General features: G+C 37.9%; 1 long non-coding RNA gene and 1 other non-coding gene across 2 annotated transcripts; one reads left to right on the top strand and one right to left on the bottom strand.

Moving 5' to 3' along the window:
• Positions 1-4515: 4515 nt before the first annotated feature.
• LOC143653862 (U2 spliceosomal RNA) lies at positions 4516-4706 on the bottom strand. The gene has a single exon (XR_013161571.1). It is a non-coding gene; the product is annotated as a U2 spliceosomal RNA (small nuclear RNA).
• A 24883-nt stretch (positions 4707-29589) lies between these two features.
• LOC143684805 (uncharacterized) lies at positions 29590-140222 on the top strand. The gene is made up of 4 exons (XR_013176180.1): positions 29590-29721; positions 39395-39597; positions 98524-98605; positions 139883-140222. It is a non-coding gene; the product is annotated as an uncharacterized LOC143684805 (long non-coding RNA).
• Positions 140223-144179: the final 3957 nt, after the last annotated feature.

Genomic DNA, 144179 nt, shown 5'->3' with positions numbered 1-144179 from the left:
GCAGTGTCCACCGTTGTGAGAGGAAGTCTCCATACCATTTTTCACTTTGCTTACTAGAGGGATTATTACTTGCAGATCATATAGAAAGGCAGTGAAGCCCAGGTATCCTCTCTCAAAGTAGGTGAAGCTGGTTGACAAATCCTGATTTTCTGGTCAATGGAAACCTGCACTATTCGAATAGCATTTTCTAACCAGTGGGGAGGCCCTACTGTAGACCCTGATTTAGGGTATACAAGAGAAAGATGCTTCTGTCTGAGACACTCTTTGCTGATTTACAAATGGGGATCATAGAATTCCTGACTTTAAAGTGTTTCAGTTTACTAGGCTGCTTAAAGCAGATACCATGAAATGGGTTGGCTTTTAACAATGGGGATGCATTCGTTTGCAAGTTTACAGTTTTGAGGATGTGAAGATGTCCATATCAAGACCTTATCAAGACTAAGCTTTCTGCCCAAAGACCTGCTGCTGGTGATCATGGGTTCCTCTGTTATATGACAAGGCACATCGTGGTTTCTGCTGGTCTCTCCCTTCTCCTCCGGGTTTCATTGCTTCCAGCTTCTGGCTTTAGTGGCTTCCTCTCCATTCCCACGGCTTTCTCTTTCAGCTTCTTTTGGTTTTCTCTGTGCCTTTCTGTAACCTTCATCCTCTTATAAAGGACTCCAGTAAGAAGTTTAAGACTCATCCTTAATGAGGTCACATCTTAATTTAAGCCCCACTCACTAAGAAATCCTACTTATAATGGCTCCACACCCACAAGAATTGAAGAACTTTGGATATACTTTTCTGGAGTCCATTAAGTCTCCAAACCATTACACCATCCAAAGGAAATCACAAGGGAGAACTAATGAGCAATATTGATGATCTTGCTGACCTTGGTAAAAGGAAGCTCAGAATGAGGTTCTTTTTGAACAATAGAGATTATACATGTATTAACAGATATCTCCTAGCTCTGGTCACTGGATACAGAGTCTAAAGCTTTCTTTTCCCCCAAGGTTTCCCAGTGCCATTAGCAATTGGCCATACTCTGACATGGTGTCGATTGATGGATTCAGGATAAAATAACTTTCAAATGCACACATTTTGGGGTCAGGTAACCAGACTGAGGGACTGGCATAATCCTTCCAAAATTTAGGGGAGCTAGTAGAGCAAACCCAAGACAGAAACTAGACAGGCAGCAAGAAATGCTGAACTGGATTCTACAGCAGGTAGCTAAATGCAGTTTCTGGGCCCCCAAAGGGCTATGCACCAAAGAACAAGAAAATAAATTGGAGAAGGAAGAAGAATCAATGGGAATTTGCAGTTCATCTTTATGAACAGGTGAATGTTGGTATGGGAATTAAAGGTGGAAGCTAGAGATGTATAGGAGTTGCATTCTCTAATGTTAAGTTTCTCCATGCCAAGTAACTAGAATTTAGAAGGCTGGAACCGACAACTGCTTAGCAAGATCTTTTATGAGAACTTCTTTATTTTTCATCTAACAGCTGGCTACTAAATCAACACAATTACTATTTAAAAATACCCTTGTTCTTCCAAGTGAATATAAATTGTGGACCACTCTATAACCCAAATAATGAAATTGCAAAATATGTGAAAAGCAGGATTTGTTCTGAAACCAAAACCACAAATTAAAATTATAAGGAAAGAAGTGTCAGAGAAATGTTTGACATCGTAACATACTCATCTCAGCAGTAACTGGGCCAAATAGAAAATTAACTCCTCAGTGTATGTGGCAGAGATCTCTAATGCTCACTTAACCTTGCTCTCTTCTCCTTGTTGGGCTGATGGAAGTTTGTTGCAGGTAGGTGGCACCCTATAACTACTCTCAGCCCTAAAACTGTGAGCCGAAAAATCAGGGTCACCTCTGACCTGTGGCGGTAAGGGGATTTTGTCTTTTGGGAACATCCAAGGAGGTCACATGCTGAGATGACAGACCCACAATTTGGAAAATGCCTGGATCTTGGAGTCACTGCTTGGAAAGTAGTCACCCTGGATTTCCTGCACACTTTTTTATAATAGATAAATTTTTGTTGCATTAAGTCACACAGATATTGGGATTTATTTGTTATCAGAGCAAAACCTAGCCTGTCTTGACCGATCTGGTGTGAAAATATCAGGGGTCTGTGTGATCATCCTCACCAATTAATTAACTGAATTCCACTCTCTTAGCATTTCTTCATCTTCACCTTCTCTTTTTTTTAAACACCTTATCAAAATATTCAAGACAACCCATACTTTATTCTCAACCTACCTTTCCTTTTGACACTCCAACACTAACCCTCGTCAACCCCCCTGGTCAATGCACCTTCTCCTTTAGTTACTCATTCCACATGTCATTCTTAGAAAAACATCTCCATAGTTTTCCCCCTCTTTACCACACCTTTGTTCATGATGTAACTTTTGCTTAGAATCCTTCCCACACATCCTATATTCTTTACTCTTTTACAGAAAACCCTCAAAGCCAAGGTTAAATATTTGCTTTTCTGAAGACTTATGTGACTCTCAGGGATTGAATCCTTATTTTCTATGTACTCTGTCTTGGTTTGCAAGGCTGCTATGGCAAATACCACACAATGAGTTGGCTTAGCAACATGGATTTATTGGCTGGTGATTTTGGAGGTTAAAAGCTCAAAATCAAGGTATTAGCAAGACCATGCTTTCTCCCAGAAGTTGGTAGTGTTCTAGTGATGGCTTTTTGAGCCTTTTTTTTTTTGCATGAGCAGGCACCAGGAATTGAACCCGGGTCTCTGGCACAACAGGCAAGAACTCTGTCTGTTGAGCTTCCGTGGCCTGCCCTCTAGTGATGGCTTGCCACAATTCCTGGGTCTCTTTGGCTTGTATGTTTACCTTCTGTTACACGGAAATTTCTCTTTCCTTGTTTCAGGTCTTCAGGCTTCTGCTGACTTCTGGCTTCTCCCTGTTGCCTTATCTGATTTCCATCTTCCAGTTTCTTCTCTATAAAGCCTTCAGTAAGATGGATCAAAGCCTCTTTTGATTCAGGTGGCTACATCTTAACTAAAATAATACTTACAAAAGGTCCTATTTACAAATAATCTCATACTCACAGAAATGGGGATTAAGAATAGGGACATGTATTTGTTGGGGTACATAATTCACTCTACCATACTCGCCAAGCTATTGAGTTTCATTTCCATTCCAGGTTCAATCATACTCCATGACAGCTATTTAATAATGCATAAATGTGTTGCATCTTGCCCAAACCCTATGAGGCATTTGATTGCTAGGTTTAAAGACATTTTTTCTTAATTTTTGGTCCTTTGGAAGGAAAATGATAGTGGTGGACATTAACAGTATTATTAGACATTTCTCCTGCACTCAGAGAGCCCAAGTCAGAATGAGGATTTAGGGCTGAGATGACTGAAACGCTATTTAGTTGTGTGACTTTAGACAAGTTAGCTTCTAGGAACCTCAGTATTTTAATCCAAAAAATGGGGAAATGCATACTAACCTTGTGTTGTAGTGTAAAGAGGAAATGCTGTCTTACTCAACATATAGTGCCTGGCACATACACTTATCGAATGGTTGTCATGATTAATATCTTGAACTGCATTACAGAACCAGGCCTGCTGATTCTTTGGCCTTAAAGTCCACATAAGTTTTACTGACTGCTGCTGACATTCTAGAATGCTAACTTGTTCCTAGAGCAATGTATGGAGTTTGAAATTAGAGTTGTTTTCTGTATCTCTTTGGTCTGGGTCAACTGGGCTATTTCAAGCAGGGAGACTTACCTGCGGAGCCTCCTCAAACTGGAGACTTTCCTGGGCATACTAATTTCTGCGCACATAGGGTGGGGGTGTCTGTGGAAAGGTTAGGACTCTTTCATCAACCTTCTAGAGCCTGGTTACTTATCATTAGATGGCCTCTTCTCTGGCTTTTTCCATGCCACAGTTCTCTTCTTTATAGCAGGCTACTACTTGGGGTGGCTGCCAGCTCCTTCCCAGGGAGCTAAGGTAGCATGGTACACAGAATATAGATTTTGACCTTAGCTGGGATGAGTTTATATCCCTACTCTGTCACTGACTAGTCCTCTGATCTTAATCTCTCTTCAGCCTCAATTTCTTCAATTGTAGGATGAAAATCATACTATCTGTTTTGCAGGGTAGTCATAAGAAAATCAATAAAATATTACAGATAATGTCTAGTGCAGGGGCTGGGAGCTGTAGGGGTTCACAACTTCATGGCTATATTTTTTGGCACTGCTGCCTTCCTCTGAGTAACCTGCTTTCAGTGCAAACCAGGACTGCTGCAGAGGAGGTCTGCCTTCCCTCTCACTCACAGGTGGAATGCATGGGATGGAGCATTTCATTCCATTTTCTTCTTATTCTTAAAGGCCTTCTTTATTCCTTATGCTAGGAATAGATAAAAAGCAAGTTGCGTGTGTCATTAGAGTTGATTTCAGATTCAAACTAATGCCGTTATTCTTTCAGTCTGATTACTCCTTGCTTAATCTTCTTAAGTTTTTTTTTTTTTTTTAATGCATTTATTGTTCCCCTGAGAGGGTGGTGCACCATTCCCGGAAGTATTGCAATACCAGGTCGATGTGTGGAGTGGACAGAGCAAGCTCCTGTTCCATCTCCCAATTCCAAAAATCCATTTAATATATTGTCCTCGGATAGAGGACGTATCAGATATTAAACTGATAAGAACAGATACTACACTTGATCTTAGCCAAAACGCTGAGAAACCATCTTCTCAAGTTTTAATAGAACTTTAAAATTCACTTGTCATCAGGCCTACCACAACCCATGTTTGCCTTGTTTGTTGTCCTATTGCCTTTTGCTGGTCCTTTGCCATTGCATCTTTTTTCACCAAGAATTAGTCATTTCTTGCCATCATCTGCAGCCTGGACATTTTTGTTTGCTTATCCAGCAGGGACTTGTCTTTTTAGCTGCCCTGTGATTTCCTTCAGATTAGCCACCCCCTCCCTCAGGGGAAGCTGAGTCTATTCTCCTTGGCCAAAGTCGACCAATCAACTCCTGGCTTCCCCTGACATCTGTTATGGGCTTAGTGTAGTTACATGTTTTAAGTTGGCTGAGTCAAAAGGAAAAGAAGGGAAATGTATAATGGTACAGCTGCTATGGAAGACAATCTGGCAGTTCCTCAGAAAACTAAATATCAAGTTACTCTATGATTAGCGATACCACTACCTAGAAGAACTGAAAGCAGTGACACAAACAGACTTTGCACAGTGATGTTCATGGCAGCATTACTCACAATTGCCAAAAGATGGAAACAATGCAAGTGCCCATCAACAAATAAATGGATTAACAAAATGTGGTGCATACCATATGATGGAATATTATGCACCAGTAAGACAAAATGATGTCCTGAACCACATGACAAGATGGATGAATCTTGAAGACATAATGCTGAGTGAAATAAGCCAGACACAAAAGGATAGATACTGTATGATTACACTTTTATGACCATGGTAAAGGTAAATTCAGAGGCTTATAATATAAAATATAAGGCACCTAGAAATACACAGAAGCTTGAGATGGGTGAACAGTTGGCTAATGAGGTTGAACATAATTGTAAGGGAATAAATAGAAATGAGGGTGGTTCTCTAGTGGGTCTATAAGTAATATTACCATATTGAAGGTGAACGTGATTGAAAGGGGTTGTATAGACTCATGTGTCCCACGGCAAAGGTATGAACCTTGTACAAAGAGTATATAATTTTGGAGTGTAGGGAGAAAAATGTTATGGCATGCTATAGGCTATGTTTAACAAGAAAACATCAATAGTACTGCAGCAATACCAGGGGTACATAATGGGGGGAGAGACAAGAGTTAGGGGGAAGTTTGGATTTTCTATTTGGTAAGGGTGTGATTACTGAATATCTTTCTCTCGGGAACAATGAAATATCTAAAATTGAGAGTATTAGTGGAATGTAAACTTTGGACATTATACATGCGGCCCAGTAGATGGAGGTGGCTGAAAGATGCACTGAGTAGACTGATGAACTATGGTGTATACATATGATCAAACATTGTGTTGCTACAAAAAGGAGCAAAGTTGTAAGGCATACAGCAATGTGAATGAACCTGTGGGACATTTGGTGAGGCAAAATAAGTCAGAAACAAAAGAGCAAATATTGTATGATCTCATTTAGAAAATACTTATAAGAAAACTGGGGTCTAGGCTGTAAGCTCTTGTAGCAGTAACATTTAGTCTGGAGTGGTAATTGTTATTTCTGGATTTTGAAAGGCTGTTTTATATATGCATAGCATGGTATTTAGAGATAAGAATGAAGCCAATCAAGTTGGGATTAAGGTAATTCAGAATACAGGGGTAAGGAAGACATTGCCAGTATTTCAGAACTTCACATACTCTTGAGATCAAAGGAAAAAAAAGGTTTACTTTGTCTAGGAACTAAATTTTCTGCAGCACATAATCTAACTCAACCTGTCTGGGTAGATCATTTAAGCAATCCAAATACAAGGAGCCCAGAATAAGAATGGGAGTCTCTAATTCTATATAACTTAATTTAATGTCTGGATACATCCCAGAACTATATTAAGCAGATAATCAAATAGTATTGGCAAAGTCCCTTGAGGAATGGGAGAAAAATTATGGAACTATTAAACTTTATCACCAGGGAAACCCATGATACTGTGTCAAACATTAGGGACACCCAAAACAATAGGCCGGGCCCTTGAACTTGAGCCTTGCTCTTGTGAAGCTTATGTTTTTGGTGGAGAAGTTTAGCCTAACTATAGATATGCCTAAGAGACACCTCCGGAGGGCCTCTTCTGTTGATCAGACATGGCCTTACTCTCTCTAAGCCCAACTCTGCAAGTGAAACCATTGCCCACCCCCTTACGTGGGACATGACATCCAGGGGTGAAAGTCTCCCTGCTGGTGTAGGAGATGACTCCCAGGGATGAGCCTGGCTCTGGCACCATGGGATCAACAATTCCATCTTTACAAAAAGGGGAAGAGAAGTGTAACAAATAAGGTATCATGGCTGAGAGCATTCAAATAGAGTTGAGAGGCTGCTCTGGATATCACTCTTAGGCAAGCTTTAGTTAGACATTGCTGTCTATTGTAACTTGGTCAAACTCCAGCCAAAACTATTCCTACCAATCTTAAAGAATACATAGGGCATTATATAAGATTCTACAAAGGTTCTATGCACTAGGGCAACTTTTCAAAACCTACAAACTCCAGATTGGTCCCTGGACCAGCCTGAAATGTAGGGGGCCCAGACTCTCCAGAATATCAGCTAGTTCCATTCTCCTATCCCATGTGAACAACAGCCCCTTTCAACATGAAAATGTTAGAATGGCCATAGCCCAAATATCCCTAAAGAGTGAGAGAAAGATCAAAGTTGATGATGGAGTTATACAGAGACGGTAGGGTTTAACATATGAGTATGAGTACTGAATCATTATATTGATATTTCTTTTAGTCTCCAGTACCTTAGAGCAGCTAGAAGTAAAAACCTAAAATTGTGGAATTATAACCCATACCAAACTCTGAAATCTGTTCTACAACTAACTGTTGTGATATACTTTGAAATTTATTGCTTTTTTTATGTGTTATTTTTCACAAAAAAGACAAAATAAGAGAAGGAGTAGTATAACAGAGATGATAGGATTTAACAAATGAGTATGACTGCTGAATCATTATTTTGATATTTCTTTTGGTCTCCAGAGTTTTGGGGCAACTAGAAGAAAAATGAAAAATTTTTGAACTGTAACCCATACTCAGCTTTAAAATCTGTTCTACAACTACTTGTTAAAATATACTTGGAAATTTATTGCTTTTTTTGTATATATATTTCACAATAAAAAAACTATATAATAAAAAAAGACCCCAACACAAAAACAAAATGAAACATAAAACAAAAAAGGAAAGGAAGGACATATAACTTGGTTCATGGAGAGATTTTCTTTCATGCATGTGGCATGTAAAGAATGAAATGTTTCTGTTAATAGCTATCTTGAGATCGTGAGAAAATTCAGTCTGAGGACAAAATTGATGCACAGAGAAGGGCAGAGCTAAGATCTTTACAAACAAATGAAAACAGAATCTGGATTTACTAACCTTACCTGGCATTCCTACCCTCTTGCCTTTGGATTTCTGATTATGTGAAATAATATGCCTATGAATTAGGTTTTTTTTAAAATGTGTGGCCCAAAGTGTCCTTACTGATATTAAGGACTAAACGTGTGTTTATATTTTCTACTTCAGTTATTTTCTCTGAGTCACATCTCCTTTCTTTTTTCCCTTGACATATCTTTACTGAGTCTACACTCACAAAATCTGAACAGATATCCCAGCTTCCTCCCTTTTTTGGCATGCACATAACAGCATCTGCCACCAATTAAAGCTATCCATTCTGTTGTGAAAACATACCAGACCTTCCAACATTATGGAAGCAGGGCAGGTCATATCTTTGCATAGTGTTTTTGAGATCCATCCATATTGTTGCATGTGTAATAGTTCAATTTTTTATTGTTAGATATCATTCTACTGTATGGATAGTCCACAATTTGTTTATCTGTTTGCATTTTTTTTTTTAGATGCATGGTTCAGAAATAGAACCCGGGTTTCCCACATAGAAGGTGAGCTTTCTACCACTGAACAACCCATGGACCCCCGTCCATTTGCTTTGATACACATTTAGGTTGTTTCCACATTTAGACTTTTATGAATAAAGTTAGACGGCACGTTCAAGTTCTAATCTCTGTGTGAACAATTTTTTCATTTCTGACTGGTAAGACTCCTAGGATTGAAATTGCTGGGTCAGATGTTAAGTGCATGTTTAACTTTACAAGAAAAGATCAAACTGTTTTCTAAAGTGGTTATACCATTTTGCATCTCGACAGCAGTAATGAGATTTCAATTGCTTTACATCCTTGTAGGTACTTGGCATTTTCAGTCTTTTAAATTTTAGTCATGCAAGTAGTGATGTATCTTTTTGTGGTTTTAAATTACATTTCCCTAGAGACTAGTGATGCTGAGCATCTATTTATGTGCTTGATTTGCCATTTGTTATCTTGTTTTATGAAATGTTTGTTCAAATATATTCTAACTGTTGCAAATCAGTGAGATCATACAATATTTGTCCTTTTGTGTCTGTTTATTTCTCTCAACATGATGTCTTCAAGGTTCACCCATATTGTCACATGAATCAGAACTGCATTCTTTATTAATGCTGAATAAAATTCCATTGTTATGGATTTTTGTTGTTGTCAACATTTTGTTGATCCATTCATCAGTCATATACACTTGGATTGTTTCCATCATTTGACAGTTGTGAATAATGCTACTATGAATATTGGTGTTCAAATGTCTGTTCACATTCTTACTTTCAGTTCTTCTGAGTATATACCTGATAGTGGGATGTCAGATCATATAACAATTCTTTGCTTAGCTTCTTGAGGAACTGCCAGTCCATCTTCCACGGTGGCTGCACCATTCTGCAATCCCATCAGCAGTGAATGAGTGTTCTTATTTCTCCATGTCTTCTCTAACACCTGTAGTCTTAGATTTTTTTTGATACTGGCCATTCTAGTAGGTGTGAAATGATGTCTCAGGGTTTTGATTTGCATTTCCCCAATAGCTGGTGATATTGAGTATTTTTTTCATGTGATTTTTAGGCATTTGTATTTCCTCTCTGGAAAAGTATCTATTCAGGTCTTTAGCACATTTATTAATTAGGTTGTTCTTTTTATTGTTGTGTTGTATGATTTCTTTATATATTCTGCATATTAAACCCTTATCAGATATGAGGTTTCCAAATATTTTCTTCCATTTAGTAGACTGCCTTTTCATGTTTTGACAAAGTTTTTTGAAGTACAGAAATATTCAATTTTGAGGAGTTCCATTTATTTTTTCTTCTTTCATTGTTTGTGCTTTGAATGTGCTTGTCTTAATATTGGTATGTGTTCCTGTACATATTTAGGAGAGATATTTTTGTCAGATATATGTATTGCAAATATATTTTCCTGTTTCATGGTCTTCTTTTGGGCTTATTAACAGTATTTTTTTTTTTGAAGAGCATTAGGTTTTAATTTTGATGGATTACAATGTGTCGATGTGTTCTTTAAGGGATTGTGTTTTTTGTGTTGTTTATTAGAAATAAGTTCTTAACCTAAATTAGAAAGGTTACTTTTTAATTTTCTTCTAGCTGTTACTTATATTTAACTCTTACATTTAAGTCTAATTCATTTCATGATAATTTTTGTTTGTGGTATGAGATAAAGGTAGAGGTTTATTTGTTTTGTAAATGGATACCCAATAACTCCAGTGTCACTTGTTGAAAAGACAAACCTTTCCATAATGAATTATCTTGCCCTTTTGTTGAAAATGAATTACTTGTATACGTGTGGGTTCATTTCTATACTTTATTATGTTACATTGATTTATATATGTCTAACTTTAGACATATGCTACCCTTTCTTAATTATTCTATCTTTATGGGAAATCTTAAAATCAGACAGTGTAAGTACTTCAAATTTGTTCTTTTAAAAAAAATTGTTTTGTTTCTTCTAGGTCCTTTGTATTTCCATACAGATTTTATTATAAGCTTGGCCATTTCTAAAAAAATTATTTGCTGGGAGGCGGGGCCAAGATGGCAGCTTAGTAAGATATGCGCGTCTTAGTTCCTCCTCCAGAGCAACTACTAGGTGAATAGAAACAGTGCAGAACAGCACCCAGGGCCACGGCAGGGAATGGACACACAGCGTACCCCAGTCTGGACTGGCTAGACTGACTGCGAGACTCTGCTGCGGTGAGATCCCTGAGCGGCGCGTGATTCCCCGAGCCACAGCAGCTGTGGCGGCCGGAGCTCCTCCCTCCCTCCTTCCTGGGCCGGCTGAGAGTCTCGGAGAGGCAAGTTTCCCAAGCCGCGATAGCCGGGGCCCCTCTTTTGCGGGCAGCTTCCTGGACTGGCTACGAGTCTCGGATCAGAGGGCTACCCAAGCCGCGGTGGCCCCAACTGGCGCCCCTCCCCCGTGGGCAGCTTCCTGGTCTGGTGGCGAGTTCCCCAGGCCCCGGCAGCCGGCGACCGGCACCCCTCCAGGGAGAGGAGGGAATTTCCGACAGTGGCAGGGACTGGGTCCAGCCAAACACCAATAGGGGCATTAATAATAGGAGCCACAGGGTCCCCTCAAGCTGTGGCGGCTGACGCCCCCACCACACGTGGCCCCCCAGACCAACTGAGAGAATTGGATCGGAAATCCCCAGGCCACGGAGAACAGTGACCGGGGGGATCCCTTCCAAACCCTTGAGACAAACGTGTGCCACGAGCGCCACCGACTGGGCAGGATAAGAAAAACAGAACCCAGAGATTTCACAGAAAAATCTTACAACCTGTTGGATCCGACACCCAGGGAAATCTGACTAAATGCCCAGACGCCAGCAGAAGATAACGGTCATGCTCAGAAGATTGAGAATATGGCCCAGTCAAAGGAAAAAACCAATAGTTCAAATGAGATACAGGAGCTGAGACAACTAACGCTGAATATACAAACAGAAATGGAAAACCTCTTCAAAAACCAAATCGATAAATTGAGGGAGGACGTGAAGAAGACATGGGCTGAACAAAAAGAAGAAATAGAAAAACTGAAAAAACAAATCACAGAACTTATGGAAGTGAAGGATAAAGTAGAAAAGATGGAAAAAACAATGGATACCTACAATGATAGATTTAAAGAGGCAGAAGATAGAATTAGTGATTTGGAGGATGGAACATCTGAATTCCAAAAAGAAACAGAATCTATCGGGAAAAGAATGGAAAAATTTGAACAGGGTATCAGGGAACTCAAGGACAATATGAACCGCACAAATATACGTGTTGTGGGTGTCCCAGAAGGAGAAGAGAAGGGAAAAGGAGGAGAAAAAATAATGGAAGAAATTATCACTGAAAATTTCCCAACTTTTATGAAAGACCTAAAATTACAGATCCAAGAAGTACAGCGCACCCCAAAGAGATTAGACCCAAATAGGCGTTCTCCAAGACACTTACTAGTTAGAATGTCAGAGGTCAAAGAGAAAGAGAGGATCTTGAAAGCAGCAAGAGAAAAACAATCCATCACATACAAGGGAAACCCAATAAGACTATGTGTAGATTTCTCAGCAGAAACCATGGAAGCTAGAAGACAGTGGGATGATATATTTAAATTACTAAAAGAGAAAAACTGCCAAACAAGACTCCTATATCCAGCAAAATTGTCCTTCAAAAATGAGGGAGAAATTAAAACATTCTCAGACAAAAAGTCACTGAGAGAATTTGTGACCAAGAGACAAGCTCTGCAAGAAATACTAAAGGGAGCACTAGAGGCAGATATGAAAAGACAGAAGAGAGAGGTATGGAGAAGAGTGTAGAAAGAAGGAAAGTCAGATATGATATATATAATACAAAAGGCAAAATGTTAGAGGAAAATATTATCCAAACAGTAATAACACTAAATGTTAATGGACTGAATTCCCCAATCAAAAGACATAGATTGGCAGAATGGATTAAAAAACAGGATCCTTCTATATGCTGTCTACAGGAAACACATCTTAGACCCAAAGATAAACATAGGTTGAAAGTGAAAGGTTGGGAAAAGATATTTCATGCAAATAACAACCAGAAAAGAGCAGGAGTGGCTTTACTAATTTCCAACAAATTAGACTTCAAATGTAAAACAGTTAAAAGAGACAAAGAAGGACACTATATACTAATAAAAGGAACAATTAAACAAGAAGACATAACAATCATAAATATTTACGCACCGAACCAGAATGCCCCAAAATACAGAAGAATACACTGCAAACACTGAAAAGGGAAATAGACTCATATACCATAATAGTTGGAGACTTCAATTCACCACTCTCATCAATGGACAGAACATCTAGACAGAGGATCAATAAAGAAATAGAGAATCTGAATATTACTATAAATGAGCTAGACTTAACAGACATTTATAGGACATTACATCCCACAAAAGCAGGATACACCTTTTTCTCAAGTGCTCATGGATCATTCTCAAAGATAGACCATATGCTGGGTCACAAAGCAAGTCTTAACAATTTAAAAAGATTGAAATCATACACAACACTTTCTCGAATCATAAAGGAATGAAGTTGGAAATCAATAATAGGCTGAGTGCCAGAAAATTCACAAATACATGGAGTCTCAACAACACACTCTTAAACAACGAGTGGGTCAAAGAAGAAATTGCAAGAGAAATTAGCAAATACCTCGAGGTGAATGAAAATGAAAACACAACATATCAAAACTTATGGGACACAGCAAAGGCAGTGCTAAGAGGGAAATTTATTGCCCTAAATGTCTATATCAGAAAAGAAGAAAAGGCAAAAATGCAGGAATTAACTGTCCACTTGGAAGAACTGGAGAAAGTACAGCAAACTAGTCCCAAAGCAAGCAAAAGGAAAGAAATAACAAAGATTAGAGCAGAAATAAATGAAATTGAAAACATGAAAACAATAGAGAAAATCAATAAGACCAGAAGTTGGTTCTATGAGAAAATCAATAAAATTGATGGGCCCTTAGCAAAATTGACAAAAAGAAGATGAGAGAGGATGCAAATAAATAAGATCAGAAATGGAAGAGGAGACATAACTACTGACCTCACAGAAATAAAGGAGGTAATAACAGGATACTATGAACAACTTTACGCTAATAAATACAACAATTTAGATGAAATGGATGGGTTCCTGGAAAGGCATGAACAACCAAATTTAACTCAAGAAGACATAGATGACCTCAACAAACCAATCACAAGTAAAGAAACTGAATTAGTCATTCAAAAGATTCCTAAAAAGAAAAGTCCAGGACCAGATGGCTTCACATGTGAATTCTATCAAACATTCCTGAAAGAATTAGTACCAACTCTCCTCAAACTCTTCAAAAAATCGAAGTGAAGGGAAAACTACCTAATTCATTCTATGAAGCCAACATCACCCTCATACCAAAACCAGGCAAAGATATTACAAAAAAAGAAAACTACAGACCAATCTCTCTAACGAATATAGATGCAAAAATCCTGAATAAAATTCTAGCAAATCGTATCCAACAACACATTAAAAGAATTAGACATCATGACCAAGTAGGATTCATCCCAGGTATGCAAGGATGGTTCAACATAAGAAAATCAATTAATGTAATACACCATATCAACAAATCAAAGCAGAAAAATCACACGATCATCTCAATTGATGCAGAGAAGGCATTTGACAAGATTCAACATCCTTTCCTGTTGAAAACTCTTCAAAAGATAGGACTACAAGGGAACTTCCTTAAAATGATAGAGGGAATATATGAAAAACCCACAGCTAATATCATCCTCAATGGGGAAAAATTGAAAACTTTCCCCCTAAGATCAGGAACAAGACAAGGATGTCCACTATCACCACTATTATTCAACATTGTGTTGGAGGTTCTAGCCAGAGCAATTAGACAAGAAAAAGAAATACAAGGCATCAAAATTGGAAAGGAAGAAGTAAAACTATCACTGTTTGCAGACGATATGATACTATACATCGAAAACCCGGAAAAATCCACAACAAAACTGCTAGAGCTAATAAATGAGTACAGCAAAGTAGCAGGTTACAAGATCAACATTCAAAAATCTGTAGCATTTCTATACACTAGAATGAAGAAGCTGAGGTGGAAATCAAGAAACGAATCCCATTTACAATTGCAACTACAAGAATGAAATACCTAGAAATAAATATAACTAAAGAGACAAAAAACCTATGTAAAGAAAACTACAAAAAACTGTTAAAAGAAATCACAGAAGACCTAAATAGATGGAAGGGCATACCATGTTCATGGATTGGAAGACTAAATATAGTTAAGATGTCAATCCTACCTAAATTGATTTACAGATTCAACGCAGTACCAATCAAAATCCCAACAAATTATTTTTCAGAAATAGAAAAACCAATAAGCAAATTTATCTGGAATGGCAGGGTGCCCTGAATTGCCAAAAACATCTTGAGGAAAAAAAACGAAGCTGGAGGTCTTGCACTGCCTGACTTTAAGGCATATTATGAAGCCACAGTGGTCAAAACAGCATGGTATTGGCATAAAGATAGATATATCGACCAATGAAATCGAATAGAGTGCTCAGATATAGACCCTCTCATCTATGGACATTTGATCTTTGATAAGGCAGTCAAGCCAACTCACCTGGGACAGAACAGTCTCTTCAATAAATGGTGCCTAGAGAACTGGATATGCATATGCAAAAGAATGAAAGAAGACCCATATCTCACACCCTACACAAAAGTTAACTCAAAATGGATCAAAGATCTAAACATTAGGTCTAAGACCATAAAACAGTTAGAGGAAAATGTAGGGAGATATCTTATGAATCTTACAATTGGAGGTAGTTTTATGGACCTTAAACCTAAAGCAAGAGCACTGAAGAAGGAAATAAATAAATGGGAACTCCTCAAAATTAAACACTTTTGTGCATCAAAGAACTTCATCAAGAAAGTAGAAAGACAGCCTACACAATGGGAGACAATATTTGGAAATGACATATCAGATAAAGGTCTAGTATCCAGAATTTATAAAGAGATTGTTCAACTCAACAACAAAAAGACAGCCAACCCAATTACAAAATGGGAAAAAGACTTTAACAGACACCTACCAGAAGAGCAAATACGGATGGACAAGAGGCACATGAAGAGATGCTCAATGTCCCTGGCCATTAGAGAAGTGCAAATCAAAACCACAATGAGATATCATCTCACACCCACCAGAATGGCCATTATCAACAAAACAGAAAATGACAAGTGCTGGAGAGGATGCGGTGAAAGAGGCACACTTATCCACTGTTGGTGGGAATGTCAAATGGTGCAACCACTGTGGAAGGCAGACAGGATAAACTTTTGAAGCATGTAATAACATGGATGGACCTAGAAACATTATGCTGAGTGAGTCTAGCCAAAAACTTAAAGACAAATACTGTATGGTCCCAATGATGTGAATCGACATTCGAGAATAAACTTGGAATATGTCATTGGTAACAGAGTCCAGCAGGAGTTAGAAACAGGGTAAGATAATGGGTAATTGGAGCTGAAGGGATACAGACTGTGCAACAGGACTAGATACAAAAACTCAAAAATGGACAGCACAATAATACCTAATTGTAAAGTAATCATGTTAAAACACTGAATGAAGCTGCATCTGAGCTATAGGTTTTTGTTTTTTGTTTTTTTTTACTATTATTACTTTTATTTTTTTCTCTATATTAACATTCTATATCTTTTTCGGTTGTGTTGCTAGTTCTTCTAAACCGATGCAAATGTACTAAGAAACGATGATCATGCATCTATGTGATGATGTTAAGAATTACTGATTGCATATGTAGAATGGTATGATTTCTAAATGTTGGGTTAATTTCTTTTTTTCCATTAATTAATAAAAAAATTATTTGCTGGGATGTATTGAATTTATAGATCAGTTTTGAAGAAATAACATACTAAGCATACAGACACGTCAATCCATGAATATATTATATCTCTCAATTTACTTAGGTCTTTCTCATTTCAGCAGTGTTTTGTAATTTTCAGCATGCAGGTCTTGAACATGTTTTATTCAATTTATCTCTAAGGATTTAATATGTTTTCTGATACTATTGTAAATAATATTGTTTTATAAATTTCAATTACAGTTTTTGTTGATAGTTCATGGAAATACCATTGATTTTTGCGTATTGACCTTGTGTCCTTCGACTGATCTTGCTAAATTCATTTTTCTACTAACTTTTTTGTAGATTGTTTAGGACTTTCTGTATAGAAAGTCATGATTCACTTCTTTCTCTCTAAACATGATGCCTTATATTTCTTTCCTTATATCTTTTCTTCCCCTTCCTTCTTTCCTTCTTTCTTTCTTTCTTTCCTTTTTTTTTTTCCTTATTGACCTGGCTTCAATAAGGTGTTTCAGTGCAATAGTGAAAAAGTGATGAGAGTGAAAATATGTGCCTTGTTTCTTACTTTAAGGGGAACATGTTCAGTTTTCACCATGAATTATTATGTTAACTTTAGCCCTTTTATAGATCTTCATTGTCAACTTAAGGATATTCTGTTCTATCCCCAGTTTTCTCAGAGTTTCTATCAGGCATGGATGTTGAATTTTTTCAGATGCTTTTACTACATTACTACGTTGAGATAATCATATGGTTCTTTTTTTAAAAGTCTGTCGATAGAGTTAATTACAGTGATTGATTTTCAAATCTTAAGCCAATCTATCATTCATGGAAGATCCCGATTTGGTCATGATCTTTTATGCTTTTCATATATTGCTAGATTTGATTTGCTAAAATTTTGTCCGAATTTTTGTCTTTTGTTTGCATTTTAAAAAATCAGAGCAGTTGTAGGTTTACAGAAAAACAATGAAGAAAGTAAAGAGTTCTCCTTCCTAATTTTCCCTATTATTCATACTTTTTTATTGCAGTGGCATCTTTTTTACAATTGATGAAGCAATACTATTGTAATTATATTATTAGATATAGGCTACAATTTACATTAGGGTTCGTTTTTAGGATTGTATAATTCTATGGGAGTTTTAAAAAAATTATTCTGGTGACATATATATAACCAACAATTTCTCCTTTTAACCACTGTCAAGTATACAATTTAGTAGTGTTAACTATATCCACAGTGTTGTTCTACCTTCCCCACTGTCCATTACCAAAAGTTTTCCCTCACTACAAATAGAACTCTGTACCAATTAAGTGTCAATTCCTCATTCCCCACCACCAACCCTATCCTGCTAACCTGTATTCCAATTTATGACTATATGAATTTGCATATTCTAATTTTGTATAAGTGAGTTCATACAATATTTGTCCTTATGTGTCTGGCTTATTTTATTCTCATGATGTCTTCAGGTTTCACTCATATAGCATGACTCAGAACTTCATTCTTTTTGTAGCTGTATAATATTCCATTATATATGTGTACTACATTTTGTTTATTCATCCATCCATTGATGGAAATTTGTGCTACTTGTGCTTTTTGGCAAATGTGGGTAGTGCTGCTATGATCATTGGTGTGCAAATATCTGTTCAAATCTCTGCTTTCAATTCTTTTGTGATATACCTAGAAGTAGAATTGCTGAGTCAAGTGATAATTCTGGGGAATTCTGTACTTAACTTTCTGAGGAACTGAGGAAACTTTCCTCCAAACACTGCATTAGGTATACCCAAAAAGTTTAATATGTTGTGTTTTTAATATCTTTGACTTGAAATATTTTTAAATTTCCCTTGTTATTTTTCTTTGATTTTTGTGTTGTTTAGAAGTTTGTTGTTCAATTTTTAAATATTTTAGATTTCTTTCTGTTGTTCATTTCTAATTTAGTTTCACTGCAATTAAATAATATATTTTATATAATTTCAGGCAACTCAAATGTACTGAGACCTGTTTTAAGGCTCAAGCTATGACTTAGGTTGGTACATGTTTTGTGTATACTTGGAAAGATCTTTTTTCTGCTATTGTTGAATGGAATGCTCTATGAATGTCAATTAGGCCAAGTTCATCAATAACGGTTTAGGTCCCTTTTGGTGAAAACACTTTCAAATATTCATTGGATCTGCTGTATCATGAGGCCCAAGAACAGCTTATAATAGAGCCCGAATGGATTGTGGGAATTTCTCTTTCTCTGGCCTCCATTGAAACTTGGCAACCTTTCAGATGACTCTATAAATGAGTCAATGCATTACATTCAAATATGATATTACATTGCCTCCAAAATCTGAAACAACCTCACAAGCATCTTACCTCTCTTTTTGTGGTAGATTGTGCAAAGTTCAGTGACATGTGTATCTTTTTGGAGGTGGACCTGTGTGTTGTTTTGTGGAATGTCAGTGATCAAGTTCTCTGCAGATGGTGTTATGGCAACTCTAACACATCTCAGACAGCAGCTGCATTTGGAGTCACCCCCTGATTAAATATATGATAGTCTATAATCATTCTCCAGTACACAGATGACTTTGGCACTGGTCAAATTGGTGAGTATCTCCACCCCTGTTCCTTTCAAGCATTACATAGTGGTATTAATTTCAGCACTTTCCACAGGGATGTGTTGTTGCTTCTGGCAGTATTGCTTCCAGTTTACTATCTCGGTTGAGAGTGGAAATCCCATGCCTACATATACACCCAAGAAAAATGAGTGAATATCTTTTTCAAAAATCATGCACAAAATGTTCATAGATGCTTTATTTATAATAGCTCAAAGCTGGAAACAATCCAAATGCTCCTCAATAGAAGAATGGACAAGTAAATTGTGGCATAATCTATTGATATATTTAAAAATGCAGACGAATATTACCATCTTTGTGTTGAGAGAGAGAAAGCAGACAGAAAAATGCATAGGCTGTATGATTCCATTTATATGAAGCTCAGAAAAGACAAAACTAATTGATGGCAATAGATGTAAGAATACTGGTTACCCTTAGGTGGGGGGAAGGAGTGGTTATTGACTTGGAATAGGGTAAGAGAAACTTCGGGGGTGCTTTCTATCTTGATGCATGATGTGATGTTTGAGCTGTATGTACCTGAGAAAAGATCGTGTTTTAAAAATTCATTCCTGTGGGTGTAGGCGTGTTCTGGGTGAGACCTTTTGATTAGGTTATTTCAGCTGATGCCTGCCCAAGCTGTAGGACTTAACCCTTTTACTGGGGTCCTTTATAACATGACAAAATACACAGAGAAACTCAGAGACGTGAACAAAAAATAGCCCCAGAGAAGCTGAGAGAGAGAGCCACAGAAGCCAGAAGCTGGAAGCAAAAAAACCCAGGAGAGAAGGACCAGCAGACACTGCCATTTGCCTTGTTATCTGATAGGGGAGCCCAAGATCACCAGTAGCCAGTCTTCAGAGTCCAGGTGTTGTCCTGCTGATAACTTGATTTGGATATTTTTCATGGGCTCAGAACTATAAATGTGTAAGTTAATAAACCTCCATTGTAAAAGCCAACTCCTGGTATATTGCATTTCGTCAGCTCTAGCATACCAAAATATGCAGGTGTATACACATTTGTATATATATGCGAAATTTTACTATGATTGGTTTACTTTATGAGCTTTATGTTAAACATAAAAATAAAATAAGAGAGTGAGAAAAAATAGAGAATAGGAGGGGAATAATTGGAGAAAATTAATAATGTTTTTTTGTTTGTATACTGTATGGTGGAGGTCACATTTCATTCTTTTTCCTTGTGAGTATCCCCTTACTGCAGCACTATTTGTTGAATTTTTTTGTTTTTGTTTGGTTTTTCTTTGTTTGTTTGCTTATTTGTTTGTTTTTTGGGAAGTGCATAGGGCCAGGAATTGAACCTGGGTCTCCCTCATAGCAGGCGGCAATTCTACCAATGAACTACCCTTCCACCTCAATAATGATTTTTTGAGCTGTCATTATTATCTTCTATATTAAAAACAATTCTAAATGAAAATAGATAGATTTTCTAATTCCTGTGGCAAATGTAAAATTGCATTTTTTTATTGATTAAAAAAATTAACTATAACATTTAGAAATCATTCCATTCTACATATACAATCAGTAATTCTCAAAATCATCACATAGATGCATATCCGTCATTTCTTAGTACATTTGCATCGATTTAGAAAAAGAAATAGAAAGACAGCAGAAAAAGAAATAAAGTGATAATAGAGAGAAAAAAATAAAAAAATAAAAATAAAAAAAACTATACCTCAGATGCAGCTTCATCCAGTGTTTTAACATACTTACATTACAATTAGGTAGTATTGTGCTGTCCATATCTGAGTTTTTGTATCCAGTCTTATTGCACAGTCTGTATCCCTTCAGCTCCAATTACCAATTATCTTACCCTATTTCTAACTCCTGATGGTCTCTGTTACGAACAAAATATTCCAAGTTTATTCACTAATGTCAGTTCATATCAGTGGGATCATACAGTATTTGTCCTTTAGTTTTTGGCTAGTCTCACTCAGCATAATGTTCTCTAGGTCCATCCATGTTATTACATGCTTCATAAGTTTATTCTGTCTTAAAGCTGCATAATATTCCATCGTATGTATATACCACAGTTTGTTTAGCCACTTGTCTGTTGATGGACATTTTGGCTGTTTCCATCTCTTTGCAATTATAAATAATGCTGCTATAAATATTGGTGTGCAAATGTCCGTTTGTGTCTTGGCCCTTAAGTCCTCTGAGTAGATACCTAGCAATGGTATTGCTGGGTCGTATGGCAATTCTATATTCAGCTTTTTGAAGAACCGCCAAACTGCCTTCCACAGTGGTTGCACCATTTGACATTCCCACCAACAGTGGATAAGTGTGCCTCTTTCTCCACATCCTCTCCAGCACTTGTCATTTTCTGTTTTGTTGATAATGGCCATTCTGGTGGGTGTGAGATGATATCTCATTGTGGTTTTGATTTGCACTTCTCTAATGGCCAGGGACATTGAGCATCTCTTCATGTGCCTCTTGGCCATCCGTACTTGCTCTTCTGGTAGGTGTCTGTTAAAGACTTTTTCCCATTTTGTAATTGGGTTGGCTGTCTTTTTATTATTGAGTTGAACAATCTCTTTATAAATTCTGGATACTAGACCTTTGTCTGATATGTCGTTTCCAAATATTATCTCCCATTGTGTAGGCTGTCTTTCTACTTTCTTGATGAAGTTCTTTGATGCACAAAAGTGTTTAATTTTGAGGAGCTCCCATTTCTTTCTTTCTTTCTTCAGTGCTCTTGTTTTAGGTTTAAGGTCCATAAAACTGCCTCCAATTGTAAGATTCATAAGATATCTCCCTACCGTTTCCTCTAACTGTTTCATGGTCTTAGACCTAATGTTTAGATCTTTGATCCATTTTGAGTTAACTTTTGTATAGGGTGTGAGATACGGGCCCTCTTTCATTCTTTTGCATATGCATATCCAGTTCTCTAGGCACCATTTATTGAAGAGACTGTTCTGTCCCAGGTGAGTTGGCTTGACTGCCTTATCAAAGATCAAATGTCCATAGATGAGAGGGTCTATATCTGAGCACTCTATTCGATTTCATTGGTCGATATATCTATCTTTATGCCAGTACCATGCTGTTTTGACCACTGTGGCTTCATAATATGCCTTAAAGTCAGGCAGCGTGAGACCTCCATCTTCGTTTTCTTTCCTCAAGATACTTTTAGCAATTTGGGGCACCCTGCTCTTCCAGATAAATTTGCTTATTGGTTTTTCTATTTCTGAAAAATAATTTGTTGGGATTTTGATTGGTATTGCATTGAATCTGTAAATCAATTTAGGTAGAATTGACATCTTAACTGTATTTATTCTTCCAATCTATGAACACGGTATGCCCTTCCACCTATTTAGGTCTTCTGTGATTTCTTTTAACAGTTTTTTGTAGTTTTCTTTGTATAGGTCTTTTGTCTCTTAGTTAAATTTATTCCTAAGTATTTTATTCTTTTAGTTGCAACTGTAAATGGAATTCGTTTCTTGATTTCCCCCTCAGCTTATTCGTTGTTAGTGTATAGAAACACTACCAATTTTTGAATGGTGATCTTGTAACCTACTACTTTGCTGTATTCATTTATTAGCTCTAGTAGTTTTGCTGTGGATTTTTCCGGGTTTTTGACATATAGTATCATATCATCTGCAAACAGTGATAGTTTTACTTCTTCCTTTCCAATTTTGATGCCTTGTATTTCTTTTTCTTGTCTAATTGCTCTGGCTAGAACCTCCAACACGATGTTGAATAACAGTGGTGATAATGGACATCCTTGTCTTGTTCCTGATATTAGGGGGAAAGTTTTCAATTTTTCCCCATTGAAGATGATATTAGCTGTGGGTTTTTCATATATTCCCTCTATCATTTTAAGGAAGTTCCCTTGTATTCCTATCCTTTGAAGTGTTTTCAATGGGAAAGGATGTTGAATCTTGTCAAATGACTTCTCTGCATCTATTGAGATGATCACGTGATTTTTCTGCTTTGATTTGTTGATATGGTGTATTACATTAATTGATTTTCTTATGTTGAACCATCCTTGCATACCTGGGATGAATCCTACTTGGTCATGATGTATAATTCTTTTAATGTGTTGCTGAATTTGATTTGCTAGAATTTTGTTGAGGATTTTTGTATCTATATTCATTAGAGAGATTGGTCTGTAGTTTTCTTTTTTTGTAATATCTTTGCCTGGTTTTGGTATGAGGGTGATGTTGGCTTCATAGAATGAATTAGGTAGTTTTCCCTCCACTTCGATTTTTTTGAAGAGTTTGAGCAGGGTTGGTACTAATTCTTTCTGGAATGTTTGATAGAATTCACATGTGAAGCCATCTGGTCCTGGACTTTTGTTTTTGGGAAGCTTTTGAATGACTGATTCAATTTCTTTACTTGTGATTGGTTTGTTGAAGTCATCTATTTCTTCTTGAGTTAAATTTGGTTGTTCATGCCTTTCTAGGAACTTGTCCATTTCATCTACATTATTGTATTTATTAGCATAGAGTTGTTCATAGTATCCTATTATTACCTCCTTTATTTCTGTGAGGTCAGTGGTTATGTCTTCTCTTCCATTTCTGATCCTATTTATTTGCGTCCTCTCTCTTCTTCTTTTTTTCAGTCTTGCTAAGGGCCCATCAATCTTGTTGATTTTCTCATAGAACCAACTTCTGGTCTTATTGATTTTCTCTATTGTTTTCATGTTTTCAATTTCATTTATTTCTGCTCTAATCTTTGTTATTTCTTTCCTTTTGCTTGCTTTGGGGTTAGTTTGCTGATCTTTCTCCAGTTCTTCCAAGTGGACAGTTAATTCCCGAATTTTTGCCCTTTCTTCTTTTTTGATATAGGCATTTAGGGCAATAAATTTCCCTCTTAGCACTGCCTTTGCTGCATCCCATAGGTTTTGATATTTTGTGTTTTCATTTTCATTTGCCTTGAGATATTTACTAATTTCTCTTGTAATTTCTTCCTTGACCCTCTGGTTGTTTAAGAGTGTGTTGTTGAGCCTCCACGTATTTGTGAATTTTCTGGCACTCTGCTTATTGTTGATTTCCAACTTCATTCCTTTATGATCCGAGAAAGTGTTGTGCATGATTTCAATCTTTTTAAATTTCTTGAGACTTGTTTTGTGACCCAGCATATGGTCTATCTTTGAGAATGATCCATGAGCACTTGAGAAAAAGGTGTATCCTGCTGTTGTGGGATGTAATGTCCTATAAATGTCTGTTAAATCTAGCTCATTTATTGTAATATTCAAATTCTCTGTTTCTTTATTGATCCTCTGTCTAGATGCTCTGTCCATTGATGAGAGTGGCGAATTGAAGTCTCCAACTATGATGGTAGATGTGTCTATTTCCCTTTTCAGTATTTGTAGTGTATTCCTCACGTATTTTGGGGCATTCTGATTCGGTGCATAAATATTTATGATTGTTATGTCTTCATGTTGAATTGTTCCTTTTATTAGTAGATAGTGTCCTTCTTTGTCTCTTTTAACTGTTTTACATTTGAAGTCTAATTTGTTGGGTATTAGTATAGCCACTCCTGCTCTTTTCTGGTTGTTATTTGCATGAAATATCTTTTCCCAACCTTTCACTTTCAACCTATGTTTATCTTTGGGTCTAAGGTGTGTTTCCTGTACACAGCATATAGAAGGATCCTGTTTTTTAATCCATCTGCCAGTCTATGTCTTTTGATTGGGAAATTCAGTCCATTAACATTTAGCATTATTACTGTTTGGGTAATACTTTCCTCTACCATTTTGCCTTTTGTATTATATATATCATATCTGATTTTTCTTCTTTCTACACTCTTCTCCACACCTCTCTCTTCTGTCTTTTCATATCTGCCTCTAGTGCTCCATTTAGTATTTCTTGCAGAGCTGGTCTCTTGGTCACAAATTCTCTCAGTGACTTTTTGTCTGAAAATTTTTAAATTTCTCCCTCATTTTTGAAGGACAATTTTGCTGGGTATAGAATTCTTGGTTGGCAGTTTTTCTTTTTTAGTAATTTAAATATATCATCCCGCTGTCTTCTTGCCTCTATGGTTTCCGCTGAGAAATTAACACATAGTCTTATTGGGTTTCCCTTGTGTGTGATGAATTGTTTTTCTCTTGCTGCTTTCAAGATCCTCTCTTTCTCTTTGACCTCTGACATTCTCACTAGTAAGTGTCTTGGAGAATGCCTATTTGGATCTATTCTCTTTGGGGTGTGCTGCACTTCTTGGATCTGTAATTTTCGGTCTTTCATAAGAGTTGGGAAATTTTCAGTGATAATTTCTTCCATTATTTTTTCTCCTCCTTTTCCCTTCTCTTCTCCTTCTGGGACATCCACAACACATATATTTGTGCACTTCATATTATCATTCAATTCCCTGAGCCCCTGCTCAATTTTTTCCATTCTTTTCCTTATAGTTTCTGTTTCTTTTTGGATTTCAGATGTTCCATCCTCCAGTTCACTAATTCTAACCTCTGTCTCTTGAAATCTACCATTGTAGGTTTCCATTGTTTTTTTCATCTCTTCTACTGTATCTTTCACTCCCATAATTTCTGTGATTTGTTTTTTCAGATTTTCCATTTCTTCTTTTTGTTCATCCCTTGTCTTCTTCATGTCCTCCCTCAATTTATTGATTTGGTTTTTGAAGAAGTTTTCCATTTCTGTTCGTATATTCAGAATTAGTTGTCTCAGCTCCTGTATTTCATTTGAACTATTGGTTTGTTCCTTTGAATAGGCCATATCTTCAATTTTCCTGGTGTGATTTGTTATTTTTGCTGGCGTCTGGACATTTATTCAGATTTCCCTGAGTGTGAGACCCAGCAGGTTGAAAGACTTTCCTGTGAAGTCTCTGGGCTCTGTTTTTTTTAATCCTACCCAGTATGTGGTGCTTGTCTGTCTGTGGGTCCCACCAGCAAAAGATGTTGTGGCTCCTTTATTAATGCCACTATTGGTGTTTGGTTGGACCCAGTCCCTGCCACTGTCAGAGACTCCCTCCTCTCCCTCCGGGCAGCCGCCTGTAGGGGAGGGACACTGTCTGCCGGCCACCGCGGCTTGGGGAGCTCGCTGATCTGAGATTCGCCGCCGGACCAGGAAGCCACCTGTGGGGGTGGGGCACCGGCCGCTGGCCACTGTGGCTTGGGGAGCTTGCTGATCCGAGACTCGCCACCAGACTGGGAAGCCGCCTGTGGGGAAAGGGCACCGGTCACCGGCTGCCGCGGCTTGGGGAGCTCACTGATCCAAGACTTGCCACCAGACCGGGAAGCTGCCTGTGTGGGAGGGGCGCTGGTCACCGGCCGCTGCGGCTTGGGGAGCTTGCTGATCTGAGACTTGTAGCCAGTCCGGGAAGCTGCCCGCGAGAGATGGGTGCTGGCCGCCGGCTGCCACGGCTTGGGGAACTTGCCTCTCTGAGACTCTCAGCCAGTCTGGGAAGGAGGGAGGGAGGGACCGCCAGCTGCCATGGCCCGGGGAAGCGTGCGCCGCTTGTGGAGCTCACCACAGCGGAGTCTCGCAGCCAGTCCAGCCAGTCCAGACTGGGGTACGCTGTGTGTCTGGTCCCTGCCATGGCCCTGGGAGCTCTTCTGCACTATTTCTGGTCACCTAGTAGTTGCTCTGGAGAAGGAACTAAGACGCGTGTTCCTTACTAAGCCACCATCTTGGCCCTCTCTGGCCCAAACTGTGTTTTTTAAATAGGCATTTGATGAGTTCTTATATGGAAAAATTGAGTGCTGTAAAATGTTAGTGTTGCTAACACATTTAAACTATACTCATTAAAGTGTTTATTCTGCATTTATGCATGGACTAGGATGTAATGATCAGAACTGTTGTTTTTCACTTTTCCATTATCAACATTCTTTCTTTTATACAATGTAATCCGTTCCAAACCTGAAGTCACGATAGACATTATAATTGATTTTGCTAAAGTATAGTTTACTGTGGACAATTCTGTGATTGACCTTCCACAGCCATAAAACGGTAATCCTGCATCTGCAAAAGTTCTAAGACTCTAGCTTTAATGCTATGATTTCATCAGGCTTCCCACATAGACTACCTTCTTGTTGTGCAACTAGGAAATCATCAGTCATAAAGACATGATGATACTTTTCTCTAAAACTATTTTTTTCTGCCAAATCAAATTACTACATAGTGAAAGTAAATCCATAATGATTTCAAAATAAGTGAAATATTTGTTTTGTCCCCCCACCCCAAGTGGTTTTTACTTTACTAAATGGAATGTGAAATATGTCGTTTTTCCAAAAGAAAGTCCAGAAGGCATAAAAGAGAGGGAGAGCAGGAGCCAAGTAGGTCTTGTGAAAAAGCAAAGAAATAGAAAAAAAAAAAAACAAAAAACAAACACCCTTGTATTTCTGCCCAAGGCAAATCCTTAGAGAAGCCTTTGGGAGCTTCGCATCTCCCATAGGTCGACAAGGTTGTGCTTGACAGAGGCAGTGACAGACTCCTGGCCACTGAGTGTGCTAACATCTGTGTCATAGACATCTCTAGGTACTTGGCAGCTGCCACTGAAGTTGTATCTTGACATTTCTTAGAAGACGGGTTGTTGATCATGCTAGTTGACAAGTCTTAAAGCCAAATTCATAGAAAATTTTATTCATGATTCAAGATGGCTTTAACATTTTTAATTCCCACCCACTGCCATGCATTTTTCCGAAGCTTATACATGCACTAAGAATAAGACCAGGCATGCATGTACTTCGCATCACTAAGACTTTGATTTTAAATCCTTTAACTTTGTGAACCACTGAAGCTAAGCTCACCCATGCTGTGCAGACAATAGACAATTTATGGACCACATTGTTTAAAACAAGCCAGATGGCCTTCTTAGCACCTAGTGTTCCTCTGTGCTTACTTCCTAGTATTAGTATTTGTGCTGGTTTGAAAGGATGCATGTCCCCTAGAAAAGCCATGTTTTAATCAAAATCCCATTTCATAAAAGTAGAATAATCCCTATTCAATACTGTATTTTGAAACTGTAATCAGATCATCTCCCTGGAAATGTGATTTAATCAAGAGTGGTTGTTAAGCTGGATTAGGTAATGACATGTCTCCACCCATTTGGGTGGGTCTTGATAAATTTCTGGAGTCCTATTAAAGAGGAAATATTTTGGAGAATGGAGATTCAGAGAGAGCAGAGAATTCTGCAGCACCATGAAGCAGAGAGTCCATCAGCCAGTGCTTTGGAGATGAAATAGGAAGATTCCTTTCAGGGAGCTTCATGAAACAAGAAGCCAGAAGAAAAAGCTAGCAGATGACACTGTGCTTGCCATGTGCCCTTCCAGCTGAGGGAGAAACCGTGACTGTGTTCACCGTGTGCCTTCTCAGGTGAGAGAGAGACCCTGAACTTCATCAGCCTTCTTTAACTGAGGTATCTTTCCCTGGATACCTTTGATTGAACATTTCTATAGACTTGTTTTAATTAGGACATTATCTCAGCCTAGAACTGTAAACTAGCAACTTATTAAATTCCCCTTTTCAAAAGCCATCCCACTTTTGGTATATTGCGTTCAGGCAGCTAGCAAACCAGAACAGTATTCTAGGCTTTAATATTATGGCTTTGAAGAAAGCAAACCCAAGAGACAGCAAAGAGAAAAACGTTTCTCCCCAAAGTTTAAAAATATAAGTCTAGTCTTTATAACCCAGTGCATGTAAGAACATGTACCATCTTCCATGCAAAAAAGTTGCTGGAGCAACTCTTAACAAACCAGCCAAAGGGAAGAAGAAAGAGAGAAGCATTCCAAACATGAATTCCAAAAGATGGTATATGGATGCATGGAGATCGTGAGCTCACCATAAGAGCTCAGGGTTTCACTCTAGCCCTGGTCACATTAAATACCCACCACCTTGTACTTTGGCATTGTAAATATCTTTCCTTTTGAAGAATCCACCCTTAATCCAGTGTCTGGGGAACTTTCTTTAATTAATAGATAGGTCACTTATTATGTCAAACATTTAAAAAGTAGCACTACACTAAAAAGTAGCACTTAATAACTACAACTCAACATCAATAAAAATGTCAGCAATTGGCACTTATTGAGTCCATGGGTATAGCAACTATTAGGCTAAACACTTTTTGTGAACTATTTTGTAAAAACTGCACCACAACCCCTGTCACATGGGTTCAAACATTATCCCTACATATGAGAAATCGGGCTGGGAGAATTAATTCTTTTTTTTTTTTTTTTTTACCTTTAGGCAGCTAGAGAATCAGATGAAACTCCCCTGAAACAGAATCCTGGAAGACAACATGGAGTTGGTTAAATGAAAAAATGAGTATAAACAGGGTCCAATTAGACAGAAGGAGCCAAATGAAAGAAGCCAAGAACTGAGACAGAATATATCTCACTCTAGGATTGACGAGATGGACAATGGTGAGAAGTAAGGCTGAAGAGAAACCAGAGGCTAGAATTAAAGGCCTTATAAGATTTTGGACTTTAATTGAAAATCTGTGGGATGTTATTAAATTGCACTGCACAAAGTTTGGCATAATCAGAACAGCATTTTAGCTGATGTGGAGAATGAATAAGGGAGAGAATGAGATAAATTGTGAGGTCATTGCAATTGTCCAATCACAGGAGAGAAAGGGAATGGGGATGGAGTGAATTGGGTGGGACTGAAGACATTAAGAAAATATAGTAAAACAACATGATGCTTTGTTGACCTTTGGAGATGCTTTGTTGACCTCTGGCCTGGTTAACCAGTTGTGCGATATTGTTAAGTACTGAGTCAGCAATCAGTCTGAAGGGATAGCTTGTGAGTATAAGGTGACAATGAGATTTCTTTTGGATGTGTTAAATTATCAATATCTGGGGACTCTTCATAAGAAGCTGGAAATACTACTTGGAGATCAGGAAAGAGGGCTTAAGACATAGATGGTTATTTGTTAGCATGTGGTTGTGGCTGGCACTAGGGAGACCATGAGGTAACTAAGGGATAAAATATGTATATGTAGAACAGGAAAATCAAAGATGACTTCTGGAGGAGCTACTGAGGAAATCAGTTTGCTGTTCCTCAAAAGTTTGGACATATGATTACGATTTGACCCAGAAATTCCATTTCTTAATATATACCTAAGAGAATTGAAAGTGGAGACTCAAACAGATATTGGTACACCAATGTTCATAGCAAAATATGGAACAAACAGATGAATGGATAAACAAAATTTGGTATATACACATATTAGAGTATTATTCAGCCTCAAAAAAGTTCTGATGTATGTACGATGTGGATGGACCATAAAGACATCATACTGAGTTAAATAAGCCAGTCACAGAAGGATAGATATCATATGATCTTGTTTATATGAAATACTTAGAGCATACACATTTCCTAGGTAGTAGATGAATTATCTAGGGTTCTCTAGAGAAACAGAATCAGCAGGAGATATTCGTAGATATAAAATTTATAAAAATGTCTCATGCAACCATGGGAATGTGGAGTCTAAGGTTTGTAGGGCAGGCCATAGCCAGCTTCTCTGATGAAGGTCCTCAGCCAGTTCACTGGCTGAAGCAGGAAGAGTGACTGCCTCTTCTGAATCCTCCTTAAAAGCCTTTCAGTGATTAGATTAAGCATCACTAATTGCAGAAGGCACACCCCTTAGCTGATTACAAATGCAATCAGCTGTGGATGCAGCCAACATGATCATGATTTAAGTCTATGAAATGTCCTCAGAGCAGACAGGCCAGTGCTTACCTGACCAGACAAATGGGCACCACAATTACCTGGCCAAGTTGACAATGAACCTGACCATGACAGCAGATTACCAGTTATCTGGGGTTGGATGGGGGGACAAGGAGAAGGGGCTGTTATTACATCATGGGTGTAAAGTTTCTGTTTGAGATGATAACAAAGTTGGGGTAATGGAGCTTGGTGATGGTAGCACAACATTGTGAATATCATTAACACCACTGAATCACACACTTGAAAGAGTTAAAATGGGAAATTTTGAGTTGTGGATATGTTCCTATGATTAAAAATTTAAAAGAAGAGAGATGAATCCTGGAGCACAGGCAATTCAGTGGAGAAAAGATAGTCTTTTCTGTAATTGATGCTGGAATAACAGGACATTGACATGCAAAAGAAGGAATCCAGACATAAACCCCACAGATTTCACAAAAATTCATTCAAAGTCATAGACATAAATGTACAATGCGTCATAGACCTAAATGCAAAATGCAGAACTATTAAACTTCTAGAAGATAACATAAGAAAAAATCCAGCTGACCTTGGGTTTGGTGATGAGTTTTAAAAACTTTTTTTTTACTGTTAAATATAACATATATACAAAGAAAAGAAAAAAAAAAGCAATGATTTTCAAAGTACACTTCAACACATAGATACAGAACAGATTTCAGCGTTTGTTATGGGTTACCATTCCACTATTTCAGATTTTTCCTTCTAGTTGCTCCAAAACCTTGCAGACTAGAAGAAATATATTTTTCTTTTTTTGTGAAACAATAACATATATATGCAAAAGTAGTAAACTTCAAGGCATATTGCAACAACTCATTGTAGAACAGATCTCAGAGTTTGGTATGAGTTACTATTCCACTACATAGGTTTTTACTTCTAGCTGCACTAAAATACTGGAGACTAAAAGAAATAACAATATATTGATTCAGCCATCATATTCATTTGTTAAACCCTACCTTCTCTGTATAATTCCACCAGGTGGTGAGTTTGTTAAATGCAATGACAGCATGACCCATGAGAAGAAAATTGATCATTTGGGCTTCATTAAAGTAAAAACAAACAAACAAACAAAAGCTTCTGTTTTGGGAAAGATACTGCTAAGAGAATGAAAAGTCAAGTCACAAGACTGGGAGAAAATATTTATAAAACATATATCTAATAAAGGATTTGTATCCAAAATATACAAAGAACTCTTAAAATGCAACAATAAGGAAAGAAACAACCCAATTAAAAATCAGACAAAAGATTTGAACAGACATCATCAAAGAAGATATACAGATGGAAAATAAGCATTTAGAAGGTGGACACCATCATATGTCATTAGGGAACTGCAAATTAAAACAATAATGAAATACTCTAACACGCCTGTTAGAATGGCTTTGTCTCATCGTTTTCATCTCTAAAATAAGGATAATAAACAGGATCCCACAAAGCTGTTGTGAATATTAGAATACATAAGTCCCTGACCGAAGCCTGCATACATGGCAGGCACTCAATGATACAAGGGAGTAATAAGAAACTCCCAGACATCAGGAAAAGTATAAGTTATGCTGTGGGGAAATTTTTATTCTATCATGGAAGGCTGGGATCCTTCACCATCCTTCACATTGAAGGTGTGAAAAAGAAACTCAGAGTGTTCTGGGCCCTTATGTCAGTGCATACATTTATTTCACTTGCAGGAAGAAGTGGTGGCAAACTTACACAGCAGTGGCTAAGCCAGGTTGTTTTATAGTGAGTAAACAACACATATTCTCCTTTCTGAGATCACATTCATTCCCCATTATCAGAGAGCTTCTCAAGGAGGATCCCTTTGTGGAGGGCCAGGAGCAATCAGTCAGGCCCAAGAAGGGGCAATCAATCAGGCTCAAGCAGGAGCAATCAGTCAGGCCCAAGCAGGAAAAGTCCCACAACATTGGGGTGGAATGTCCCCAAGAGTTAAACAATAACCAATGTTAGGAAACTGAGAGAACGGGATGTGTTTTGGCAACAGCTAACAGCATTTTTCTGCTTCTATGATATGCTTGCTTGCTAGCAACTACAAAACCACAACACGATTTTAGCTTTTATAAGCACACCTTGAAACCTCTGGGGGCTGCTCTCTGAATCTTCCTCCTTGGAGGTTTCTGCAGCAGTCGCCGGCCAGCTAATACTCCAAATTGGCTTGCAGTTTTGAATTGTGTGGTCTCTCTTTCTGTGTGCCTCACAACATTTGGAGGCCCCAGCAAGATCATCCATAACAGGACATCTGGTGGCCACAGGTCCTGGGGATCACCCCTAAAACTGAGGTCCAGTCTAGGGGAAAGCCTAGGAGAGACATTCCTCTGCCCCAGGCAAGGATAAGGAACTGGGCCAGTTCTACAGGACCCTCCGAAATTATACAAAATCTGGTGGAGTCATGTGTTTCTGGAAACCTCACCGGAGAGTACAGGTCTGATATTGGATCCATTGAGGACCTCTGGAAAGCTGGACGCAGCATTACTTTCAAGGTCAGGTCCCAGAGCAAGACGTTGCCCAGGGCTTCTGGTTAGGAATCAATTAAGGATAAGGCTTCTGTGTGTCTTGGTTTAGTTTGTCCCTTCTCTCATCTGTTGGTCTCATCACATTCTGTGTCGTTCTTGATATAATTGCCATGGGTCAGTCAAGCTTGTCTGTCTGTACTCTCCCTTTAATGTTTTTTGAAAAAATTTCCAGGAATTTCAGTGGAACGCCAGAGACTACGGAGTCCCTGTCAACGCCTTCAACTTGAAAAAATTCTGCTCATGGGAGTGGCCAACTTTTGGTTCTTGGTGGCCTCCTGAGGGAACCACAGATCTATCTGTGGCTTATACAGTCCAAAGGACATTTTTGGTAATTCAGGCCACCCTGACCAAATCCTCTATATACTAATTTGGATTGAAATTTTAACAGAAAAACCCAAGTGGTTATGGTCTTGCCTGGAGTCCCAAAAAGAAAGACCCCCCCCCACCCCCACCCACAGCCAAAATGGCCCTCTTGATAAAAACCTCTCAAAAAAAAAAATAGGACTAATGGGATCCCAGTATTGACAGGACCATCGGAGGATCCACTCTTGATGGATCGTTCCCCATATCCAACAGCCCCTCCACCCCCTCTAAGACCAGAGGGGAGAAACAGCCAAGAGGCAGCAACCAACCCCTCTAATAGCTGGGAGGTGACCTTCAGTCCCCTGATACCAGAAGTGGCTCTGCTTAGCACCCTTCTTCTTGTTCACAATCACCAGATCCTTCCAGAGCCCCAATTTTACCCTTGAGGCAGGTTGGCCCTGCCCTGGGGGACGACCGCCCACCTTTCATGGTCTATGTCCCCTTTTCCTCTAGTGATCTGTATAATTGGAAAAACCAGAATCCCTCCTTCTCTGAAAAGCCCCAAGGGCTCATCTCCCTCTTGGAGAGTGTCTTTTTTACCCATCAGCCCACTTGGAATGACTGCCAACAGCTCCTCCAGGCCCTCTTCACCTCCGAGGAATGAGACAGAGTTAGAGAAAGGTGAGAAAATTAATTATTGATCTTGATGGACAACCTACTACTGAATCAACCCAATTAGAGTCTGTGTTCCCCTCCCCCTGTCCTGGATGGGACCCCAACACTGATAGAGGTAAGGAGTCTCTCAACTGGTATCACCAGACTCTGCTCCGGGGAATACAAGCGATGACCAAGAAGTTGACCAACTTGTCTCAGATAAGTGAAACTGTACAAAAGCCGGATAAATCTCTGGCCGCTTTCCTTGAGCACCTCCTTGAGGCGTACCGCTTGTACTCCCCTATAGATCCAGAGGCACCTGAAAATAAGTGAGCCATAAATATAGCATTTGTCACTCAGTTGGCCCCAGATATAAGAAAAAAGTTACAGAAATTAGAAAGATTTAAGCATAAAGTGCTGTCTGAACTGAAAGAGATTGCCCAAAAGAATTTTAATAACAGAGATGACCCTGGGACCACGCAGTCCAAAAGATAGTCAAAATTTTAGTATCTGCAATGGCTGAACAGGAAAAACAAAAAGGTAAACAGAAAACCATTGAAAAAAGAAAGGGAAATCAAGGAAAAGGTTGGGCCTAGGTGCAAACCAATGTGCCTACTGCAAAGAAAATGGACACTGGAAAAATGAATGCCCTAAAAGAGGACTTAAAGGACAGAAACTGGCCTCCATTCCAGTTGAAAAGGTGAATTGACAGGGCCAGGGCTCCATTCTGTTGAGCCCCCGGGAGCTCAAGGTCACCTTAGAAATCGGGGGCAAACCTATAAAATTTCTTGTGGACACTGGAGCAACCTTCTCTGTCCTCCAGCAAGCAGAAGGGCCCATTTCTAAGGAAAAAATCCCCATACAGGGAGCAATGGGAAAGACAAAGTCTTACCCATGGACTAAGACTAGGATCACTAACCTTGGGGAAGGAACTGTCACCCACTTGTTTCTTATAATGCTAGAGTGTCTGTACCCTCTTTTGGGGAGAGACCTTCTCCAGAAATTGCAAGCCACCATCTCTTTCAAAAACGATTTGGCCAAGCTCTCCTTCAATACAAACCTCTTGGCAATCCTCCTCACTTGCCCCTTATCAGAAGGGTATTTACTTACTGCAGAAGTGGTGCTGCTGGCCCCAGGCCCATACTTGCGGGAATTTAAAGAAAAAATACCAGGCGTATGGGCAAAAACTAACCTACCAGGATTAGCCGCCCACTGGACCCCATTGTTGTCCAGCTGACTAGCACCACCACCCCAAAGTCCGACAATACCCAATAAGCTTAAAGGCTAAGAAAAAAAAAAGGCATTGCAGTCCATATCAAAAGACTCCTGGAGGCAGGTATCCTAGTCCCCTGCCATTTGGCCTGGAATACCCTCCTTCTCCTGGTCCAAAAACCCAGGACTGATGATTTCCAGCCAGTGCAAGATCTCCGAGAGGTAAACAAAAGAATTGAAACCATTCACCCCACTGTTCCTAACCCATATACGCTCTTGAGCCTGTTACCTCCCAGCCAGCAGGTCTACACTGTTCTGGACTTAAAGGATGCCTTCTTTTTGCTTCCCCTGGCTCTGCTAAGTCAACCCATCTTTGCTTTTGAGTGCACTGGCCCAGAGGGGGGGGTTCTCTGGACAAACAACCTGGACTCGGTTGCCACAGGGTTTAAGAAAATTCTCCCACCCTGTTTGATGAGGCCTTAAGCCAGGATCTGGCTCGTTTTAGACAAGAGCATCCAGAGATAACCCTCCTAAAATATGTGGATGACCTCTTACTGGCAGCTAAGAACCTGTCAGACTGCAAAAAAGCAACCAAAAACTTGTTACAGGAACTAGCTTAGTTGGGCTATCAGGTCTCAGCCAAAAAGGCTGAACTAATAGCTCTGACCCAGGCTCTAAGGTGGGGAAAAGGGAAGGTTGTCAACATTTGTATGGACAGGAAATGTGCCTTTGCAACTGCACACACCCACAGGGCACTATCTCAGGAGCGAGGACTTTTGACAATGGGAGGAAAGGACATAAAAAATATACCAGAAATACTCGCCTTGTTAGAGGCTATCTGGTTGCCAAAAAGGGCAGCCATTATACATTGCAAAAGACATCAGACTACTGAAACTCAAATCACCAGAGGAAATGTCCTGGCTGATAAAATGGCAAAAGAGGTTGCCCCAAAACCAGTGGGGATGCTGCAGATACTTCCTGTTTTACCAGGGCAAGTGCTGCTGACCCCTCCAAAATATACCGGGGAAGAAATTGGACTGGGAGAAACTCTGGGCACTAAAACAGATCCGGATGGTTGGAAAATTCTCCCAGATGGGAGAACCCTAGTGCCAGAGCACCTGAGGAAAAATTTGGTTACCCAGGTTCACCAAAGTATACACCTGGGCAGTATGAAACTAACTGAACTCTTACAGAGAGATTACTATGTTCCCTGATTGCAACAACAAGCCTGGCAGATATCGTCCAGATGCCACATCTGTGCCCAGGTAAATTCCAGCCAAGGGAAAGAAATGCCCCGAGGAACTAGGCTGAGGGGACAAGCCCCAAGGGAACAGTGGGAAATAGACTACACGAAAATATTACCTGGCCCATATGGATACAAATACCTATTAGTCTTCATTGATACCTTCTCTGCATGGACTGAGGCATTTCCTACCAGAACTGAGACAGCACAAATAATAATAATAATAATAATAATAATAATAATAATAATAATAATAATAATAATAAATTAGTTTCTGAAATTGTCCCTTGATTTGGCCTCCCAACTTCAATGGGGTCCGACAATGGGCTGGCGTTCATCACCCAAGTTACACAATTATTAGCAAAAATATTAAATATCAAACGAAAATTACATTGCATTTATAGACCACAGAGTTCAAGGCAAGTTAAAAGAATGAATAAAACAATAAAGGAAACTTTAAATAAACTAAAACTTGAGACTGGTGAAAACTGGGTGAATCTCCTTCCATTTGTCCTCTTAAAAACTAATGTACTCCCTATGTTAAGGGAATTACCCCATATGAAATCATGTTTGGGCAACGACCCCCACTAATCCCTAAATTGGGAGAATAAAAAATCGCTAAATTGAATAACTATTCTCTTCTAAAATCATTACACGCCCTGCAATCTGCCACCCAGCAAACTCAGGAACTGGTGAAGGCAGCCCATCTGGGACCAACAAATCTTGCCCCTAAAAAAAGATCTATTTCAGGTGCAGCCTGGAGACCTAGTCTGGATAAAGAGGCTTCAGCCAGCACCTTGGAGGCCCGGTGGACGGGACCCCTGCCAGTGATATGAAAACTTATTGTCCTGGTCTCCATGGCTGACCACACTCTTGTCCACTGTAGCAAGGCCTCTAATTCTCATATTATTAAGCTTAACATTTGGGCCCTGTATAATCAACTGTCTAACTTCATACGTGCAAAGAAAAATACAAACTGTTAATTATTAGTTCTTGGAACCCAATATCAGCAAATTTATAATCAAAGTAGAGAAACAATGATTTGATTCTCTCATAAAACCAGTGGGGAATGTGAAGGGCCAGGAGCAATCTATCAAGCCCAAGCAGGAGCAATCAATCAGGCCCAAGCAGGGAAAGTCCCCACAACATTGGGATGGAATGTTCCCAAGAGTTAAACAATAACCAATGTTAGGAAACTGAGAGAACGGGATGTGTTTTGGCAACAGCTAATGGCATTTTTCTGCTTCTATGATACGCTTGCTTGCTAGCAACTGCAAAACCACAACATGATTTTAGCCTTTATAAGCACACCTTGAAAACCTCTGATGGCTGCTTTCTGAATCTTCCTTCTTGGTAGTTTCTGAGGCAGTCGCCGGCCGGCTAATAAAGACTCCAAATTGGCTTGCAGTTTTGAATTAGGTGGTCTCTCTTTTGGTGCACCCCACCACACCTTCAGAGCCAACATGGAGGAAAATCTGTGCGAGTGTGTGTGACCCTTTTATACAGTGTCATTCTGATTTGTTCCATTAGGAATCAGGTTTCAGCAAGACGTAAACCGCTGCCTTCTGCTCAGTGCAAACACCTCATGTTGCAAAGAGAATATTAATTCTCATCCTTGAAATTAGCAGTCCTCTATGCAACTCTATCCATCACTGACAGCAACAGGCCTGGGAACTGGGAGTTGTTGGACCTGCATCAACTCAGGATTGGCTATGGGCCTTTTGGAAGCCATGGCCACCACTCTAGGACCACTCACTTCTGCGCCTGAAATCCATCAGCCACAGTGGAACATCTGCTTGTTCCCATCTTTCCCAGAAAGCTTCCAGGCCATCAGGAATGGTTAAAATTAGGGTTCAGTGGAGTCATGCCACATCTGTCAATCCAGACAGCTGAGGGATTAACTGCCAACACTGTTTGCACATTTTTTTTGCCTGCTTGAGTAAAGAGAAACCACAAAACAAATGCTAGCTTTGAAATACAATGATTTTTAGTGGGATATTGTGTCTCTGGCTTAGCCAGCACCTGCCAAGGTGTCTGGTTTACTTAGCCATCCTGAATGTAAATGCACTGAGTAAATTTTAAAACTTATGCTGAGCTAATAATGTTTTAAACATGGAAAGAAAAGTGCTATTTTGATTTCATTTATTTATCTTGTGCAAACACTGTGCCTTCATATACATTGAATACCATGATAGGGATTTTTAGATCTGTTACTTTAGTTAGTCCACCTTCATAGAAATATAATTATTTCCATTTGTCAGATGAGAAAGGCTGCATCTTTCTGATTCAAAACCTGTTTTTCTTCCAACGTAAGAAGCAGTCAATGGGATTACTATCTCGAGCTTTCTTTATAGTCAGTATTGTGGCTAATAGATAATATAAAGTAGGATCAGCACCAGCTGCATCTAAAAGAGACCTGGATAACTGGCCTAAGCAAATAGAATTTTTCTCACCCATAGTAAAAACCCAATCCATAAACTGCTCTGTGCTTACTTGTACAGTGTTATTATGCAATTTATAATTTCATAATTATATAATTTATAATTTTTTAACTTACTGCCAAATGTTAACCAAAAGCATATGTATTATTTATTAAAATTTTGGCTTATTTCTATATACTAAACATTGGCAGGAACTACCTGAGCCTGGAAAACTTTCCCTTCCTTTTCAACAGAACAATTCAGACCAAGTTAGAACAATTGAAGACACTAACACCCAGAGATGACAAGGGGAAATTCAGCAGCATGCCTGGTAGGTGGCACTCAGTAGGTGCCCAGTAATTGTCATCTTCTGTCTTTTACAGGGTGAAGAAATTGAGGCCTAGACCTATCATTGTTACCCAGATATGAAGTGGCAGAACAAAAATCTAAGCCAAAATCCATTGACCCTAAGGCTTTGATTTTCTTTCTCTACTCTACCACTTTGCTTTTGGGGGAAAGGAATTCTAATACTCCAGGCTTCCAACTTGAGAGAATGTGGGATGCTGGCCAAGGAGAAACCAACCGAGTGAGTTCTCCTCTCTGACCTTCTGCTGTTTTCATGCTTACCCCTGGCTAGGGTGGCATCCCTGATGATGTGTGCGGGCAGTGCCTCGTATCCTTGCCCTGCTCCCAAAGTGGAACAACTTCTGAGTAATGGAGACACACTTGATCTAAGAATTCTTAGGAACATAACAGTTTAGAGGCTACCACAAAATCATTTGTACTGGCCCAGAAAATGACACCACTTCCCATCTTCGACCTTTTAAGTCAGCCTCACTTTGTATAGAAGCAAAGTGAGGCAGAGAGAGGACAAGCACCTTGTTGAATGGCATACTGTCAAGAACAGACCATAAAGGTAGCTACCTGGGGTGACTGGCTGCTCAGTCTGGGTCTCTTTTTGTTACTAAATTCTATAGAGATGAAGTCACTCTTGGCCATTCATGGTTCTGTGCCTTGTGGCGACACATTGTCTCCATCTGGCCACCAGAAGGCTTGTAAGTACACATCCCACTGTGAAAACTTCCCATGGTCAAAGTGCTGCTCACATCTGCTGACAGCTTTGTTAGCCAGATCACCCCATCCGGGAAAAGGCAAAGCTGCTGACATGGAGAAATGAAGGTGGTAAGAAGTCTTAGGTCATATCAAATTAGGGTGGAGAGCAGGAGGTGGGGAGATGGGTAGAGTGGTCCTAAGGTTTCTGGCCTACAGAAAAAAGATCCTTTCTGGAGTTTGTGAGGCCTGAGGACAGCATTGGGGTTTGGGGTGGAGGCCGTAGGTCCTAGAGCCCCCTGTGATAAAATGGTGACATTTGTTCTAGATCTGCCCTGGTCTGGGGGAAGATGGGTGTCATCACTAGTCCATGTGAACAGCGGCTGCAGTAGCACTTATTGAACATTGAGGGGATTGGATGGGGGCCCTGCCCACCCTGGGATCCTAGGATCCCCTTCTTCAATTTTTTTTTCTAGCTGCCATGAGGGAAGATGTTTGATGGGGTTCGTGGCTTGCACCTGTCAAGGCTCAGCTAATCCTTTTGCCTTTGGCTTTCATGGCTAATGCCACATTGCATTTCCTGTGATCCTGGAGTGAAGCAGAGAGTGATGTAAACCACCTGCAAATGGAGTCAGAAACAGATGTACCCATCTGGGTGGAGCTTCTCTCAAAACTCTCCCATGTGACAGCTGCTGATGCTTGACTGTACCAGGAGACCAAACAGAGCCAAAAGCGGGGGTAGATGGGAGGTCTCTTTCATACTGGCAATTCGCTGAATTTGCTGGAAGGATAAAGAAAACCAAACAAGTCCATGGGAAATTAAAGGAACATGACTCCACAGATGGGAGAACAATCTAAAAGTTGGCTGATGAACTGACTCTATGCAAAAGTGTTAGAATTCAATTTAACTCTTTTTTTTTACACAATGATAAAGTTTTAAATAATGATAAAGTTAATAACACTATTTGGGCAGCCAGAGGTGCTAGTCACAGTTCTGGTCAGGGGCAGAATGGAATCCTTTGTACATATGGGTCCCTTGATTAGGAATTAGAGATGAGGTTGAGGCCCTGGAACACATTGAGGGAAGGAGTGAGAGATGCATGGAAGTCCTGGGTCTTCAGAATGGGTTAAGATTCTTTTTTTTTTTTCAATATTTACAAACTATAATAAATGATGTTAGAGTTTTCCAGCTGTTAAAACAAATGCCATACAATAGGTTATCTTAACAATAGGAATTTATTGGCTCAAGGTTTCAGCAGCTAGAAGGCTTGTTTCCTGCCTGGTCAGTATCTTCTGGCTGGCTGGTAATCCTTGGGGTTCCTTTGCTTTTTCATCATGGCAATACACATGCAGCATCTTTTCCTTTCCCTTCTGGGTTTCTTTGACTTCCAGCTTCTGGCTGCTCCTGTGGTTTTCTCTCTGTGCCTAATTTCTTTGCTTATAATGTCTTAAATCATGTTGGCTTAAGGACATAATGAAGGACATTCAATTTGGGGACACCTTAACTAATAACATCTTCAAAGGTCCTATCCACCAGACCAGGATTTGGGACCTAAACATGTCTTTTCTGGGACCATGATTCAATCCCCAACATTTCACACTCTGGACTCCCATAGACATATTCTTCCCACATGCAAAATACATTTATTCATTACATCATTCCAGAAGCCTCAAATCATTTTAGTATCAATGCTAAGTGCAAAGTCTCATTGAAATCATGTTATTTTATACAAATTAATATAATACTCTGATACATCCCTGAGTATTTTGGGCAGAAACTAAAAAAGTATTTTTTGCAAAGACTCTTTGAGGTGCTAGGAAAAATATGAAAAACTTCCCCACCTCAATAATTCCTGATATTCTTGCAAGCATTAGTGACTCCCAATTTAATAAGTCAACCCCTTGATCTTGGAGCCTGCCCTTGTGAAACTTATTCCTGCAAAGGAGAGAATGGGTTAAGATTCTTGTAAGCCTTTCAGACTGAGTCATTGGGAAAGGGTGGAATGAGTCATCATAAGTGTACAGGCAAGGAATAAGGATCCAGGACCACTGGTGGCTTAGGCTGCTGCCTGAGTGGAGAGCGAAAAAAAAGGGAGAAGGTACTCAATTTACTCTTCATGGCCACTCCTATCTGTGCGTAGAGTTTAACTTTTCTGCTCACCACCCAGAGTTTCTGCTTGGGGTGATGGAAAAGTTTTGGTAATGGATGGTGGTGATGGCAGCTCAACCTTGGGAATGTAATTAAGATACTGAAGTGCATATTTGAAAGTGTTTACAATGGGAAATTTTAGTTTGTATATACGTGTTTTGGTTTGCTAAAACTGCCAGAATGCAATATACCAGTAATGCACTGGCTTTTATAATGGGGATGTATTAGCTTACAAATTTTCAGTTCTAAAGCTGTGAAAATGTGCCAATTAAGGTATTAACAGGACAACACCTTCTATCAAGATGGGTTACTCTGAGCTTGGGCTCTTCTGTCAGATAGCAAGACACATGGCAACGTCTGCTAGTCCTTCTCTCCCAGGTTTTGTTGCTTCAGCCTCTAGCTTCTCTGTCTGTGGCTTTTTCTCTAAACCTCTCTGGGTCTTTTTCTCTAAGAGCTTCTTTTCATTTCATCTCTTATAAAGGACTCCAGTAAAAGGATTAACACCCATTTGGGGGCAACTCCTCAAATGAAATAATCTAATCAAAAGATTCCACCTACAATCAGTCTACAGGAATGGACTAAGAGAATATGGCCCTTTCTGGATACAAACAGCTTCAAACCACCACAATATATTACCAGAATAAATATCTAAAAAACCCACATAGAATGGTATAACACGTGCAAACTATGTACTATAATAAATAATATAATTATAAAAATATTTTCTCAAATATTATAAAAAGTAAGATAAGTATTGTGGCAATGTAAAATCTTTAATGATGGAAAAAACATCGTGGTATATGGCACCTCTGTACTTTCTGCATGAATTTTCTGTAAACCTACAACTTTTCCAATTTTCAAAAATTAAAGAATGATATACGATTGAGTGGGGGGATCAATTTTTACAACTTGTAGTTTTATAACATAATCCTTTTGCCCTGCCAGCCCCAAGTCTCTCCACCTCCAAGTCTATCACTATTTTACTCTCTCTATCTTTCTGTCTCTGGACATTCTTGTTTGACCATGTGATTCTCATGGGCTGCATCCCCAATCTTAGCCTAGTCAGTTCTTGTTGCTTCCAGAAGATTAAGGTTCAGGAATATGAAAGTACTGGACTTTACAACACATTCACAGATGTTTTTGTTTACACTTTCTACTTGTTCTGCCAGTTCTTTTATGAGTTTCCTGGATTATTTTTCTATTTTGGAGGCTACTGAGGAACAGATTAATGGCAGATACTTTCTCAAGAGATAAACAAACCCACCTGTGAATGCAGTAGCTGCAGACTCTTCTGCCCTGCATGAAGGGGCCTTCCCCTGTGAAGACTGAAAAGAAAGTGCATGTAGTTGAATGGCAGGAAGACTTCACAAGGCCTTGGAGGACAGCGGTGGGAGGGGTCCTGCCTGAGACATGACCAACAGTTGTCAGAAGGAATCGCAGGAACTAAGGCCAAATGGAAGTCAAGAAGGGTATCATGGGTGTTGAAACTAAAATTGGTTCTTTTGATTTCCAGTTCAAGAATTTTTTTCCCCTCACTCTCAGGCTTGTTTTTTCAAAGCCTAGGGTGGAGACTATGTGTAGGAATAGTAGTTTATATGGCTTTGGGGACACAGAGAGTTGCCATGCTGCATGATTCATTCATTCAGTTTCTTGGTCACTCATTCATTTGTTCATTGACCAAACCCTTATGAAGCACCGTTTATGTGGTTGATCCTGGTAACACAAAATTGAATGAGAGGGAGTGTCTTTACTTAAAGGGCTCTTGTTCTAATAAAGCAGAGACAGATGTGACCAGCTAATTAATGGTAATACAGAGTGAGGGTGAGAGAGTATAAGGTTGATGAGAGTATAAGATTGAAGGAAAATTCTAAGATTTCACAGAGGAAGGGTCAGCTCATCTTTGGAGGGGGTGATTTGTTGTTGATATTTGCAAAAAGACTTGAGGTTTGCTGGATAGAAAAAATGATGAAGAGAAATCAGAGCCTAGATAAAGGCTTGTATGTTTCCAGAAAATGGTTCGTGGAGGTAGGTTAGGGGAGATAGGAATGGAAATGTGCATAAACAACATGATGCTGAAAGATCCATAGTTAGATTGTTATTTCTTTGGGTTAGGACTGTTTTCTGTATTAAGGTGTGATTATATGCATACCTTGACAATTCATAGTGCAATGATGATGAACCTATCTGGTCTTTTATTGAAGGGAGAATTGATTGGTTTCAGGTTAAGTGAACCTGAAGGATGAGGACACAGTTTGGGTCCTCCTGGAGACAGACCTTGACACAGAGTTAGGTGAACAGAAGACTTATTAGGGAGTAATATTGAAGCATAGAAAAGGGAAGGAAGCAAAATTGAGCAGGGTGAGCCCTCAGATGGTGCTAAGGACTAGACAGTCTCTATCAGCCCAATCTCCACCCAATTTTCTACTTGAGCATGGCATTGGGTGAGAATGGCCAGGTCCTTGTACAACCACACTTTTCTAGTCTTGGGTGGGGTCTACCTCAAGAACAGTGTGCTCAAGGCATCTAAGAAGAGGCAAACTTGAAAGAGTAAAATCTGGAGGCTGTTAGCAGACATTGTTCCTTGCAGCTGGTCCATGAGTCCTTTCCTGAATAGGGATCTGAAGGACACATCTCTGTGGGAGCCACATGTACGATATGAGCATGTGACGTTGTAAGGTTGCAGAAAAGTTGGAAAGACCAACTTTAGCATGTTTGACAATTAGGTCTAGGTCTCACCATTGCCTTTGACACAATTTACATGATCAGTATCACCTCCTGTCAGGTTTCTTTGAGGGTTCTGTTACTGTGACAAACTCTCAGAAACTTAGTCTGTGTTTTAGGGACTTTTTCTAGAATGAAAACTACACTGTAGATGCTTGTTAAATATAAGTTTGGCCAAGAATCTGAGAGATGAAACACAGAAAGGAAGAACCTGGATTACAGAGATTAGTTCTCAGACTTCTTGAAGTCCAGGTACTCAAGAAAAGATGAAAAGAACTTGAACTGAAATTAATAGTTGATAGAGATGGAAAGACCAACTGATAGCTGTTCCCAGCAGAGCTAGGTTCTGATGATTAGCCACTGTGCTTTGAAGTAGAGAATTCTGTTTATGAAAAAAAAAAAAGAGTCGAGTTTTATGTGTTTCTCATAGTGAAAAAGAGTGGGAATAAAGTGGAAATTGTTTTTGATAGAAATATATTTCCAATGCCATTTTTCTTTAGCTAGAATGTCTTTCTACCAGTTAGAACCTGAGACTTCTCAAAACCCATCTTAAGTGACCCCTGCTCCTGGAATCTTCCTCTCTCTAGGTAGCTGGGGTCTTGCTCCTCTGCCCTCCCAGAGCCAAAGCCCCTGGTGGCCAGATCTGGTCACACTGGACTTCCATATGTGGGTTGTGTATCCCTGGCTTCCTTTGCACATTTGCACAGATTTCTTCCCAGAACCTGGCACCAATTAGCAATTAGTTGTTAATTAAATGAAGTGACTTTTATGATTATCTATCATGGTAGATAATTGCTAAACATCAGGGCTTCTCAGTTATGTATCTCAGGCTAAGGTGATTCTTAGAAAGGTGACCCATTTCCCCAACTCTCAGGTCAGAAAACATCCTGATTGCCAAAGCTGAAAGACTCCAATTGCTTTTTGCCTTTTTTTTTTTTTAACTTTTTATAATAGTGAAATATTTTCTTCATAGAAAGGATATAAAAACATATATGTACCATGTAAAGCCCATTAATAATAATGATGAGTAAAAATTATCCCTAGAGCTCCTTCCACAGTGCCCTTCAACCTTCTGCCAGGGACCTGTTGCCCACCTCATCCCAGAGAACAACTATCCTGAATGCTATGTTAATTTTGTTCATTTGCTTTAGAGTTAAATCTCATAAGTACACCTCTCAAAAACCATACACTTTCTCGCTTGCCATGCTGGAGACCCAGGTTCAATTTTGACTCCCAGGACCTGCCCTTGCAACAACAACAACAACAACAACAACACACTGTTTAGTTTGTCTATTGTGAACTTTATTTAAATGGGATTACAATTTCTCATTCTTTTGCAACTTGTTTTTTTTTTACTCAATGGTATGTCTTTGAAATTTATCCATATAGTTGTATCAGTTCATTTGCTTTTCTGTACCAACTGAGATGATGATATGATTTTTCTTCTTTAGCTTGTTGATGCAGTGGGTTCACTTATTTTTATTGCCCTGTAATATTTCTTGTATTAAGGGTATACCAAAATCTTCTTATCAGTTTTACTCTTGATGGACATTGGGTTGTGTTCTAGTTTGCTAGCTGCCAGAATGCAAAATACCAGAAACAGAATGGCTTTTAAAAAGGGGAGTTTAATAAGTTGCTAGTTTACAGTTCTAAGACCATGAAAATGTCCCAATTAAAGCAAGCCTATAGAAATGTCCAATCAATGGCATCCATCCAAGGAAAGATACTTTGGTTCAAGAAGGGTGATGAAGTTCAGGGTTTCTCTTTCAGCTGAGAAGGCACATAGTGAAAACAGTCAGGGCACATGGCGAGCACAGCATCATCTGCTAGCTTTCTCTCCTGGCTTCTGGTTCCTTGAAGCTCCCCAGGAGGCATTTTCCTTCTTCCTATCTAAAGGTTGCTGGTTCGTGGACTCTCTGTTTCATGGTTCTGCAACATTCTCTGCTCTCTCTGAATCTCCTTTTTTCTCCAAAATGTTTCCTCTTTTATAGGACTCCAGAAACTAATCAAGACCCACCCAAATGGGTGGAGACATGTTGTCACCTAATCCAGTTTAACAACCACTCTTAATTAAATCACATCTCCAGGGAGATGATCTGATTACAGTTTCAAACATACAGTATTGAATAGAGATTATTCTGCCTTTATGGAATGGGATTTAGATTAAAACATGGCTTTTCTAGGGTACATGCATCCTTTCAAACCAGCACAGGTTGTTTCTTTCTTTCTTTTTTCCTTTTTCTGTTGGGGACAGTGGTGTTCTGAGCATTTTGTACATTCTCCCTGAGCATGTGTGAAAGCATAATCATACAGTCACATTGTAAATGTTATATAGTTAAACAATCATCTTCAAGAATCAAGGCTACCAGAATACAGTTCAATAGTTTCAGGTTCTTCCCTCCAGCCACTCCAATACACCATAATCTAAAAGGGATATCTATATAATGCATAAAAATAACTTCCAGGGGGGACTTCCGGAGAAGATGGCGGCTTAGTAAGACGCGCGGGTCTTAGTTCCTCCTCCAGAAAAGCAACTAAAGAAACAGAAACAATACGAAACAGCTCCCGGAGTCACGACAGAGACCAAAAAGACAGCGTACCCCATTCTGGAACAGCTGAACGGGCAGGGAGAATCCGCTGCGGTGAGCTACCCGAGGGGCGCACGTTTTCCCGGCCGGGGCGGCTGGCGACTGGGGTCCCCTCCACGCACGTGGCTCACCGGCCTGACTGGGAACGTTGGATAGCGGGGCCCTCCCGTCAGGCTTGGCGTCTCGGGCCAGCTGGGCAATTAGGACCGGCACTCTCCCAAGCCGCGGCGGCCAGCGACCCCCACCTCCACGCGCGGTTTCCCAGGCCAACTGCGGTGCAGACAGACGAGCGCCACAAGCGCCACCTACTGGGCAGGAAAAGAAAAACAGAGCCCAGAGATTTCACAGAAAAAGCTTTCAACCAGCTGCGTAACACACCCAGGGAAATCTGATCAAATGCCCAGACACCAGCAGAAAATAATGGATGACGCTCGGAAAACTGAAGATATGGCCCAGTCAAAGGAACAAACCAATAGTTCAAATGAGATACAGGAGCTGAAACAACTAATGCTGAATATACGAACAGAAATGGAAAAATTCTTCAAAAACCAAATCAATAAATTGAGGGAGGACATGAAGAAGACATGGGCTGAACAAAAAGAAGAAATAGAAAATCTGAAAAAACAAATCACAGAACTTATGGGAGTGAAGGACAAAGAAGAAAAAAATGGAAAAAACAATGGATACCTACAATGGTAGATCTAAAGAGGCAGAAGCTACAATTAGTGAACTGGAGGATGGAACATCTGAATTCCAAAAAGAAACAGAAACTATAGGGAAAAGAATGGAAAAACTTGAGCAGGGGATCAGGGAACTGAATGACAATATGAAGCGCACAAATATACGTGTTGTGGGTGTCCCAGAAGGAGAAGAGAAGGGAAAAGGAGGAGAAAAACTAATGGAAGAAATTATCACTGAAAATTTCCCAACTCTTATGAAAGACCTAAATTTACAGATCCAAGAAGTGCAGCGCACCCCAAAGAGAATAGACCCAAATAGGCGTTCTCCAAGACACTTACTAGTTAGAATGTCAGAGGTCAAAGAGAAAGAGAGGATCTTGAAAGCAGCAAGAGAAAAACAATCTGTCACATACAAGGGAAACCCAATAAGACTATGTGTAGATTTCTCAGCAGAAACCATGGAAGCTAGAAGACAGTGGGATGATATATTTAAATTACTAAAAGAGAAAAACTGCCAACCAAGACTCCTATATCCAGCAAAATTGTCCTTCAAAAATGAAGGAGAAATTAAAACATTTATAGACAAAAAGTCACTGAGAGAATTTGTGACCAAGAGACCAGCTCTGCAAGAAATACTAAAGGGAGCACTAGAGTCAGATACGAAAAGACAGAAGAGAGAGGTATGGAGTAAAGTGTAGAAAGAAGGAAAATCAGATATGATATATATAATACAAAAGCCAAAATGGTAGAGGAAAATATTATCCAAACAGTAATAATACTAAAAGTTAATGAACTGAATTTCCCAATCAAAAGACACAGAATGGCAGAATGGATTATGACCCAGCAATACCACTGCTAAGTATCTACTCAAGGGACTTAAGGGCAAAGACACAGACGGACATTTGCACACCAGTGTTTATAGCAGCATTATCTACAATTGCAAAGAGATGGAAACAGCCAAAATGTTCATCAACAGGCGAGTGGCTAAACAAACTGTGGTATATACATACGATGGAATATTATGCAGCTTTAAGACAGACTAAACTTATGAAGCATGTAATAACATGGATGGACCTAGAGAACATTATGCTGAGTGAGTCTAGCCCAAAACTAAAGGACAAATACTGTAAGGTCCCACTGATGTGAACCGACATTTGAGAATCAGCTTGGAATATATCACAGAGACCAGCAGGAGTTAGAAACAGGGTAAGATAATGGGTAATTGGAGCTGAAGGGATACAGACTGTGCAACAGGACTAGATACAAAAACTCAAAAATGGACAGCACAATAATACCTAAGTGTAATGTAATTATGTTGGAACACTGAATGAAGCTGCACCTGAAATATGGTTTTTTGTTTGTTTGTTTGTGTGTTTGTATCTTTTGTTTTTGTTTTTTTTCTTTTTCCTTTATATATATATATATATATATATGTATATATATTATTAGTATTATTATTTTAATTCTCTTCTCTATATTAACATTCTATATTTTTTTCTGCTGTTTTGCTAGTTCTTTTCCTAAATCGATGCAAATGTACTAAGAAATGATGATCATACATCTATGTGATGATACTAAGAATTACTGAGTGCATTTGTAGAATGGAATGATTTCTAAATGTTGTGTTAATTTCTTTTCTTTTTTTTGATTAATAAAAAAATTTAAAAAAAAACTGCAAAAAAAAAAAAAAAGACAGGATAGAATAGATGTAAAGATAGACAAGTGGATAAAAATCTATGACAGACAGGACTAGATGCAAAAACTCAAAAATGGACAGCACAATAATACCTAATTGTAAAGTAATCATGTTAAAACACTGAATGAAGCTGCATCTGAGCTATAGGTTTTTTTGTTTTGTTCTGTTTTGTTTTGTTTTTACTATTATTACTTTTATTTTTTTCTCTATATTAACATTCTATATCTTTTTCGGTTGTGTTGCTAGTTCTTCTAAACCGATGCAAATGTATTAAGAAATGATGATCATGCATCTATGTGATGATGTTAAGAATTACTGATTGCATATGTAGAATGGTATGATTTCTAAATGTTGGTTTAATTTCTTTTTTTCCGTTAATTAAAAAAAAAGAGAAGGGGTAATTGGAGCTGAAGGGATACAGACTGTGCAACAGGACTGGATATAAAAACTCAGAAATGGACAGGACAATACTACCTAATTGTAATGCAATTATGTTAAAACATTGAATGAAGCTGCATGTGAGGTATAGGTTTTTTTCTCTCTATTATCGTTTTAATTCTTATTCTGTTGTCTTTTTATTTCTTTTTCTAAATCGATGCAAATGTACTAAGAAATGATGAATATGCAACTATGTGATGATATTAAGAATTACTGATTGTACATGTAGAATGGAATGATTTCTAAAAAAAAAAAAAAAAAAAAATAACTTCCAGGATAACCTTTCAACTCTGAAATCTCTGTTACTGAAACCTTATTTTGTCTCATTTCTCTCTTCCCCCCTTTGGTCAAGAAACCTTTCTCAATCTCTTGATGCTGGGTCCCAACAAATCCTGGGAACTCTGTCCCATGTTCTCAGGGAGATTTACAGTCCTGGATGTCATGTTCCATGTAGGAGAGGAGGACAGTGAGTTCACCTGCCAGGTTGGCTTAGAGAGAGAGGCCACATCTGAGCAACAAAAGACATTCTCCAGGGGTGATTCTCAGGCTTAATTTTAACAGGGCTTAGCCTATCCTTTGCAGGAATGTTTCACAGGGGGGAACTCCAAGATAAAGGGCTCAGCCTATTGATTTGGCTGTCCCCACTGATTTCAAAAATATCAGGAATTCTCCAATTGGGGAAGTTGGGTATTTCCTCCTCTCTCCTCAGTTCCCAAAGGGGACTTTGCAAATACTTCTTTATTCATTGCCTAAATTACTTTGGGATATATTGGAACGTCACACTAACCTGGACAAACCAACAAGATCTCACACCCTATTCAAGATTCCATGTATTTATGGTGTTCAATTAAATGGAACATACAAGTTAAATTAAGTAATACACTATCCAAAATATAAATTTTGCACCAAATATTCATCTCTCCCTTTGGTTTGAAGTTTTAAAATATGGATGATGTCATTCTTTACCCTGTATTCTGATATACCTTGGTCCTGTCCAGATCAGCATCATTCACATCTCTAGTCGAAGTCTGATCCCTTTTTCAACTTTTAAAACAGTTCTGGTGTGGGATACTGCTGACTTACATAGCTTCAGAGCTTCAATTCTGAGTCTCAGGTGTTATATAAATACCTGAAGATTCTGTGAATGACCAGCATATATACAAGCGGTGCAGTGTCTCAGAATTTATTTGAATAATGGTTACAACTACTAAATATATATGACTGCTGTAAGAGCTTGCAGTCTAGGACCCTTTGCAATAGGCCCCATCCTGATAGTCCATGCTCTTGACTGCAGGTCACTGAGTTTTTACATTACAGTTAGTCCATTTGAATGAGGCATGATAATATTTGTCTTTTTGTTTCTAATTTCATTCAACACATAGTCCTTTAGGTTCATTCACCTAGCTGCACACCTCATTCCTTCTTGTGCTGCTCAGTAGTCCCTTCCATTCATCAGTCACTGTACCCTTTGACCACCTCCATTCATTGTGGATCATGAACACTGCTGCTATTAACACCAGTGCACAATTGTCCATGCATGTCTCCACACTCAGTTCCTCCAGGTATATGCTGAATGATGGTGTTTCAGGATCATATGGTACCCCCACCCCTAGCATCCTGTGGAACACCTACTCTCCCCTCCAAGGGGCTGCATCTCTCAGTTTCCCTATTAACAGTGAATAGGTACATCTCTTTCTTTGCATTTTCTCTAGCACTTGCTTTTCTCTGTTCTTTTTTTTTTTTTTTTTGGCATGGGCAGAATCCGGGAACTGAACCTGGATCTCTGACATGTCAGGCGAGATTTCTGCCACCGAGCCACCATTGCTCACCCTCTCTGTTCATTTTTTAAAATTTTTTATCATATAATATAACATATACACAAAACAAAGAAAGAAAAAAGCAATAGTTTTCAAAGCACTTTTCAACAAGTAGTTACAGGACAGATCCCAGAGTTTGTCATGGGCTACCATGTGATCCTCTCAGATTTTTCCTTCCAACTGCTCCAAAATATAGGAGTCTAGAAGGAATAAATTTTTTTTATCATCACAATCAACTTTTTTCTTTTTTGTGAAGAACAACATATATGCAAAAAAGCAAAAATTTCAAAGCACAGCACCACAATTAGTTGTAGAATATATTTCAGAGTTTGGCATGGGTTGCAATTCCACAATTTTAGGTTTTTACTTCTAGCTGCTCTAAGATACTGGAGACTAAAAGAGATATCAATTTAATGATTCAGCAATCATATTCATTTGTTAAATCCTATCCTCTCTGTATAACTCCACCATCACCTTTGATCTTTCTATCCTTCTCTTTAGGGATGTTTGGGTTATGGCCATTCTAACTTTTTCACATTAGAAGGGGCTGTCAATAACATGGGATAGGGAGATAGAAGTATCTGATGTTCTAGAGTGGCTGGGTCCTCTAGATTTTAGGACGTATCTGGAGGTTGTAGGTGTTTGGAAAGTTACTCTAGTGTATGGAACCCTTTGGAATCTTATATATTGTCCTAGGTGGCCCTTATGATTGACTGGAATGGTTTTAGTTGGGGTTTTGCAAGTTGTGATATGTAGCAATGTCTAACTGAAACTTGCTTAAGGGTGACCTCTAGAGTAGCTTCTAGACTCTATTTGAACTCTCTCTGCAACTGATACTTTATTAGTTACACTTCTTTTCCTCCCTTTTTGGGCAGGATGGAATTATTGATCTCACAGTGCCAGGGGCTGGACTCATCTCTGGGAGTCATCTCCCATGCTACCGGGGATACTTTCACCCCTGGATGTCATGTCCCACATAGAGGGGAGGGCAATGATTTCACTTGCAGAATTGGGCTTAGAAAGAGTGAGACCACATTTGATCAACAAAAGAGGTCCTTCAGAAGTAACTCTTAGGCATACCTATAGGTAGGCTAAGCTTCTCCACTACCTACATAAGCTTCACAAGATCAAGGACTTGGCCTATTGATTTGGATGTCCCTAAAGTTTGATGGGGTATCAGGGGATTCCCTGATGGTAAAGTTTAATAGTTCCATATTTTTTTCTCCCATCCCTCAAGGGACTTTGCCAATCTTTTTTGATTATTTGCTTAATATACTCTAGAATGTATCCAGGTATTACATTAAGCTATACAGAATTAAAGGACCTCTTTCTTATTCTGGGCTGCTTGTGTTTCAGTTGTTCAAATGAGCTACACAGATAGGTTGAATTAGATTGTGTGCTGCAGAAAATCTAGGCACCAGACCAAGTAAACCTTTCTTCCTTTGGTCTCAAAGAGTAATTGTGCTTAATAAAATATAGACAATTTCCTCCTTGTGCTCTGAATTACTTTAATCCTGACCTGATTGGCTTTGTTCTTATCTCTAAATACCACGTGTTGTGTGTGTGCACGCGCGTGTGTGTGTGTGTATATACATACATGCATACATACATATATATGTATATTTAGAACAGCCTCTCAAAATCAAAAAATAATAATTACAATTCCAGACCAAATGTGACTGCTCTAAAACCTTACCATCTAGACCGCTGTTTTCTTAAGCAGACCATACCATAATTGTTTTTTCATTTCTAGCTTATTTTGCCTCATCAAATGTCCCACACATTCATTCAGATCACTGCATGCCTCACGACTTCATTCCTTTCTATAGCAGCATAACATTCAGTCATATATATACACCATTGTTCACCAATCTACTTTCCATTCAGTGCATCCTTCAGCCACCTGCATTCATCAGGCTTCATGTATAATGCCCAGAATCCGCAGACCATCAACACTCAATTTTAGATAATTCATTATTCTCAAGAGAAAGATAACCAACAAACACACCCTCACCAAATAAGAAATCTAAACTTCCTCTTAATTCTTGGCCCTCCCCCCATTATTTACCTCCGCTGTTGATGTGGTAGTGGGATGGTTTCCTTTTAAACATAGCCCATAGCATGGAATAGCAGTTTTCCCCCTGTACCCTGGACTTGCATACTCTTTGTACACAAATCATACCTTTGAAGTAGTTCTTGCAAGAACTAATTTATATTTCTAGTGTTAATCAGTGGGACACATAGGTCTATACAACCTCTTTCAATTTTGTTCACCTTCAATATGGTAATATTACTTGTAGACCCACTAGAGAACTGCCTTCACTTCTATCTATTCCTTTACATTGGAGTTCAACCTCATTAGCTAACTGTTCACCCATCTCTAGCTTCTAGGTATCTCTAAGTCCCCTATATTCTGTATTATAAACCTTTGATTTTACCTTTACCATGGTCATAAAAGTGGAGTCATACAATATCTATCCTTTTATGTCTGGTTTATTTTACTCAGCATTATGTTCAAGGCTCATGCATCTTGTCACATGCTTCAGGACTTCATTTCATCTTAACTGCTGCATAATATTCCACCGCATATGTACACCACATCTTGTTAAACCATTCATCTGTTGTTGGGCATTAAGTTTGTTTCCTTCTTTTGGTGAATGTGAATAATGCTGCTGTGAACATCAGTGTGCAATGGTCTGTTTGTGTCATTGCTTTCAGCTCTTCTGGGTATACACCAAGTCATGCTATTGCTGGGTCATAGGGTAACTTCATATTTAGTTTCCTAAGGAACTGTCAAACTGCCTTCCATGGTGGCTGCACCCTTATACATTCCCACCAGCAGTGTGTAAGTGTCCCAATTTCTTCACATCCTCTCCAACATTTATAGTTTCCTGTTTGTTTAATAGATGCCATTCTTATAGGTGTGAGGTGGTATCTCATTGTAGTTTTGATATGCATTTCCCTTATAGCCAATGAAAATCAACATCTCTTCACATGCTTTTGAGACATCTGTATTTGCTCTTCAGAAAAGTGCTTATTCATATCTTTAGCCTATTTTATAATTGGGTTGTTTGTCCTTTTGTTGTTGAGTTGTATGATTTCTCTATGTATACAGGGTATCAAATCTTTGTCTGATATGTGATTTGCAAATATTTTCTCCCATTGAGTTGGCTGGCTGTTCACTTTTTTGACAAAGTCTTTTGAGGTGCAGAAGCATTTGATTTTGAGGAGTTACCATTTATCTATTTTTTTTCCTTTGTTGCTTGTGCTCTGGGTATAAAGTTTAGGAAGCTGTCTCTTATTACTAGGACTTGAAGATGTTTCCCTACACTTTTTTTTCTGAAAGTTTTATGGTGCTAGTTCTTTTATTTAGGTGTTTGATCTGCTTTGAATTAATTTTTATATAGGGAGTAAGTTAAGGATACTTTTCCATTCTTTTGGCTATTGATATCCAGTTCTCCTGTGCCCACTTATTGAAAAGACTACTTTGTCCCAGTTCAGTGCATTTAGGGGCCTTGTCAAAAATCAGTTGATCATAGATTTGTTGGTCTATTTCTGCACTATTGATTTGATTCCATTGGTGAATACTTTATTCTTTGTGAAGGTACCATGCTGTTTTGACCACTGTGGCTTAATAATAGGTTTTAAAGTCAGGGAGTATTAATCTTCCCACTTTGTTCTTCCTTTTTAGGATTTGCTTTTTAGCTATTCAGGGTCTCTTTCCCTTCCAGATGAATATGATAACTAACTTTTTCAAGTCTTCAACAGTGTATGTTGCTGGAATTTTGATTGGTATTATGTTAAATCTGTAGATCAATTTGGGTAGAATTGTCATCTTAACTATGTTCAGCCTTCTTATCCATGAGCAGGGAATGTCTTTTCACCTATTTAGATCTTCTTTGATTTATTTTAGCAAGGTTAGTAGTTTTCTATGTAGAAGAACTTTACATCCCTAGTTAAGTTCATTCCTAAGTACTTGATTCTTTTAGTTGCTATTTTAAATGGGCTTTTCCCCTTGACTCCTCAGTTAGGTCATTGCTTGTTTATAGAAGTTTTACTGATTTTGCACATTAATTTTATATCCTGCCACCTTGCTGAATTTGATTATTAGAAAAGTTACTGTAGATTTCTCAGGATTTCCAAGTATTGTATGATGTCATCTGCAAATAATGGAGGTTTTACTTCTTTCTTTCCAATTTGGATGCCTTTTATTTCTTTGTCCTCCCTGATTGTTCCTGCTAAATTTCTAGCACAATGTTGAATAATAGTGTTAACTGTGGGCATCCTTGTCTCATTCCTGATCTTAGGGGGAAAGTGTTCAGTCTCTCTCCATTGAGTATGATGCAATCAGTTTTTTTTATATATTCCCTTTACATATTGAGGTAGTTACTTTTGATGCCTATCTTCTGAAGCTTTATTTTGTCAGAAAAGATGTTGAATCTTGTCAAATGATTTTTCAGCATCATCAAGATAATCATGCGATTTTTCCCTTTCAATTTATTAATGTGCTGTATTACATTAATTGATTTTCTTGTGTTGAACCATTCTTGCATTCCTGGTATAAACCCCACTTGGTCGTGGTGTATTATTACTTTTACATGTTGTTGGCTTTGATTTGCTAATATCTTGTTGAGAATTTTTGCATCTATGTTCATTAGGGAGATTGGCCTGTAGTTTTCCTTTCTTATTGCATCTTTTCCTGGTTTTGGTATTAAAATGATATTAACTTCATAAAATGAGTTAGGTAGAGTTCCTTTTTACTCAATATTTTAGAAGAGTTTGAGCAGGATTGTGCTAGTTCTTTTTGGAAAGCTTGATAAAATTTCCGTGTGAAGCCATCTGGCCCTGGGTAGGAAGATTTTTGATGACTGATTGAATCTCTTTACTTGTGATTGGTTTGTTGAGATCTTCTATTTCATTCTGAATCAGTGTAGCTTGTTTGTGTATTTCCAGGAATTTGTCTTTTTCATCTAAGTTGTTTAGTTTGTTGGCATATAGTTATTCACAGTATTCTCTTATGATTTCTTTTATTTCTTCAGGGTCTGTGGTAACACACCCCTTCTCATTTCTAATTTTGTTTACTTATATCCTCTCTCTTTTTTTTTCTTTGTCAGTCTTGCTAGTGGCCCATCAATTTTATTGATTTTCTCAAAGAACCAACTTTTGGTTTTATTGATTCTTTCTATTGTTCTTTTATTCTCCCATTCATTTAACTCTGCTTTAATTTTGCTATTTCTCTTCTTCTATGTGTCTTGGGGTTAGTTGGCTGTTCTTTCTCAAGTCCCTCCAGGTAAGCAGTTAAATCCTTGATTTTTGCTCTTTCTTTCTTTTCTTTTTTTTTTAAATATAGGCATTAAGGAAAATAGATTTCCCTCTCAGCACAGCTGCATCCAATAAATTCTGATATGTTGTATTCTCATTTTCATTTGTCTCCAGATAGCTACTGATTTCACTAGCAATTTCTTCTTTGACCCACTGGTTGTTTACGAGTGTTATTTAATCTCCATATATTTGTGAAAGTTCTCATTCTTTTGTGATTATTGAGCTTCATTCCATTGTGATCAGAGAAAGTGCTTTGAATGATTTCAGTGTTTTTAAATTTATAAAGACATGTTTTGTGCCCCAGCATATGATCTGTCCTGGAGAATGTTCCACGAGCACAAGAGAAAAATGTATATCTTGGTGTTTTGGAGTGCAATGACCTTTATATGTCTTTGGGTCTAATTTGTTTATCAAGTTGTTTAACTTCTCTGTTTCCTTGTTGATCTTCTGTCTGGCTGTTCTATCTATAGAGGAGAGTGAGAGTGGTGTATTGAAGTCTCTTACTATTATTGTTGAAACATCTACCACTCCCTTCAGTTTTGCCAATGTCTGGCTTATCTACTTTGAAGCTCCCTGGTTGAGAGCATAAACATTTATGATTGTTATTTCTTCTTGGTGAATTGCCCCTTTTATTGATAGATAGTGTCCTTCTTTGTCTCTTATGATGTCTTTATATTTAAAGTCTATTTTGTCTGATATTAATATAGCTACTCTTGCTTTCTCTTGGTTTTAACTTGCATGGAAAATCTTTTTCCATCCTTTCACTTTCAATTTATTTGTTTCCTTGTGTCTAAGATGAGTCTCTTATAAGCAGCATATAGCTGGATTGTATTTCTTAATCCATTCTGCTAATCTGTATCTTTTAATTGGTAAGTTTAGTCTGTTAATATTCAAAGTTATTACTGAAAAGGCATTTCTTGAATCCACCATCTTATCTTTCGGATTTTATTTATTAGATCTATATATTCTTTTTTCTTCTTTCTCTTTTCATCCTTTAAGTTACACTTACTGGTGCTCTTCAGTTCTGTGCCCTCCTCCAGAACTCCTTCTCTTGCCTTTTTTTCAACTGGCAGAACTCCCTTTAGTATTTCTTCTAGGGTCAGTCTCTTGTTGACAGATTCTTTCAGGATTTCTTTGCCTGTGAAAATTTTAATCTCTCCCTCAGTTTTGAAGGATGATTTGGCTGGGTACAGAATTCTTGGCTAGAAGACTTTCTCTTTTAGATCTTAAATATATCACACCACTGCTTTATTGTCTCTGATTCCAGTTAAGTAGTCTGAATTCAGTCTTATGTGGTTTACTTTGCATGTAGTAGATTGTTTTTCTCTTGCCACTTTCAGAAAATTCTGCTTCTCTTCAACATCTGACAGAGTGATTGGTATGTGTCTTGGGGAAGGCCTGGCCTATTTGGATTTATCTTATTTGGAGTTCATTGAGCTTCTTTGACTTGTATATTTATGTACTTTATAAGGGTTGAAAAGTTTTCCCCCATTATATCTTCAACGGCTCTTCCTGGCCCTTCTCTATCTTCTCTTTCTGGGACACCATTGATTCTAATATTTGGATGCTTTGTTTTGTCCCTCATTTCCCTGAGATCCAATTCATTTTTTTCCATCTTTTTTTTTGCCATATGCTGTTTTGAGTGCTTGAAATCAGTTGTCCTACCCTCTAGTTCACTTGTTCTTTCTTCAGCCTCTTCAAATCTGCTGATGTGTATCTCTCGTACTTTTTTAATTTGGTCTACAACATCCTTAATCTCTGTGATAACTGCTTTTTTTTTCTATTTATTTTTAAAAATTTCTCATGGTCTTTTATTGTCTTCTTGATCTCCTTTATGTCATTAGCCATCCTACTTATTTTACTTAGTGGAGTTATCTGAACATCTTTGATTAGTTGTTCCAACATCTGTGTCTCTTCTGGTGTTCTAATTTGGTGGTTATGCTGGGCTATATGTGTCTGCATTGTGATATGCTTAGTGATCTTCTGTTGTTTTCACTGCATGTAAATATCTTGATTGATTTACTTTGGAAGTTGATTTCCTTCAGTATTTTAAAGCCTTGTGTTTGTGGAATGGATGTGTAGCAGGATGCAGGGCACAAGACAGGACACAAAGTGCAGTGATGCATTGCAGTGCAGGCATAGACACAGGTTGGCGATGTTATGCTGGTGCCTGTGAACGTGGGTGCCCAGTGGCCAGCAAGGATGTGGCTGTCTGGGTACATAGGTTTGGGGAGTAGGGCCCTTTGTGTGCATGTGCAGAGCTATGGGAGCTGGTTGGTATTATGCCTGCATTGGCTGGGGGAGGCAGGTGTGACTCAGCTGCATAGGTCAGTGCTTTCCCAGAGCTGAGGGGCATGACTCAGGGCTGTGAACATGTGTGGGTCTAGGAGTGCCATAAACTGCTGTACCTGTGTGGAGAACTCAGCGGGGGGTGAAGTGGGGCTGTGTGACTGTATGGGCTGGGGGCAGGTGTAGCCTAGGTATGGAAGTAAGCACCCACAGCCTTTATGTGCTGGTGACAGCCTGCAAGGAGCAGGGAGGGGGAGGGAGTGTTTGGGAGGGGTGCAATTGAGGTGGGTTGGGCTGCATTTTGGGGTGGAGGTGTGGGGCAGATATACACATGAGGGGTTGGAGGGGCAGGGGCACTTGGGGAGTGGGGAGTGGGAGCCGGTGATGGGGTTCAGGTGTGTGGGTGTAGAGTAGGTCATGGGTTGTGGGACTGTGAGGGTAGCATTCAAGGAACCCAGCTTGGCTTACTTCCTAGTCTCTGTCTTCCCGTCCATGCTCTCCTGAACACTCTGGGCTCCCGTGTTAGGCTCTGGTTCTTTGCTTCTCAGTTGCAAGGAGAGCCACCTTTTCCTTGAAGCAGGGCTGACCTCTATCTATCCTATTCCACCATTTCCTGGAACTGCATCTCTCTGTTTATTTTTGAACATTTTTATTCATACGTCATACAGTCCACCCTAAGTAAATAGACATACCTTTGACAGTATAATCTGAATGAAGACATTTCCTTTTCTTCCACAAAGAATACATACCTCTCTCCCATGCCCCTGCTCTCGCCATTGACATTTAGTTTTGGCATAATGCCTTTGCTACATTCAGTGGAAGCATATTACAATGCTACTGTTGACTATCGACCCTAGCTTACTTTGACTGTACTTTTCCCTGTAAACCATCCATTTTCAACACCTTGCAGTGTTGACATTCATTTGTTTTCCCTCATGCAAAAACATTGTTTTATTTGTACATTTAATCACCACTATTGTCCACTCTAGGCATTCTTGAGTTATACTGTCTCAGTGTTTATCCTCTGTCTTTCCTTCTGGTTTCATACATGCCCCCAGTCATTCTCCCTCTACTCAGCTTCATTCAGTGTACTTGTATTACTGTACTATAGTCAGGTAGTATTGTGTTATCCATTTCTGAATTTTCATAATCAGTCCTGTTGCACAATCCGTAGTCCTTCAGCACCAAATACCCAGTCTCTACCTTCCTTCTATCTCCTGATTACCTGTGTTCTGTTTGTATAGTATAACATATATACAAAGCAAAAAAATAAAAATGCAATAGTTTTCAAAGCACTCTTCAACAAGTAGTCACAGGACAGATCCCAGAGTTTGTCATGGGCTACCATACAATCCTCTCAGATTTTTCCTTCTAGCTGCTTCAGAATATAGGAGGCTAGAGGGCTTAAATATTTTATCACCACGATTGACCTTTTTCTTTCTTTTTTGTGAAAAATAACATACATTCAAGAAAGCAATAAATTTCAAAGCACAACACCACGATTAGTTGTAGAACATATTTCAGAATTTGGCATGGGTTACAATTCCACAATTTTAGGTTTTTATTTCTAGCTGCCCTAAGTTACTGGAGACTAAAAGAGATATCAATTTAATGATTCAGCATTCATATTCATTTTTTAAATCCTATGTTTGATTACCTGTGTTCTTAACTCTCAAAGTGTACTCAATAATGCTAGTTCATATTAGTGAGACTATACAGTATTTGTCCTTTTGTTTCTGGCTAATTTCACTCAGCATAATGTCCTCAAGTTTCATCCACTTTGTTACATGCTTCATCATTTTGTTCTGTGTTACAGGTACATAATAGTCCATTGTATTTATATACCACAGCTTGTTTCACTACTCATCTGTTGATGGACATTTGTACTTTTTCCAAACTCTTGGCAACTGTAAATAATGCTGCTGTAAACATTGGTGTGCAAATGTCCATCTGTGTCCTTGTCTTCAGTTCCTCTAATATATACCTAATAATGGGATTGCTGGATCATATTTCATTGCCTTTTGAGTTATTCCTGCTTCCCTTAATGATTCATTAAAGTAATCATTAATTGTTTTAATTTCCTGGCTGCTAAAACAAACCCCACTAAATGGGTTGGCTTAAAGAATGGGAATTTATTGGCTCATCATTTTAAGACTAGGAGAAGTTCAAAATCTAAGGCATCCTCAAGGCAATGCTTTCTCCTGGAAGACTGGTGTTCTGGTGATAGCTGCCTTGATCCTTGATCCTTAGCTGTCCTTTCACACGGCACTGCACAGAGTAGCCTCTCTTGGCTTCTCTGGGTTTCATTGACTTTCAGCTTCTCGTTGCTCCCTCTGACTTTCTCTTTTTCTGTCTGAAATTATTTGCTGTTATAAAGGACCCATTAAGACACAGCCTAATTAAGACCCATCCTGGGTGGCACCCTAACTGAAGTATCCTCATCAGAAGGTCCCATTTACAAAGAATCACACCTGCAGAAATAGATTAAGTTTAAGAACTTGTTTTTCTTAGTACGTAACTCCAAGTCAACACACTAATCATTTACTGGTTGTATGTGGGACAAATATCTTCTCCTTGCTAGCTTGCAGTTTACCTTTTATTTATTTATTTTTGTTGTTCTAAGTGTCTCAATGAAAAAAAGGCTTAGTTTTACTGTATTCTAATTCATCAATCATTTCTTTTATGGTCAGCATTTCATTTATTATTTCCAAGAAGTGTACACTCTATTTTACTTCTCATTAACTTTCATTTGCAATATAACAATGTCTGAAAATAATACCAGCATCTTAGTGACTCTACCACCCGACTATCTGCCATGTGCTTCAGGATTTTAGCTCGATGTCACTATTTTAGTTCCACAAATGAAATATTATTTTTATTGTTTTAGACAGCAGTATTTATTCTTGTTTCGTCACATGAATACCATTTCCCCCTCACTATTCCTTCTTACATCTCAGATCTTTCTTCTAACATTGTTTTCCATTTTCACATAGTTGATCCATTAAAGGTATATTGATATAAACCCACTTAGATTTGTTAGTCAGAAAATGAATTGAGTCCTTGAGCATGAAATATAGCTTGACTGGGAATAGAGCTAGAGGTTTACAGCTATTTTGTTTCGGCTCTTTGAAGGTGGGCATTGATGTATTCTCAATTCCATTCAGTTGCTGTGGAGGCAGCTGTCACTTTCAGTGTTCAGGGCTGGATTTCTGGGTGTGTGACATATCATTGTGCTGGACCCCACATTCAGAAGGGCCCTCACACTAGATTTAAGCCTTTGTTTTTACCATCTTGAAATTTTTAACAGTTTTGCATTTTTTTTTTTGTTTTGCAAGTGAAGTGTTTTGTAAATGAATTCCAACAGGCAATGTCCCAGAGCACTTGTACTCAGCACTTGAGGCCATAGTTCCATATCACCCCATTTGAAATTTCTGTTCCAGATGCCCCAGAGATGTGGAACTCTAGTGGTTTCATAATCCAGGGCAGAGGGAGTGTGAGGTTAGTGTGTTATGTTTATGACTAAGTGAAGAGACCAGGCTTTCCATTCAGACCAGAACTTGCTTCCAGCACTGAAAACAATCAATGAATTTCTAAAAACATAGACAACTAAGAATCCTATTGTATCCTTTCTCCCTTGTGCTATTTTCCTGTATTAACAAACTGTTCATAAAGAAGATAAGGGAGCCCATAACTGCTTTTCCTTTCAGTTCTTCCTTACTCATCAGTTAGCCAAGGCTGAGAGTGTTGGTAGAATGTATCAGATCAAGTAGTGAAATAAAAACAGTTGAGTGAAATTAAAACAACAGTTTCCACTGCTTTGCTTTAAAAAATTACCTATGCATGTATGAGCCAAGAAAAACAGATTGTGTAATTTTTGTGATCCCACATACAAGTTGCATTCTACAATATAGACAGCAAAACTCATACTATGAATTAAACATTTTTATTTTTCTTTACTTAGTGTGACATTAAGCAGCATTAAAAAATCATGACAAGTTGAGAGAGAGAGACCAAGGAAAATTGAAATAAGCTTTATTATTTAGAGGTTGTATTGTCAATTTTTCCTGCATTTTGTAAAAAGGGTCCCCACTTTCATCTTGCATCTGGACCCCAAGAATTATGTAGCTAACCCCAAGGCATTGTTCCTTTGTAGGAAATACAACTTTTCTATCTCAGTTTGTCCATCTCCTCTTCGTACTCCTGTTGCTACAGAAATATCCACAACGTTTCCAGTAGTGACTTGGTTTATCTATCATTCTTGTGTTCCTCTGGCTTTCTAAATCAGGGGATCCAATTATCTCATGAATTCCAGGGCATTTTCTGGCATCATATCTTTTAACCATGTTTTTTTCCTATTTTTTTCTATGAGGACACTGATAAGGAAATGCTGGGCTGTCTTACTCTTGTCCCTTGAGCTCCCATTTATAGTCTCTTTTTCTTTGTCTCTCTGTACCACATTCTGGTTAATTTCTTTCACTCCATATACTTTAGCATGAATGCTCTGTTTTTGTTGTGTCCATTTTGCTGTTTCTCCCATTTTATAGTGAGGAGACCGAGGCTAAAGCCATGAAGAAATTGTGGGACAGGAACTCAAATCCAGAGCTGTCTGATCCCAAAGGGCAATGCTCATGGCTCTACCCCATGCATCAGCCACAGCAAGGAACAGGAATGCCTGGAAATTTTATTGAGACCAATTGTAAATTCCTGTAAGAAGAGGATTTCGGAGTCCTACTCTAGTCTGTTGCCCATTTTTGTCATCTTATGCTGATAAATCCATTATGGGGATTTGGCTATTATAGGGTCCCCAAACAAATGGAGATGGCTTGAGGTCTGCAGGCAAATCCTGGATTGTGTCTGGGTAGAAGAAAATGGAGCAGTGTTTGGGAATCTTCATCTACTGTAGCTCTGAGAACCATAGCGGGAAAAAGGGAGGAAGTTTTAGAAATAGAAAACTCACTTGATGATAAGGTACAGGGAGGCAATGAGGGCAGGGGCTAGGATTTGGATCATGAAGACTACTCTTGTTTCTGAGGCTGGTTTTTATTAAAACAGGCCCAGAGGTATCGGGGTGATTTGGCCAGCATTAGCTACCTGTTTAGAGTAAGTCATATTCATTGGAAATAAGCAGACAGTCATTTGCCCCCAGAGTCTATGAGGTTTTTGGAAGCTTATTCTCTTTGCTCTAAGCTCTCAGACCTCAGTTTTGTTAGTAGAGCATTTAGGCATTTTTCCAGCAATAGGTTAGCAATGGGCTTCATGTGCTCTCCCACCAGTTGAAAAGAAATCCTTGTGCTGGGCTCAGGGAAAATGAGTGGTGTTTATAGCATTTTATGTGCCCTGTTTTCACATTCCATCTCCCCGCTCCTCACCCCTGACATCTATAAACCATCAGAATTTCCTGGGAGATTGTACAGTGTGATGGTTAAGAACCCAGAGCTTAGAACCAGACTGCATTTAAGTCCTGCTTATGATACTTGGCGTGACCCTGGGGGAAATTATTCATCTTCCCTTTGCCTCAGTTTTCTCATCTGAAAATTGGGAAAAGAATAGCTTACGGTCTTAGTTTGTCAGGCTGCTGTGACAAGTATACATGACAGTCTGGCATAAACAACAAGCATTTATGGTCTCATGTTTGGAAGGCTAGAAGTCAAAAATCAATGTTGGCAAGGCAGTACTTTCTCCCCCAAACTTAACAGCTTTCTGGCACTGGCTTGCTGTAATACTTGGGGTTCTCTGGTTTGCATCTCTGCCTCTGTCACATGACAATGTCCTTGATCTCCTCCAGGGTGGTTTCTCTGATTTCTGGGTTTCCTTTATAAGGTCTCCAGTCCTAGGATGAAGACTTGCCCTGATTCAGTTGGGACATATCTAAAAGGATTTTAGAAGACAAATGAGCTCACACCTCAACTGGTAGTCTGTCTTCAAAGGACCCTGTATACAAGTGGGTTCACACCTACAGGAAAGAGGATGAAGATTAAGAACATGCCCTTGGATGGGGTACATGATTCAGTTTACCACACCTCCATCTCACCGTGCTTTTGTGAGGTTAAATGAATAAAAGCACGTAAGGCATTTTAAAGGGGTCCTGGAGCTTGTCAAGTTCAGGGAAAGCACTAGGTAATATATATCCTTCATGCACTCCATGAGAGACAAGAGCCACGATAACTGAAGTGGCTGACTATGTACTGCACCTAGACATTGACCTAGAATGTTTACATGCATCATTTTAACTGTGGTTGCATCATTGCTGTATTCTATTGTTCAGAAAACAACAGCTCAGAGGGAGAAGGAACTCCCAGTTCCACTGGCATGAGATTGAAAATGTAGGCCATGTCTCTCTGAGCCCTGCTTTTCTCCTACTTGTCCATTGGATGGGCTTGGAGAGATTTTCTGGCTGACAGCATGGGGTGGAAGCCACAGCATGGTCATAGCAGGCAATGTAGAAAGGTAGGTCCCCAATCCTGGGCACCAAGGGTTCTAAGTGACAACAGCAAAGGTAGCGTGGGGTTCCCCCATGAATTATTGGGGAACAGGGAGAACGACTGCAGTGTGGCCTCTTGGAGAGTACTAATATGAATGCTTTAGGGGGCTGTGTGGGAGAAGAAAGAGGGAGAGGGGTGGCATTGGGGCAGAGGGGTGGAAACTGGTTTCATGCATATTCTTCCTGCTTTTTTCATCTTGTTAGTATTTGTTCCAAGTCCAGCCTTCAAAATATAAATCGTCATCAATTCTTATGTGTGTTCTACTAATTTCTATTTCCCAGAAACATTCTGAGAAAAATCCTCGAACTTCTGGAGTTAAGATTTTTTTTAGAATGAAAGTTATGCATTTTTATGTGCAGAATATCCTCACTGAGAGTCTCTACCCTAGTGAGTGGTGGTGGGAGAGAAGGACAGGGCACTGGGCACTGTAGATGTGTGAGGTTGAGGCACCAGCTGTGGGGTATGTTCTGACTAGCACAACATTTGAACTGGAAAGGACACAAGGCTATACTTTAGATTTCTATATGGCACCTCAAGTGAATGGGCATTGTGACTTGGGATGTGGGAGATGGGGACATTGTTGAGTCATGCCTGGCTAGGACAGAGAGAAGGTTTGGAGCCTCAGTGCCACCAGATGGTATTGTTTGTGTTATTGTGCCAGAGAGCTCAGGTCACAGGGTCATACCCTTCCCTCTATCCTGCTTACCATAGGCTGCCCATGTATGTGTATGTCCCAGGGTCCCACTGGGCCAGTAACTTGTATGGCTGCCACCGTGAACCCATTCCCCATGTACTGCTCTAGCTGCCTCCCTCTTTCTCCTCCTTCCTTCCCTACCTCCTTCCTCCCTCCCCCCGCTTCCTTATTTCCTTCCTTTTTCTCCTTCTCTTTTCTTCCCTATTTCCTCTTTTCTGCAGCTTTACTTTTTTCCTAACTACCTCTAACACAGCCTGGTACAGTAGAAGAGCTTCAGTTTTCTATTGAACAGTTCAAGGATCCAATCCCAGGTCTTGCACTTCCTAGCTGGGCAACTCTGCACTTGTCCTTCAGCCCTTCTGAGCCTCATTTAATTAATCTGTCATGTAAGGGCAGAATTAACTCCACTAAGAGCTAACATATAGGTGAAGAAAATATCCCCATGGCTGAGCCATTGTGGTGGTGCCAGAAATGCTGATTTCCTGGTTTTTCAATGCTGGACCACCTCCTTCTGCAGTACTTGGAACTCACCTGCCTGATGCACAGAACCATAGTTTTCCATGAATGCAGACTGAGATGAAGGCCAGTTCTGATTAACGTTACACATCTCACACAACCCTTCTATTTTTATCTTCATTTGCCTGTTTTTTTTTCAGGTTAGAAACAATACTAGCAGGTGTGAAAAGACACTAGTGGGGTGGTGAAGAGAGTAATGTGGTCGTTCCTAAATATTAGCTCACTTTTCCTCTATCTCAGAGGTCAGGGAATTACAGCCACTGGCTACATCTGGCTCCTCACCTTTATTTTATTTTATTTTTTCAACATTTTTAAAATGTGAAATATAACATATATGCAAAAAAGCAATAAATTCCCAAGCATATTTTAACAAGTAGTTATAGAACAGGTTTTAAAGTTTCGTATGGGTTACACTTCCACATTCTTTCATTTTTTCTCCTAGCTGCTCCAAGACACTGGAGACCAAAAGAAATATCAATATTATGATGCAACAGTCATGCTCATTTGTTAAATTCTAAATTCTCTGTTATACTTCTCCTTCTCTTTTTTCTTTTTGTGAAAAATAACATACAAAAAAGCAATAAATTTCAAAGTACATCGCAACAATTAGTTGTAGAACAGATTTCAAAGTTTGGTATGGGTTACAATCCCACAATTTTAGGTTTTCACTTCTAGCTTCTCTAAGGTACTGGAGACTAAAAGAAATATCAATATAATGATTCAACAATCATAGTCACTTGTTAAACCCCACTTTCTCTGTATAACTCCACCATCAACTTTGATCTTTCTCTCACTCATTAGGGGTATTTGAGCTATGGCTGCTCTAAGCTTTTTAGGTTGGAAGGGTCTGTCAGTAATCTGAGGTAGGGAGATGGAACTATCTGAAGTTCTAGAGAGGCTGGGCCCTCTAGGTTTCAGGACTTATCTGGTCCAGGGATTCATCTGGAGGTTGCAGGTTTCTGAAAAGTTACCTTAGTGCTTGGAACCTTTGTAGAATCTTATATAGTATCCTAAGTGTTCTTTAAGATCGGAAGGAATTGTTTTGGTTCGGGTTTGGCAAATTATAATAGGTAGCAATGTCTAACTGAAGCTTGCATAAGAGTGACCTCCAGAGTAGCTCCACCTGATTTTGTAATAAAGCTTTGTGGGAACACAGCCACACTCATGTACTTACATATGGTCTATGGCTGCTTTCCCACTGCAATGGCATAGCTGAGTCCTTGCAATAGAAACCGTATGACAGGCAAGGCCTAAAATACTAAATGGTTCTTTGCAAACAATGTTGGCCAATCCCTGTTTTTGAGAATGGAGGAGGCAATATGTATAACATTTAAAAATTATTTTTACATGCATGATGTCAGTGTTGATACTCTGAAGAGCCACCAACCTATATTTTGACCATCAGTAGGGATGATTTTCTTAGAAGGCTAGTGGTAGCAAGAGATCCCATTTCATAGATGGCAACTTCAGGTTCCCAGGACTTCCTAATTACCCTGTTCCCCAGTGTGTGTGGACTCACAGGCAGTTCCACAGCTTGGGCTGAGGTACATCCTGGCTGCTGTTATGGGCAGGACTGCAGAAGGACACTTTAGCCCTGTCTTCTGGTCCCCTGAAAAGGCACCCCCCTGTATGTGGTCAAAATGAGCACATTGTGGATGCTGGGTGACATTTGTCTAATTCAGAAGATTTTATTTTCTTTCCAAAGTTGTGCCAGGCATTGTGCCAGCTGTGGGAATACAGAGGTGACAAGGATGGTTCCCTCCTTTTCCAGTCTGACTATGCTGTGGGGCCCGTTTATCCTTCATTCCTGGTCTGTAGATCCCAGGCCAGGCTTGGGCATCACTCAGACTCTAATCTGGGCTCCACACCCAAGGCAACTGCCAGCAAACTGTACAGTCTTGTACTTGAGTCATCCTGACACACAACAGCCTGGGCACAAAGCAGGCTTCTAGAAATGAAAAAGGTCTGTTGAGTGAGACAGATGGGAAACCATCGTTGCTGCTGCAGGACCTGGGTGCAAAGAGTAGAACAGAAGGAGAGGACAAGTTTCCCAAGATGACCCATAGCTTCCAACTTTGACTTTCCCATGGGTCTGACTCATGGTTCTCAACTGGAATCCCTATCTTCCCGCTTGTGGGCCCTTGGCATCGTGCGACCTGTAGCACCCAGATGCCTGGTAAAGTCCTCACAGGGCTACATCTTGGTGCTAGTTGTGATTCTAGACCTGAGGCATTCACTTGGAAGCAAGCAGGAAGTTATTTACATCACAGAAATCCTAGCTCGGTCTCTGTAATTGCTCTCAAATCACAAACTCTCAACTGTCTTACATCAAAGGGAATGCAGGGTATTACCAGAAAGTGAGCAGAAAGTTCAAAGGGAAATCAGAAGATGCACAGACAAGGGGATGCTGGATTAGATCCCAGCTCACCCCATATCATGGGGAGAATCCCCATTCACTGACTCTCATTGGCTGCCATATCCTCAAGTAAAGGAAAATTTTCTGAAATTATTATATGATTTTTGGTTTTGGTTGACTTTATTAAAGTTCCACAAGTGCAGGGACTTGTTTAGTCATATAGATGACTCTTCAACCCTTAAGCAATTTTTGACACACAAGAGAGTCAATGCATATTTGACAAATAAATGAGAAATAAATGAGAGCACTGACCCCATCCTTGAGCCTCTCAGTAGAGGTGTGGAGAGAAGTGGCAGAGTGTGGGCTTGGAGGATGAGACCTAAGTGTGAAATGCAGAGGGGAAAGGGCTACTTGCATGGAGAGTTCCGCAGACTGTGGGGAGAACAGTGCCAAAGTTTTTCTGGCTGGTTTGGAAAAAGCCTTGCATGACCAACTAAGGAATTCAGATGTTATTCTGCAGTAAATGGGAACTGTTAGCTGTTACAAAGTTTGTTACACAATCAGTTCTACACCTTTCCATACATGGGCAATTCTTAGAACCAGCTGGTGGGAGGAGGGTGTGCTCAAAATGCTGAGTTCTAGGCCCAATACAGACCTCCTGAAGTCGAGTCTCAAGGTAGGATGTGGGGCTTTCTAGTTTTGGCACACTTTGCCTCATGGGTAGGATGAGTTATGTAACCAAATGAAAGACATGTTCTTAATCTTAATCCACTTTCCTGCAGGTATGAAACCACTTGTAACTAGGACCTTTTAAAGATGTTACTTTAACTTAAGGTGTGGCCGACTGAATTAGGGTGGGTCTCAGTCCACATAATGAGAGATCTCATAAAGAGAAGACTCCTGAAGCTATAAGTCAAAGAAGGCTACAGGGAGAGATCAGGTCACCAGAAATGGAAAAAGCAGACACAAGGAGAGAGAGTGACTGCCATGTGATAGAGGCAGAGAGGCAAGCCAAGGAACCCCAAGGATTGGGACATGCCAACACTAGAATGGCACAGATTTTGGAGAGACAGCATGGTCTTAGCCACACCTTGATTTTGGATTTCTAGCCTCAAAAACCATGAACCAATAAGGTCCTGTTGCTTAAGCCAGTCAGTGCATGCTATTTGTCATAGCCTCACCTGGCAAACTCAGATGCCTAGTTCTACACACTGCAGCCTGGGGAACAGGTGGTCCTAGGGATCTCTGCCAGATAGCACATGGGTGGTTGTGTCTTATTCACATTCTGTGAACCCTTTGCAAAGCATAAGCTCATTCGTGGTTGTTATCCTTTGCTGGTTTCTTAGAATTATATTAAAACAAAACAAACAAAACAAAACAAAACACAAAGCCTCTGACCAGAGCTCAATCCAGCAGATGGCGGTCTGTGACCAGGAATCTCATGGATGAGGCACCCTGGAAAACTCCCTTATGCTTCCATAGGATGTCCAAGAAAATCCCCAAAAAGAAATGGCGTGCATTCTTCTCAACAGAAGACTTGTTCAGTGAAGAGGAATTACTTTCTTTCAAACAAATGAATTCGGATTTCTTGTCAGTTTCTGCAAAATACTATCTTCTGGCTGATTCTTTATGTTGTAAAGTACACCTATGTCTGTGGAAAATCAGCCGAAAGAAAATTATATATAAGGTGATCTAAGGACTCCTCTACTCCTTCATTCAGACTTTCATTTTGTCTTTTTTTTAGAAAATAAAAGCAAGTCATCCTACCTTTGATTATCTTGACAGCTGTGATTAGGTCTGTCAGGTGTGGAATGGGTTGGGTTACTTTCCAGAGGAAAAACAAAACATTTGATACCAACAAGCTGATTAACATGCCCTCAGCTGCTGTGGAGCATTTTGGGAGGGGGTAGGGGACATTCTGCTGGTTCATTTTAGCTGAAGGGAAGAGGAAAAGCAGAGAGGATGGGGTGCCCTTTCCTGACAGAACAGGGTCTTCTACAGAGCTTAAGTTCTCCCTCCTCCACTATTCCCTCCTCCTCTTCTGTTCCCTCCCCTAACATCCCCTCCTTTTCTCTCCCCTTACTAGGGTTCTATCTTTCCATCTTCCATTTAGGATGCAGGGATTAGTCAGCCAAGTGGATTCCTTATCATGGCAGAGTTCATAGCTCAGTAACATCAACAGTGAAATATGATTTCCGTGATATGTAGTAGTATGTTCCACTTATGCAAGCCATTTCTACTTACAGTTTAGAGTTTTTATATTATGTGTCCTGTGGAGAGAGAGGGGTGACCTCTTTCTAGAGTTCAGTGGATTTCAAATAATTTACCCAGAACTGAGTACAATGCAAATAGCCTACTTATTTTATTGCAAATGGATTTGAACAGGGTTCTGAATGCAAGGATAGAAGCAGAATCTGTTGGAATTGAGGGGAAAATGGCTTTCTTGTAAGGATGCAGGGGAGCTCACAGAATCACTGGGAAAGCTGGAGACTGGATCTGGGAAATGGGAAGGATGCCTTACTAGTAGCCATAGCACGGTCACAGCTGTAATCCCACCAAGAGTCAACCCAGAAGATATGGCCCCTCTGTCCAGCCACTGCCTCATGCCTGGACACCAGGCATGATCACTGGCTTTGGCCTCTGGACTCAGGATTTTCCTACCACCTCATTACCAGTCTACCTTCTAGCTTGGCTTTTCCACTGTCCTTGGTATCCTTGGTGTTTGTGTTGTTGGTTATGACTCAGAGTTTATGCTGGTTGGGACAAAGTCAGAGCACATACCTGATCCCAAGGGGGTGAGGGAAAACAGCCATGGGGCTGTCAGCTTCTACAATGGGGATGGATTCCATTTCCCACAAAGATGATGTGGAGGGCAGTCCTCAAACTTCAGAAAGAGGCAAAGAGCTTCATGGGACTCCCTACCTGCCAAAAAGAATAAAAAGAGGAAATGGCAAATGTACTCTACAGACCATAAGGCACTATGTGGGGCCCAGCCATTCACATCAGTTTTAATCTTTCATGGAAAATTGTTTAAATCCAAGCAAAATATGGACTTCTTTGACATTCACTCCTCTATCCCTCATTTCTACCATCACTCTTTTTGCTTATTTCTTATACAGGATAGGAGGAACATGATAAAGATTGTCTTCAGTCAAAAGGCAACAAGTCTTCCTGCTCCGTATTCAAAATGCTTAAGCATTGGCTTCTTTGCATTTTGCCTCTCAGTCAACCATCCAAATGCTAAATCTAAGCACTGGTCCTTCCCACTGCTTCTTCATCTTTTAGGATTCTTAGCACTTTCCCTTCCTTTCAGCTACTGCCATTATGATTCACATTGTTTTTTGTTTCTCGGGGACTTTGCGCTTTTTGTATGCTGTTGAGATGATTTTCTCAACTAGAACAAACTGTTCCTCAAGGTGAGGAAAACTGAATCGTCCTCACCCCAACCTCAGAGACCTGGAGTTAGGCAACTCTAGCCCTGGGCAGGGGAACTGAGGGAGTCAGCAAAGGCAGGCATGGATCAGCAATCACCTTCACATCGCCAGGCTGCCTTGAAGAGGAGTCATTCATCAGCCTATAATGAATTTCCTCTCTCTGTCTCTCAGACTATAATTTGCTCTATTGTTCATTGGGAGTTTAAATAGGCAAAAAAAAAAAAAAAAGTATGGGTATGATGGTTTAGAGACTTTATGGACTCCAAAAGATCATGTTCTTAAAAGCTAATCCATTTCTGTTGGTGTAAACCTATAGTGGGCGAAAGCTTTAAATTAGATTATTTCACTTGAGACATGCCCTGAGTGGATCTTAATCCTCTTATTGGAATCCTTTAAAGGAGGATGAAATTCAGAGAATGACAGAGAGAAAGACTTAGAAGCTGAGAGAGAAAGCCACAGAAACAGAGAGGAAGCCACTGAAGCTAGACTCGAAGCAACAAAACCCAGAAGAGAAGGGAGAGACCAACATACACCGCCATGTTCCTTGCCATGTGACAGAGGAGTCCTGGATCCTGAGAAGTTTCTCTTCAAGAAGAAAGTATTGTCTTGATGATGCCTTGATTTGGACATTTTCATGGCCTTGGAATTGTAAGCTTGTAAACTAATAAATCTCCATTGTTAAAACCAATCCCTTTTGTGATATCTGCATTTCAGCAGCTTTAGTAGATTAAAGCAACAGATTTTTGCTTCCCCTAAACAAAGCCAGGGAAAGTTCTGCAGGAAAAATGAAATGAGAACAGGGAAACTGGAAAGGAAATATTTTATTTTGTTAAAGTGCTATAAAGTATGCTCCCCCTGCCAGGTGCACACTGAGGGCCTGGAATGAGCATCAGGCAAGACAGCTAAGTTTAGATGAAGGTGTGACTACATCCTTACAACATCCCAATGGATGGGACTAACAAGAGCTTGGCCCTTCTTTCCCAGGAGCTGTGAGCCTGCAGTCACCCCAAGGAACTGGAATTGCGGTTTGGCCCCTTGGTGCTACCAAGACACAACTTAGGGAATGTGGTTTCCTCTGGCTGTGCCTCAGATTTCTCACCAGTAAGTTGATAGAAAATTCTTATTTTAATAAGTTTTTTGTGGAAGAAAATAGCATTTCCGAGTCTGTTACAGAGCACATACCTGCCTCAGTGCAACATGCAACTCCCTTCCCAGACTTTCTACCAGCCCAAAGTGGACTATGCCCATCTATCCAGCAGCAGAGTGACTGAAAAGCATTGTTACCCAACTGTTGACTTAAAACAAGGCTATAATTCATGGGAGTTTTAGTGATCTGCCTGTTTTGAGTTTAGGATGTATTATCTGTAGTGGGTCCCAATTGTGTGCCCACTTGGGTGAGGAGGTTTGTATATGTAAAGTCTCAGTTGTTTCCCTATCAAATGCAAAATAGCAGACAGTTGCAAATATCCTGGTTCTAGGGTTTGCTGGGGGCCTGCAAAATGCCCCAGTAGCTTGTGGTCTGTCAAATAAAAAATTAGGGTGAAGGTGGGTTAGGTCACATTTTAAAAGTTTCTTTTTAAATGTTTAATTTCATGATGCCTATTATCAAACTTTTGGCCTATATGACTTGTTTTACATTATGTCTTCCAGGCATTTGCTTTATTTTCCCAGATGGCCATTTCTGCTGTGCAATATGCAGCTGGTTAGTAGACAGGACCTGCCCTGGGGCAGCTTTCCTTGGGGTAGGTGGACTTGTTTTCTAATCAGAGGGTGGAGATGGCTTTGGCTCCCAGCTACCCTTATTTAATCCTTCATCTGCCTCAGTTGGGAAGTGAAGTTTTAGTTCCTGTGAGATGCGGGTCGGAGAAAAGGCAAATATTGTGCATTTTAATACTGTGTGCTTTTTATAGCTGAACTAAATCTTTGCACAAACTTAAGGACTATAAGGCCACTTCATTTCATTTCTTCTGACCCATGAAGCCATGCCATGCCTCCTTCCTTCCATCTTTATTTCTCTTTCTTCGGTGTCTTTTCCTCCCTCCGTTCTCCTCCCACTCTCCTTTCCCCTTCTCTTCCTTCCTCCAATACTGATCCCATATAGGGAGCAGACATGTTCATGATCATCACCTTCTTGAGAAGTTCACAGGTGTATGATGACTCCAGGTACATAACACAGAATCACAGCTCAAGATGGCAAGTGCTGGAAAGGTGCTTCCCGTAAAGGTGAGCTAGTGCATGAAGGCAGAGGAGTCTACATTTTATTGGAAGACATAAAAAACTTGAGTGAAGTTTGGAAGAATGGATAAGAGTGAGTCCAGGCAGGTAATGTGATGAAAAGCACTGGAAGCATCCTGACAAATGCCTGGTGATAGAGAGAGGCAGCATGGAGAGAAATAGATAGGTGTGAATTGTATGATGTCAGAGGATGCTATGGTTTCTGAGGGTTATTAACTGATTCCTTTGTAAGAGAACTTTAAATGGCATAGAAATCCATTGTTAAAAAAATTATATAATGATTCTATTAAACTGTCCTTTTTCTTGAGCATTTAAGTATTTCTATTTTTTTCTGTTATAAGTAACTTAGTTGTAGACATATGTGTTAGTTTCCTAGGGCTGTCACAACAAATTACCACAAACTGGGTGGCTTTAGAAAACAGAAATTGATTGTCTCACAGTTCTGGAGACCAGATGACCAAAATCATGTGTTAGTAGGGCCAAGCTCCCTTTCAAGGCCCTTCCAGCATCTGGAGGCTCCTGGTATTCTTTGGTTTGTGGCAGCATATCTCCAAACTCTGCCTATTGTCACATGGTCTTGTCTTCCGTGTTTCTGTGTATTCTTTCTGCCTCTTGTAAGGCCATGTATTGGGTTTAGGGCCATTCTAGGCCATTACAATCTCATCTCTACCCTTACTGTAATTACATCTATAAAAGTCCTATTTCTAAATAAGGTCTCATTCTGAGATAATGGGTGGACATGAAGTTTGGGAGTCACTGCTCAACTCATTACATACTTAGAAACCTGGTGTATTAGTCAGGGTTCTCTAGAGAAACAGAATTTACAGTAGAGGTCTGTAAATATGAGATTTATAAAGGTGTTCATGCAAACATGGGAATGGAAGAGTTCAAAATCCATAGGGCAGGTTGTGAAGCTAGTGGCTCTGATGAAGGGTCTGGACAAACTCCACAGGAGAGGCTCGCTGGCTGAAGAAGCAGTGAAAGAGTCTCTCTTCTTTCTTAAAAATTTTCAACTGATTGGATTAGATTATTTTGTTCGCACTTAGTTGATCACAGTTGTAATCAGCCACAGCTACAATCAACTGACTGATGATTTAATACACCAGCCTTCTGGTTGTCAATTAGCAATGAAATATCCTTGCAGCCATGATCAGGCCAGTGCCTGCCTGACCAGACAACTGGACCTCATTGCTTGGCCAAGTTGACACCAGAATCTAACCATCACAGCCAATCAGATTATGCTTATCTGTTAGTAAGAATTTTTCCCAAAGAGGTGTCATTTTGTACTTCTTGCATGGGGAGGATGTCAATTTGTCATTATCTAATGAGTCTGATTGGTGGTGCAAATGAGGTCAGAATTCCCTATCAACTGTTTATCTGAGCATTTTAATAGTCATAAGTGATCATTGCCATATCTATTTCATTAGGGATTACAAATCAGTTATACTGTAATTCTGTCATTTTTCTGCATATTATGACTTGATTTTTAAAAAATGAGTGCAATTCTCAAGAAAACAAGATAAACGGATGATTACTTTCCTTTTGAAGCCAGTTTTAATCCTTGTTTCTTTTCATTCTCCATCTTCACGGGGAAAGATGAGGGGTGTGTGCATGTGTGGTTATCAGTTCACGGGTTTTAATACATTTGTTGTTTCACTCTGATGCAGTGATTATTCCTTTTGATTCTTGAATTGTTCATCCTTAGCCAGGTGACTTCTTTTGACACAACCCCAGTAGCACTGATCACTTTCCTGCTGTCTGGTAGAACAGTAAGTACCATGCTCATCTTGTACATTTCCTGACTTGGATCCAGAATGGGTTATTTCTCCCAGGATATTGCTTTGGCTGGGCAGTGACATTTAGAGACCTGGTCTCAGTTGGTGCAAATAATTATCCTTGATGAGTTGAAGAAATCTTCTAAGAAGTGCATGTAAATATAAATCAATCAACCAGAAGCAGAAGAAGTTTAAACCCAAGAAATGAAAATAAGATGGCAAACAAAAGAAATGTAGAAGCACATCCAGGGAAAGCAATCAGATTGAGATTTAGGACACTTGATTTTAGACCCAGTTCTGTCATTAATTGATGAAATACCTTTGGCTTCTTCTTCTGAGAAGTGGTGAAGTATGGTAGGGGTGAAGTACACTCCACCATCTAGAGCTCTTTTGTTCTAACCTTCTCTGAAGCTCACTGCCAGTACTTTTTTCTAAATGAGGTATAATTTGTATAAAATAAAATTAAAGATTTTAAAGTGAACAACTCAGTGATATTTAGTACATTCACAATGCTGTTTGCAACTACTACCTCTATTTAGTTGCAAAATGTTTTCATCCCTCCAAAAGGAAGCCCTGTTGTTTATTATAAAGTCACACCCATTCTTTCTCCCTCAAGCCCCTGAAAACCACCAATCTACTTTCTGTCTGTGCATTTCCCGATTCTAGATATTTTATAAAGCATTTCTTGGAGGGCAGGGCTAAAATTTTTTTTTTTTTAATCAGGGAATGTCCTAATTTCTCCTTTATTCTTGAGGGATAACACAGAAGTCTTGGTTGAAAAACTTTTCTTTTTTCCAGCACTTAAGAAATGTCATTACAGTCTCTTCTGGCCTTTATGGTTTCTATTGAGAAATCCCGTATATGTGACAAGTCACTTCTCTGTTGCCTCTTTCAAAATTCTCTCTTTGCCTTTGCCTTTTTGACAATTTGATCATAGTGTGTCCTAATGTATAGCTTTTTGCATTTATCCTTGGAGTTAATTGAGCTTTATGCATATGAAGAAGATTCTTGTCTTTCATTGAAGTTTGAAAGTTTTCTGCCACTACTTCTTCAAATATTCAGTTTACCTCTTTTTTTTCTCTTTTTCTTTTGGGATTCCCATTTTCATACATTGGTACACTTGCTGGTGTCCTAAAGGTCCCTCAATCTCTGTTTATTATCTTCTTGCTTTTTTTTTCTTTCTGCTTCTCAGACTGAATAATTTGAAATGAACTCTCTTCAAATTTAAGATTCTTTCTTCTACTTACTCAAATCTGCTAATGAAACCCTTTAGTCAGTTTTTCGTCTTAGCTATGGTATTTCCGGTTCCAAAATTTATGTTTGGTTCCTTTTTGTAATTTCTGTCTCTTCATTGATATTATTTATTTATTTATATATGAACCTGCTTGTTTCCTTTAGTTTTGGTCTATGGTTCCATTTAGTTCTTTGAGCATATTTAGTACTGTTTGATTTAACAACTTCATCTAGGAAATTCTATGTCTGTTTTTCCTCTGGGAAAGTTTCTGCTAATTTCTTTTGTGAAAGGGTGAAGCTTTCTTGTTTCTTCACATGCTTCCTAAGTTTTTGTTGAGGACTATACACTTTGAATAGTAAAGTGTAGTGTAACAGGATAATATCTCTTCTTCATGAAGTTTTTGGTAGAATTCACCAGTGAAACCATTTGGGCTTTTTTTTTTTAAGATTGTTAATTATTGATTCATTTACTTTATAGATACAGTTTTAATCAGATTATCTATTTCTCTGTGTAAGTTTTGGTAGTTTGTGCCTTCCAAGGAATTGGCCCATCTTATCTAAGTTATTATATTTGTATGCATAATTATTTCTAGTATACCTTTATTATGCTTTTAATGTTCATGGGATCAAGTTAGTAATTTTGCTTTGATTTCTGATATTGTTAATTATTGTCTTCTCTCTTATTTCTTGGTTAGACTCACTATAGTTTTATTAATTGTATTAAGTTTTTAAAGAACTATATTTCATTTTCCTTGATTTTCTCTGTTTTCAATTTCATTGATTAATGCTCTAAGTTTTTTTGGGGGGGTTCATTTACTTTCAGTTTAAACTGCTCTTCTTTCTCTAGTTTACTAATGTGGAAGGTCCCTTACATTTTGATAAAACTATGCTTTCATTTGCATTTAGTTCAAAATATTTTGAAGTGTCTCTTGAGACTTTTCTGATCCAAATATACTTGAGAAGCATATTGTCTTATCTCAAAATATGTGAGGATTTTACATCTGCCTTTTTCATATTGATTTCTAGTTTAATTCTGTTGTAATCTGAGAATATACTCTCTATAATCTCTACTTTTTGAAATTTGTTTAAGATGTGTTTTACGGCTCAACGTGTGGTTTTCCTTTGTAAATGTTTAATGTGAGCTTGAGAATTATATGTATTCTGTCGCTGGCTTTATCAAATTGATTGATAGTGTTTTTCATGCCAGTTACATTTGTTGTGATTTTCTAGCTACTTGATCTACCAATTACTGAAAGACTGAATTTATATGACTTTCACTTCTCTATTAGAATGTAAATTGTATTTCTTAAAATTGTTTTCATTATACTCTATATTGTAGTATACATTTTTTAACTTATCTAAAGCCCTCTTCAAATCAGACTAGACTTCTTCATGTGTAATGCAGTACTTTACATCAGTGTATTCCCAGTTCTTTCTGTATCTCCCTTATGACATTGACTTCATTCATCTCAGTTATAATCATTCACTGCATTCTTATTATTACTTTTATAAACAAGTTACATTTTAGATAAATTAAGAATAAGAAATGAAAACAGATTTTATGTTACTTCATTTGTTCCTTCCCTGATGTGCTTTCTTTTCTTATATAAATCCAAATTTCTAACATATCATTTTCTTTCTGCCTTAAGAACTTCTTTCAACCTTTCTTGCAGGGCAGGTCTACTGGAATTGAATTCTCTCAGGTTCTGTTTTTCTGAGAAAGTCTTTATTCCAATCCTTCAGTTTTGAAAGGCAAATTCACTGGATATAGAATTCTAGTTTGGTGGATGTTTTCCTTTCCACACATTAAAAATTTCATTTCACTCTTTTCTTGCTTGCATGATTTATGATGAAACATCTGATGTAATTCTTGTCCTTGTTCCCTTGTAGCAGGGTGTTTTTATGTTTTCTGAGTTTTTGCAAAGGTTTCTGTTTTTCTTTTCTGAAGTTTGAATATGATATAGCTAGATGTAATTTTTTGGTATTTATCTTGCTTTGTGTTCTCAGGGCTTCTTGGACCTGTGGTTTTGTGTTATACCATGATTTTTTTTTTTATGTTTCTCTGTCATCATTATTTCAGATTTCTTCTATTTCTTTTTCTTTTTCCCGTATGGTGCTCCTATTAAGCATCTGTTGTAACTTTTGAAGTTGTCCAACAGTTCATGAATGTTCGGTTCTCTTTTATACATTCTTTTCTTTTTCATTGCATTTCAGTTTAGGAAATTGCTATTGAAATCCCTCTGAGATCTGATTCTTCTCAGCGGTTTCTAGTTAACTAATGTGGCCATCAGAAACTTTCTTAATTTCTCTAATGGTGTTTGTGATTTCTAACAACTTTTAATTCTTTCTTTGAATTTCCAGCTCTCTTCTGAAATTATCCATAAGCTCTTACAATCTGTCTACTTTCTCCCATTAGAGTGCTTAACATGTTAGTCATAGTTACTTAAAAATACCTGTTTTATAATTCCAACGTCTGCATCTCATCTGAATCTGGTTCTTATTCTTTGAGCTTCAGACTGTATTTTTCTTGCTTTCTGACTGACATAATTTTTTTTTTGCAAGTTGCACATGATGTATGGGGTAATAGGAATAGAGGTAAATAGTCCTTTAATGTGAGATTCGCGTTGACCTGGCTAGCAGCTGGAGTATACTTAATATCTTGTTGTGTCTGTAAATGACAGATGTTTCAAACTCTTCTTAGTGTTCTTATTTTGCCATTCCTATTGTTTTGGGCTTCTCTCTGAAACCTCCTTAGGGTGGAATCTGCGTCTTTCATCTCTTTCTGCTGTAAATCACTACTATTTTACTGGAGACACATTGGTGAGTAAAGTATTTCCCTGTCTTTGAAGTTATATAAAAACATGGTACCCAGGCTTACAAAGAGGATTTTAGTAGGAACTTTGAATGATGATGCCAGGTGGAAAAATGAAAAAGCACCAAAAGAAAATCAGATTAGAGAATCATGAGACAAAATTTACCTGGCACCTCTGTGATGGTTAATTCCATGTGTTAACTTGGCTAGGTTATGATGTTTTGTTGTTTGGTCAAGCAAGGACTAATTATGACTATGAGTTATTTCATAGATTAATTTAAATCATTAGTCAGCTGACGGCATCCATGGCTGATCACAACTACAATCAACAAAGGAGATTGCATTGAGCAATGAGAATAGTCTCCTAATCCAATCGGTTGGAGGCCTTAAAACCAAGACTGAGATTTCAGCAGTCAGAAAGAAGAATTTCTATCTCTACTTCAGCCAGTCAGCTTCTCCTGAGGAATTCATAGTCTCTTTCATTGGGTTTCCAACTTTCAGCCTGCCTTACGAAATTTGGACTTGCCAACCTTGTGGTCATGTGAGACAATTTCTACAATAACTCTCTTAGTATCTAACATTTTTCTTTATCTATCTATCTATCTAATCATCTAATCTTGTTGGTTCTGTTTGTCATCAAAATCTTGACTAAGACAACCTTCTTTCCTGCCCCAACAGAACTCTGTTCTCTGCTTGTTTCGTTTTCAAAGTCTCAGCCTTGTGAACTCAAATGATTAGAATTGTACATGGAGAGAATTGCTTATCTGACATCTTGTGGTTTAAAGAAATGTATCTGCTTGTGGTGCATATGTGAATTTCAGTCCATAAAGTTAGGTATACAAGTAGTATAATTTTACTTTTTTAAAAATTGAACTTAATTTGTATTTTTGAGCCCCTTAATTTCTGAAACTGAATTTTGACAATCTAGTGTCTCTCCTCCACACCCTTTTACTTAGGGCATGTACCAGATCTAAGGACTTAGTCTATTAATAATCATCTGTGCTGGTAGGTACTGAGGCTTTCTTAATTCTGCTTATTCTTGGGCTGTTGATACACATAATCATAGCTACGTCTTTTTGTAATCTGGACCTTTTCTCATCCTTGGTTTTGATCATCATCTGAGTTTGATTAAGATTTTTTATATTTCCATGCTTTTTTTGGGCAGACAGGAAAATATTTTACATTTCTGCAAAACTCAGGGGCCACAAAAAGTTATTTGAGGTTGTCCCAGACTATCCTCCGCTTTTAATCTGCTTTTCTCATTTCTGTGCTGAGCCGTGGAAGAAACTGTCAAGGCTGTGTTACCTGTTGGGGACCCACAAGAAAGGAAGGTAAAGGTTGATTCTGCCTTCAGCTTGCTCAGACATATTTAGGAGGCTCTTTTCTCACCGCGTTTCCAACTTGGGGTGCACACAGGACTCAGTTTATGTGTCAGTCACCTCATAAATGTTCAAGCTTCCCTATATTTCTCCTTTCCGTCTTCCTCATACAACTTGGGGAATTTTTTTTCCATTCTGTAGGTCAGGCAGAGTCATCACATACTGATAGATGTGGTAGCCTGCAGAAATGAAAACTATTATTACTTTTACCATTTCTCTACCAGCTGCTAGGTCCACACCATCTCACAACAGAACCAGTGGTATCTCCTTGATCCATTTAAGCATTTCTGGACCAAATGTTTTTATGGACATTTAAACATTTCTCAGGCCCTCCTGTTACCCTCCATGAATGATAACTATCCACATTTACACAACCCATTTCAACAACACACATTGTGAATCATAAAGGAAAAGTTCAAAACGTCACTTCCATCCAAAATACCGAACTCATAGCTTACTACTTTGCAACTTCTGGTTTCTCTGTTCTAATAAACTTGCAGGATGCTGAGCATAGTAATAGTGTTCTTATCATCTATAGATCAAAACAGGAGACATTTTTATAGTTTAAGCAGTCCTTTTGACAATACGGTAGGATAATATTTTGCCAGATTCATTTAAGTATATTTCATACCTGTTATCTCCTTAATATCTTCTTTGACATTAAAATAAGAAGTTGATACATTTTTGCCCCCAAGGAATGGTATATATGTATTTATAGCAGAACACAGAAGACCCAGTTCTTGATTTTCAAATCTCAAAACTCTATCAGTATGTGATGACTCTGCCTGACCTACAGAATGGAAAAAAAATCCCCCAAGTTGTATGAGGAAGACGGAAAGGAGAAATATAGGGAAGCTTGAACATTTATGAGGTGACTGACACATAAACTGAGTCCTGTGTGCACCCCAAGTTGGAAACGTGGTGAGAAAAAAGCCTCCTAAATACGTCTGAGCAAGCTGAAGGCAGAATCAACCTTTACCTTCCTTTCTTGTGGGTCCCCAACAGGTAACACAGCCTTGACAGTTTACGTGGAGCTCTTTCATACGATAACTCACACGTCTGAATTCTTATGTGCCAACAACTGGGCTGAAGATTTCACAGGAATACATTTGTTGATTCTTCACAACCTGAAAGTACTTAAATAGGTGGCTAAATATCATAAAACAAGTAGGTAGTGAGTTGGGCTTTGTACTCAGTTCTGTCTGTTTCCCATGTGTGTATCATTCCCCATGAACTGTATCCTTAGTTGTCACAGAGATGCAGGCAGGTTATCATGTATGGGCACCACACATTGGAGTAGCGTTACCTCTTATGTGGTGCATGTAAGCTCAGATGTGGGATTTTACCAACTCTGCAATGAAGGCATCAGACACTGCAGAACTGTGTTTAGACAATATAGGAACTAAGTAAAATGTCATGGCAAATGCATTCTCTGTTCAAGAGCGAGTTTGTCTGTTCTTTTTACACTTTGACATCAAGTTTTATTTTAATTAACTGTTTTACAAAACCTAAGTAAGGGCTTCTAAATTCCTGAAGGGAAAATTCCTTTCCTTCCCTGATGCAAATTTCGCTGAACACTATTGTTTCTGAGACATGGACTTTAATTCTTGTAAAACTGTATTTCTATAAAATCATGTACATTTTAGCCTCTGGATGAATCATGTTTAGTCTCTTACAGAAGAATAATATAATTCCTTTTAGTAACTAATTCATAGATTTATTTATTTTACATGTTTTAACTTAATGTTTTCATTTTTCAAAAATGTGTGTGGGGCGGGCCGCGGTGGCTCAGCGGGCAAGAGTGCTTGCCTGCCGTGCCGGAGGACCCCGGTTCGATTCCCGGCCCCAGCCCATGTAAAAAAAAACAAACAAACAAACAAAATATAATAAAACAAGAAAATGTTTAAAAATGTTTCCCTTTCTTCCTCCTTTCCTTCCTTCCTTCTCTGTCTTTCCTTCCTTAAAAAAAAAAAAAAAAAAAAAAAAAAAATGTGTGTGTGTGTTCACGTTTGGCAATGAAAGAAATTTGGGCATTTTCTTTCCTCTTATGTATTGCCATACATAAGACCAGAAACAAGTAAAACTCTCAGCACCTTAAAATATATCTTTCTATTTTTACTACATTGACTGCCAATATGTACAGCTGATGGAGAGCTACTATTCTCTCAGGGTGCAAACGACAATGGCACCAGTTTGTGTGAGAATCCATAGCATGACAAGGTCATCATTTCTCAAATATTTAGAAGTTGTAAATAAATTCTAAGGATAAAAGTACGAGATCCCTCAAACATCTTTCTGGGATTTTCCCCTTTCTAATAAGTGGATTAAAAGAACACTTTTGAATACGAAGGCTCACCTGCTTTAGGTGTAGGTGCATTTGGCTGATGAGAAAAGACATGGATTTCTTCCCTGCATCTAACCACTGCTGTGTGTTTTAGTGGCCTACACATTGGTCACATCTGGTGGTTCTGCTGATTGGGGCTGCATTGAGCAAGAGGTTCTTTTGTTCTTAGCTGGAGCTCACACCCATGCCTACCGGTTGGTTGGGTGTTGGTCCAGTTAGTCTGATCTCAATGGCAATGACTGATCTGTTCTACTCTCAACTTCAGGAAGCCAGCCCTGATATGTTTTTCTAGGTGGAATATTGATTGCTACACCAACTTCTGTTCTCCACCCTTTGCTGTATCCACCTTGCTTGCAAAAGATTCTGCAGCCTTTCCATCAAGAGGTGGAGTATTTCTTCACTTCTTAAATCTGAACAACAGAATGTGAGGGGGTGAGATTATAGACCTCTGGGCCTAGGTGTCCAGAGGCTGAGCATACTTCTGTGTTCTCTACTGTTCTCTGCTTTTACCCATTGCCTTAACTGAGCCCCAGACATGTATGAGATCCCAGTCAAGATCAGCAAATCCACACAACCAATCTCCAGTCAATCTGCAACCCCCTGAAAGCCATGCCAGACCAACAAAAACTGCCCAGCTGCATTTCACACTCTTAGCAAAATTAAATGCCTATTATTGTATGCCACTGGGCTAATTTAGTTTGCTGCACGTCAATATTGGGGCACTAATTAGCCATTACACTGTGTGATTTTATGCAAGCTATCAGCCTCTTGATTTGTGTTTCCTACCCTTTGTCTGGAGAAGGCAGGGGAAAATAGATTGAGGGGATGGTCTCTTGGTACTCTCTTAGGGAAAGCCTATGGGGATGCATATGTATGTCTATGCAAAAGTGTATTTTAATAATAGTGTACCAGATTGTAAGATACCTGATATCCATTATTTACTGTCAGAGTTTTGGGTGGGAAGGGGATGGGGTGAAGTGAGGATAAATGAATGAAACTTAAATTGGACTCATATTTGTTGTTAGTTGTTGCCCTTTTAGTTTCCTCTAAATGAAAGAGAGTAAGGATGAGCAAGAGACAAAGAAGAAGAGGAGAAGGAGACATAGACTTTAAGACTTTGCATCGCATGAAATCAAAGTTGTTTGCTTTTCTGATTCCCTTGTCTCTTCTCTTCCATTCTCCATACTAGGGGTGTGAAAGCAGAACTCCCATTTCACCCAGACTTCAAAGCCATGCCCTCCAAAGACTTTGTCGTCATTCTCACTGATAGATGGTTCGACCATGCATTAATCTCATCCTTATATGGACATGACACAAATAGCCAGGCCAAGGACCTCAAAGGTCTATTCCTTCTTAACACTTTTCCTTGAATTCTCACCTGAAATCTCCATGTTTGGCTGGATTTAATAGTCCTTTGGGCTCTGCAGGATTTGATGAGCAATGATTTACTGCCTGTGATCTGTGTACCTATTATGCACTCTAAGGACACATTATCAGTATAAGTTAATGATAGCCAGCAGACCTAACAAAGCATCTAGCAAGGCTGACACCATGTGTCACTGAAGACTATGGTGCAACCTTAGCCAGGGGATTCCGCTAGTCAAGGCCAGCTCAGCACAGTTGTAACTTTCAGGAGCATCTCAATAGGACTTACCCTTACAAGATGAGCTTGAATGTCCTTCATGAAAGAAACACCTGGTTATGAACTGGGCTGAATATGGTATAAGATGGGAGGGTCTCTTCAAACTGTGAGAATGGTCTGTGTTTGGAGATGCTCCTGGTCAGTCAGTTGTATGACCCCCTGATTGCATTACTGTCCATGACATTGGCCTGCTCCTGGTGTAAACTCTTGTAAGAGTGCTGCTTAAGTAAACTTACTTGAGCATCAGATGGTGCCTGAGACTCATTTTTGACTTGGATTGAACCAAAGAAAAGATGTTGCTTCTTGAGACTGCCCCTTCAAGACCCCTGAACATGATGGTACCACTTCTTTTCCAGCCTGATAGAAATCTTAACTCTTTCCTAAAGAAAATGTGCCTCCTGCCCCTTCTTCTTAAATTAGCTACCTTAAAGTATGTTTACCGTATCTGGCTTTAATTTTCATTGATGAAATGGGAAAAATAATATCTACCTTTCTCAATATTGCAAGGCTATTGCAATGATCAAAAGGAATGCTAATGTTCAAAATGGAGTAAACATTGTGCACCAGAAACCCTGTAGGATACCCCAGAGGATTTAGCCATGGATTCTGTCCTAATAGAGAAGGGAAACATGTTTATTTCATGGATTCTTCTCTAGATTTTCTTGATTCCTTTCCCCACCTCATGGGAGTGTTTTAGAATGGAAATGAGGATCTTTGTGATTGCTAGGAATCTTTTGACAAGATACTAGAAAATGAAATCAGGAGCAGGCAGTGAAAGCTACAATGGGTGAGTAGACAACTTTGTCTAGAAAAATCTTTGCTCCTTCATCACGATTTGGAAATATATTTTGCAACTTAGGAGCGAAACAAAAATTCCATTAAAGAAAGGAACACATGGCAAAGGCTTCCCTAATACACTCCAAACTTCTAAAGAGAAGCTGAAGGTTACTGGTCAATTGGATTTATTACAGGCTAATAAACATAATTTCAGAATAATTTTCCACTCTACTTTCTGTTTTATTTTATAAATGGTGGGTAGTTGAAAATGTCTCTATTTTGAAAATGCTCTTCTTTAGGAATTACTTTTTAGCAGTAAAGTGCATTCAAATACCATTTATTGTCTGATTTGAAATATTGCCAATCCCTTTGCGCTATCTCATATATAAGAGATACACTAAAGAATTATTATGTAAATATATGAAAATGTATTCTAAAAGTTATTTGGAGCATTGCTGAAAATAGTAACAAATTAGAATCAGTCTAAATATTTAGCAATGGAACATTGTTAAAATAATATATGATATATTAAAACAATGAAATTACACAGTCACTTAAATTTATTTATGGAAATATTTTTGTTTTGTATCTTCATATATATATCAATCTCTGAAAGATAATATACATAATGTTAAAGAGGAATTTCCCTGTTGGGTGGATTGTGGGTGATTTTAATGTACTTATTATATTATATATAATGTATTTAACTATAATTTTTCATCTTGAAATACAAATACAAATCATGATAATTATATGGCAAGAATTATTCTTAATAAGTCTTCATCAAGAAAAGTCACAAAAAAGCATTAATCTTCTATTCAACTCCACTTAACTTGCTGAATGAAAGAAAGTAGTAGTCCAATGTAGCAGAATTAAAGAAAGACAAAGAGTTCATTCTAAACTTAGATGACCTTGGCTTAGCCTAAACTGCACATACATACTTGGCACATCACTTAGTCATAAAAGTAGTTTTGGCATTGTAAGTATCACAATCTCTTTTCAAGGACACTGTTTGTGAGAACTACTTTCTTGGCATTTGATGCTAAATTATTATTAACTGACATGTTGCACTTAATAGTTTGTGCTCTCAGTTCTGGTTTATATAAAAAATGTTTGACCATAGCTTTAAAACACCTCATCATCTGGGTAGGGGAACTTGTTAGAACTAAAACGGTAGTACTAGTTGGCTAGTTAGTGTTACAGCTTACCAAACGTGGTCTTCATTCACTTTCCTGGAGTCCTCAGGCAGACACCTGCTGTTACTATTCACAGTTGCCCAGGAGTAAGCAAAAGTCAGACGTGGCCAGAGACTTTTGATGCATAGAGCCACTTTATGTAAAAAACTCTCTTGACTCTACCATTGAAGCCAAAAAAAAAAAAAAAGACATCAGAAAATATTTTTTTTTGGGGGGGGGGGTGAGAGAGAGACAAGCAAAGGAAATTAGAATGATTTATCCCCAAGTGAGTTAGTTACACTACTTGTGTAAACAAATCATAAATCTTCTAAAATGTTTGCCTCTGTCAAATTGAAAATGCCATTGATTAACTGAAGTATTCCCAAGGACTTTGTTGTGGTTTGAGGCTGTATGTACCCCAGAAAAACATGTTCTTAAGCGAATTCATCCCTGTGGGTATGAACTCATTGTAAGTAGAATGTTTGATGAGGTTGCTATAGTTAAGGTGTGGCCCACCTCAATCAGGCTGGGTTGTGATCCTATTACTGGACTCCTCTGTAAGCAGAAGGAAATTCAAACACACATAGGGAATGCCACAGTAGGGGCAACCAGAAGCTGAACATCAGTGGAAACTGGAAGAGAAGGAGGTGACCAGGAATTGCAGCCATGTGACTTCCTATATAACAAGCTAAGAACCAAGGGTCACCAGCAGCCAGTCCTAGAATGCCAGTCTTTGGGAAGAAAGCATTGCCAAATGCTTTTCCCCAGCTTCAAATCATAAGTGAACAAATTGTCATTATTTAGGATGCCCCATTTCATTTTATTTGCTTGGAGCAGTCCAGTAAACAAAATTGTAACAAAACTTTCAGTATAATAAACCTGGAGGTTTGTTTTGTGTCTTTTAAAGAGCACATGATGAAGAAGAAGAGAGCTCTGCCCAGTTTGACTTGAGCATAGAATCTGGCTCTCCAGTTTACTCCTTCAGATCTTGGTCTCGTGTTTCATTCAATCTCTTCTATATTGAGTGCACTTTTTCTGTCCAATGTGCTTCTATCTCAACTTACACCAGGCTTTTTGGAAGAGTAACTTACATGTGCTGCCTTTACTTTCTGATCTTCTCCTGGATCCTCAACAAAACTGAGTCTGAACTTTACATTTTGTCACGAAAAATGCTTGTGGCTCAAAATGCTCCCTCAGAGGTAACGAATGACTTTCTCATTACTCCATTTCTTTTCATTTGTTATCACATTCAACTTCTCTGTAACATTTTATAGCTCTGACCACACTTTTACAGCTCTGCTTCAGGAAACTCTTTTACTTCGGTGTATGAAAATCTATTCTTATTTTATCAGTTCCTCTCCCTCTTTCTTGCTTCACTCCTCCTTTCTTTTCTTCTTTTCTGTCCTTTTTTCCCTTCCACTTATCCCTTAAGTGTCATTATCCTTGGATTTCTGCCTTTGGAATTCTCTTCTGTGGTGGCAAAGACATGTTCAAGTCCTAACCCTTGGTTCTGTGGGTGTGAACCTATTTAAGAACAGGATCTTTGATGATCATTCCATTTGGATGAAGCCAACTGGAGTGTGGGTGAGCCTTAATTTAATATGGCTGAAGTCCTTATAAGCAGAGAACCTTCAGAAGCAGTCAGTTAGAAGTCAGTAGGAACCAGAGGAAGAGACAGGGAAAGACAGATTTCTATGTAACAGAGGCTTGATGGAAAGCCATCACCAGAATGCTACAGACTGGACAAATCAGTGCCTTGATTTTGGACTTCTAGCCTCCAAAACTGTGAGCCAAATACATTCTTATTGTTTAAGCCATTCAGTATCTGGTATTCGTCAGAACAGCCCTGGAAAACCAAGACATCTTCCCACTTGTATATTCTCTCTAGATTATCTCAGCCTCTCTCTCTTTTAAAATTTTCAATGTCATTTTATTGAGATATATTCACGTACCATATAATCATTCAAAGTGCATAATCAATGTCTCACAATATAATCATAGGGTTGTCTACTCATCACAATCAATTTTTGAACATTTTCACTATTTCAGAAGTACATATAAGAATAAAAATAAAAGTAAAAATAAAAAAGAACACCGAAAACATCCTATGACCCATATCCCTTTATTGTTATTATTAACCATTTATTTATTTATTTGACTTTTTAAAAATGAAAATAGCATATATATATATAAAAGCAATAAATTTCAAAGCCAGGCACAGCAAATAGTTGTAGAACAGATTTCAGAGTTTAATATGGGTTACAATTCCACAATTTTAGGTGTTTATTTCCTGGTCTAAGATGCTGGAGACTAAAAGATATTAATTTAACGATTCAGCAATCTTATTCATATGTTAAATCCTACTTTCTCTGTGTAATTCCACCATCACCTTTGATCTTTCTAACACTTTTTTAGAGGTACTTGGGTTATGTCCATTCTAATGTTTTCAAGTTGTAAGAGGTTGTCAATAATATGGGAGAGGGAGATGGAACTAGCTGATGCTCAGGAGAGGCTGAGCCCTCTAGATTTCAGGGCTTGTCTGGTCCAGGGACCCATCTGGAGGTTGTAGGTTTCTGGAAAGTTACCCTAGTGCATATAACCTTTGTAGAATCTTATATATTGCCCTAGGTGTCTTTGTTATTTGTTGGAACGGTTTTGTCTGGGGGTTGGCAAGTTATGATAGGTTGCAATGTCTAACTGAAGCTTGCACAAGAGTAACCTCCATAGCAGCCTCTCTACTCTATTTGAACTCTCTCTGCCACTGAGACTTTATTAGTTATACTTTATTCCCCCTTTTGGTCAGGATGGAACTGCTGATCCCATGGTGTCAGGGCTGTATTCTTCCCCAGGAGTCACCTCCCATGCTGCCAGGGAGGTTTTCACCCCTGGATGTCATGTCCCATGTTGAGGGGGAAGGCAATGATTTCACTCGCAGAGTTGGGCTTAGAGAGAGAGAGAGGTCACATTTGAGCAACAAAAGAGGCCCTCCAGAAGTAACTCTTATGCATACTTATAGGTAGGCTAAGCTTGTCTGCCACCTACATAAACTTCACAAGAGTAAAGCCCAAGATTAAGGGCATGACCTATTGATTTGAGTGTCCCTAATATTTGGCACAGTATCTGGGTTTCCCTGGTGGTAAAGTTTAATAGCTCCAAAATTTTTCTCCCATCCAGCAAGGGATTTTGCCAATACTTTTTGATTATCTGCTTAGTATATTCTAGGATATATCCAGACATTACACTAAGCTATACAGGATTAAAGGCTCTCATTCTTATTCTGGGTTCTCCGTGTTTCAGTTGTTCAAATGAGCTATTCAGACAGGTTGAGTTAGATTATGTGCTACAGAAATTTAGGTTCCGGACAAACTAAACCTTTCTTTATTTTTAAAGAGTAGATATGGTTCTAAAATATATAAAATGTTTTCCTTACCCCTGTGTTCTGAATTACTTTTAATCACAACCTGATTGTCTTCATTCTTATCTCTAAAAAGCAGGTTATAGATATATAAAACAGCCTCTCAAAATCCAGAAATAATAATGATCACTTCAGATTAAATATGTTTGCTATAAGAGCTTAAATCTAGGTCCCTGCTTTCTTTTCTTTTTTTTTTTCCTGATTAAACTGTCCATATAAGTTAAATTAGGAAATGCACTAGTCAAAATTTCAATTTTGTACCAAATAAATATTTCTTGCTTTAGTCTCACACAGAAGTTGAATTTTAAAAATATGAATGACTATCTATTTTCCACACCCTGCAACGTTGACATTCTTTTGTTCTTCCTCATGCAGAAACATTTTTAGATTTGTACATTTAGTCACTATCATTGTATATTCTAGGCATTCCTAGATTATAACATCTCAGTCTTTATCATCTACCTTTCCTTCTGATTTCATATGTGCCCCCAGCTCTCTTCCCTCTATCATTCTCACATTCAGCTTCATTCAGTGTACTTATATTATTGTGCTACAATCAGGTAGTATTGCGCTATCCATTTCTGAATGTTTACAATCAGTCTTGCTGCACAATCTGTATCCCTTCTGCCCCATTTACCCAATCTCTTCCTTATTTCTATCTACTGATGACCTCTGTTCTTCACTGAAATTTCCCAAGATCACTCATTAATATTAGTTCATATCAATGAGACCATATAGTATTTGTCCTTTTGTTTCTGACTAATCTTACTCAGCATAATGTCCTCAAGGTCCATCCACATTGTTACATGCTTCAAGACTTTATTCTGTCTTACAGCTGCCTAATATTCCAATGTATAGTACAGCTTGTTTAGCCACTCATTTGTTAATGGACATTTGGGCTATTTCCATTTCTTGGCAATTGTAAATAATACTGCTATAAACATTGGTGTGCAAATGTCCATTTGTGTCCTTGCCCTCATGTCCTCTGAATAGATACCTAGCAATGGTATTACTGGATCATATGGCAATTCTATACTTAGCTTCCTGAGAAACTGCCAAACTGCCTTCCACAGTGGTTGTACCATTTGACATTCCCACCAACAGTAGATAAGAGTGCCTCTTTCTCCACATCCTCTCCAGCACTTGTCATTTTCTGTTTTATTGATAATGGCCATTCTGGTGGGTGTGAGATGATATCTCATTGTGATTTTGATGTGCATTTCCCTAATAGCCAGGAAAGTTGAGTATCTTTCCATGTGCCTTTTAGCCATTTGTATTTTCTCTTCTTAGATATGTTTGTTCATGTCTTTTGCCCAGTTTTTAATTAAGTTGTTTATCTTTTTGTTGTTGAGTTGAACAATCTCTTTATATATATTCTGGATACTAGACCCTTATCTAATGTCATTTCCAAATATTGTCTCCCATTGTGTAGGCTGTCTTTTACTTTCTTGACAAGTTCTTTGACGCACAAAGGTGTTTAAGGAGATCCCATTTACCTATTTCTTTCTTCAGTGCTCATGCTTTGGGTGTAAGATCTAGGAAACCACCTCTTATTACAAGTTTTATAAGCTATTTCTCTACATTTTCTTCTAAAAGTTTTATGGTCTTTAGGTCTTTGATTTTGAGTTATAAGCATTTTCTAAAGGAGACCATGAAATAATTATTTTTTTGTTTCTGGCTTATTTTGCCTCACCAAATGTCCTACAGGTTCATTCACATCATTGCATGCTTCACAGCCTTGTTCCTTTTTGCACCTTATTATTTATTCACCTTTTGTCCTTATAATTTTACTAATTTTTCCATACACTGGATAAAGGGGGTATCGGCCACAAGATTTGGTCACAATTTAAAAGCTCTGCAATTATTCAATTGTTTTCAAGAATCAAAGCTACTGGAATACAGTTAAACATTTTCAGATATTTTCTGCTAGCTATTTGAATTCACTAAAAACTAAAAAGGGATATCTATACAGTGCATAAGAAAAGCCTCCAAAATTACCTCTTGACTCTATTTGAAATCTCTCAGCCACTGAAACTATTTTGTTTCATTTTTCTTACTCCTTTTTGTCAAGAAAGCTTTCTCAATCCTACGATGTTGGGTCCAGTCTCTTCCCCTGGAATCATGTTCCATGTTGCCAAGGTGATTTACACTCCTGGGAATCATGTCCTATGTAGTGGGGAGGGCAGTGAATTTAACTGCAGAGTTGGCTTCAAGAGAGAGGCTACATCTAAGCAACAGAAGAGGTTCTCTGGGCATGACTCAAGCATAATTATAAGTAGACTTAGCTTCATTTTTGCAGGAATAAATTTCATAATGGCAAGCCCCAAGATTGAGTCAAGCTCTCTCGTTACTTCAAATTCCATCTTCATCTCATAGCTAACAATTATATATATATCTGTCACTCAAATTCTCTTGAGAGCACCAGCCCCAAACTTTCATTTGCTACATGGCAATTCCAATAGGATATGCCACAACAACTCCAAAAAGACTTCTTGCTTTTCTATGACTACTATTTTAATTAATGTGCATCACCCTCCTGAGAGATCATTCCTGCTGAAAGCATCACTTCATTCCACACAGGCCAAGATTTTCACTAACTCTTGCTCATTTTCCTTCTGTGCGTCTTTGCCTGATATACTTCCTTGCTTACTACCCCTGTCTTATTTCTGATCCTTACCTCCTTCCATCTGGATTACTACTAAAGTCTTTGATTCTGTCTTTCTGCTTATCATAAACTTTCCCCCTCAATTAGTAGTTTAACGGTTCCAATATCTTTCGCAACAAAACCCTGATGATATCACTTTTCCCAGACACATTTACTGCCTCTCTATTGCCTGAAATTTATGGTGTAAACTCTTTGGTCAAGAACTTCTTTGAGACTCTTTGTTATGGTGCCCAACCTGTCTTCCTGTTTGGTGTTAGCTAACTCCTGTTTTAACATCTCCATTCATCTGCTAATGTTCTTCTCTCTACTTCAAATACCATTTCCTTTTCCATCCACTCCTGTTTGTGTTAATTCAATTCACCCTTCCTGACCTAACATATTCAACTATGGGTCAAAGAAAGAAATAGGCATTCCACTCTCTAATAGAGGGTGGACTGTGGCCTGGCAATATAACAGACATGCAAATCAGTAAAGGAGCCCACTAAGACATAAAGAACATGGTATCCACATGGCCATCCATTCTCAAGGGACGTTACTTGTGGATCTATATCGGTCTGGGGGCTGAGTCTTTAGTGGTGGTGTTCAAGGTTTCCTGTACTGGACCTTGTTGCGCGTAGTATTTTTAAATCAATTACTTTAATAAAGTCATATCAATGACCCTAATAAAGTCATAACAGGATGCTGGAGCAACAATAAATGTGATGGAAGGCTTTAGCTAGCAGAAGAAGAAATAGACTCATACTTTATTCATAATGAGGAGAGTACTATCCTGAGAATAGGTATGTGGAATAAGCAAACACACCTGCCTGCATTTGAATCCTAGCAGCTCTTCATATATAAGCTGTGGTTCATGGGTTGCCATGGATATTGGAGACCTTCAGTTTATTCATCTGTAAAATGGGAACAATAACATTAACATCAGAAGGTTATGAATTCAAATATGATAACTTCTGTGAAAGTACTAGGAATATTCACATAGGATATAAATTTGACATCTCTATCAAGAAGCAAAGAGTAACTCCTCAGCTGTTATCTTAAGGACATAAAAGTATGCATGATTGAATCAAATATGATATGCATGATAAAGTATATGGGAAACAAATGGAATAACAGGAAAATTTTCCTTGTTTCCTATATTAGTAATTGAAACCTTGCTCAGGGCATAATTTTCCTAGATCTTTAATGAATGTTTCACACAAAAGCGCTATTTACCACTGGTAATGATTCAACACATACTAGTGGAGAAAAATACTTAATTCTTTTTACTTCTCACAGCATTGTCTATGTTTGATTCATCCCTGAGGAAATAAACAAAGATTAGATTTGGAATAATGGTACATTTAAAAAAAAACAGAGATTGTGATAACATGCATTCACATTTATTTCATTTGGTTTTGCATTATTTCCTTAAGAAAGTATTCTACTCCCACATGTAATAATTAGGTGCTGTTGGATAGTAATTTTGCCATTGGTTATTTGAATACTGGACTGTTCATGAAGATATTAAAGTTTCCTCTTTGAAATACTTCTTTACAAAACTTGTTGGTTATTATGAATTTTGTTTATTCTATTTTCACACTTAGGGCAGAAACGTGTACTCAAAAGGGGCATCTAACTTTAACATGCTGAGAAACAAATTGTTATAAAAATTGAGATGTCATAATGACAGATTACATTGTCTTGTGGGTGGAACCTGGGTATTCAAATCAGGAATTTTTTTTCAAATAATCAAGACCACCATGCATTTTATCTATGTGTCAGGCAGTTCTGAAACAAAGACATGATTATTGATTAATTTTATTTGAACAAACTGAAGATCTCAGGTAAGATTATTTGTTCAAGTTCACCATTCACCAGCTAGGATGTAGTAAAAGCAAGATTAGAAATAAACAAGATTATGTCTTGTTTATAAATAAGCAGGAATCAAACCCAGTTTGCTAAATCTAAAGTTGGTGCAGTTTGAACTCCACCAAGCTTGAAATCCATTAATTAGATTAAAAGTCATTGTGCAAGGGGCTGCCAAACTTCTGAAAGGGAGAAGTAACCTTAACATGAATTTAATGTGGCAGAAAAGTGTTGGACCTGAGGCAAGGGAGTAGATGACTTTGAATTCAAAGCTATTAATGAGTTTATCTCAAGGATACTATATTATATTAAACTCAAGGCAAAGTAGTATGGAGTGCGGGGTGGGTGCAACGTAAAAAAAAGAAATATTTAAATAAAAAATTTGGACGAGCAGCATGCTTTTGTGAAACCTCTGAAGTAGGTGGTCTTTCTGAGAGGGTAGGAAGAGTCCCATTTTGGCACCATCCACCATACTGTTGGGATACTCTGAGGACTTTGCTCCGGTTGCAAACTATTAGTTGAATTCCTAATTTTCCTACTCTTCTTTGCTAATGAACCTTGGTTTTGTGAGAGTTGGCAATGTGCTCAGCCCCCAGGCAGTGAACCATGGTTGGTATAGACTGATTTGACCGACACTGGCAGTTCTGTTCCTTTTTGCCAGATTTTTGGTTTTATAGATTTCCTGGTAGTCATTTGTGCTGTTAGACAATATTTTTGGTTCTTATCATTCCAGACACTTGGTTTGATTGCACATGCCTACCTACCTAAATTTATGCATGGCCATGTGATTTCCTTCAGCCTTTCATATGTGACCAATGTTGTGTGCAAGTTCTGAGTGACAAAAACTCCTAATGGTTGATGTGATAAACACCTATTCCCTTCCCTTTCTCTGTGGCAACTGAGAGCATTCTAGACATTAGAGGATCTGTTGACCTATGTACCTGAGGGAGAATACTATGGAATAGAGATCCTGAAGAACTCAGATTGACAAAAATAACAAGAAGAAGAAACAAATCTTCCTGGTTCTAAGACACTAAGGTTTTGGGGTTGTGTGTTATCTCAGCATTTCATAGTCAATGTTAATCAATACAAGGACAGACTCAGCTGATGCCATCCCTTATTTCTTTCTGATTTCAAATTGGCATGATGCCTCAAGATGGGACAGCTATATTAATAAGGATGGGGGTAAGACATACCCAATTGTGGGTGTGGACTTTTGATTAGGTGGAGATGTGACTCCACCCACTCCAGGTGTATCTCAATTAGTTTACTGAAATCCTTTCAAAGACGAAACATTTTGTAGAGGGCCAGAAACAACAGAAATGACAGAACCAAGAGAGAAAGAACCAATAAAAACTTTGGAGCCAACAGAGAGAGCAGAGTCACAGATGTTTGGAGATGCTTGGAGCCCAGCAGATGTTGCTGTGTGCCTTCCCATGAGATGTTAAGCAAGCCAGAACCTGAAGAGAGCCAAGGGGAACCAAGAGATGTAAGCCAGCCCCAGAGAAGCAAAGTAAGAACTCCCACAGGAACAGAGACTGAAAGCAATTTAGTCTGGGAGCAAGGGAAAAGCAGATGCCAGCCATGTGACTTCCCACCTGACAGAGGTGTTGCAGACCCACTGGACTTTCTTGAGTAATGGTAACCTCTTGTTAATGTCTTAATTTGGGCAATCACTTCCTTATAACTGTAAAATTATATCTCATTAAATTCCCCTTTTTAAAAGTTGTTCCAAATCTGTTATATTGCATTCTGGCAGCTTGCAAACTTATACAGAAATATAGAAATATCTTGGGTCCTTCTTGACATCATTGAATATCTGAACCAATTCTAGCTATTGACTACCACTTCAGAAAAATACTCCCCCCTCCCCACTTATGGTGCCCAGCCAGATAGTGGCAGTTTCCATGGGAAACTGGGGGAGTGGAATGTTTGCTCTCATTGTATTTACTGTGGGTGATCCTTTTCTGGGTGATTTCACAGGTTGGAAAGAACCTGGGGAGACTAATTCCAGTGGATTACTATGACTTCTCCATCATCTGTTCACACTTGATTAAAATAGAAGGTAAGGTTGACAATGATATGTTAAGGTCTCTGAGAACAACTGTATTTCAGTCTAGTTCTTTGTATATATGTGTGCTTAATGTATATTGAAAATATATTATTTGGAGCATAAAGTCCATGACATATTAATGTTAATACTTTTATCAAACTAAGACACTGTTCTTCATATCTTAAATGATTTTTCCTTAAATCACCTTGTGATAGTCATCACAGTTACTATCTCCTTTATTTTTTTCTTCTGTATCTTTGCTTTATATTTTTCTATATGTTTTCCTTGTATTGCTAGGTATTTCTCATAATAGTACATTGTGGGATTTATTTTAAAACAGTTTAAAATTTTCAGCCTTTTATAAATAGAATTTCAATAAATTATTTTACATAATAGGTAAATGATCACATTTTGGGCAACCAGCCCTCTCACAAAAGACATGTAAATGAGGTAATTAAATATATTTTTAAAATCTTATAAAAACACCAAATATTAAAAAAGCATTGGATATATGTAGAATTTTGTTTTCAGACAGATAAAGTAACAGGAGAAAGATTTACCTTCTGCCTGAAACAATTAATCAACCTGACAAAATATATAGAACGATGGTGTACTGGCCTGAATTTGTGGACCCCAGAAAAGTTATGTCCTTTAATCCTCATTCAGTATTGCTGGTGGGAGTTTTTTGATTGTTCCCATGGAGAACAATGCTCAGTTGTGGGTGGTAACTTTTGATTAGATGGTTTCCATGAGATCTGTCTCCACCCATTCAAGGTGGAGCTTTCAAAGGGCTCAAGCTTACTGGAACCCTTTAAGAGGGAACCATTTTAGAAAAAGCTTTAGAGCCACCAGAACTGACAGAGTTCACACAGTCAGAGACCTTTGGAAATGAAGAAGGAAAATGCCTTTGTGGGAGTTTCATGAAACAAAAAGCCAGGAGAAGAAAATACATTTTTTAGAAAATTGAATTTAGCAATATATAATATTTAAAGTAATTGGGGATTATCTCAGGAATGGAAAGCTGGATTATCTTTGGAAAATTAATGTAACTTACTATTAAGAGCTAACTATTAAGCTCTTTCAGAAAGAAAACTCAGACAATCATCTCAATAGTTACCAAAAAGAATTTGATAAAATTCAACATCCACTTCTTAGTTCTTACCAACCTAGGAATAGAAGGTATCTTCCTCAGCCTGATAAAGGATATCTACAAGTCACCTACCACCAACATCAATGGTTATAGATCATTGATCATATGCTCTAGAACATGGTAAGAATGTACTTACCTTGTACTTGTTTGAAACTGTTATGTACCCTAGAAAAGCCATGTTGTCTGAATCTAGTCTAGGCAGACCTACTGTTGAGTGGGACCCTTTGATTTGGTTGTTTCCATGGAGATGTAACCCCATTCATTCAAGGTGGGTCTTAATCAACTTACTGGAGTCTTTTAAGAGAGAGATATTTTGGGAGAGAGCACAGACATAAATCCTCCAGGAGATACTAAGCAAGGACCCACAGAACTGAAGAACCCAGAACCTGGAGGGAGCTGAGGGAAGCTAAGAAATGAAATCCAGAGTTTGCCCTGAAGAAGCTAAGATAGGACCCACAGGTGCTTGGAGAAAGAATGCCCCAGACATGCTAAGAGAAAACCTGAAGGACACAGAGAAAAAGCCACTGAAATCAGAAGTTGAAAGCGATGAACGAGGAACAAGGCCCAGCAGATGCCAGACACATGCTTTCCCAGCTGACAGAGATGTCCTAGATGCCGACAGCCTTTCTTCAGAGTCTGGCTATCATCTTACCTTAAATTTGGACAATTCATGGCCTAAGAACTGTGCATTTGTAGTTTAATAAATTCTCCTTATAAAAGCCAATCTATTTCTGCTATATTCCAGCAATTTTAGCAAACCTAAACAGCAAATTCAAAATTATAGCCAGTGCAGTAAGCAAGAAAAATAAATAAAAGGCATTCATTTAGGAAAGGAAGAAATAAAATTGTTTTTTATTCACAGATAAGATTGCCGGTATGGAAAATTTGAGACAATGTACAAAAAACATACAAAAATCAATAGCTTTTTAGTTTAAATTATGTCTTAGCTTGTTGAGCTGCTATGAAAATGATCACACAGTGAGTTGGCTTAAGCAACAGGAACATATTGTCTTATGGTTCTGGAGGATTGAAGTTTGGTAATTTTCTGGCTGGTTGATGATCCCAGGTTCCTTGGCTTGTATTCCTACCTTGGGTCACAGGGTTACATCCTCTAATTTCTTTTCCAGGTTCCACTGACTTTCATCTTCCAGCTTCTCCCCACGGCTTCTCTGATTTTGGCTTCCAGTTTCTTAATCTTTATTTGGCCTCCAGTAATCTGGATTAAGTCTGATCTTCATCCAGTTTGGTCTCACCTTAATTTAAAATAACATCTTCAAGAAATCTTATTCACTTTCATAAATACTCATAGCAGAAAAGCAGAAAACCTCAAAATCAATAGATAATTTGACCAATTTTAAAAGAAAAAAGAACACAAGAATAATTTTAAAACTGTGAGGAATGGATAATAATAGAAAAGCAAAGTCATTAATATAGAAACTAAAATTGTAATAGAGATGATTAAAGGGTCCAAAGTGGATTATTTGAAAAAACATATAAAATAGAAAAACTATGGCAAAATTGAAAAGGGATAGAGGAAAAAGAAATGAAATGATCACAGAATCACTTATACAAAGTAGTGATTTTGAAGGTAATATAAAAAATATTAACAAGAAATGTAAGCAGACAGTTTTGAAAACTTAACTGCAAGGGAAAAAATCCTAAAATAATATAATTTAGCAGAATTGATTCCAGAAGTAATAAAAACTTGAATATTCCTATAACTATTTAAAAATATGAGGCAATAGTCTTCCCCCCAAACCTGACCCAGACAGTCTACAAAACTTTCAAGAAACAGATCAATTTTAAGGAGAACTTTATGCCAATTGAAAATTTCAAGATGAAACACCTCCCCAACCTAACCCCGTGAAGTTAGTGAACCCTAATATCAACACCAGACAAATGTATTATGAGAAGGTCTCACACAGGATCATTTTCTCCTATGTTTTGTGTATTTATATATTTGTACATGTATCTATATATATGTATATTTCAACCAATTTATGAAAAGCAAAGACATGTGATCAAGTTATATTTTTCCTAGTATAAATGATATTTATTTCAAAAGTCATTCATAAATGTAAGAAATTATACTTATATATTAAAATATAGAAAATTTGATCACTTAAATGCAGGCAGGAACACTTTTTTTATGACTTAATATGAATTAATTACCAAATTTTACATGAGAAAATCTTAGTAATTATAAACATAGGGAGAATACCCTTAATTAGGCAGAGGATTTTTAAAATTATGTATCATCCTAATTGGAGAAAGCTTGGATAGATGCCTTTTAAATTTCCAAATGAGACAACAATGACCACTATTAAGTTTTATTCAACATTGTGTTGGAATGTCTAGCCAGTGCAGTCAGTCATAAGAGTAAAATAATTTAGGGGTTGGAAAGGAGGAACTAAGAATGTTGCATTTCATAGTTGATACACAGTTATAGAGAAAATTCAAAAATGTACTGTCAAATTATAAAAAGTAAAAGAAATAGCAAATTGATTGAACATATGATAAATATAAAAGCCTTTCTTTTGTTGAAGAGTTTTATTATAAGAATATTCTTAACATTTGTTGGACATTCACTATGCTGATTTGACAGTATTATGCACCCCAGAAAAGCTGTGTTTTAATCCTGATTCAATCCTGTGGAGGCAACGATTGCTTTTAATCTTAATTCAATACTGTAGGTTGGAAACTTTTGATTAAATTATCTCCATAGTGATGTGGTATGCCCAATTGTGGGTGTGGCCTTTTGATTAGATGGAGATGTTTTGATTTGTTTACTATGTTGGTTAGTTTACTGGAATCCTTTAAAAGACGAAATATTTTGGAGAGAGAAACAACAGAAGCATCAGAGCCAACAGAGAGCCAGTGTAGATGCTTGGAGAACAGAAACTTTAGAGAACAGAGACACCGATGCTTAGAGATGCTTGGAGCCCAACAGATGTTGCCACGAGGTGTTAAGCAAGCCAGAGCATGGAGAGAACCAAGGGAAGCTAGGAGAAGAAAACCAGCCCCACAGAAGCAAAGGGTAGAACCCCCACAGGAACAGAGGCTGAAAGCAATGGACTGCAGGAGCAAGGGGCCAGCAGATGCCAGCCACGAGAATACCCTGCTGACAGAGATGTTCCTGACCCATCGGCTTTTGTTGACTGAAGGTATTCTCTTGTTGGTGCCTTAGTTTGGACACTTTCACTTCTTTAGAACTGTAAACTTGCAACTTATTAAATTCCCCCTTTTAAAAGCTATTCCATTTCTGGAATAACGCATTCCAGCAACTGGTAAACTAACACAATTTATTATGTATTCAGTGTTTTTAATTCATTTTCTCATTTAAATCTTCACTCATTTAAAATTTTGAAATGAGGGACACATCTTCCCCACTCCCAACATTTCCTTTCTTGTGGAGGGACTTCTTTGCTTGAGCGTCTTCTGATTTCTCTTCCTCTTTGGTCTCTCTGCAGCAGGGAGGATGAGGTGGTGTCTCTGGTAAAGATGAGAATAAGAACTTGGGCACACTTGGGTTTCTCTTTTGGTGTGAAGTTCTAGCAGGCAGCACCCAAACTAAGGTGTTCATCACTGTAGGTTTTTCAAAGCAGCCATGGCGTGGTGGATGCATTTGTCTAATCCTGGGGTTCCACATGGGGAGGCCTAGACATTTGCTCACAGACACAACTCGTAATCATGACGATCAATTTTATGAATAATAAGGGGAATATTTTAGTCTCTACATGGTATTTTCTTCATTTAATTTCCCTGCTGATTGAGATTTCAAGCAGAAAGATGTATGTCTCTCTTTTTTTTTCCACATTCACAACAGAATTGTTTATTATAAGAAGTTATGTAATAAAAAGGGGAAATGCTTTTCTTTAAATTCACTTTTCTTTTTCTTTCTTCTTTTTTATTTTTGCATGAGCAAGCACTGGAAATTGAACCCAGGTCTCTGGTCCTTAAATTCACTTTTTAAAGCAATTTTATTGAGATATATTCACATACCTTACAATCCATCCAAAGCATACAATCAATAGCTTTTGGTACAATCACAGAGTTGTGCATTCATCACCACAATCAATTTTAGAATATTTTCATTAACCCCAAAAGAAAAACCTCATACCCCTTGGCAGTCACCTCTCAATCCCTCTATCCTTCCCCAGCCCTATATAACCACTAATTTAATTGTCTTGATAAATTTATTTATGGTTACATTTTATATAAACAGAATCATGCAATATGTATTAGTATCTGGTTTCTTTCACTTAGCATAATGTTTTTAAAACTGTTATTTAATTAGAAAGATTGTATGTTTACAGAAAAGTTATGTGAAAAATATAATGCTTCCATGTAACACCCTATTGTTGACATTTCACATTAGCGTGATACGTTTGTTACAATTGGTGAAAGTGTATTAAAATATTACTGCTAATTGTGGTCCATAGTTTACATTAGATGTATTTTTTCCCATGTACCATCTTATTATTAACATCTCATGATGGCATCATACATTTGTTATAATTCATGAAAAAACATTCTAATACTTGTACTATTAATTCCAGTCCCTTGTCCACAGCAAGGTTCACCATGTTTATACAGTTTCATATTTTATCTTCTAACCTTCATACTAGTAAATATACAACCCAAACTTCCCCTTTCAACCACATTAACAAACATAATTCAGCACTGTTAATTGCACTCACAAGGTGCTACCATCACTACCATCCCTTTCTAAATATTTAAAATAAGCTTGAATAGAAACTGTACAAACCTAACATCAGCTCCCCTTTCTCTAGCCCCTGGTAAGCTATATTCTAGATTCTACCTCTATGAGTTTGCTTATTATATTGAGTTCATATTAGTGACTTCATACAATATTTGTCCTTTTGTGTTGTGTCTAGCTTATTTCACTCAATATAATGTCCTCAAGGTTCATCCATGTTTTTGCATACATCAGGACTTCATTCCTACTTACAGCTGATATTCCATCATAATATATATATATAATACATAATATTGCATTTGAGTTGCTTATATCATTTGACAATTGTGAATAATGTGTCTATGAACATCAATGTGCAAGTGTCTTTTTGAGTCCCTGCTTCAGTTCTTCTAGGCATATTACTTAGTAGCAGGATTGCTGGACATTATGGCAATTCTGTACTTAAGCTTCCTGATGAATGGCAGATAGTCTTCTACAGAGGTTGAATCATTTTATCTTCCTAACAAGACTGAATGAATGTTCCTATTTCTCCATATCCTTTCTAACACCTGTAGCTTTCCATCTTGTTTTTTTAAATAGTGGCAATTTTAGTAGGTGTGAAATGATATTTCATGCTTTTGATTTGCATTTCCCTAATAGCTAATGATATTGAGCATCTTTTCATGTCTTCTTCAGCCAATTGTATTTCTTTTTTGGAGAAATGTCTACTCAAGTCTTTTGAACAGTTTTAGATTGGGATGTTTGTCTTTTTATTGTTGAGCTGTAGGATTTCTTTATATATTCTGGATATTAAACTCTTATTGAATATGTGATTTCTAAATATTTTCTCCCATTGAATAGGTTGGCTTTTCACATTCTTGACAAAGTCCTTTGAAGCACAAAAGTTTTTAATTTTGAAGAGGTCCCATTTATATATTTTATTTAATTTCCTCCATTTTGGGTGTAAAGTTTAAGAAACCATTCCCTAACTAATATACCTAGAAGATCTTGAAGATGCTTCCCTACATTTCCTTCTAGGAAGTTTTATGGTCCTGGTTCTTAGATTTAGGTCTTCAATTCATTTTGAGTTGTGTATAATGTGTGAAAGAGGGTTCCTCTTTTATTCTTTTGCATGTGGATACCCTGTTCTTCCACCAACATTTGTTGAAGAGACGATTCTGTCCCAATCCTGTGGATATTAGTTGATCAGAAATGTGAGTCTATTTCTGAATTCTCTATTCAGTTTCATTGGTTAATATACTAATCTTTATGTCAGGGCTATGCTGTTTTGAACAGTGTGGTTTTGTAATATGCTTTAAAGTTAGGAAGTCTAAGTCCTCCAACTTCATTCTTCTTTTTCAAAATATTTTTGTGTATTCCAGAGTCCCTTACCCTTCCAAATAAATTTGATAATTGGCTTTTCCATTTATGCAAAGTAGGTTGTTGGAATTTTGATTGAAATTGTGTTGAATCTGTAAGAGAATTGACATCTTAATTATATTTAAGATGGATTAAGTCTTAATAGATTAAGTCTTCTAATCCATGAAGATGTATGTTTTTTTTATTGACCTTCTCCTCATGTCCCTTAAAGTAAATTTTGTTTTTGGACTTGCTTTAGAGTTGAAAATAATCTCTTCAAATCTTTTTCTATGGTCATTGAAAGATAGGGTAATTGATGAAACTAAAGTTTGCAGCCAGCTTTGGTCTAATTGAAAAGCCTATGCTTGTAACCAATTCACATATAACCTCTTGTTATGTAATATAATCTTACAAACAAATTAGTCTCACACACTGGGCAAACAAATGGAATAAACAATGATGACCTTAGTGGCCTGAAATCATGGATGCTTTCCAGGTTTTCTGGAAGTAAAATACTTGTTCTGCCTTAAGAACTTTGGAATATATTTTAACTAATTACAATTTATTTGCATTAATAATATGTTTATATGTATATAACGTGTTATTGTTAATAATTATACATGCATAATGTATAATATAGAATAATGTATAATTATTCTATATTTAAAAAGAAATACAGTCAATCGAATTTTCATATTTGTAGGAAACAATTAAAAGAGATGAAGATAAATTGTCACTTAGTTTCATAAAATATTAAATGCAGGAAAAAAACTAACAAAGATGTGCAAGAAATTTGCAAATATATGAAACTTCCCTGAGTTTATGTATATATTAAACACCTATCAATGCTATTCATTTAAAATGTTAAGATGACTCTAAAATTTTTACAGAAGAGGAAACGGCCAAGTATAAAAAGGTGAATAATCATAATACACGAGAACTTGAGGTTCCAGAAATCAGACTTATCATATATTCGCTGGTAGTTTAAGTTATGTGGTAAAAGTATAGGAATAGATAAATTGATGATGAAAAAGAGAGCCCCCAAATATATTAAGAAGTGGCCAATGTTAGCAGAGAAAACAGTGACAGCTTAATAAATAAACCTGGAAAATATGCTATCCACTTAAAAAATTAAAATTGGGTTTCTTCTATTGTATACAGAAATTAATTCTAGTGAAATAAAGACCCAAATGTCAAAAATAAAACCATAGGCCATTGCTTTTGGAAAGATGTAGTAGACACCACTTTTTATATAATTTCCACAAAGAGGACCTGAAAACTCTGGACATTACACACAAACATAAAAAGACTCTGAAAGAAATAGAAAAGGCAGACTCTCCAGGACCATGAGACCAAGAACAAAACAGAAATGAATTTTCTGGGTTTTCTTTTTGCCTCCTGTATATTCAGGACTAGTTGTTGGAGAAGCCAGTACCTCCAAAACACCACCAGGCATAGACAAATAAGACATCCCTCATCCCAAGAAAAATCTGTTCCGTATAGGCAAAAGACCAGAAAAGAGGCTGCATAGTAAGGAAGAAATGCTTGAGTAAAAAACATTCCACTCCAGACAAATACCACATGAAATAATGCAGCCCCATGCCTCCCTGAAGAGCCAAAACTTCTACTCTTAGGCAACTGTCACGAGACACTGGAAAGTTCCTGCTGGAATAGTATCAGGGATGGTGAATTGGGGAGCTGGTAATTCATCTCTGATGCTCTCCAGTCATCAGCCCCAAACCCTCAGTGTCAATGGAGGCCACCTGAAAGCCTGGGCATGAAGGGGCTTCTCTCAACAGTAACAAGGAATCCTTACTCCTCCCCTTGGGGTGTCCAATGAGGCCTAAAAGAGCTTTCACCATTGCCCACTGGTAATGGGGCCCTCCCTATCATGTTTTCAGTGGAGAACACATGGTGAGGAGGAATCCCCATGCCCACCCAGTAGTAAGGGGAACCTTCCTCCCTGGGTGTCAATGCAAGCCAAATTGGAACCTGGACTGCTACTTCCACTTGGGAATGATTAGATAGTGCCCTCCCCTTTACTCCTGCTGCAGCTGTGTTGGAGAAAATGAAAAAAAAAGATTTCAGTAAGATCTAGGGCCTCATTACATGGTATTAAGTGGTTTAGGTTTCAGTCCGAAATCGCTCATCATGTGAAAAACTGAATGGCAAAAGAAAATCAATAGAAGGCAACAATGAGGTGCAGAGATGTTAGAATTATACAACAAACAGTTTAAAGCAGCTATGATGAATATTCTTCAATGGGCAATGATGAACACTCTTGAAAGAAATGAAAAAACAGAACATCTGTGCAAAAATTAGAAAATATCTGTAAGGGAATAGAGGTCATAAAAAAGAACCAAATGGAAATTTTAGACTTGAGAAATAGAATTATTAAAACAAAAAGCTTTGTATAGATTAAACAGTAAAATGTGAGAAAAAGAAGAAAAAGCAATAAACTGGAAGGTAGAACATCAGAAATTACAAATCTGAACAGCAAAGAGAAAACAGACTGAAAAATGTGCATAAAGTCTGAGGAACTTTTGTAGCTATCACAAAAGATCTAATTGTGTCACTGGGGTGTCAGAAAGAGAAAACAAGGACAGGCTGATAAAAGTACTCAAAGAAATAGTGGTTAAAAAACTTTGCAGGAGATATATACCTACAGATTCAAGGATCTGAGCAAACCCCAAACAGGTTATGAAAGACATCTATTCCAAGAACCATCATAATTAAAGTTTTGAAAATTAAAGACACAGAAGAAAAATCTTCAAAAGCAGTGAGAGAAAAATGACCTACAGGGGAAAAACAACTCAAATTGCAATGTTTTTAAAAAAATTTAAATTTATTTTTATCAGAAATCAAGAAGGTCAGATGGAAGTGGCACAATATTTTTCATGTGCTAAAAGAAAGGGACTGCTGACCTTTAACAGTGAAACTATTTTTTTGGAATAAAAAATAAATCAATATAATATCAGATAATGGCAAAGAAAGAAACTTTGTTGGCAGCAGACCTGAAAGAAGATTTAAAAGACATTTTCTAAACAGAAAAGAAGTGATAAGAGAAGGAATCTTGAAACATTAGGGAAGAAGAAAGTAAAATGAAGCTATAAGGGTAAAAATAATAGACTTTCCTTCTCCTTTTGAGTTTTTGAAATCATTTTTGATGTTTGGGGGAAAATAACACTGTTGGATGTGGTTCTAATGTTTGTAGAAAAAGGTATTTTAAATAATTATAACTAGGGGAGGGTAAAGGAGCTACACCAGTAGCCTAAGACCAAATGCTGACTAAGATGTGGAGAAACAAGTGTGAATTTAAAATTGTACAACCACTCTGGAAAATTGTTTGACAATTTATTAAAAAACAACAAGAAAACATTTAATCTACACAACTCAACAATCACAGTGTGGTATACTTATCCCAAAAGATGAAAATTTTCCCTAAGAATGAAAATTTATGTTCACATAACATTCACAGCTCTGTCTGTTCATAGCTGCTTTATTTGTGATAGCTCAAAAGTGGAAATAACAAAACTGTCCTACAATAGGTGAACAAATTATGATAAATTCGTACAATGGAATACTACTTATCAATAAAATGGGATGAACTACTGATACACATAACACCAGGTGTGGATCTTAAGTGCATTGTGCTAAGTGAAAAAAAATTCTTAAAAGTTCATGCTGTATGACTTCATTTTGTCTCAAAATGACAATATTATAAATATGGAGAATAAGTTAGTGATTGCCAGGGGTTAAGGATGGTTAGGGTGGGGAAGGGATGGGTTTAACATGGTTTTGTGACTTTAATGGGGTACTAGGTAGCATAATGGAGATCTTTGTATTGATGGAATAGTTCTTTATCTTGATTGCAGTGGGGGTTATAAGGCTTCACATGTAGTAAAATGACAAAACTAAATACACACATTGTAACAATATCATTTTCCTGGTTTTGATATTATTCTATGGCTACATGAGGCGTAACCATTGGTAGAATCTGGGTAAAGGGTACATGAGACATCTTTGTACTATTGAGAACTTCCTGTGAAGTTATAGTTATTTTTAAAAATATTAAAAATAGGTAAACTTGTAAAACTTTTAGAAGAAAATATAGGCAAATATTTTATTCCTTTGGGTAGATAATTGTTCTTAAACACAAAATATAGGCTATATGATATAAAATTAAATCATTTGACTAAATTAAAATAATAACCTTCATTTACCAACTAAAATGTGAAAAGATGGAGTTACAAAACTGGCAGAAGATAGTCTTAATAAAAACAAACCATTAAGAGTTAGTATTGAGAAACTATTTTTAAAATTCCAAAAGTAAATAAGGAAATTATAAGCTGTATAATAAAAAAGTGGGAAAACATATGAATAGTCAATACATTGAAAAGTAAATGCAAATTTCCAATAACTGTGTGAAAAAATCAATATATATCATGATAAATCAATGCAAATCAAAGCTACAATTTTATATTTACTTGATTAGCAGAAGTAGAAAAGTGTAGTCCTAGGAAATATTGGAAGCATCTATATCCATTGTTGCTAGTTTTTTTAAATTGTAGAAATACAGTGGAAAATTTGGTGTTACCTACTAAGGCTGGTCATTCACATAATTTACAACATAGGAGTCCCAGCCTTACCCAAGTGAAAAACTTGTACACAGAAAGAGGTGATATGTATGAGAAAGACTTGTACGCAGAGAATATGTGATATGTGTGAGACTATTCACAGCAGCACTGATATAGGGAAATGATGGAGGTAACTGAAATGTCCCTCCACAGAAGAGTGGAGGAATAAACTGTGGTGTGTTCACACAATGAAATATTATAAAGGAGGAAGATGAATAAACTACAGCTATACATAATAGAGATGAATCACAGCAAGTTAAAAAAGTTTAAAGTATTAGATACTCTCTTTTATAAAGTTAAAAAATATTAAAGTGGATTTTGGAAATAAATACATAACAATACAAAAAAGACAAGGAATGATGAATGTGGAGTTTGGGGTGGCAGTTATTTCTGATGAAGGGATGATGGGGGAATATAAAATTAGCTTTTGTTTTTGACAAGGATCTAGAATTTATTTTGAGTGCTGGGTTTATGGGTACTCATTACTTAATTAATATTATCTTACTTCTAACTAACTAATGAACTAATTGAATAGACCATGCATGGACCAATGATGATAATGTCAACTGAAAAGAAAAGATTTTGATTAATCCATGATCTAACTCTGTGCACCAATTGTACAAACATGAGAGAAAGAAAGAGAGAGAGACTGTCTGTGATGTTGATTGATTGAGGAGAGAGATAGGGGGATAAATGGGTGAAGATGCTGATTTCCAGCCCAGAAATACAGATTTTTCAGTGTTTGAAATACTAAATGGTATTTGGAGTCAGATTAAACATTTTTTATTTCATTTTAAATGCTTTCAAACAAAACAGAGGGTATGTGTTAGGGCCTTGCATTAGTACATTTTTTCAATTCTGCTCTAGTTCAGGCCCATTACTGAATTGTTTACTGAAATTCAGTAAAATTGTTACTGAATTTTATACTAGTCTGGTTGGAATTCCAATGTTGGAGACTCACATTGGAACTAGGTATGGCTTTTTGGTTTATTGAATATTTGCATTTTAAAAAGTGCCCCAAATCATGCAAGTTTAGTTGTAATTCCAGAATTAATGATTCCGGGTTTTTAAAAATCATAGTTTAATTCACAGTTATAAATGAGGTTAGAGCTAGTAAATCTTTGTGGCTTTATCATAGGCAAAATGAAAAGAAAATCTGATCAGAATAAAGATATTGATTGAGGAAAAACTAAATTAAAATGGCAAAAGTATAAATGTAATGATTGAGTTGGAATTAAAATAAAAAGTTTCCATATCTCTCCCACCTTCTGTACCCCTCACTGATGAATTTAAAATCCTAACAGGAGTTCCAGGAAGATGGCAGAAAAGGTCGAGTTCACTCCCGCACCAAGGAACAGCTACAGAAGGGATGGCAGGGTGACTGAGATGGTGATTCCTGGGTGCAAGTGACCTGGAGAGTCTTCTGCAATACATAGGGTGGCCCTGGTTGCAAAAGCAAAGGAGCTGAGGAACAGAGAACTGGAGACCATCTGGTTGGTGCAAACAGCCTATCGCGGAAGCCCAGAGCCCTCAGTAGTGCACGGGTGGGGAGATGGGCACCAGGAAGCAAGCCAAGCCACATTTCTTGAATGTGTTATGCTCACCAGTGCAGTGTCGCAACTGGTGATTTATCCCATACCCCACACACCTGAATCCTGTCACCTGCCCCCACTCCCAGTGCTCCAAGCACGCCTGTCCCGCACAAGTGTACATGTACCTGCCCCACATCCCCACCGCACACTGGTACCCACCCCTCCTGAACCCTCCTGAGCTCTCCTGAGCCCTCCTGAGCCCTCCCTGCCCCCTACAGGCAGTCACCAGTGCATAAAGACTGCAGGTACTTACCTCCATACCCAGGATACACCTGCCCTTAAGTCATAAAGTTGCAAAACCCCACCCCTCCCGCCCTGAGATCTGCACACATGTACATTAGTTTATGGCACTCCAGATCTATGCATGTATGTGCACTGCCCCCCCATCACACCCCCCAGCTCTGGGAAAGCACTGACCTGTACAGCCCAGTGACATCCACCCCCAGCCCATGCATGCGCAACACCAACCCACTGCCCTGAGCTCCGTGCATTGCCCCCCAGACCCATGCACCCACACAACCACATCCTCTGCACTTCTGGGCTCCTGTGCTCACAGGCACCAGTGTAGCATCTCCAACCTGTGCCTATACCTGCATTGCTGCACATCATCACATTGTTGTGCCCTGCCCCATGTCCTGCTTCCTGCTTCACATCCATCCCTCAAATACAAATTTAGACTCTGAAGGAAAGCAACTTCCGAAGTAAGCCAATCAAGATATTTACATGCTGCAAAGATAACAAAAGATCACTAAGCATATCATGATGCAGATAGATATAGCATAGCGTAATGACCAAATATAAACACTGGAGGAGACACAGATGTTGGAACAACTAATCAAAGATGTTCATATAACTCCACTAAGTAAAATAAATGGGATGGCTAATGACATAAAGGAGATAAAGATGACACTAGAAGAGCATAAAGAGGAATTTGAAAGAATAAATAGAAAAATAGCTGATATCACAGAGATTAAAGATGCTATAGACCAAATAAAAACCATAGTAGAGATACACAACAGCAGATTTGAAGACATGGAAGAAAGAATAAGCAAACTAGAGGTCAGGAAAACTGATTTTGAACACTCATAACAGCAAATGGCAAAAAAGATGGAAAAAATTGAATTGGATCTCAGGGAAATGATGGTCAAAACAAAGTAAACAAATATAAGAATTGTTGGTGTTGCAGAAGGAGATGAGAAGAGTAAAGGCCTAGGAAGATTAGTTGAGGATATAATGGAGGAAAATTGCCCAACCCTTATAAAAGACATAAATATACAAGTTAAAGAAGCTCAATGAACTCCAAATAGAATAAATCCAAATAGACCTTCTCCAAGACACATACTAATCAGTCTGTCAGATGTTGAAGAGAAGCAGAAAATCCTGAAAGTGGCAAGAGAAAAACAATCTACTACATACAAAGGAAACCACATACGACTGAGTTCAAGCTACTCAACTGGCACTATGGAGGTGAGAAGGCTGTGGTATGATATATTTAGACCCTGAAAGAGAAAGATTTCCAGCCAAGAATTCTGTAACTAGCAAATTGTCCTTCAAAACTGAGGGAGAGTTAAAATTTTCAGAAACAAATCCTGAAAGAATTTGTCAACAAGAGACTGGCCCTACAAGAAATACTAAAGGGAGTTCTGCTGGTGGAAAATAAAAGACCAGAGAGGGAGGTCTGGAGGAGGGCACAGAACTGAAGAGTACCAGTAAGTGTGACTTAAAGTATAAAAAGAGAAAGAGGGAAAAGAATATATAGACTTGACAAATAAAATCCAAAAGATAAGATGGTGGATTAAAGAAACAACTTTCACTAATGACTTTGAACGTTAACGGACTAAATTTACCGATTTAAAGATACAGATTGGCAGAATGGATTAAGAAATATAATCCAGCTGTATGCTGCTTACAAGAGACTCATCTTAGACACAAGGATACAAATAGATTGAAAGTGAAAGGATGGAAAAAGATTTTCCACACAAGTTGTAACCAAAAGAAAGTAGGAGTACCTATAATAAGATCAGACAAAATAGACCTTAAATGTAAAAACATCATAAGAGACAAAGAAGGACACTATATATTAATAAAAGGAACAATTCACTAAGAGGAAATAACAATCATAAATGTTTATGCTCCCAATCAAGGAGCTCCATTATATATGAGACAGACATTGGCAAAACTGAAGGTTGTGATAGATGTCTCAACAATAATAGTAGGAGACTTCAATACACCACTCTCCTCTATAGATAGAGCAACCAGACAGAAGATCAACAAGGAAATAAAGAAGTTAAGCAAACTGATAAATGAATTAGACCCAACAGGCATATATAGGTCATTACACCTCAAAACACCAAGATATACATTGTTCTCTAGTGCTCATGGAACATTCTCCAGGATAGATCATGTGCTGGGGTACAAAACAGGTCTTTATAAATTTAAAAACATTGAAATTATTCAAAGTACTTTCTTCAATCACAATGAAATGAAGCTGGATATCAGTAACCACCAAAGAATGGGAACTTTCACAAATATATGGAAATTAAATAACACTCTTAAACAGCCAGTGGGTCAAAGATGAAATTGCTAGAGAAATCAGTAGCTATTTGGAGATGAATGAAAATGAGAATACAACCTATCAGAACTTACCGGATGTGGCAAAGGCTGTGCCGAGAGGGAAATATATTGTCTTTAATGCCTATATTGAAAAAACAAGAAAGAGCAAAAGTTGAGGACTTAACTTTTCACCTGGAGGAATTTGAGAAAGAATAGTCAAATAACCCCAAGGCAAATAGAAGAGAAATAACAAAGATTAAAGCAGAGTTAAATGAATGGGAGAACAAAAGAACAATAGAAAGAATCAATGAAACCAAAGGTTGGTTCTTTGAGAAAATTAATAAAATTGAATGGCCACTAGCAAGCCTGACAAAAAAAAAAAGAGAGAGGATGCATATAAACAAAATCAGAAATGAGAAGGACTGTGTTTTTCCACAGACCCTGAAGAAATAAAAAGAAAGGGAAGAAAAGAACAAAATGAGTACAGAAGAAATTCCAAACACATCAGAAAAGAGGAAATGCTACCTTGGAAGTGTGTCCAGCCTACAAAATTACCACCTTCATTATTATAACTTTATTTATTTTATTTTTTTAAATCAAAGTTTACATTAAAAAAATCTTTGAAAGTTTCCAAGTTATCTATTCAAACATGTAAATAAATGGGGTTTCAAAAATGGTGAGAAAAAAAAAATCTTAATGCAGTTATTACCCAGAATGCGAGGAGTGGTCTGGTAACCCTGATTTAAAACAAACACAGAAACAATAATGAAAAACAAAATATTCAATTATAGTGTTCCCTGCTTATAAGCATTAAAGCATAACATTCTCCCTTGTGGATTTCTTGGAAGAGAAGTTACATGCGTTTAACCAGCACTTGGTCTATAAACTTATTTTAACTGATTGGTCAGTCAAGGTGGGAATTTCATTTAATTTGAATGGATATTTCAAAGCATCGCTCTGAAATAATGGTGATGATGCTGGCATATTCCACTTGACAGACAAGTGCTGAGCATGGTTTAATTTCTTTGGAAAGAAACCATTATCCAAAAAATTATCTCTTGGACTGAAATTTCTTGCATTTTTCTAATAGTCCGAGAGGGAAAATTTTATTTCCAAGGCTGAATACTGTTCAAATTCAAGTGATTATTTAGAAAGTAGGTTGTCATCATAAGCATTCTGGGTTTAAATAAGTTCCTTAGAAGGAAAATAGGTACATGAAACCATTATTTAAAAATTAACTGAAATGTGTCTCTTACTTTCTGTCCTATCTTGTCCTCTTGTGCATATTTCAGCCCAGTAAGAGTTCATAGCAAGTTCCTCCTATTTGGCAGAATTTAGAAGCAAATTTCATTTGGTTGAAAAAATTGGCTAAGAGCAATCGACAATATGTATTTGTACATATGGATACAACAGTTCTAGTTCCAGCAGCCCTAGTTAGACTCAGATTCCCTCTCCAGCGTACAACCACAGTCAGGCTATGTTTGGATATGCCCAAGCTCAATGACTTGTAGGTGAGTAGAGAGAAAAGGATTGAGGAGTAGGTATTGAGTCCAGATCTTCCTTGGCAATTTTAGAAGTGGGGACTTGATTTTCTAAGTAAGTGGTTCTCCAAACTTTTTACTAAAATATATGTAAAAACAAACAAGGAGTGAATTTGTATCATGAAGTGTGGGTGTGTAGGCTCATTTTGAAGACTGATGTATTTTAAAGTTCACCCTTTGCACTCTATAATGCACATGTCTGTTTTAGTTTCCTGGCTGTGGTCACAGATACCACAATACGGGGTTGGCTAAATCAAAGGGAATTTATTGACCTATGATTTTGAGGCCAGGTGAAGTCCAGAGTAAGGCATCATCAAGGTGATGTTTTCTCCTTGAAGACTGTGGCATTCTGGGGCGGGTGCAGGTGATCCTTCATCCATGGATTGTCTATCACACTTTTGGCTTCCAATGATTTGGATTAAAGCCGAATATGATTCACTTGATCATAACCTAACTAAAAAAACATCAAAAGTCCTATTTATGATGAGTTCACAATGAACAGAAATGGATTAAGATTAAGAAAATGTCTCTTTTTCCTGGGATACCTAATTTAATCTGCCCAAATGCTTGTTTAAATGTAAAAATATTGCTATAATACAAATGCCAGTTAAAGCAATTAAAATATCTCTCCATGTCATTCTGTAAAGTTGATACTCTAGACTCAATCCTGAGAACAGGAGAGAGGATTACTTCCTGATAAGAAGCCCATTTAAGGGGTAAAGATAGAGACTGACGAGAAGCTTTCAGAAAGATTAAGGACAACATGGGAGAGAATAATTTTCCAAGTGACAAGAGAAGGGATCAGTCAAGAGCTTTAGAGAAACCACAATGAGGCAAAAGAACTTAACAGTGAAAATTTCACTGGGGCTCATAGAGACAGCTGTTCTACTGAATGATCTGGGAAAAATAAATTTCAGTAGGTCAGGGAAGAAGTGGAGACAGGTTGAACTCTCTCTTTGGGACTGGAAAATGAGAAGGAGGCAGAAAGGAACAGGAAAGGAGAGAGATAGACCCAAAACTGAAAAGCATGACCCATAAGAAGATGAGAGCAAGGAAGATAAGACATTCATCTATGATTGCTCCTAATTCCTCCATAAAGACAATGCTGAAAAGGAGAGGAGGGGATTGTTTTCCTAAATCTAATCTCCTCCTTCAGCTGTCACCCAGCTCACAAATGCTTATAGTGATTCCTGTACCAAAGTGCTGGGTACAGAATCTCTCCCATATTGTGCTTGATAAATATTCATTGAGAGTATGAATAAATTAATGGAATACATTAATGGATGAAGCCCAAATTTAAGTACTGAGGACTAGTAGTATTTATCAAGCTTATTATTTCAAAGACTCCCTTTGTCTCTGTTTTCTTCAATGGCATGGGTCTGAAACACCTCCATTCTTTATACCTATACCTATGTCCCACCTCCAGATTGTTGCAGGGGGGAATGAGAGAAGAACAGGGAATGAATATTCTCTTTGCCTCAAGAAAGAGGTTAGATTCTCCCTGGGCATGCAAGGCCCAGGCCTGGAATTATAATCATGGACTGCAGCACATTTCATTCAATAGACAATTTCCATGATCACCTTCTATGAACTCAGCTTCCTGCGTGTTTCCAGGTGTACAGAGATGAATACTTGTCCCTTTGCCCTTCAGTCCTCCTCAACTTCCTCCTATAAAATAATGTCATTTTCCCTGTAATAGGCAACAGAAATTGAGTACTGAAGGAGAATGAAACAAGGAGCAATTTGGGCAGTAAAGGTTTCACATGGGGTTTTCATAGGTGGCAAGAAGAAGAAAAATGCTCACTCCCCAAGGTATAGAGGCAAAGCAGCACACTGTATTGAAGGAATAGGATATAATTTTCTGAGAGACAGGTAGTGGAGTTGGAAGGGACTGATCACAATGGGACTTTATGGTATGTTTCAGAAACTCAGATTTTATCTTGTAAGAAATAGGTTTCATTGAATAACATAACAAGAGGTTTGATCCACTACGAGTTTTAGAAAGACTACTCTCCTAGGATTGGCTAAGACCTTAAGTAGTGGGAAGAGAGTTGAGAGATATTAAAATTTATGCTACACAAATGTGTGTGTGTGTATGTGCTGTGTCTAAGGGGTGGGTACAATGCCATGTTGATTTCAGCTCATCCACCTCTTAGCTAAAAATCTTCTGTTTCTAGCTTTGATTTCGGCATCTCCAAGTGAGGTGGCCACAAATCAAATCTTATGGCCAAATTTTATGTCTAAATTCCTTTTCCTGTCAGATGTAGTTAGTAGCATTATCTCTACTTCCACTTCCATTGAGAATCACCACTTTATAAGGTGTAAATCATATATATAAGGTGAATAGCATATGGCTAGCACGTAGGAGGCTCTTGGGAGGTGGTGGTTTAATTGAGTCCAAACTCCTTATTGCACACCTGAGTAAATGAGACTCAGGATAGGAGAGTAGTTCACCAAGGCTTACTCACTCAACCAATCCCAGGGATAGTTGGCTTTTAAAATCCCACAAGCCAATTTTACTGGCTTATACTTATACTTCCTAGCTTTCACATAATTTATTTATTCACAGGTATTTATTGAGCTTTATGCTCATCCATAATTTTTTGCACTGATCCAGATCTCAGTCAGAGTGAGGACATGAGAAAGAGCCACAACTCAAATATTCCATCCTTTGAGAGCCTACTCAAACATTTATTATATCCAAATATAATCTCCAAGAGAGAAGTTGTTTTTGTTTCAGGTGTTATTTATAACCTCTCAATTGTAACAGCCAACGGTGGATATTAGTTCACGGCTTCTGCAACTACTTGTATATTATTTGAAAAAAATGCTGTTGGTTCTTAAAAAAAAATGTCATCTTTGAAATCTTGTTTTGAACAAGCAAGTGTAAACTAAATGGAGTGAGCCCTCACATTTAATTTGCTTCTATTGAGCAATTTTTCAAAGGTGAACTTTGATCCTTCCAAGTTATTAGCAATATCCTTAACAATGAGCATTCTACTGCTGGGTGCACAGGGGACAGGGTCTTCGAAAGGGAAATACCATGTAATGAGCAGTTAGAAGTACATTTCATTTTACAACTCAAAAAGGTGACTTATTGGCAGATCAAAGAAACAACAACAAAATGAGCCAGTACCTCTTCTGCCAGCACTATTTTTCCCAGTAGTGACTTTCCAAAGTTCCATGAATTAGGGGATTAGTTATTAAATTTAAGAAAATAATTGTGTTTATAATTTGTTTTGATGTTGAGCCATCATTTGATTGTGTCATTGCCCTTCCTTTCTGTTCAAGTGTTCATATAAGAGAGAATTTGGAAACTCTATTGCAGATTTTAGGTAGCAATGATATTTGGATTAAAGATGAAAATGATTCTTTGTCCTGCCAAAAGTTAGAGTGGTATTTTACAAATCCAATGAAAAGTGAGCTTGCATATGATGCTTTAGAACATCATAAGTGTTCTTATGTAAGGAAAAGACTACGTGTATTTGCGTCTGAGTTTAAACCTATAGTCCCTGACCAACAACCAGACCCTAAGCCAACCACTGGCATTCTTACATGTCCTTCCTTCTGATGGGAATAAACTCTTGTGGTTATAAGATTCTGCTGACTGTTGACACTTGGTGTGAGCCAGCTCCAGCTGTCACTATATTCCTTCCTGGTGTGTCTGCCCCTCCGCACCCAGGGACGATGTAACCTCAGAAGACGGTCTCTACCATAACCACCTCTATGCCTCTAGATCACCACTGAGCTCAGCAAAGCACAGACACTCAGTTTATGCTTCCTAAGGATGGGCAAAAGTCATTGGCAGTGAGGAAAGTCACCATTACAGAGTATTTTGAGTGGACATTGGCTAGATGTAAATTATGCCAATATCCCTGCATATTTCAAGATCAGTGTATAGATAGCTGGTGAGATTTGGACTGTAAATCATGGACATCTGGCCCATCCATCATAGTGAAAGTATGGCCAGGGGACTCCCATTGCCCCCTGTGGCTTCCCCTTCAGGCAAGGCAAGTGGATGCAAGGGCTGCATCACTGAGCCAGGGGTCAGAGCCCCTGAGTTTTATTCTGGCTCTACCAATCCACTCTTCCCTGGCCCTCACAGCTGGGACCACCGAGGCCTCCAGTGGCCATTGAGAGGTGGATCCCATGTGATTCCCTCCTGGTAGGAGCCCAGGTGTGATGGTTAGGTTCTGGTGTCAACTTGGCCAGGTGATGCTGCTTGGCTGTCTGGCCAGGCAAGCATTGGCTTAACCATTGCTGCAAGGATATTTCATGGTTGGTTGATAAACCAGAAGGTTGGCTTATTAAATCCTTAGTCAATTGATTGCAGCTGGGGATGATTACAGCTATGGTCAATTAAGGGCACACCTCCTACAATGGACATAATCCAATCAGTTGGATTTGAACCAGTCAGCTGAAAACTTTTAAGGGAGAAGAATTTTCATGCTTCTTCTGCCAGCAAGCCTCTCTGTAGTTTGTTGAGACCCTTCATCAGAGTTCTCAGTTTCACAGCCTGCCCTACAGATTTTGGACTCTTTGCATTCCCGTGGTTGCATGAGACACCTTTATACATCCCATATTTACTGATATCTCCTGTTGGTTCTATTTCTCTAGAGAATCCCGACTAATACACCAGGGTTTTTCAACCTTCATATAGTTGACATTTTGGACCCATAATACTTTGCTGTTGAGGCTGTCCTCTTTATTATAGGATGTTTAGCAGCATCTTTGGCTCCACCCACTGGATACTAGTATCCTCCAGCTGTTACAACAAAAATGTCTACAGACTCAGCCAACTTTCCCCAGGAGGGCAAAGTAGACCCTGGGTAAGAATTACTCCCAGCTTGATGCACGCAAATTCTTTACCTCCATCTCTAGCCTTCTCCTTTCAGCAAGGCCCACTGCTCTAGCCATAGTCAACTTCCAGCATATCTCCCAATGTAGGGGACCATTGTACAGCACATCTCTCATTCTGCTTCCTAAGTATGGATTTTCCTTCCTCTTATCTGTTTGGAAAACTCATTCTGACCCTACAAGCACTATTAGGTCATCTCTATAAAGACTTCCCTGCTTAGCTCAAGCAGGTTGATGACTTCTTCTGTTTTATTAGTATTGTACCTGGGATACCACTTTATTATCATCCTAGAGATATCCATTGCCATGGAGTTTACATTCTAATTGGAAAACCCAGATTTAAGCAATTTTACTAAAGTGATGGAGCTCATCAGATGAGGAGCAGGGGATCTAGAATCATCAAAATGGGGAACCATCTGTGCCAGGGCAATCCTCTCATGGCAGAGACATCTAAGCAGGGATGTGAAAATGAGCAACAGATGTCCAGGCAAACAGATGTCCTGTGAGTGTGAAGGCAACGTGACTATGCAGCATTAATTCATTATTTGGACCATTCACATAGACATAAGTGTTTACTGAGCACCTGATGTTTCCCAGGTTCCAGGTGGAGGTGGCCTAGAAGCTGGCGATTACCCTGACTCTAGAAAGCTTATGTGAATTAAAGATGTGGCTCTGCATTGCTGATGTCCCTTGTCTTCTGTTTGCCTTGCTGCCTGAAGGAGCCCCATCATTGCCATTCTAAAAATAACACAAACAGTGACAAGAGTGGCCTTTGCTTCTAGCTCACGCAGCAGAATGGCTTTTAGGTTTCTTTAGAATGCAGTTCTGGACCTCAGGTGAAAAATCAGGGCTGGAAAACAATTTAGAAGTCATACAGTTGGCTAATATCACCAGAAGAAAGTAGACAATATACCAAGAATACATTCACAGGAATCAGGATTCTCTGTGAGTTGTTTCCCTCCGCTGAAATCATACTTTAATGGATTGTTGCAGCTGGAAGCAATTTATACAGAATTAAAATGGGCCTTCCTGGGATATGTGTTTTTACATGTATTCGTGTTGTCTTTTTACAGGGTCCTTGCAATGCTGGTATTGTGATACCCTTTTTTCAGAGAAAGAAACTGAGAGCAGAGAGATGAACACTTTCCCTTGGGGTTACAGGAAGTAATTGTTGGGTCCTAGTTTCAAATCTGGTCTCAGCTGCCATAAAGCATTAACCCATCAGAGGATACCGTGTGAGAACTCAAGGGTCAGCAATGCTTGCCCTTGGTCAGAGGCAGAAGAGCTGTGAGGGAGGGTGCAATCTGGGAGTGGAAGATTGACTATAAAGCCACAGGGAATTCTGTCCATCTAGCTCATTGGCTGTAACAGTTCTGTCCTTGATAAAAACCTGCCATGGGGAATTAGGAATATGCTGTGCATTACCAAAGAAAACATTTTTTTTTCCTGGCCTGTAAACTTGCAACTCCTCAGCCCTGGTCTGGCCTTGAATTGAGTGCTGATATGCTGCAGGCTGGTTGTTGGACAAGAGAAATTTTCAACTTGCATGTGCCCAGGATCCTGGAGCCAAGGACAACCTGGCTAACAGGTCCCATGGCAGAAGCTTGCATGTGTGTCTGTGTGTGTACATGTGCCCTAACTTTCACCTGCCACGTTCAAATGTCACCCTTTCTAGGAACTCATTGCAAAACTTCTGGAAAAGGAAAACGTGTCCAATCAGATGTGTGATTGAATAAGTATGGGTTATGGAACTATAAAGACAAGAAAAAAAAAAAAGGACGAAACTGAGGTCAGAATGCCTGGAGTTTGTATGCAGGTAGAAAAAAGACAAAATAATTTAAAAGTCATTCATTTTCAAGAAGTTTTGGCCTGCATCCTAGTTTTCCTTTCTTTCTTTTTTTTTTCCAGCAAGCTGAAGGGGCATGAGCAGAAGCAGTCAGCACCAATCTAGGGGAAGAGCTAAAAACAAAGATTCTTACATGTTTACAAACCGTATTCCCAGTCAGACAGTGAATCCTTTGATAAAGACAACTGAGTGTGCACTCAGTGTTCTTTCCTCCAGGGCCAGGAGACGGCAGGGCCTGAAAGCAACTTGTGCTGAGGTCCAAGGTTTCACTTGGTTGACGCTGTATCTCTGATGGTCAAACCCAATTATTGAGCACTTGAAAGCTAACTTGGCTGGTGATCTCAGCTAGTAACCTCATTAAACTATTGTATTGTGATGGTAGCTGTTTTCTAAGAATTATAACTTTCTTTTTCCCCCAAACGGCAAGCCTTCAGTCTCTCTTTAGAAATATTTTAACAGTTTAAAAAGCAATTCCTGGCTAATCTAGGCTGCCATCTCCTGCTTTCCATCTGTTGAGTTGCCAGGAGATTAGTTTACTTTGCTGGAACTCATAGGGTGAAGTGGTGAAGAACAACTTTTTCATATTTCTTGCCGTTGCATGTGCTATCTGTGCCAACTGGAATCTTTTCTGCCCAATTTCCACAGGGCAAATTCTTACTCTCATATGACATGGAAGCATAATTTTCCCAACTCAGGTGCTATTTTTACTATAATGTTTACTATAGCCCTAAGGCCATTGTTACTTTGTCCTATAATAATATACATATATTTACTAAGAAAAAAAATCTATATACCAGGCACGGTGCTGAACATGGGACATGTATTATTTATTTCATTGTTATAACCTTCTCCTCAGATTGGAACTACTCTCATCACCATTTTACAGAAGAGAAAACTGACATCCAGCTATCTACTTGCCCAGGATCACACATATAGGAAGGGTATATCAGTCAGAGTTTTCTAGAGAAACATATCCAACAGGTTATATGATGTATATATTTATTTTTATATGAGTTTATTATATGGAATTGGCTCACATGATTATGGGGGCTGGTAAGTTCAAATTCTGTAGAGTAAGCACAGAGGCTGGAAATTCCAGTGAGAGTGCTGTGCAAGACTTAAGTTTGAATTCTTTAAACAGGAAATTCAGGGAAGAGTAGAAGGTGTAGTCTTAAGGCAGAATTCCTTCCACCCCTGTTACTCTCAGTGCTCCTCCTTAAGATCTCCAACTGATTTGATGCGACCCATCCACATTATGGCAGGTAATCTCCGCTACTGAAGGTCAACTGGTTGCAGATGCTTAACTCATCTAAGAAATACTTCTCTGCAACATCTAGACCACTGTTTGACCAAACAACTGGACACCAGAACCTAGCCAAGTTGATTCTTACAATTATCCATCACAAAGATTCAGAGCCTGAAAATGAACCAAGCAGTCTGACTCTAGAGATGAATTTTTCATCACAATTTTGCCTCTTCTTCTGGACTTTGTGCTTCCCAGAGACATGGATTAGGACATATCCATCCTTGTATCCTGCCCTAGCCTCTCTGTTACCTCTGGGCTGCATCCATAAAGAGCTGGATAGTGGAAGCTGGAAGGTATTGCTCTACTTTTCCCAAAGGGAAGGGAAATAAGCACTCTGAAACTAAGAGGAACATCTCCCTTCTCTGTTTTCTGACATTCATTTGGTGAGGATTTCTCATTCAGTTCAGTGATAAAGAGAACCATCCCATTTTTTTTTCTAATGGTTTCTCTAATCAGAGTCAGTGTGAACCTTACTTGAAGGGGCCAGTAAGCTCCTCCCATATTTTTCTAACTGTCTGTGTGCATGATTATTATTCACACAAGGTCAAAACCTACAGAAGGCACTGCATCATGCTAGGCTAAACCTCTTTGTTTCCCTGGCATGACCTTTGGTGATAGAGCTCTTGCTGAACACTTCCTGTTGGTAGAGTTCTTGCTCAGTTCCACAGCCAGTTCCCAAAGGGAAGACATTGCAGTCAATTCAAAGTTATCTGTGAATGACAATGGGTAGAAATGCAGGATGAGGAAACAGAGGCCTAGAGATTAAGTAAATTGCTGTAGGTTAAAATGTTAGTAAGTGGTTGTTCTGACCTTGGATCCCAGGCTGTCTAAGCAATTGGGAAATGCCTTCATTCATTCATAAATTTCTTATACAAGACATTGTTCTGGCCCAGGTAGATGCTTCTGCAAGTGGGTTACATGGGTTCCTCATTCCCACAGGACAGCAGTTTTCTAAAGGGGTCTTGGCCTTCCCTCTGCCAGACACAAGCTCTGCACAGTCTCCTCCTCCCATGGAGGGCTGAAAATGCACGTGTACCTGGCTCGATGGATGTGCTAACCTGTCTGAACACAATTATGGTTTCTGCTCCAAGATGTGGGGTGTGCAAATGTCATAAATGGAGTGGAATAATTATTATTATAAGCGAGAAATTCAGAGACTGTGGACCGGAACTATTGATGTGGGGTCACACACAGGGATACTGAAGTCTCCTAGGATGTGAGTAGGAGCTGGGATGAAGGACCATAAGCCAGAACTCCAAATCTTCAACTAACGTGGGGAGGGTGATCTGCACACCCTCCATGTTAGAGGGAGCAGCCAGATGCCATGAATTTCAAAAGAATTTTATTAATGCAGATGGAATAGCAAAGACATTTCATAATTTACATTCAACTCAAAAGCAAAAAGAAAAATAAGCAGATTTGATGGCAATTAGTAATTTAATTGACTTGTGGACTCACAATGTGTGAAAACACTACAGATGGCTTTGTTACTTTGGCCTTGGGGTTAAATATGCAGCTTGGTTCTTTTAAGGACTTTTAGGGATTTTCCAAGGCCCTGTAAAAAGTCTCTTTCTTTATCACCTTTTAAAAACCACTTAATAGACACTTACATAACAGATTTGGAAATATAATAAAATTTGGCTCCTTTAAATTAAAATTATTTTCTAAATTGCAAGTAGAAAATTTCCAGAAAAATGATGACTATAATATTAAATTTATTGTTACAGAATCAGACAGACCAAGATATTACTTGTAATAGTCACAAAAAATAGTGACATTATGAATACAATTTAATGATACTTTATTTCATAATTTTAGTTAACTTCTTTAGCACTTGGAGCATACAGCATGTTTCCACCTCATCCTGTTAAATTCTCAACAGCTCTATGAGCTCAGAATAGAAGGAGTTCTAATTATTTACAATGTGTAGTTGAGGATAATGCCACCTAATGAGGTTGGTGAGGTGTTAAGTCCCTTGGCTTGGCCACGGTCGAGTTTGTGCTTGACTTTGGTCGATCCGACTCCCTCCTTAAGGTGCGTTCCATGAAATTGTGCCCCTTTTTGATGTTAGAGTTTTATTCTCTTGAATTCATAGTTAATGAACCACGAGAGTGAGTAATGGACAAATGTGAAGCATCAGGAGAGAATGGTTCTGGTGAGATGAGCAGGGAGGTATAACCCCACTGTTGGCCTGTGGAGAGAAACATACCACCTGTGGCCCCAATTTGTAACACCAATGTCCTTTCTTCAGTGTTCAATTTGCTATTTGGAGTTAGCCAAAATAAATCAACTGAGAATGCATCAGATACATCATTTTACCTCCAAGTATCTTGTAAAGGAACTCCAAGGACAAGGGAGTTTCTTTTTCTTCTTCTTCCTCTTTCTCTTCTTCTTCTATTTCCAAATCCATTTTCTTAATTATACTGTCACGGCAGTTGGTTTCTTCAACTGCATGTTTTCTTTGCGTCTAAATATACTTAACATTTCTTAAACTTATTGCTTTTTTTAGAAACTGACTGTTTTAGTTTGCTAGTCTGCTCAAACAAATACCATGAAATGAGTCAGGTTAAACAATGGGAATTTATTCACTCACAGTTGTGAGGCTAGGGTAAAGTCCAAATCAAAGCAATATCAATGTGATACTTTCATCCCAAAGACTGGCATTCTGGTGCTGCTGCTTGGCTGCTGGTTCATCTGTCATATGACAGTGCATATAGTAGCCTATCTCTTCTCTTCAGGGTTCCATTGAATTTCAGCTTCTTGGATCCAAGGCTTCCTCTCTGTGTGTCTGAATTTCATTCTGCTTGTAGAGGGCTTCAGTAATAGGGTTAAGAGCCATCCTGATTAAGGTGGACCACACCTTAACTGAAGTAACCTCATCCAAAGGGTCTTACTTATAATGGGTTCACACCCACAGGAATGGATTAATTTAATAACATGTTTTTCTGGGATACATACAATTTCAAACCACCATGCTTGAGCTTCTAGAATTCTCTTCTGGAAATCATATATCCAGCTATGCAATGAATGGCCTCCTCTGGACTCATAGGCAAGTGTACTGCTTTTTAGCTTGCCAAACACTGTATTAATTAGCCAAAGCTGCTATCACAAAGACTGCAAACTGGTTTTGGCTTAACACAAATTTTTTTTCAGGTTTTGAAGCTAGAAGTTCAAAATCAAGAAGTCAGCAAGGCACTTACTCCTCAGATACTCTAGTGTTCCCAGGCTGGCTGCTGGCAGTAGTTGAGGTTCTTTGGCTTGTAACACTGCTTCTCATTGCATGACAATGTACTCTCTTTTCTTCTGCTCTTTTGGTTTTCTGTTGACTTACGGCTTCTTTCTGTGTGACTTCTTGTTTCTTCTCTTTATGAGGCTTCCAATAGTGTGGATTAAGGTCCACCTTGATTCAGTTGGGTTACAGCTTAACAAAAAATAACGTTTTCAAGAAGTCCTATTTATAATGGGCTCACCCCCAAAGGAATACAGATTAAGGTTAAGAAAATTCCTGTGTTGGGGTACATAATTCTGTCTACAGCAGAACCCCCAGATCATTCCTCAATCACAGGCTTGACATCTTCTCAGTCTTCTCAAATAGAAAATCTTTTCTCTCAAATACTCTGTAAAATAGCCCTAAGGTCAGCTGGGAATCCTTTAACTTTTACAAACAATTGCAGTAGTTCTAGCATTTTCCTATCAAAGATATTGGATTGGTAAACAGATGCAGCATGCAAGCCTGGTTGTGTAACCTAAGTGGTGGACCAGAAATTTGACATTGCTTTGAAGGTTAATGGTTTGTTTTAAAAATCCCTTGTTACTCCACAATGTACACAGATTTGACTCATGTGTAAATTAAGCTCCATTTACAGTAATGATGACCTAAGTAATTCAGACAAGTCTTCCTGGGCCCTGGGTAAAATATAAAAAACATTTGACTAAAAGCATTGGAGAGTTAATAAACAGTAAAGAGCAGAGAGACCAACATGGGGAAGGAGGAAGGAGACCAGAAAGGGAAACCAGAATTAAAGGATGATTTTCCTGAGGTGTCTATCAATTCTAGAAGATAGAGCCAGAACTGTACAAAGCTGAGTAGAGATGTTGAGAGTCTCCCAGGACCAGGGGGTAAGAGCATGACCACAGCCAAGGCACTTTTAGCCCCTTTAGGCTTTGGGTTGAGCCTTGAAGGGCTGTAATATAGAGATGAGTGTGAACCAGAAATAGGCCAGTACTTATGGGGACTGAAGCCCATCTTTGAATTATTTCAGTCTCTGATTGATATGCAAGTGTTTGTAGAGTGGTGTAACACAAGCCTCCTGCCAGAAGCGAATGTAAATAATTTCTGGAGAAACATAAAATTTTTCTAGACTTCCCATCATTTTTACATTTTTCATGCACTGTTTCAATGACTCAATCATAAAACAACCAGGAGTATGCAGGCAGAAAATGATATGCTCTAAAAGCAAAAGAAACAAAAGTAAAAGTAAAATAAGGAATTGAGATAGCAGGATCATAGTATGTTGATTTAAAAATAACTGTGCTATACACTTAAGAAAATAAAAATTGAAACTGAAAACAGAAAATTTGAAGAAAGCATCAAGTTGATTTAATTTGGCAAATCCATAAAAGAAAATAAGAACTCAATGGATGGGTTTAGCAACACACTGAATACATCTGAGAGGTAAAAAAGGACAAAAAAATACAAAAAAGAACATGGTAGACGGATGCGATATGTGTAAAAGAGCTAACATAACTAAAAGAAAAGAGAGAGCATGCCTACAGAAAAATTTGAAAATCATAAAAGACTGTTTCACATGCTTTTATAAAACATAAGCAGAAAACTTGACAATATGGATAATTTCTTGGAAAATGCAGTTTACAAAGATCTATCCTAATAATAATCAAATGTTTAAAAAGCCCAATTTCTACAGAATAAATAGAGAAAGTTATCAGTGAATGTCCCATATAAAAGGCCAAAGGCATTAAGCCAAAATAGTTTCCCAAGGGAATTAGAGTAAACTTATAGAGACTAGATAGAAATTTCGAAGTTCTTTTTATGAAACAAATAGAGCAATGACAATTAAACCTGATAAACATAGCATAAAAAGAAATTGAAAACCAGTATTACTTTTAAACAACCATGCAAAAATCCTAAATAATATATTCGCTAACAGTTTCAACACCACATTAAAAGGTAAGTCATAATAATATTCTGAGTCTAAGTGGTTTTATACATTAATTCAAGGATGATTCAACTTTAGAAAATGTGTTAATATTATTCACCTTATAAATATACCTTTGGGGATTGAATCATGTCTCCCACAAAAGGTCTGGTTGGTATGAATCCATTTCTAAACAGGATCTTTGAAGATGTTATTAGGTAAGGTGTGCCCAAACTGAATAAGAATGGGCCTTAATCCAATACTGCTGAAGTTCTTTAAAAAAAAGGTAAGTAGACATGGACAGAGAATCCACAGAGGAAACAAGTAACTGGAAATCAATAGAACCCAAAAGAGACAAGAGAAGATACTGCCATGTGCATTGCCTATGACAGAAAAGCCAAGTACCAAACATTACCAGCAGCCAGCACTCAGAGGCCATGGTCATCGCAGAGAAAGTATCTCTTTGCTGATGCCTCAGTTTTGGGCTTCTTCCAGCTTGAAGCCATGAACCAATAAATTTATACTGTATAAACCAATTCATTGTATTATATTTGTTTTAGCAGCCAAGAAACTAAAACAATGTCTAAGAAGAAGAACCATTTACTTATTTCCTTGTATGGTGCAAAAGTCCAATTTCTCATAAAAATTACTGAACAGAAATGCATGGATAGTTAATTTCTATCCGAAAAAACAAATACATTGATAAAATACTTAGGAATAAAGTTAAGAAGAAATGCTCAAAATTTATATGAAGAAAATTGAGAAACACACCTGAAAGATACAAAAATAGATGTGATAAATATAAATATCCCTATACTAGTCTGTAATGTCTTAACATTATAATGATAATTCTCCAGAGCTAATTCATAAATTTAATGTAAACTCTATAAAGTATCAAAAACTATTTTCTAAACTTAGGTAAGTTGATGAAAAACTTCATATGGAAAATATATACCCAAGAATAATTAGGAAAGTACTGAAGAGGGGTAAATAACCCGGTAGATATTAAAACACACTGAATTAACACTCTGGTACTGACACACAGACAGAGGCATTCCAATAGAGAAGGATAGAAACTACAGAAATTGATCCAACTACACAAGAGCATCTAGAATATAATAAAGATGCCAACTCAAATCACTGGGGCAAAATGTACATTTAGTAAATGGTGCTTGGACAACTGGATAGATGTTGGGAGACATGGAATTAGATTCATTTTTTTTACTATACATATAAAAAATATCTTCAAGTGAAACAGAGATATTAATATAAAGTGGAAAGCATATAAGTAGTAAAAGAAACTACACATGAATATTTCCTAAACCTTACTATAGGGAGGGACTGTACCAATAACTTAAACTAGAGACACCTAAAGGAAAGATTGCTCAATTTGACTGCCTAAAAAGAAAAATTGGTGCATGGCAAAAATTACCCAAACAGCATCAGGAGCTAATTTTTGCAACATATATTACACATAAAAGAACTCATATCCTTAATAAGAAGGACATTGTAAAATAGTGGGAAAAAAAGAAAAAGAACTTATAAAAAATGGAAGAGAGACATAATCACATGATTCACAAAAAAGATGTATAAGAGTTCTTAAACATATAAAAAATCCAGCATTCAGTCATAATTAGAGAGATGCACGTTCTATCAAGACTGATTGGCAACTGCACAGAATGACAAAATTTCAAAAGTTTGACAGCCCACTCATTGGGCATTCTTACACTTTGTCTGTTGGAAAGCTAAGTGACAAAACTCCCACATGGGAGAATTTAAGGATATTTAACAAAAATAAACATGTATTGATCCTTGACCCAGAAATCCCACTTACAGAAGTTTGTTGTGAAGATACACCTCTCTAACAATACAAAAATACATATGCGCAAGATAATTCTCTGTAGCATTTGTGCAGTTGCAAAATATTGGAAATTACCTAAATGCCCCAGCAAAGGAGAGTAGTTAAAAATATGGGACTTACACAAAGGGAGAAATATGCAGTTGTATGAAGACCTAAAAAATTTTATGCAGAGTTTTGGACTGATTTCTGAGAGACCCTGTTAACTAAAAAAGGCAAAGTGTCAGATACCTAGAATATGCTACCCATAGTGTAAGAAAGAAGGAGAATAAGAAGAAATATGTGTCCATTTTGACACTTGCCCTCCACCAAAACCAACCAAACAAACACTGGAAGAATAAGCTTGAACACAATGAAATGGGTCACTGAAAAAGGTGGAATGAATGCCAATGAAGGTCTGAGAGAAGGAGTTAGTCTTCTGGGTATGTCTTTTTGTAGAGTTACTGATGGAAACATTAATATTCTGTTTATTAAAAAAAATTAAATGGTCATAGAGGAAAAAACTAAAGCTCATGCAAATAAAAAGAGATGAACATCTTTACTTCAAAATCACAATGAAAAAAGGAGAGAAAAAAACAACTCAATTAAGTGAACATGATAGTTTGATTATGTAACTGCACATCTTTGGGATACAAAAGAAATGTAATCAAACCTTGCACTCTCTTTAGTAAGTTTGTTTGGTGATGTGGATATAGCAATCCTGAAAATATTTGAAGGTAGAAATAGGTAAAAAAATAAAAACACTGATGCTGGTGGAAATCAAGGTTCTCACTACTGAAGAACTGTACAATCACTGAATGGGAGAAGACAAAGAATAGCCATGTGGAGTGGAGGTATGAGAGCGAACTCATAAATTATGTGTTTATATATAGATCTACTTATGATATAGAATCTGTAATATGTTTGATTCTGTCTGCTGAAAGGGTCAATAGGCAATGCACTCCAGGAGCAACAAGCAGAACCAAAGTCCAGATCTTGATATTAAAAAACACCATTTTCCACTAAAAAAAGGAAGGGGATAAATATCCCTAAGTCTTTGCATTGTCTAGAAAGTAGTAAAGGTTCAAATTAACAGTAGACTTTACCTACAACTTCTCTAGTGAAAAGAAATAAAAAATGCATATTATAATCTTGAGGTTAATTATCAACTAATAGAAAAGAATATTTAATTACCAAACTGGTAGACAGGAAAGTAGAATAAAACTACTCAATCAATTCAAAATAAGGCAAGAAGAGAAATTAACAGTAAAATTGAACAGGTAGAAAATAGTAGCATAAAGCAAATAATGAGGTGTCAGATTTAAAATTAAATATATCAGAAAATATACTAATTATCGAAAGACTAAATTTCTCAAAAACAACTGCTTATGTAAATAAAATCCAGCTATATACTTCTACTGTCTTTCTTGTAAAGTTGAAAATAAAAAAAATAGAAAGTGCTGTATTCCTGTTGGGTAACTGGAAGTGGAATGTACTTTCAGATTGGATAATTCAAGGAAATTTTAATAAAGAAAACATTAACTGCTGATATAGTTAGTCTGGAGCGACCAATTTAATTTATTGCATAAATAGAAGATTGATTTCTTTGAAAATCAATCAAAATATTTCATCAAATTAAGCATCATAAAGGAGAAAATTTGCCTTATTTCAATCAATATGGAAAAAATTGATAAAATTCAACTGCTATTTATGATAAAACTCTTAGAAATTAGGAACATAAGGGGACTTCCTTTATTTGCTAGAAGAAATTTACAATAATTTACAACACTCATCATAGTTAATGGTGAACTGTTTAAATCTTTCTCTTGGGTATCAGGAAGGAGACAAGGCTACCTGCTAGCACCAATTCTGGTCAGTGTTTTCACTGGGATTCCAAGCAACATAATAAGGCAAGTAGAAGAAATAATAGATACGTGAGTTAAAAAAAAAGAAACAAAGGAACTATAATTCCTATATGATATGATTGTGCACGTAGAAAACTCAAAGAATTTGCAGGAAAATTATTAGAATTAATTAGTGATTTAAGTCACATTAACTTTATGTCACTGAATAAAGAGTTAAAATATAAAAATCAACTGTATTTCCCATATCCTCATAGCAAGATATTAAAACTTAAAATTTATGTTTTTTATAATAACAAGAAACACAACTTCTTCATAAATACATTTAATGATAGAAATATCTCTATGCAGAAGACCATAAAATACTATTATGAAAAATTAAAATGTATCTAAAATATAGAAATATATGATGTTCCTGAATTATAATATCTTTGAAGACTGAAATATTGTAATATTTTGAAGATATTCATGAGTTGATATTCATAGTCAAACAATCTTAATCAATATTCTAACGTCTTTGGGGGGTAGAAATGGACAAGCTGGTCTAAGACTGAACAGAAATATAAAAGGCCCAGATAATCTTATAGTGGAAGGTACAATGGGGGATTTATTCCTTGAACATCATGATTATAATACACAATTGTAGTAGTTGAAACAATATTTATTACACACATGAAAATGCAGAGAAAAGACCAATGAAACAAGAGGGAGAGTTCATAAATAGATCCATGTGTCTAACAATATTTTTTAACAAATGTATTCCTACCAAGCAGTGGAGAAAAGAATGGTCTTTTTTATTTTTACAACCTTATTGTGGTAACATATATACAACTCAAAATTTCCCATTTTAGCCACCTTCAGGTGTACAATTCAGTGGTATCAATTACATTCACAATATTGTGCTGCCATCACCATCATTACTTAGTGAAATTTTTTCATCACTTCAAGCAGAAGCCCTTTGCTCATTGAGCAGTAACTCCTCATTCATCCTCTTCCCTCTTTATCCCCAGTAGCCTGTTATCTCCTTTCTTTCTCCATGAATTTGTATATTCCAGACAGTTCATGTAAGTAGAATATTTGTTCTTTGCATTTGCTTTTCATTCAATATCATGTCTTCAAAGTTCATCTACATAGTAGCATATATCAGGATTTAATTCCCACTTATGGGTAGATAATATTCCAATGTATGTGTATATCACATTTTGTTTATCTATTACTCTGTTGATAGGCGCTTGGTTGTAGGTTGTCTTTTTCTTTCACATTTTGGATATAGTCAATAATGCAGCTATGAACATTGGCATACAAATATGAGCTTGGATTCTCAGTTTTCAATTCTTTTGAGTACGTACCTAGAAGTGGGATTGCCAGTTCATATGTTACTCTGTGTGCAACTTTTTAAAGAACTACCAAACAGCTCTCCAAAGTGACCTTCACCATTTTATATTTCCACCAACAATGTATGGGAGTTCCTATTTCTTTGTATTTTTGCCACCTTGTGATTTTCTGTTATTTATTTTTTAAAATAATAGCTATCCTAGTGGGTGGGAAGTGTTATCTGATGGTTCCAGTTTGCAAGTCAAATGACTAATGATGCTGAGCATTTTTTTATGTGTTTATCAGCCATTTGTATATTTCCTTCAGAGAAATGTCTATTCAAGTCCTTTGCCCAATTTTTAGTTGAGTTGTTTGTCATCTTGTTGAGTTGTAGTGATTATTTTTATATTCTGGATATTTAATTCTTATCAGATATATGATTTTTTAATATTTTCTCCCATTCTGTAGGTTGTCTTTTTAATTTCTTTGTAATGCCCAACTGATTTTTGCAATGGTGCCAAGTTCATTATATGGGAAAAAATAGTTTCTTTAATGAATGGTACTGGGGAAACTGAATGTCCACATGCAAAAGAATGAAGTTGGACCCCTACCTCATGTCATACAAAAATTACTCAAAATAGATCATAGACAGAAATATCAGAGCTAAAATCATAAAACTCTTAGAAGAAAACAAAGAGGGAAACCTTCATTACCTTGGATTTGGCAGTGATTCATAGAAAAGACACCAAAACACAAACAACAAAAGATAAAATAGATAAAATTTTCTTCATCAAAATTAAGAATGGTCATTTAACAAATCTACCATGGTTCAGGTGGACAAACATACGGGGAAAATGATGAAATTTGATTCCTACCTTACCAAAAAATAAATTTTAGGTGGACTACATATCTCAGTGTGTATGGTAAACAAAAAGACTTCCAGAAGACAACACAGAAGATGATCTTCATGTCCTTTGGGCAAGGAAATATTTCTTAACAAGGGTATTTTACTAAGAGCCAGCTATGAACATGGATAAGTTGAGTACGTTAAAATTAAGAACTTCTGCATACCAAGAGATAACTTTAAGTAAGTGAAAAGCTGATCCACATTTACAATATAACCTACAAGGGGCTTGTGTACAAAATAAAAAGGAACACCTGCAAATTGATAAGAAAAAGACATGCAAATATTTAGAAAACTGTGTAAAAATCTTAAATACACATTTCACAAAAGAGGATTTTAAATACTTAATAAATATAGCAAGTGAATCCTTCATTAATTACCAAAGAAGCTCATATTTAAGCCATTATATAGCACTACATGTATATGTACCAGAAAGGTCAAAATTTTAAAAACAAAAAACACCATGTGTTGAGAAAGATGTAGAGGAACTAGAACTCTTATACACTGCTGGTGGAAGTTTCCATTGAAAAACCATTTGGAAATATCTACTTAAATGGGGCATGTGTATACCCTGTGGGCCAGTAGAAATGTGTACATATGTTTAATAAAAGACTTGGGTAGAATGTGTGTAGCAGTTCTATTTATAATCACTGAAAATCGGAAACAAGCCAAATATTTATGTAGATTAAAATTAATAAATAATTATGGTCTATTATTGAAATTGACCAACACAATGAATCTCATGTAATGCTGAAAATGAAGCATGACACATGATAATATTTATTGATTCATTTTATATAAAGCTCAAAACCAAGCAAGCCAATGCATGTGTTAGAAATCAGAATAACAGTTATTTTTTGGGAAGGAGATTGGGAGAGCTGACAAAGAGGTTTTTTTGGGTGCTGCTGTTACTCTATGATGAGCAGTTTTCTGTATATATATATTATAATTCAGTAAAGAAGGGAAAGATGCTTTTTAAAAAAATTGCATAAAATTAATGAGCTAAGATGACAAAACAATATTTAGGGTCCTAAGCGTGGCATTGGGCTTTAATGCCTGTTTGGTCTGACGCTTGCCTGGGGATTTTCGTAGACATCCGAACATTCCTTGAATGAAATGAGGCACGTAATGCTTTCCCTGTCACCTCCACTTTGTGGGGCCTGGGCTGCCCTCAAGAACCCCTGTCTAGTTGATAGGAGTGGGAGTACCCAAAGTGAGGTCTATTACAGGAATGCGAGTTCATGGGGTGTTGCTGCAATGAGAAAACTGGGTAGAATCACAAGAATCTGGAGGAGACGCCTCTGTGAAGGGAAAGTCTCTTAAAGAGCAGAAATGGATTAGTGACTCAGAGAGGAGGCAGGGTGTTCAAATGGTGCCTGCCTTCCAGAGTGTGCTTCAAATTGTAGTGTGCTCCGGATGAGAGCCGAGAGGGAATAGCCCCTCCATGAGAGACTCAACTCCCTTGAAAACTACTGCCTTCTGTCCTCCACTTTTGTCTTTAGCCACTCCAAGCCCCTCCTATTGTCCAGTCACAACTGACTATTATTTCCTGCACAAGCTGTGCTCACACACATTTCCATAAAACTGTCAGGTATGCTTCCCCATTTATGCTGTAAGGCTCAACCCAACTGTCTCCATTTTGGGAAACCTCCCTCCACTTCTGGTAGAATGAGGTCCCCTATGTTTTCTGAGACGAATGAGATAGTCCATCTATCTTCTTATCACACCCAATATTAGAATGGTTTAGCTCCAGCCTTTCTTCTCCTGACCGTCTGTCTGGGTCTAAAAGTGAATCATGTTCATTATAATTTGCTCTCATGGTAGACTGAATCATTTATTCCAATTTAGGATGTTCTTACTCTTAATCCATGCCCTGTGAGTGTGAGCTAATTATAAATAGAACCTCTTGAAGATGTTACTTTTAGTTGGTCCAGCACATTGAGGATGGATCTTAATCTAAATTACTTGAGGTCTCTGTAAACAGCATCTGGAAATCGCAGAAGTGAGAAAAGGAAAGGATATCTTCATGTCACAAGAAAGCCAAGGAAAACAAGGATTGCCAACAGCCAGCACAAGAATTCAACAGTCTTCAGAGAGAAAACAAGCTTTGCTGATATCTGGAATTTGGACTTCTAGTCTCAAATCTTGAATTAATAAATTCCTGTTGTTTAAGGTAACCCATTGTGAGACTGTTGTAGAGCTCAGGCAAGTGAAGACATCCTCATCTAGTGTGTGCTAAATGGATATATTTAATAAAAGAATATGTCAGAAAAAGAAAATGCAAAATAGAGGCACATTCAAAATTATATTTTTGGTGTTAGCTTTATGCATTTATCATAGACTTAATATTATAATTCATATAAAAGTAGACTCCTTATGATGTAATTTTAAAATGTTTGCTCAAATTGTTACTGAATTAGTTTTCATTTAAGTGGATTTTAAAAAAGGAATTAAATAAGAAAAGAATATTATATTTTTACTTGAAACTGAAAATAATGCTTCATAAAAGAGATATTTGTCATCGTTTAAATTTAGAGGAAAAGGGAAAATTCAAGTTCATTTTAAGTGTAGGGTTTTAAGAATTTTAAATGATTAGCATGGACTGAAAATAATGTGAATTTATTTTGTTTCAACACATTAGATTTGGAGATTTAGTAATTTTAACGTTTTGCAACCTGGTTAGAAAATTAGGAACGTGAAGTAAACTGTTCGAGTATCTGTGAACATTAGAGCCCAAATTTAGTGTTGAAAAGTTATGATCCCAGTGGATGTTTTATGCTAAATCCAATGGTCAGCTGATTCTGAGATATCTATGACAAAGGTAACATAAATGGATCCAGGGCTGTGCATGTGATCAAAGTTTAAATGTGGGAGAAGCTAGTGGATCCTAGCAAAGATGTTATTGATTTTTCTGGAAGATGATTTTTAGTTCTAGTTGAGTTTCCAGAATATCTTTAAAGTATACAAAAAAAAAAGAGATTTTTTAAAACTCTTTTTAATGAATTGTATATCAATAGCCTTGCTGTCAACAAAGGGGGAAATTAATCTTCTTTTGTCAGGTTTAAGAATCTGTTGCTCTGGAGAGTAAATGACTATCAAAGGCATTAGAATCCTACAGACCTATGTTTGAATCTGATATTCACTATTTTTAACCCTCTGAGGGAACCAAGGAAAATGACTGAGTCCTTCTGTGTCTCAGCTGTATCAATCCCATTTAATGTTGAATGCACTTAAGTCCTTAGCCCTGAGCTTCTGGAAGAGCTGACAGCTCTCCATCAATGCGAGTAATATTGGGAAAAGAAAGGAGTTTATTTTGAAATAATTTCAAGCAAATGGAACAGTTGCAAAAATGATACAAAAACCATATAGAAGTCTCAACATACCCCACCCCAACCCCCAGGTTCCCAGGTCTACCAACTTTTAATATTTTGCCACATTTGCTATATCTTTCTGTCTATCCATCTATCCACCCATCATCACCATCTGTCTATTATCTATCTGTCTATCTGTCTATCTATCTATCATCTATCTATTTATCTGTCTATCTAATGCCAGCTTTTATTATAGAACACAAGGAAGAGGGAATAATTGCTCCCATGCCAACACCCAATGCTGACAAGTTTTAGGTACTCGATTCATATTTGTGGTTATTGTTACTATTAATACACACAGATTTTAATGCATATAAAATGTTTGATGACTATTAAAAATGGTAGGTACACAATATTATTTTTATAATTGTTTCAAAATATTTAATAGAAGTAATAGCTATATTAAAAAGAAAATATCATATCACAATTTGAATTAAAAACATATTTAAATGTAGCAAGAATATTTAAATGGATTCTTAAGAGACATACTCTGTTTGGTCTGAAGGAGGCCCACAGCTGAGTGGTATGGAATGGTGGCCTTGCCAACAGGTTTGGGACATGCTGGGGTCCACACTGGGAGGGCTGCTGGGTACTAGTGCATGAGCAGGTGGGGGCTTGGACAGGAGAGCCCCTGGCCAAGGCACACAGAGCTGAGGCTGGTCAGGGACCCTGGACATGGGCCAATGGATGGCCAGTCAGTGACCAGAGGTGCCTCTCAGGGCAGGGGCATTGGAAGCAAATGCTGGAGGGAATTCAGGCAAGATTTTCAATTGCTTCTTTTTCATGTTGTTTGCTTAATTTTGCCAGAGAAAAGAAGGATTACAAACAGGTTATTTATATTTTTTCTTCTTCTTACCAAAAGATACACAGCTACAAAAACAAAACTTATTTGAATAATAACTTATACATAAGTACCATTGCTTTTTTAGTGGTGTTTTTTCATTTTGGTAAATTTCTTCCAGTCTCTCTATTATGAATGTTGTACATAGTTTTGAATATATATACAAACACATGCATTATTATATACAACTTTTATTCTATGTATCTATATATGTGAATGAAAATATGTCTATTTAAATATATAATTTTAATTCACATATAATTTTTATTCTGATTTTTAAAAGCATGGTTCTATTCCTTTTTCCAATTATAATAAAAATATGTTAGAAAGTATTTTATTTACCATTTAATGTTTAATCCACCATATGCATCACAGGGAAATGAACCCCTTTTCTTTGGTTGAATATTTATATTCTTCTAATCATTCATTATTGCATACCTACTTTTTCTTGCTCTGTTTTTCAGAAAGTACCTTCAGGATAGAATCTTTTGGCACTATGACTGGAATAAATTGGTGTGAACTTTATAAAGATTCTTGCTACCTGCAGCTCAAATTCTCTCCAGAGCCCTTATTAATGCCTCCATCCTTGGCCTGCACTTTCTGGCACCTCCACCAGCACCAGGTAAGGTACTTTGCAAATTATTTAGCTTGGGGATGTTGGTAGCTCATGGATTCACACCACTGCTCTGATGACCTGATGGTGTTGATCACCATCCTATTCACCTCAGCATAGGTGTGGTGGTCAACCCTTGTCCTGACAATTCCACCCTGCTACTAACTCATTACCTGCCTCAGTGGGCTCTGTCTCACCTGGCCTGCATCAGGTGAGGTGAGGGAGTTACATATTCAAGCTTCCTTGCCATCCAAGGCTGGGCTCTGGAAAGGGGATGCTGCTTACCAACCTGGAGCCTGGAGCTGGGGCTGACAGCCTCATTTGAACACTTGCTGTCCTCCAGCAGCCTTCACCAGTCTAGGCTTTACATACAATCCATAGTTTAGTCTCTTTTTGACATAACATCCCTTCCTTAAATGCCTTCTGTAGTTTCAGATCAGTAGGGAGACCATATAATAGTTGTATTTTAACTGTTACATTCTTTTTCATTTTTATGTCAGTTGATATTAAACTTTTATCAATTAAAAAAAAGATGAGATCCTTGGGCTTCCATTCCCTTCAGCTCCCACTCTTGTTGGTCCTAAATTATTCTTATCTCCAATAACTGCCACGAATTCCTTAAAGCTGAAGTAGTCTTCATTATGACATGGGGAGAACATAGCATACAAGAACATTCAGAAATAGAGAGCCATTTAGAGACACAACTAACTGAGTCAGCAGAATGACAGGGAAAATTTTTCCTTGAAAAAAATGTAAAAAGAATTTCTTTTTTTTTTTTGCATGGGCAGGCACTGGAAATCAAACCCGAGTCTCTGGCATGGCAGGCAAGAGCTCTGCCATTGAGCCACCATGGCCTGCCTTTTTAATTTAATTTAATTTAATTAATTATTTATTTTTTACAAAGAATTTTGATACCATCTTGGCTATACAAAAAGTTAGAACTATTGCTGACTTTTCCTTCACATAGTTTCAGCATGACCCAAGAGCAATTTCTATAGGCATATAGTCTTTATACTCATTACATAAAGCAACCTTATATTATGCTCTTGGGTTTTTTTTCTTGGTTAAAAGACATGTGGCCTGGAGCACCATGGCAATAATCAGTGAAGTTAGCAGGATGGTTTTCCTCTTGCATCTCTGTTGGCTCCCAAGTGCCATCCTATGCCAACTCCAAAGAGACGATGAGGATGAAATTCTAGTGCAATGGATTGAGACTCTGGCACAAGGACTAAGTTCCTTTTGTGATAAATTCTTCAACCCTTGGCCTGTTGGTTTATTTCCAGTTTTATTTTCTGCTTTAACGATAGTACTGTAAATATATATGTATATATATATATATATATATATATATATATACATTTTCTCACACTTTTCATCTCGTTCCAGAAGATGCTAAGTCCCTGATTAAATGGCCTTAGTGTTGATACTTATTGCCATATTCTTTTTATGAGAGTTTGTGCTCATTTACTGCTGCCATCAGCTCAGTGATATATGAGTTGCCACTTCCACCACACCCTGGACAGCATCGGTTATTACATTTTTAGAATGTTTTATAAATTTCATCAGTGAATTATGTTGCTGACTACCAAATTTTAAAAAATAGCTTTCATGAAAGAAATTTTTTTTTTAATTCACTTGTTGGCCAACTCTCAAAGGAACCTGTTATGTATCTACATTTTCCGTGAATAATCTTGAGACATTATTTTTATTTCAGACCCTTTAATTATTTCATCAAATTATACTGTGACTGTCAGCAAATTTTACACAAAGCACATTTTGAAAGTTTGTGATTTGTTTATGAGGTTTTAGAAAAAATATAAATGGAAACATTGCACATACATGTGTGATTAACAATGTGTTTCTTATAAACAGCTTGAAATAATATAGAAAATTTGATCTCATTTTAAATGGAATTGTGTGGGATTCTGGAATTGATTAACGGGTTCTTTGAAATGTTTAGCCCTTACATTTAACACATACATAAATACCCCTATCAGAAATGCTATCGCTAGAACAAAGGCATTGGAGTGCAAAAATAGTATTCTTGGAGAAGCCCTCCAATTCAAACATTAGCACAATTGCTTCAAAATTTATTTTAGCTTCAAAAACTTCTTTTGATGGAAATCTGATGTATTCAGACTCAACTGCCATTGACAGCTGCTCCTTGCCTTTAACATGGTTGTTTGTAAAATGCCTGGTCTTGCCTACTTTTGGGAATCAGTAGCATCCTTTGAAAATGGAGCAATGCTTCTCCATTTATGTATGTTTTCACATATTTACCCTAACTGAACACAGTTTTCTTTCTTGGTTAAAAGACATGTGACCTGGAGCACCATGATAATACCCAATGACGTTAGCAGGGTGGTTCTCCTCTTGCATCTCTATTGGCTCCCAAGTGCCATCCCATGCCAATTCCAAAGAGACCATGAGGCCAAGCTTCTAGGGCAATGAATTGAGACTCTGGCACAAGGACTAAGCCATCCAATGTCTCAATTCCTAAGTGGTGTCTAACTCCATGTTTAATCCAAGGAGAGCTGCAGCAGATGCTCCAACAAGCATCAGGTAGAGGAAAAGGGACTGGACGCTCACTCTTGGCTGCACTATTTGTTAATTTTAAGTGGCATTGACTGAGTCACTCTGCGTTTGTAAGTTGTAGGGATTACATTAGATGACCTCCAATGCCCTGTCCAGCTCTGCCTTTCTATACTTTGCCTATTGAATGACTGAAGTCTTTGGTTCTTCTTCTTCTTCTTTCTTTTTTGATAAAGGCATTTAGGGCAATAAATTTCCCTCTTAGCACTGCCTTTGCTGCGTCCCATAAGTTTTGATATGTTGTGTTTTCATTTTCATTCGCCTCTAGGTATTTACTAATTTCTCTTGCAATTTCTTCTTTGACCCACTTGTTGTTTAAGAGAGTGTTGTTGAGCCTCCATGTATTTGTGAATTTTCTGGCACTCCGCCTATTATTGATTTCCAACTTCATTCCTTTATGATCCGAGAAAGTGTTGTGTATGATTTCAATCTTTTTAAATTTGTTAAGACTTGCTTTGTGACCCAGCATGTGGTCTATCTTTGAGAATGATCCATGAGCACTTGAGAAAAATGTGTATCCTGCTGATGTGGGATGTAATGTCCTATAAATGTCTGTTAAGTCTAGCTCATTTATAGTAATATTCAGATTCTCTATTTCTTTATTGATCCTCTGTCTAGATGTTCTGTCCATTGATGAGAGTGGTGAATTGAAGTCTCCAACTATTATGGTATATGTGTCTATTTCCCTTTTCAGTGTTTGCAGTGTATTCCTCATGTATTTTCGGGCATTCTGGTTCGGTGTGTGAATATTTATGATTGTTATATCTTCTTGTTTAATTGTTCCTTTTATTAGTATATAGTGTCCTTCTCTGTCTCTTTTAACTGTTTTACATTTGAAGTCTAATTTGTTGGATATTATTATAGCCACTCCTGCTCTTTTCTGGTTGTTATTTGCATGAAATATCTTTTCCCAACCTTTCACTTTCAACCTATGTTTATCTTTGGGTCTAAGATGTATTTCCTGTAGACAGCATATAGAAAGATCCTGTTTTTAAATCCATTCTGCCAATCTATGTCTTTTGATTGGGGAATTCAGTCCATTAACATTTAGTGTTATTACTGTTTGGATAATATTTTCCTCTAACATTTTGCCTTTTGTATTATATATATCATATCTGATTTTTCTTCTTTCTACACTCTTCTCCATACCTCTCTCTTCTGTCTTTTTGTATCTGACTCGAGTGTTCCCTTCAGTATTTCTTGCAGAGCTGGTCTCTTGGTCACAAATTCTCTCAGTGACTTTTTGTCTGAGAATGTTTTAATTTCTCCCTCATTTTTGAAGGATAATTTTGCTGGATATAGGAGTCTTGGTTGGCAGTTTTTCTCTTTTAGTAATTTAAATATATCGTCCCACTGTCTTCTAGCTTCCATGGTTTCTGCTGAGAAATCTACACATAGTCTTATTGGGTTTCCCTTGTGTGTGATGGATTGTTTTTCTCTTGCTGCTTTCAAGATCCTCTCTTTCTCTTTGACCTCTGATATTCTAACTAGTAAGTGTCTTGGGGAACGCCTATTTGGGTCTAATCTCTTTGGGGTGCGCTGCACTTCTTGGATCT

This window comes from Tamandua tetradactyla, chromosome 1 (assembly GCF_023851605.1).
Source record: "Tamandua tetradactyla isolate mTamTet1 chromosome 1, mTamTet1.pri, whole genome shotgun sequence".
Classification (NCBI taxonomy): domain Eukaryota; kingdom Metazoa; phylum Chordata; class Mammalia; order Pilosa; family Myrmecophagidae; genus Tamandua; species Tamandua tetradactyla.
The sequence above is the reverse complement of the archived record's forward strand: the minus strand, read 5'-3'. Positions and strand labels throughout refer to the sequence as shown.